The sequence below is a fragment of the Xiphias gladius genome, chromosome 19, assembly GCF_016859285.1.
Source record: "Xiphias gladius isolate SHS-SW01 ecotype Sanya breed wild chromosome 19, ASM1685928v1, whole genome shotgun sequence".
Classification (NCBI taxonomy): domain Eukaryota; kingdom Metazoa; phylum Chordata; class Actinopteri; order Istiophoriformes; family Xiphiidae; genus Xiphias; species Xiphias gladius.
Genome location: NC_053418.1, coordinates 12296166 through 12437578, shown reverse-complemented (window position 1 = coordinate 12437578; position 141413 = coordinate 12296166). Strand labels below are relative to the sequence as shown.

General features: G+C 40.8%; 11 protein-coding genes across 19 annotated transcripts in view; 7 read left to right on the top strand and 4 right to left on the bottom strand.

Annotated features, from left to right (window-relative positions):
• grid2 (glutamate receptor, ionotropic, delta 2) overlaps positions 1 to 1065 on the top strand; it is a 191933-nt gene extending 190868 nt beyond the window's left edge. Inside the window, exon 14 of the mRNA XM_040154379.1 lies at positions 498 to 1065. Coding sequence (XP_040010313.1) covers positions 498 to 956 — 459 coding nt within the window. The 3' untranslated portion in view covers positions 957 to 1065. The remainder of the gene's footprint in view (positions 1 to 497) is intronic.
• Positions 1066 to 7159: 6094 nt separating this feature from the next.
• On the top strand, positions 7160 to 8572 carry atoh1a (atonal bHLH transcription factor 1a). The gene is made up of 2 exons (XM_040156147.1): positions 7160 to 7433; positions 7737 to 8572. The coding sequence occupies exons 1-2, from the start codon at positions 7160 to 7162 to the stop codon at positions 8570 to 8572; spliced, it is 1110 nt and encodes a 369-aa protein (XP_040012081.1).
• Positions 8573 to 37012: 28440 nt separating this feature from the next.
• smarcad1a (SWI/SNF-related, matrix-associated actin-dependent regulator of chromatin, subfamily a, containing DEAD/H box 1 a) lies at positions 37013 to 51883 on the top strand. The gene is made up of 23 exons (XM_040155758.1): positions 37013 to 37493; positions 38372 to 38510; positions 38603 to 38732; positions 39009 to 39078; positions 39487 to 39578; positions 39907 to 40008; positions 40925 to 41003; positions 41134 to 41834; positions 42637 to 42833; positions 43897 to 43987; positions 44491 to 44590; positions 45041 to 45100; positions 45749 to 45824; positions 45989 to 46124; positions 46349 to 46480; positions 46951 to 47046; positions 47500 to 47617; positions 47748 to 47863; positions 48313 to 48501; positions 48611 to 48729; positions 49069 to 49251; positions 49507 to 49616; positions 50599 to 51883. The coding sequence occupies exons 1-23, from the start codon at positions 37379 to 37381 to the stop codon at positions 50658 to 50660; spliced, it is 3213 nt and encodes a 1070-aa protein (XP_040011692.1). The 5' UTR covers positions 37013 to 37378; the 3' UTR covers positions 50661 to 51883.
• A 514-nt stretch (positions 51884 to 52397) lies between these two features.
• Positions 52398 to 55652, bottom strand: prf1.5 (perforin 1.5). The gene is made up of 5 exons (XM_040155560.1): positions 55247 to 55652; positions 54576 to 54851; positions 54129 to 54400; positions 53816 to 53957; positions 52398 to 53600 (listed from the first exon to the last, which is right to left on the bottom strand). Exons 2-5 carry the CDS (start codon positions 54843 to 54845, stop codon positions 52713 to 52715), a joined length of 1572 nt encoding a protein of 523 aa, XP_040011494.1. The 5' UTR covers positions 54846 to 54851; positions 55247 to 55652; the 3' UTR covers positions 52398 to 52712.
• Positions 55653 to 56482: 830 nt separating this feature from the next.
• mpeg1.1 (macrophage expressed 1, tandem duplicate 1) lies at positions 56483 to 59610 on the bottom strand. The gene is made up of 2 exons (XM_040154131.1): positions 59161 to 59610; positions 56483 to 58759 (listed from the first exon to the last, which is right to left on the bottom strand). The coding sequence occupies exons 1-2, from the start codon at positions 59608 to 59610 to the stop codon at positions 57071 to 57073; spliced, it is 2139 nt and encodes a 712-aa protein (XP_040010065.1). The 3' UTR covers positions 56483 to 57070.
• A 2868-nt stretch (positions 59611 to 62478) lies between these two features.
• On the bottom strand, positions 62479 to 63292 carry LOC120805364 (protamine-like protein). Its single transcript, XM_040155552.1, has one exon. It carries the CDS (start codon positions 63237 to 63239, stop codon positions 62673 to 62675), a length of 567 nt encoding a protein of 188 aa, XP_040011486.1. The 5' UTR covers positions 63240 to 63292; the 3' UTR covers positions 62479 to 62672.
• Positions 63293 to 66108: 2816 nt separating this feature from the next.
• On the top strand, positions 66109 to 73931 carry tspan36 (tetraspanin 36). The gene is made up of 7 exons (XM_040154340.1): positions 66109 to 66335; positions 69976 to 70167; positions 70486 to 70560; positions 70760 to 70855; positions 71824 to 71973; positions 72291 to 72374; positions 73055 to 73931. Exons 1-7 carry the CDS (start codon positions 66276 to 66278, stop codon positions 73133 to 73135), a joined length of 738 nt encoding a protein of 245 aa, XP_040010274.1. The 5' UTR covers positions 66109 to 66275; the 3' UTR covers positions 73136 to 73931.
• Positions 73932 to 80587: 6656 nt separating this feature from the next.
• Positions 80588 to 98437, top strand: mapk4 (mitogen-activated protein kinase 4). Of its 3 annotated transcripts, XM_040156268.1 has the most exons (10): positions 80588 to 80697; positions 82263 to 82717; positions 83661 to 83945; positions 84595 to 84770; positions 90175 to 90319; positions 92199 to 92281; positions 92582 to 92660; positions 92952 to 93171; positions 93769 to 93934; positions 94572 to 98437. In XM_040156268.1, the coding sequence occupies exons 3-10, from the start codon at positions 83732 to 83734 to the stop codon at positions 95526 to 95528; spliced, it is 2040 nt and encodes a 679-aa protein (XP_040012202.1). In that variant the 5' UTR covers positions 80588 to 80697; positions 82263 to 82717; positions 83661 to 83731; the 3' UTR covers positions 95529 to 98437. The 3 variants fall into 3 exon arrangements, with proteins under 3 accessions (XP_040012202.1, XP_040012201.1, XP_040012203.1); XM_040156267.1 differs by having other exon boundaries at positions 82263 to 83945; XM_040156269.1 differs by lacking the exons at positions 92199 to 92281; positions 92582 to 92660; positions 92952 to 93171; positions 93769 to 93934; positions 94572 to 98437 and adding an exon at positions 90964 to 91111 and having other exon boundaries at positions 82263 to 83945.
• Positions 98438 to 100227: 1790 nt separating this feature from the next.
• On the top strand, positions 100228 to 118561 carry me2 (malic enzyme 2, NAD(+)-dependent, mitochondrial). Its single transcript, XM_040156066.1, has 15 exons — positions 100228 to 100392; positions 104574 to 104730; positions 109636 to 109769; positions 109925 to 110074; positions 110573 to 110648; positions 111021 to 111182; positions 111302 to 111515; positions 112292 to 112389; positions 112762 to 112875; positions 113019 to 113130; positions 113753 to 113895; positions 114058 to 114160; positions 114333 to 114403; positions 115011 to 115109; positions 115475 to 118561. The coding sequence occupies exons 2-15, from the start codon at positions 104617 to 104619 to the stop codon at positions 115640 to 115642; spliced, it is 1758 nt and encodes a 585-aa protein (XP_040012000.1). The 5' UTR covers positions 100228 to 100392; positions 104574 to 104616; the 3' UTR covers positions 115643 to 118561.
• A 372-nt stretch (positions 118562 to 118933) lies between these two features.
• On the top strand, positions 118934 to 123166 carry elac1 (elaC ribonuclease Z 1). Its single transcript, XM_040156074.1, has 5 exons — positions 118934 to 119190; positions 119716 to 119922; positions 120375 to 120433; positions 121037 to 121247; positions 121753 to 123166. The coding sequence occupies exons 1-5, from the start codon at positions 119034 to 119036 to the stop codon at positions 122229 to 122231; spliced, it is 1113 nt and encodes a 370-aa protein (XP_040012008.1). The 5' UTR covers positions 118934 to 119033; the 3' UTR covers positions 122232 to 123166.
• A 2454-nt stretch (positions 123167 to 125620) lies between these two features.
• On the bottom strand, positions 125621 to 132618 carry mier3b (mesoderm induction early response 1, family member 3 b). 7 transcript variants are annotated; one of them, XM_040156070.1, is made up of 14 exons: positions 132037 to 132282; positions 131648 to 131698; positions 131456 to 131480; positions 131000 to 131145; positions 130293 to 130415; positions 130021 to 130144; positions 129298 to 129371; positions 129078 to 129150; positions 128798 to 128946; positions 128480 to 128561; positions 126914 to 127008; positions 126669 to 126796; positions 126360 to 126514; positions 125621 to 126176 (listed from the first exon to the last, which is right to left on the bottom strand). In XM_040156070.1, the coding sequence occupies exons 4-14, from the start codon at positions 131096 to 131098 to the stop codon at positions 125701 to 125703; spliced, it is 1578 nt and encodes a 525-aa protein (XP_040012004.1). In that variant the 5' UTR covers positions 131099 to 131145; positions 131456 to 131480; positions 131648 to 131698; positions 132037 to 132282; the 3' UTR covers positions 125621 to 125700. The 7 variants fall into 7 exon arrangements, with proteins under 7 accessions (XP_040012004.1, XP_040012005.1, XP_040012003.1 ...); XM_040156071.1 differs by lacking the exon at positions 132037 to 132282 and adding an exon at positions 131893 to 132018; XM_040156069.1 differs by lacking the exons at positions 131648 to 131698; positions 132037 to 132282 and adding an exon at positions 132518 to 132618.
• Between the last annotated feature and the right edge of the window lie 8795 nt (positions 132619 to 141413).

Sequence of the window (141413 nt, the reverse complement as noted above, 5' to 3'; positions counted from 1 at the left end):
TCTCTTGCTTTCACTATTATTCTTACTGGTCGGATGGATGAATACAAATACACCCCATCCCATCCACTTCCTCTTTTTCAAAATATATCCTCTGTGCACATACTCTGCTGTTTCCTTCACTGTTCTCTCGATTTCCTTACTCCTCTATTTGCACTACCTTTGCTCCTTTTCCTTACCTCCTTTCTCTCCTTCCCTTCCTTTATACAACTTTCCTGAATTCATCCCTCTCATCTTCCTTCTCACCATCTCACTCCTCCAACTCTCTCATTCCTCATTCTGTCCTGCTATTCCCTTCCCCATTTCCCTCACCCCCCTCTGCCATCCCTAAACACTCTACCTGGATCTTTCCCCTATCAAACCCCTTCTCATCCTTCCTTGCCACCTCACAATCTTTCCAATTTCCTTCCCTTCTCAATAACCTCTCCTGCTTTCTATCATTTACCATCACTGCTTCCTCTTCTCCTCCCTGCTCCTCGCCTGCCCCTCCCCACCTGCAGGACGATAAGGAGATCGACCTGGAGCACCTACACCGCCGGGTTAACAGCTTGTGCACCGAGGACGAGAGCCCCCACAAGCAGTTCTCCACCTCTTCCGTCGATTTAACACCCCTCGACATGGATGCATTGCCTGCTGCGCGCCAGGCACTCGAGCAGATCAGTGATTTCCGCAACACCCACATCACCACCACCACCTTCATCCCCGAGCAGATCCAGACCCTCAGCCGCAGCCTCTCTGCCAAAGCTGCCGCCGGATTTTCCGCTGGTTTCGGTAGCGGTGGCGGGAGCGGTCTCCAGGACCACCGGACTGGTGGGGTAGGCCCTTTCAGGCAGAGGGCCCCCAACGGTGGCTTCTTCCGCAGCCCCATTAAAACAATGTCCTCCATCCCCTATCAGCCCACAGGTCCAGGACCCAACTTTGGATATGGCAATGATCCAGACAGGGGAACCTCGATATAAGGAGTTGCTGAGGATACGGTTGGTTCAGGAGGAAGAGGAGGAGACGGAGCAGAAGGAGGAGGCGAGCTGGTTAGAGTCAGTCATGTGGTGGTAGAACAAATACATTATGGCTAAGATAAAAAGTCAGAAGATAGAGATCTGTGTACATAGGTATCTCTCTGTTTTATATGTGGAAAAGACGAAGGAGGTGGAGGGGCGTTCCTTATCCTCCTGCAAACCATGCTGGTGAGGTGCATAAAGGGAAGTGGGGGGTGGGGCTTGAATCTTTGCTTTATTGTTGTTGTTCTTGTGATTGTTTTGGGGGATTATTTTGGGGGATATGTGTGAAAGGGGATCTTTTTTATTGTTTCTGTTTTATGACATGAGGACTGCCTCATGTAAAGGAGAATTGCTGAAATGACCTGACTCCTATTACTGTCTGAACCCTACCTCGAAGGGTTTACTTTGTACAACTCCAACCACAGGAAATATTTCTATATTCTTGTGAGCTCCAGGGCTGCCATTGGTGGATGATTGGTGGTGTCTTTAGCCAAGAAACAACAACAACTAATAAGCAATTATGGGACAGTTATTTTACGAAGGTATACATAAACCATAGTTTTGTCTGTAGCCCTGGGATTTCATACAGCAGCCCCTTGTAGTTTTGAAAAGGCCCCATCTCAGTGAATATTGGAAGATTCCACTTCTCCAGGTTTACTCTGCCTTTTCACTATGTGGGAGTCCATACTCAGTTTTCCCTTCTTCTCTGGTGTTGTTTCACCGATACCTGGGGTTCCAAATGTGTAATCATCTCCAAGATGGTGTCCACGCAGTGGCCTGACTACACCTAAGACTTTACAGCTGAACACACGCTGACACCTTGATGGTGCATCGGTCTGAAAAGTATTGAAATGCCATGACAGTGCAACAGTATGACATTGTAGAATCACCAGTTTGGTGCATCGATCTTAAACTATTTCTGCCATTTTGGTGCATCAGCCTGAAACTGTTTTCACCATTTTGATGCACATTAAAGACTCTTTGTCAATCCCACTGCACTGTACCAGTGCTCACAGACCTGTAAGTGATTGTATGTAGACCTGACCTTTTCTTTTCTCACCTGTATTGTGCTATCTGCTTTTCAAGTCAAGGTGAGATCCTCAAATCAGACTCTCAGAGGGATAGTAAAAAGGTATGATTAAAAAAAAACAACTTAAGAAGAAAAAACATAAAAGACAAGCCGAAAGACTTCAAAAAGCTTATGCCTATTATATGTCTTTTATTGAATTTTTTTTTGTTTTTGAAAAAAATAGATTTTAATGCGTGGAATGTGTTTTGGTCAGGAAGTACAAAAAATAACACTGTTCTGAGCTGTCTACTTGTTTTTTTCTTTCCCTCAGCAAACTTTGAAAAACTGCTAAATGAGTGCTGTAGTCTCTGGTTTTGCATCATCATTCAAACTTTTACTTTTGATTTTGTCTTTGTTTCACTTTATTTTATCGCTTCCACGGCCTGGGTGTTTAAAAGATAAAAGTTCATTCTGTAAGGTCATGTCATGTTCGAGTTCATTGATCAGTTCTTATCAGGTTCAAGTGGTGAAAGGGAGGTGATTTTGTGTTGAGGAGAAGTCATTGCAACAGCATCTTAAGTATAGGCCTTATACATCAACTAGCTAAATGTACCCTCCCAAACTTCCAGTCAAACCCAAAATATCACCACGTACTGGAAACATTTAAGAGAAGAAAATCAGTGGTTGTGCTTTAGGGTCATGGATGTGTCACAAAGAGTCAACGGCCATCGGAACCCAGTGGCTGCCTTTAATGAAATGAGTCTGAAATATACTTCTATTTCATATCTGTAACGTTAAGGGTACTGTTTATATAAATTGTTTTTTTTTTAAAGTGCCAATTAATTAAAATGAGACCATTAAGGTGCATTTAGGGGTGGGGATGGGGAATGGTAAATCAATAGCAAGGATATTTTGTGGATTAGGGTGTGGGGTGGTAAAATGGAACCAAACGTTTTTCACTAACACTGTATTAATAATTGATAATGTTAGTTGTTTAGAACAAGTTTTCAGTTTGTTATCTTTAAGAACTAAAACCGCAAAATGTTGTGTGTAGAAAACTCAGTCAAGCCACAGTGTTTTGAAGCAAGCATTCTTAGGTATTCTTTATATTAGGCTACAGTATGGCTATCGAATGACAAATAGGACACAGACATTTAAAAAGTTTTATTTAGTATAAATGAGAGAGACATTATAAAAATGTATATTTTACATGTTGATGCTATTTTTCTTTAACAAACAGAAAAGACTATATCATGACAAGCTTCCGTGTTGAGTTTAGCAGTCACATTACTGCGTTTGGGTTTTCCCTTGTCCTGCCCATGGTCAACATAAAAACAAACTCTTTGCTTTTTTCACGTCATCCTGAGTTCATTTTATTGTTTGCCGGCTAAATAACAAAAAGTGGCAAGTTGATTAAAAAGAAAGCATGAACAAACTTGCTATTGCGCTATCTGTTAACATTTTTAATTTCATACATAGAACTACAGGATTTACTTGATAAATTTTCAAAAATTTATGATGTACAGTATTTAATATAGGCCTATTTTGTTGTATGTGTTGCATATTATTCAAAAACTGAACAAACTGGGGCCTCTGTTACAAGTGGCAAAGCTTTCTGTGTATAATTTGTCTAATAAACAGGTTTTCTACAGTGGGATTGTATTGTTGTCTTTGCTAATCTAGACAACCATGAATGAAAGGTGGTAACTTTCAAAACCATGAAAAATTATTAATCAGCAAATTGTGAATAACTACTGTTAAATATTGTTATTCTTTGTGATTTAGAGGCTCACCTCCGACACGGAAAACACTTGCAAAATCGCAACAATGACACCTCAAGGTGAAGCTCTCCCCCATGTCTCTCCGAACACCTGAAAATTTAAAGAAAAAGGCACCTCACTGATGACCAACAATTCATAGCTATAACATTTCCCACTAAAGAACCTTCTGCATAACAAGTGTCACTGTGTGTTCTTTTTGGAAAATCAACAGAATACTTTACCAGCAGACTTAACGTCTTCCAACCAGATTGCCAAAGTTCCTTCGCTCCACCGTCTTCACTTTCGGGGGATGTGGCTCGTCTTTATTCTTTTCCAGTAGAAGTCAAATTCTGCACAAGCCACATCTTACAGGGAAGTTGATCCGGGCACTGGTAAGTGGTCATGGTTCCTGTAACCACAGGGTTTTTGTTTGTTTGTATTCTCTCCCTCACTCTTTTCTTTTATTATCATTATTTTATCAACATTTATCACTCGACGACAAAGGACAACTGATTTGTGTTGGCAGAAGAATTCCAGCATGGAACAATTCTCCGGAAAAATCCAGTCTGAAGGTTCAAGCCTGTAATAATGACAAACGTAGCATTTGAGGGGGTTTGTAAACCTGCATTGTAATTTTGACCTTTTCAATTTCAAAGACCCAATTTATCCAGAACAAGTCAAATTGATTGATGCAGGCAGGGTGTCCGTTGATTATGGATGAGAAAGGACTTTAGTACTTGTAGCTGTAAATTATTAAACCTCATTGATTTGAGGAGGGTATACTGGGTTAAAGTTAAAGTAAGTTGAATTAAATTGGTTTAAATTGGTTTGGGTAATGTGAGATGATTTTATATTTGGACTAGATTTTAAGTTCAAGCATGAGCTGAGCTTTTGTGTCTTTCACTTCAAATAGGCTATCACTTCAAAGGCCTGTATACTGCTGTTAACAGTTGGACAGACACACCGCTGAGGACGACTGCTGTCAAGTTCAATGGAGCACTACGTTGTAGTGGTAGCATTTTTTTTTTTTTTTTAACCGGAGAGAGGCGCTGTTTAGCTCCCCCAAGTGTCAGAGCTCCCTGTCCCTCTGTCAGAGTTAACTCTGTGTGTACAAGAATGGCAGCCAGACATTGCCAAACGTGTTGAAAAACTTATGGAAAAGAAAAAGAAAAGAAAAAAACATGTATCCGATGTTGATGGTGCTTTGCATTCTGCTGGACACAGGTGAGCGACCACCAACTTGATGGAAAGCTACACATGTTCTTGTGTACAAGTCAGAGGAGAGATCACAGTCAGCACATCAATGTAGTCTTAATCATTCTCATGATTTTCTGTATATTCACCCCCGTGGAGAGTAATTCTGTGCCTGCAGTCGTTCTGCCCGTCTTCTCGTTTGGTGAATGTTCATCTTCATGTGCAACGATTGTGGTGGATTCTGGGGGCAAGCAGGGTTTGGGGCACGCAAATATAGACAAGTTTTTTTAGTAGTGGAAGAAGTGTAGCTTTTACTTAAGCAGAGGTAGCAACAATGTAGAGTTACTCCATTATATATAAAAGTCCTGCATTCAAAATTTTACTTAGGTAGAAGTAAAAAAGTATTTGGAGCTAAATGTACTTAAAGTCTAAAAAATACTTATATTACATGATTGGATTATTGCTGATGCATCAACATGTAAGTAGTACTAATATAGATTTGAATCGATAATACACCATACATATTATATGTAAAATGTTGATCATCAGAGTAACTCGTAGAGACATCATACGCCTACTACTTATTTTGCTAAACCATTTTCCCCTTAAGTACAGTACCTGAGTAAATGTATAGTTACTTCCCACCACTGTCTAAAGTAAATTACACTTTGCCAGGTATTTGTCAAACTGTTAACGTTTGGAGACAGTTAGGTTCCCATGCTAATTTTAGAGCTTCAGAGTACGTTTATATCTTGGGAGTACTGCATCGAAAACAATATCGGATCAGGATTATGTAGCGAATTTAGGAAAGGCAGCACTTAGGCCTGCCTCTTGAAATCCCTGTGCAGCTCCCCTCACTCCAGTCTCGTGCCCGTCGCGCCTCGGTTTCCCGGGAGATGGGAATGAGAAGCGGCAGCACGCAGACTCCTCTCGCGCATTGGAATGGGAGCCCCCCCTCTCTCTCTCTCTCCATCGAGGAGTCCCCCCCCAGGCGTGACCAATGGAACATAGAGTCTCCATTGTGGCCGCGACACTTTAATAATCGCCAGCTACAATATCCAACCTGTCGGTAGCTTCAGGAGCCCGGCCCGGCCCGTTGGATGGGGGGCTTGTAGGTGGGAATGAGGGGCGAACGCTCGGCGCCAGACCTCCAGCCCGCAAGACGTCCCGATGATGAATACATGAATAAAAAATAGAAAAGGGCTCATGTCGGGTTATCTCTCAAACTGTGGGATTTCTTCCCGCAAATTGTGTGTTGCCCACAAGTTCCAGCTCCCTTAGTTTCAGATCATGGACCGCAACAACGTCGGCCATTTGTAACCATTCTTAACATACATCGCATTTCACGGCGAAGTTGTGATGTTTCAGTGACAGGGTCGTAGCCGACGGCCCGTGATGTCGTCTTCGGTCATTTTGCAGACAGGAGGCTGAGACTGCAGGAGAGCACCAGGTAGGCTTGCCTTGCCCTGCCCCGCTCAGTCATTGTGCCCCGCACATTGGGGCCACTGTATTTACCACGTAGCCGAGGCTGTATCCTTCTTATCCCGAATCGACCGTGGCAATTAGGTTAAATAGCCAATTTCCACCCAGCAATTAGCCCATTGTTCATTTGCCAGGTTAGGCCTAAAGTTTGCATCTCAGTGAGCATGGCTGCTTTGATCAGTAGACTGCAGGTGGTTTCCTCAATAGCTATAATTTGTCCAAAGTTTATTTTCCTGTTTATAGCTATACAATCTGTCCTTTCAACTTGTGTTCACGGCTCTTAATTAAAATATCTCATAAATGGATGACATGAAAAGTGGACATTAGATATAAGATCTGTTGCACTGTCACATCTTAAGGACACATCGTGTCCTCTGCGTGTGTGTGTGTGTGCGTGTGTGTGTGTACTTTCCTTACTTTCTCCTCACTGCCTCCAGTTGCAACATACACAGCTCGTGTCAGTACGGAAACAGTGTTGAGCGCGAGACCCCTACTCATGTTTCCGTTCCCTGTGAAGCCCTTTTTACCGACAGGGCGTTCCGAGAGCTGGATCAAAAGGATTTAGACCCGCTACAAAAGAAAAATGGAAACTCGAGATGAACTGAGAATGAATGAATTGACAATGAGCGCGCGAGCCCCAGGAGCCGCAAAGATTTTTTTTTTTTTTTCTAACGTTGCCAGTCGGTTTAAGTTCGCCTACCTGTTGGGTTCGTGGAAACATGGATGTCCTGAGCGTGGACGACTGGAGCAAAGGCGCACTGGAGGCAGCGGCGGCCCTCGGCTCACGGCAGCAGAGCCCCAGAGCCGTGGAGAGGTTAGGGAAGCAGCAGCTCGAGGTGTCCCGCTACGAACCCGGACTGACGCTCGTGGACAGCGGCAGTGACCCACGCGCCTGGCTGGCCTCAGTGCCGCCCTCTGGCACCTGGGAGGCACACGCCACTTCACCCGACTACCTGCGGCACTCGCCCTGCCCGAGCAGCGGCTCCTACCACGGTGAGAAACGCGGCTTGGCGCACTTTGGCCAGCCCTTTTCAAAGCGATGCCACCTGCGGTGAAGCATCCTATGCAGCAGGCAACTGGGACTTGCAGCGGCGGTTATTGTCCTTTTGCATGCGCCGAAGGTCGCAAATAGGCGGAAAGAAGCATCAGTTTTCCATAGTTGACTTTGTACAACTAGAACACCATTATGCTCATGGTGATCAACTAGAACCAGTCACACGAGTAGCCGATATGCATTTATTCCAGGTTTTTGTCCAAACCAGATCAATCCAGTAAATGTTTCTTTTCGTTTTCCAGAGATCGGCTCCCCGGGGTCGTCGGGCCATCCCAGCCCCCCCAGCTACAGAAAATCTGCCAAGAGCCCCTCCTCTTCTTCGCTCAAAGTCAGGGACCTTTGCCGTCTCAAAGGCGCGGTCGCCGGGCCCGACGAGGAGGCACCCGCGAGACAGAGAGCCCCGTCCAGCAAACCGATCAGCGGGATCCAGAGACAGAGGCGCGTGGCCGCCAACGCGCGCGAGAGGAGGCGGATGCACGGGCTTAACCACGCGTTTGACGAGCTGCGCAGCGTCATCCCGGCGCTCGACAACGACAAGAAACTCTCCAAATACGAAACTTTACAGATGGCGCAGATTTACATCAACGCACTGGCCGAGCTGCTCCAAGGCCCGGTGGCTTCCAACAGCAGCGACAGCGACGTCTCCGCCAGTAACAACAACTCGCCAACGTGTGACATCGTGCTCTCCTCCGCCGTGGCTTTTGACGGGGCGGAGGACCGGGCCCCCCGTTCCCCTACGACCTGCAGGACAGCGGCGGCCGTGTCCGTCTCGGGCGGCAGCTTACCCGTCCACGTCGGCGGGACGCCGTTCCGCTCCGCCTTCGACGACGGTTCGTTTTCCGCCATGGTCGAAGAAGCGATGCGCTCGCCCTCCCCTTCGTCCTCCACTCGGCCGGGCAGCTCGCTGGCACCGGTCGGGGGTGGAATGAAGGAGTCCCCCCGGAGCGACGGAGAGTTTTCCCCGCGCTCCCACTTCAGTGACTCCGATGAAATAGCGATGGAGCTGCACTCGAGCGAAGAAGATGACCTGTCAGAACTCAAGCTACCCAGCCACCAGCATCACTCTCTCTCTTTCTAAAAAAATTACTAATGAAAACTACATACACCATAAAAAAAAAAAAGGTTCACTGCAGCCGACAACAGAATCATGTCAATCCGTGTCAATCATACCTGTTTAAAAATGCCTTTTTTTTAAAGAGGATAGAAATTGTAGCTTCTTCAAAAAAGTCATGCTCAATTTTTAACAATAATTCTATTTTATCAACTTGTTGCGTAGTCAAAGGATTATTTTTTATGTGATAAAAGCCCTGATTCGGTTCTGCCAATAGATGTCTAGCCTGTCATTTCTAGTTTCCATGGAGACGTGGCTGGAAGACCCCTCTGCCACGGGCAGCACCGCCATGGGTACTTCCCACGTCACTCCGACCAAAACGCTGTCTTCCACCAAACCATAGTTGTTTCAACTTGATAATGTAAAAAAACAAAACAAAAACAAAAAAAAAAAACTTTTTTTGTAGCTATGACTTTGAGGATTTTGGTTGTGATTCATGTTTTTATTTGGTCATTTGTTTGTATAATGTATTTTGTTTTGCGACTTCAAAAGTTCATGATGTGCACTTTAAAAATATACGAGCCAGAGGCTTGAGAAATGCGATTTTTGTCTTCAAACCATAAACAATATTGTTTTGATTTGTTTGATAGTGTAGTACTGCCAATTCCATACAAAGAGCCTATTTAATGTAGCCATCATTGCTGCCTTTTTTATTTTCTTTTATATCTTCAGATGAACTTGTGTGTCTTTTGCTTTCACTGGATGAGATTAATTGACATGTATTTATTGCTATGTTTCATGTGATTTGCTTTTTATAACTCCACAGTTAAATTTGCTGAAACAAGCTATCATTTTGCCATTTATTGTTACATTAATTTGATTTTGGGAATAAAAAAAGCAAACGAAAATGTAATGTTTCTTTGTCTCTTTGTTGTTTCCCCGCACCCTAATTAGATATCCGCGATGAACTCATCAACTATTGTTTTTAAAAATACATTTTGATTGTACATTTCCTTTTAAATATTTCCCCCATATAATAATAATAATAACGATGATGATGATGATGATGATTGATGGTTATTTGTTATTTAGTGTGAGTGTGAATTTTACGGGTTAGGACTATTAGAGCTTGTTAATAACTGAACATGTTTTTGTTTTGCCATTAAGAATAATAATAATAATAATAATGAGTTTAATAGAAAATATTTTGATAAATATATAAAGAAAAAATAAAGGTAATTAAAAGGTTTTATTACTTAATTTTTGATATAACATTTATTGCATACGACGAAATTTACATGTGCAGTGCTGTAACCTGCATAAATATATATTTTTATAAACGTAGACTAAGTCACAGTAAATGAACAGGGCCTGGGTAAGTAAGGTTTAGGGAATAATAGTTGATGTGGGGAAAAATATCTGTGCTCTAAACCACCTAGCTTCCGTTTATTTAAAGAAAATTTCAACACTTGATCTCCTCTTATGTCACTTATCGAAAACTAACGGCAACGTGAAACGTGTCCAACACGCGCTCGCTCGCCATATGCTGCAGGTGCACGCGCCCGCTGGCCTACAGTCCTGTGATTGAGTGCGCTAGACTGCGACGTTTGCGGCGAAGCGCTGCGTTAAATTATAGCACAGTGTTGTTTCCTTGCAACAAACTTGTGCACACTCGGCGGAAAAAAAAGTTTGTTTTTTTTGTTTGTTTGGTTTTTTTTTTTTTTTTTGGTCCCCCCCCCTGAACTGTTTCCACGTCGTCCATGTGGTGAATACCAGATTTGGTATAAAAGGGAGTGTGCATTAATTTCAGGCCATTGTCAGCGGGCTCGTGGGCCGAGGTGTTGGATGGCCTCAATGAAGCACGCGCTGTCAGCTGGTGAGCGCTCACGGGGTCCCCACCGTGTCCCCGAGGACCTGACTCGAGAGGGAACACATTTTCTCAACCGAAGAAAGGCCTACACACAAGGACGCGCGCACACACGCCGGCACACCTCCTCCTCTCCACTCCTTTCTTTCTCTTTTATATCTCTCTCTCTCCATCGACTCGGGCAGACGCGCGCACGTGGACGCACGCGCACTGGCTCTGGCAACCTGTCCCGCTGCGTGACTCGCTTTCTCTCTCTCTCTCTCTCTCTCTCCAGCCTCCTTGCGACTCATCTACAATGTTTCAAATGCCCGGCGGACAAAGGCACGTGGTACAAACAAACAAAAAAAAAAAGCAAAAGAAAAAAAAACTCAGAAATTATTCATGAAATTACCTGGACTAGCCTACCTGTTTGCTACCTGTCAGTGCTCAGTCCCCCACCCACGGTTTTTCAGCCAATCGCACTCCGTGTCCATTTGCTCGCCCTCTCGAGGGCAGGGAATAAAGGGGGGATATAATGAAGATGCTGTGTTAAATTATTAACCGAATTCATGCAGGTGGAACTGTATCTGAGTATGATCGGACAGCCATCTGCAGTTCGTCCTGCGGTGAAAGGTGATCGGGTTTCCGTGGACATGTTGAAGGGAGGCCGCCGAAATACAACGACATTACAGTTTTCTGTGGGGAAATAAAATGTACGTCATCGCGACTCTCTAGCAGGTTTTACCAAGTGATTCGTTTTTGACGAGGCCACAATCAGCACTGAAATGTGCCTTTCGTCTCTGACCAAGTCCGAACAATCATTGAAACGTCCCTTAATTTCCCTGGATGTTGACAAATGAAACTAGAATAAGATCAAATGAAACTAGATTAGCTGTAATCTGTGATGTATTCCCGTATTCTCCACAGCCACGAGGAAAGCTCTTTCATGGACGCTCTGGATTTCTACAAAAACGTTTGGTTTTTTTTTTAAAGCATTTGTGTGTGCTATGCAAATACGTAAACCACCATAACGAGGAAATCCAAAACCGCATCTGGGCTTTGAGACTAGTTTGCATAATATTTTCTTTTAGATTCATGGTCGACCTCAAGAACCATTAGACACAACTTAATTTTCATATCTACGGCTTAATATCTAGCGCTGTTAATGGTACATGCATCTTCAGATATCTTGAGATAAGATGCATTAAGGTTTTCCTAGTATATTAGGCTGCTTTTATATATGGTCGTGTATATGATGGCGGTATAATAATAGGCTTTATTTCTCTAGCTAGTGATGGTAGCTAGGGTAAGTGGGAGGTAAAAACAGCCGATCTTCAACAGGTGGGATCCTGGGCAGGTTGAGGTTTCACCGTTTCATTAATTATTTAGGCACGGACGTTATGAAAAATAACAGCAGTGGTGGAGTTAGAGAGAACCCGAGAAGCAGTGGCGCGTGTGGATGCTGTTGTGAGTGAAAGAGGAAAAACCAAGAGGACAACCTCTGTCATCAGGTGGAGTTTAACTTGCGCCTGGCTCCAGTCTTTCGCCCGAATTCACTTTTTGAATAATGTCTTCACTCTCAGAGGTGTTTCCCTGCCGTCTTTTGACAGTTTGTTTTCCAACTGAAGCTGTTTAACAACGTTATAAATCGACCTGTAGCTGTCTGTCTCATCCAGCTCTTGCCTTACCTTGCCCTAACACTCTTACGAGCTTTATAGGGACAAATATTCTTGTCCATGACATGCTAAGATACTGACATCTCAGAAGCTCCTAAGTATCAAGAAGGATTTGTCTTTAACTCCTTTTTGTGGCTAGACTTCAGTGCATCAAGCAGAATATAAGATACATACAAATGTGAAACTAAAAACTGCATTGACACTGTGTTCTATGCAAAGTAAATAGTTCAAAACCGGTAGGCAGCGCTAGAAGAACTAAAATCACATTATCATGCATAAACATAGATTTTATCTATAAAAAACCCAGACAGAAAAATCCAGTGAAGTCGGGGGTTGATGTGAAATCTTTAGTCACGAGGTGCGTTCAACATGTTTTAAGCCTCTGCAGTCATGCTCATTTCAATAAATATATTCAGAAAATGTGCATTCCACAGCTTCCTTTTTTTAATGAAAAGAAAGGCGCTTGCATTTTGTATGAGATATGGGGAGCCGAGCTGTGTGCTGTCCAAAAAGCCACAGGTCTCTCTGGGGACCCAGAACAAAAGGCAGAACTGGGCCATAGTCTCCATCTGCTGTCCCAGAGAGAGAGCGAGGGAGAGGGAGCGAGAGACAGGGAGAGCATGGTGAGTGAGGACACCATGGGCCGAGAGAGACAGAATAATAAGTGAGAGGGAGGGAAAAAGAGAGAGTAGAGACAACTGCAACAGGCGACATAATGGGTAGTTACAGGGAGTAGGCAAGAGACAGACATAGACAGATAGACAGATAGATAGATAGATAGATAGATAGATAGATAGATATATAGATAGATAGATTAAGGCATGATCACATGATTATGTTCAGATCAGGGTGGTTTAGTTCAATTCAACCAGTTGGTTTAAGGACTAACAACTGTAACCCCCCCCCCTTTGTTTAATCTCACCCTCAAATTACCCTAAAACCTTCACCTCTCATTAGCCACTAGAGCCCTGTATAACCTTATACTGTAACGTAACACATAGTGATCACACAGACACACACAATGCAGCTGTGACGCAATGAGCACCTGTTGCATTGCATGCTCCAACTCAGCGATGCTATTAATTGTTAATGAGTTTCCTGGGTAGTGCTGTGGCACAAAGTCGCACAAGTTGTAGCACCTATATCTGCAAAGTTATCTTTTGTGTAATGCCGTTGAAATTACTGGGAAGGCAGGAGCTACAGCACATAGATAATAAAAGGAAAATGTACATTGAATTCTGATGAGCACAGGTCTCTATATTACATTATATTATATTATATTAAACCTTTAAACAAACTGACACATTTCAAACTTCTTTTGGCTTGAGGCTGAAATGCGTTGAAGTTTGTTTAAAGGTTTAATATGACAGTTCCATGATAATAAAGGCATTTGAATTGTTTTTAAAAAGAGAGCGTCTTGGAGTTTTCTTGGATTTTCATGTCTACATGTATTTCATCGCAAGAGCGCTCCAAACAAACTCAGTCTGAGTTCAGGACACAATTCTAGCCAAACAGTTTTTAATGTATATATTGTCTATTATTAGAGTTGCTTTGAAACTTTATTAAGTTCTACATTTCTATTGAAGTTCCCAGAATTCAACATTGGTAAAAAAAAATCTTTGCAGTAACAAAGGGACCAACAGTATGGCTGTGTGATCCCTCCCTGATTTTGGACAGAAAATTCTCATTGTTTTTTGCAGCAAGTGAAATACTGTGAGCTAATCTGTTGCTAAAAATATCTAATTGAGCTATGAGTTAGGTTAATGACAGTAAATCTTCTGCAAAATTAGTATATTGAGAAAAGTCTAAAATGTACTGACGTAATTTGAAATATTCGATAGTTATAGAGACAATGTTATTTCAACACAGACATTTAAGTTTATTTTTTCTAATTTTGAAAGTTTCCCAAAAGGAAATAGCCTTACATCTTCCAAAGGGGAGATGTTAAACTATTTTGACAAAATACATCCTGCGGTTTCTATGATGACAAGCAGCCCATCCCATAAAGCCCTTAATGTTCACCTGCACATACACACACTGACCCAGTCAGACACAGTATATACACACTGATACAAGGAAGAAGATCATTTATCTCTGTGGTTCTCTCCATGAAAGATGTCTGTGGGTGAAGCAGGGTCTCCCAGGGCTTTGTTCTGGGCAGGGTTCAGCTCTTTGTGTCCGCCACCTTCAAAGCAAATGTACATGAACACGAACATGAGGCTTCTTGGGTAACCGGCCCATTGAAGAGCAGCACAATGGTGCTACCAATTATCCACAGTACTCAGTGCTCCTGCGGAATCAGTTACATGGCTCTGTGTGTGTGTTTGGCAGATTTGCATGTTTGAGGATGTAAAGGTTTGATCTTTCTGTCCATGTTCTTTAATCTAAATCTGCATGTGCATTTTATTGTCTGTGTGTCATCTGTATAATCTTCTAAATAACTCCCTAAAACTTAACTTCTTATCTATTTGCGATGTTTCAACGTCCATTTTTACTATCATGTTACCCTGTAAACCTTAAAATATCTATATCTTTCCATCTTATGCCCTCTTCTTGTTGTAGCTCTGATTTTGTTTCACTTTGGGTCATTTTTTTAATTTTCTTTTAGATTTTCTTACACACTTAATTTCCCTGTCATAAAAATATAATACAAACATCTCAACGGCAATGTGTCTGTGTGTGTGTGTGTGTGTGTGTGTGTGTGTGTGTGTGTGTGTGTGCTTGTGTGTGTGCACGCGCGGGCAAACCACCACTGTGTGTGTGTAGTGTAGTTATACTTCCCAATAGGAAACACCTCAACTGCAAGGCTATTTACTCCTTTTGACACGATATGACTTCGAGCAGGGTCGGGTTACCGAGAGCATGCGGCCAGCCCTCCTCGGCTGGGGAAGAGACCTTCGCTCTGACTGACTCTGCACACATGAAAAGAAACCTCTGGATGCTTCGGAAGTGATTTGGCTGGAGGTGCTTTTCCATCTTCCTCACACCTTGGAACATGAGAGGTGTGTGAGAGGCTAAGAGCGCGGAGAGGTAGGTCGTTCTAATATGTGTATATGTGCGTGTATGTCCTCAGACACACGCGAGCAGCCATTAGTGTGTGTTCACCACCTACGCACGCAGCCACTCACTTAACACCAGTCATTTCCACCACGCGTAACCTCCGCTGGCAATCTGCCAGATTCACGTGTACTGTACAAACGTGTACATATGAGAACATGCAGCCATACATCACTGACTGTCACTTCGATGAGTGACCAGTGTCAGGTCCATTAGCCTAACCAGGTGATCAAACTCAGTGTTGCAGCATCACCTGCACGAAAAGACTCAATTAACTGATGTTGAAAAATTAAGAGGAGGAAGTATTAAGGTGAATGACAATGTGAAGAATTTGAATAAGTACGTAAGTATGATAGGTTCAAGATTTTCTTGTTTGTCACCAATTTGTATGTGTCTGACCCTCAAGAAGTGGAAGGCACCAACATGGTGGTCTTCGGTGGATTTTTGTTATTACAGCTAAAAAGGTTTGGCATTATTAATCATGTGAACAAAAGGGTTTATATATAGACTTTACCTGATTCCACCCAGGTTTGGTTAATACAAATACTGTTTCCTAGCAGTCTTGGCTTAAACTCCCTGTGCTTGGCTTGGAGGAGAAGAAGAAGAAAAAGAGAACGATAATGAGGATTGATGTTCAACAGCCAAAACAACAGGAACGTATGACTGTCTAGTGCCCGCTGGTAAGTCTTCTGTCTTGATGTGAGTGCAAAGGTCAACGGCAGAACATCTAAATAACTGAAATTTGTAGTAGATAGCAGATGATGGTTCTCTTTCCTCTCCTCTCTTCTCCTCTCTTCTCCTCTCCTCTCCTCTCCTTCCTCGGCCCATTGTACAGTTGCCCCAGCAGGTCAACTTTCAGCTAGCAGCCCCACTCAAGTAAAGGATACAGTATATTGAAGGAGATTTTGCTTGTATTTGATTCCGCTCCTTTTCATAATGGCTGAAAGGCTGGCCTCCGTGCTGCTCCCCCTTTCCCTCCCTGTCCAGTTCCCAGGGGACCCCCACTCTCTCCCGGGCTGGCCTGGGTGGAGCAGCCTCAGAGTGGGGTAAGTAGGGAACAGACAAGGGTATCGCTTACAGCTTTCCTCCCACCTTCACACAGCACACAGAGCACGGACAGCGATAGCACACCCCCTCACCTTACCTGTGACTCTCAGGTGCACAGAGACACACAGTGTTGTCGGTGCATGCTCACAGATACATGCACTCGCACATCTTTTCCTCCATCTTACCAATTAGAGATACATGTCCTATCGTTTTCACCCCTCTCTTTTCAATCTGTCCATTCAGCCACCGATCCGGGAAGGACGCAGACAACAATGGACTTGTGGAAAGCCATTTCTGTGAACTGAAAAGCAAGCAATCCAGATCTAGTGACTAATAGTGACACAAGGATTTACAAGGAGAATGGCACAAGTGCAAAAAACTCTATGCAGTGGTAATCGCACAGGTAGAAACACTCACACACTCATGCACATGCACACAATTACATAGAGAAAAAGCTCCACCTAGTTGTCAACAAGCCATGTACTCACACGCCTTGGGCCTACTGCATAAACCAGCCAAGTAGATCTGATAATGTCCCCGGTCCGTGTTACAGCATTAAACCTTAAGCAAAACCACTGTCGGTGTGTTAAACTGTCTCACTTCAGATCCAGACCCAAATTCAGCTGGTTCACTGGTAGATATTCCACCACACTTAGGACATTCACTTAACTCTGAAGTTAAGGCATGGATTGTACATTACATTCACCAAACAATCAGTATAAAGAGCACCTATTATTAAATGTACTGAATTTCCTAAGGCAACACATATAAAATATATCATATGTCAAATTTTGATTAAACCGCTGCTTAGTCTTACATGTGGGCTCTGTTTAAATTATAGTCATATTAACGAAAGGATTAAATGTGAAGAGAATAGAATCAAATGCTATATAAATGATGATCCAGTTACAGCCCAACCTTACTTAATTTCTCATTTATTTGGTGTTCAGTCCCTCAACAAATCTGTTAAACCTCAATTATTAAGTAATACGGTTTTTTTAGGGTAACTTAAGACATGATGTTTGGTTAAGTGTTGCTTGAGTATCAGTGCTCTTAGACTCAAAGGGGGAGTCCTGAGGAAAAGCCAACCCAACCGCACATCAACCCCTTAAGAGAGGCGCAGTGCTATCGTGTATTTCTCGAGTGGTCTTTGTACGCACAACAATAGCTGCAGGGTATATTCAGTAACAACAAGCCCCCTGCTACATTAAAACAACAGCACACTCCTTCCCACAGTGAAGGAATTGAATTAACATGGATCTTCTCAACTAGACAGGAAATGTAACACAGGGTCTGTGAACCTCAGCCCTCACAGAAATGCCTTAAATACTTCAACTCGAGTTTGCTTGTATCAAGTGTTGCTTTTAATATTTAATTATGACAATTTAAAATCTGATCACAATATATAATTATCACACTACCATTCATTACAGAGCTCTTTTGAAATTGAGATATATATCATAAGAGCATACAGAGGGCTAGATGGTCTTTAGATGGTCTTAACTCCATCCATTTCTAAGTATATTTGTTGTCTGTTGGTTGGTGATGCCTCTGGGCATCTTTAAGAATAAAGAACCCTTACTGAGATACAAGATCCCAGCAGGATAACACAGCTAATATAGGTAGACATTTCCTACTGCTGTAATGGATTAGCAAGCCTCTCTGCAGGGTAACACAAACACATAAACAATGGTAGTTGGACTGACTGTGAGATCAGGCTCATATCCCACCTGTTAAACTCCTTATTTCTTTTAGTGAGACATTCCTTCCTTTTTAATTTTGGAATGAATAATGTTCCCAAGTTGTATAATTACTTGCGTCAGTGTCATTAAAATGCATAAATATTAGGAATTTCTTTAATGTGAAAATGAGTTAGTGGATTTTTTGAAGAAATGCCTTCCCTATAAAATCAATTACCCTCCTGTTAAAGGTACTGGTGAAATGAGAATCCATTTTTATTGCAAACACGAGAACTTTCCGAGTTCATTGACACTGTTTGTTTGTAGCTGATTTGACTGTCCTTATCTTCCTCCTCCTCCCAGATTAGTGCTGCAGTCTGCCTGTTTTCACACCATTAAGGCCAATCCACATCCTCTTCATTGGGGGGGGGCTCCCGTGGAGATCAGTGACGCCTCACTGACCACATCAATCAATCATTCTCCCTCCGACTACCTCTCTCCCGCTCCCTTTTGTCTCTCTCTGTATGTCTCTGTCTCCATATCTCTCTGTCTCGCCTACACAACTTTAATATCTGCCTCATCCCTCTTTCCCACACATGAGATGGGAACCACTTATCATAAAAACACAGCTAAATGTTGTTGTTGGCAAGAGCGATTCATCGACAGGGCCCTGTCTTGGATGGTGCTTTGGCAAGTGAATTACAACCACCAGCAAATGGCTGTTGTAGTTTCAATAGATAATCATTAATTGGTCATTCGTATTTTCTAAGAAAGGGGATGTCATTTCTTTTGTCCCCCACAAAATTCATTGCATTCTTTGCAGACATTACTGTATTCATGTGTCTTTGTTAATCTTAATTTCTGATATTTTAATACGTTTCTCAGGTGAGTCTTTCCCCGCAAAGAAAGTTTCTTTGATGTGCCACATGTCAACGTAAAGTAGCCATATATCCTGCAATCCTCCAGAAACACACAACATAATGGGGTCAACTACGTGAAATCTGTCAGAGAAGTGAGGCGACAATAGAGATCGGTTGAACTTGTACTCCCTGTATAGCAAAGGGTTTTTGTTCCTGCATTGCCCTCATGGGAGGTCATGTACTGTGACACAAAACGCAGGCCACATATATGTTTCCCACGAATTGTGACAATAATATGGGCTTTTTTTCAATGCTCTATGCAATCCTAGACTTGGTTCAGGCAAAAATCACTATGGATGCTCATGCAATGCTAGGATGAGAGTCGTTGCTGATAAGTAACATCCTCATTACATTAATAGAAAACGTAATCCGGTTGCAATTACGTTTCTTACAAAATGTATTTTCTGTTGCAGTTTAGTTGTATAGAAAAGTAATTTCTGGGAGGCAGGGTTGTCTCATTGGATTTTAATAATATCTCCAGCCGCATCCATGAACTTTGTCCGTTCACATAACAGCATGGTCGTTACCTCAGATATGAAATACGGCAACCACAAAAAATGAGACGCATTTCTGGTTTTATATGGCTACCTACCTGTCTTTCTATTTATCCTTAACTGCTTGCTTTTTAATTTATTTTGTGCTTTCTGTTTTTATTCTTTTTTCAATGTTAATGCACTTTGAGCTGCTTTTGTATGAAAGGTGCCATCAAATAAAGTATTATTATTATTATTATTATTATTATTATTATTGTTACTTACAGTATCTGTATTCTTACAAACCTGTCATATTTTCTCTCACCTGTCTGTCTGCATACCAAACTATCTGCTACTCAGTGTCCCTTTTTACCTCTTAGTCTGTATGTCTGCCAGCTAGGAAAGGTCAGTACTAAATCGACCGAGTGTAAACAATGCCCCTTAATACACAGGACAGGAACAGCCAGTGTCCCACAGCCAATGTCCTGCCACCACCACTTATGATGTGGGGCCAGCTCTCCCTATTCATCTTTACGCTTCTCCCTCTTCCTCCTCACTGCACTTGTTGCATCTGTTTCTGTTCTTTCCACCCTTTTCTACTCTTCTCCTCCTTTCTAGTTCTGATTTTGGCCACTTCTCTCCCCCGCCCTCCATCTCAGCGTCCCTGCCTTCCTTTCCTCCCCTTCTCTCCCCATCAGTCCCCATCAGTCCCCATCAGGAGGAACCTAATAGGAAATCAAAGTTTCTGGTGGAAGAATGGAGTGGGTCTTAGCATTACCGTCCCCTGGGTCCTCCCTGCTGAAAGAGGAGCGCAGAAAAGACTCTGTACTGGCACTGTGGAGGGGAAGGTTAATGCAGCAGATAGTCTTTCCCTTGCTCTCTTTCCGTGTCTCTTTATCCACTCTTTTTCTCTCAGACACACACTCTCTATCTCTCTTTCTTCTATCTTTTTAGCTCTTTCCCTTTCTTGCTACATTTCATTCTCACTGCAAAACACCCCCCCAACACACACACACACACACACACACACACACACACACACACACACACACACACACGCACACACACACTCAACGCACATTCACAGAGTGAATAGCATAGCAGGTGAACTCAGCTGCCCCTCGCTGGATGATGTTTGATGAGGTTCGATTTGCAGCCCGCTGCTGCACCATCCGTCCTTTGGGATGTGATGTGTATGGTTTTGCAATGGATTGTGTGTGGGTGTGTGTGTGTGTGTTTGTGTGTAAGAGAGAGCCGCCCCCAGCCCGGCACGGCATGCACCCCTGCCCGTCAAAGCACTGCTTATGTGTAGCAATTGACTCCATGGCCCCTGTGAGCTCAAGTACTGCTGCCTTGTCAAGCATGTCATGAAGCATTTACAAAGGCTTTCCTTGTGTATCACTACTTATAGAATGATGTTTGCCATTTAAATAATAAGCAGATTATTAAATATAATTCATCACTACAAACGCTTGCATCTCAAAAAAAGTAACTTGTTTTTCACAAAACAATGTGACTTTTACATTTTTGATTAACTTTACTGAATGCATTTCATCCTCCCCTTCAGCTTTAAGAATTACATAGTCCTCCTACAGTGGCCTTACCCACAGGGGTTCGCCTCATGGCCTAGAGGTTAAAATGCCACCTAGGGACCACACCATACCCACTTCGAATCTAGATGAGGCAATTTCTTGTATCTCTCTCTCTCTTTTTTCCTGTCATCTCTGTACTGTTACTACCTAATGGCATAAACTGCACTAAAATATGTAAAAAGGAACAATCTCCTCCTTGGAACATATACAGTTTAAAAGAAACTGAATGAAATAATTTAATTGATGAGACCAATGTTTTTCTTGGAAGAGAGGCAGTTTAGAATGTGTTGGCACACAAGTGTGTGTTTCAGTGTGTGCTCTCATGTATTTGTATCATTCATGCGCATGCCTGTGCATGTAGAGCGTCGCACACATCAATAGACCGGCAGAAAGTGCCATGTAAAAAGTGGAGCTAAGCCTAGAATTAGTCCTGTATTAGCTGTCAAGCATCAGCCTACTGTAGTCCGAGCAGTCCAGATCCCGCTGTGTTAAGCTACTTAAACACTCAGAGGTGGAAAAGATTAAACAGTGTGAATGCCTCGGGGCACAAGGGAGTGCAGGGAGCGCTGGAGGAGAGGGCAGGGGTTGAGAGCAGTATGGAACAGGGTGGGGCACAGGAGCCAGAGCAGGAGGGGGTGGCAAAAGATGAAACACTCATCATTTTGTAAGGACTCTGGGCAGACGGCCATTAAGAGAGAGGAAGAGTGAGGGGCCACATGCAGGGGAAGCGAGAGATGATGCTATAGCTGAATCCAGATTTCCATAAAACAAATTCCAACCCCCCAAATTTCCTCCTCTCTGGTCCCTTCATACGTCCCCTCCACTACCTTTGCACTCCTCCTCTCCCCTCATGCCTGCACACCACCCACCTGCCCTCTGTACTCCCCCACACAAGAGTTAGGATTCTTGGAAGGTGTTGGGTGTCTAAAGTGTCACAACTAAACAAAACCATTTGAAAACAAAGTGGGCCAGTGAATGTGCCAGCGCAATCCGACCCCTCTCCCTTTGTGGTCGTAGAGAAAAAAGGCCCTCAGAATCAAGGGGATGGAGGGCAGCACACCATTTCAATCCATAGGTTACCCCCCCACAATCCACCCACCCAGACCCGCTTTTACCGCTTCCTCTCCGCCCCACATACACCCACACTTTTAAGTGCACCCTTCTAAAGTGAAATGCTATCTAAAACAGAGCTGTCTGTGTTACAGTACCTCCAAGAACAAGATACTCATTCTCTCTTCCTCTCTGTTATTTCTTTCTTCTTTTAAGCTACTCTCAATTGCTCTTTTCCATCTTCAGACTTTGGATGATACAATTTTCTTGTAATAATTGGAATAAATTTTGACTCATGTTACTTCAGAACTGTTAAACAGAACTTACCAGGATTATCAGATATCGAATGTGACAGTTTGACCAGAAAATATCACAATAATAAGTAGGATAAAAAGCCTTACAGAAAAGTTATGAGTACGTGATCACATGTGACATTCGTATAACAGGGTGATGATGAGGTTGTGAGTCATTCCATGGCTTTCTATGTACTATGAGAATTTGGGGGTTTAACACTGAAAGGCCAAAAATAATAAGTGATAACTCACTGTCATATGCCAAAACAATACATGTATTGTTTAATTACATAAATCTAAGTTGTTCTATTATGTTAGGAAAGCAGAAAAAGAAAAAAAGCTTTGGAAATCAAGCTGACCATGTAGTCAGAAAAAATAAACCACAACTGTTCTTGGTTGTGACCACACACTCAGCCCATATGGACTGAAAATCCTTTAGGTATCTTATTTGTACATCATTTATTTTACTATCTTTGAGATGCTTAGTCATTTTATTTATTTTAAACTATGAGAAACACAAAGAAGTACAGAAATCATCTGTGTTTTCTACGCTGCTGATTATGGGAAAGTAATGCCCCCTGTGTGTGTGTGTGTGTGTGTGTGTGTGTGTGTGTGTGTGTGTGTGTGTGTGTGTGTGTGTGTGTGTGTGTGTGTGTGTGTGTGTGTGTGTGTGTGTGCGCACGCACACGAGTCAGTGTGATGAACTGTCTGTCAATCATAGTCAGAGTTAATTATTTTGTCGCCCCGCTGGGTGTGAGTGTGTGTCAGGAACTCTGACCTGGAGACCTGGGGTTGGGTCACAAACACACACACACACACACACACACACACACACACACACACACACACACACACACACACACACACACACACACACACATTCTTCCCCCGAGAGTGGAGAGGTCTACCCATGTCCTTCCTATGATGGTCCATTGGCCACCTGACTAACCACTTTGCTGACCATGATGCAGTAGGTGTATGTGTGTACACACACTCAGGACTCACAGGAATTTCAAGTGTTACTTTACTATGATAAAATGGAGAATATTTGATTTTTTTCTTTCTGTTTTGTCAACAGATGTTTGTTATTTCTATTCCTACGCTGTATGTGGAGATATTTTGCACTGATTACAAGGGCAATAATTTTTAACAGCTCATAAGGATATACATTTATTCATTCATTCATTTTTGTTACTTTGCATCCATACAATTAAATCCAGTCTAACCATACTAGAGCTATGTCTGATAAATATTACTAGAGAGAAAATATGCATTTAAATGTATCTTGAAATATAATGAGCATAAAATGTGCTTAATTGACCCCCCCCCCTCTCTCTGTGTGTGTGTGTGTGTGTGTGTGTGTGTGTGTGTGTGTGTGTGTGTGTGTGTGTGTGCGTGTATGTGTGTGTGCTGGACGGTGAGGGGCAGGACCCATGGGAGATCAAGTAATCCTGCAGGCAGCAAAATGGACACCCCTCAATAGGTTCCTTTCTGTCAGACCATTGGAGGCAGGGGGCAGAAAATAACACAGTGTAACACACTGCCATGTTTCAGTGGCTGGTTAAGTCAGCTTGTGTGTTTGTCTCTTGTCAGTCTATGTGTCTTACTGACTTACAGGATTGATTGCCATACAATTTACCAAATGGGACTGAGGGCGCTGATGAGAGATAAGACATTTCCGAATATCAGTGAATATCAAATTCAAGAATGTTTTTTCTGGACAACAGGCTTCTCAACTTTATAAAACACATGTACAGAGATGCAAATTTACAGTACATCAGAGAAATGTTTGCAGTAGAATAAAATTTGTACTAGATAAATTATTCGTGTGACCATTATAAGTTATATATTATTATATTATGTTTATATTTAGGTTTAAAGAAGCAGATCTTCTAACAGTCTACATTTTACTACATTACATAACAATACAGTAGATGTGCTTAACTCGATGCCCTGCTTGGTTGGCAGGTAAAACATATGTGTTCTCTTTTTTGTCCTCAACTGGTCCTGACTGTTCTTTTGTCCTTAAGTGTGCAGTTCTTCAGCTTTTATGTGTAAAAACGCATCACGCCAACAACAAATAGAGAAGATCACGTTAAAAAGACCTTTCACCTACGGTGACCAGATGTTCGCACTGTCCAGGTGGCATCACTGTATGTGCCTGATTAGCACTGTCTACAGAGATTTTCTTATTTTAAATGGAAATGATCTGTTCCATACTTTGATTTTCTATAGCATCCTTCAAAATGGTTTAAGTATCCCCACTGTGTCTATCGCCCTCTTTCCTTCCCCCGAGTACAAAGGCCAGTTATCTTTTCCACCACAACAGAGTCGTAGGGTCTTTGCCTTCTGAAAAACATTTATTGTACACTGACCCCACTGACCGACATCGGTTACCAAAGCCAAATAATCAGCACCAAACCGCTAGGCTTGAACAAATCTTACCAGTATGATCCAATAGAGTCTGCCTCTGTGAATAAACAGTCACAGAAAGCTCCCATTTTAATCACATCTAAACCAAAAACCCTGCTCTTCATTTTCCCACTGGAGAGAAATAAAAGCTTGTACAATAACCAGCACCTACACGTGTCTCACACCATAAACTCCACCACACATTGTGAGCTAAATTGATGGAGAGTAACCCAAGAATGAAAATTAAAACACTGTCACCTTGTTTTTGTAGATGAAAGACGCGGAGTAAAAGAAAAGTGAGCGAGGACTTATTGGATTAACAGCCGACACAATCGCATCTGTGCAGATTTGCCTCTGTGCTGTAAATGTGATTGTGGGCAATAACATGTCGATTAAGGGGCCGTGACTGGACTGTTGGAGGCTTTGTGTGAGGCTGCAGGGGAGGTTATTAGATTAGTGAGGGCCGGAGTGGGAAGCCTGAGGGAGATGGAGTGAATACTGATGAGAAGGTCAAGAAGTAACCACTTGAAAAGTAACACTTTTTGCTACATTCAATATTTGCTTTTTTTTTCATTTCAGAAACATCAGAAGGCACAGGGAACAATGTGGCGATTTGTAAGATACAGTTTTTGTTGTAAAGTATGCCTGTTTACCTTGATGTTCAAACCGAGGTAAAATTTGATAAGCGCACTGAGAAAAATCATTGCTTACTTTAGGAATATTTTTGAAAATATATTACATTGATATTCTGATATAATATTATATCAAGGATGAAAATAAGTATAGAATGATGAGAATGACAGACATTACATTTTCTCATTATTTTACACTTTATTTTCCATCTAGCAACATGCAACACACTCGAGAATAGTGGCACAGGATCCTGATCAGACGGAAATATTCGGTCTGTCCTTCAGACAGTTCACATCTTCCACTCTTTAGCAAGTAATACCACTTCCACACATAAACATTGTGTTTTACCTGGTGTAATAAACGCACGTCTAAACTGAGTATAATCTACCAGACTACTGTCACAGGTTAATTGGTAGACCCAGGTCTGCAATGTAGTTTCATACTCATACTGCTAACAAACAGCATTATACTAGAAGAAGGGTAAAAACAGTCACTGCAATGTGTACAGTAGACACTGAATATGGCAGACAGTGAAGCTGAACTGAATTTACAGCTGTAGTAAGTGCTGTAGTGAACTAGTTAGCCAGGCATGCTAACGTTAGACACCAGTGTTAGAGCAGATACACACTCTTACATCCATTCCTTACACTTTTGTCATGTCTTTGGTTTGAAAAGATGAAAAAAGACACAACCCTCCAAACTCTGTCATGCCTAATACATGTTGCTAAGATAAGATTCGACAGTTGCTGTTTGAGGGAGGCGTTAAGCAAACAATCCACTGGACACCTAAAGTGACACAACCAGTATCGCCACTTAGAAAAAGATCCCCACACCACAATGCAAAACTCTTACCTTCAGAAGCAGTAATCTGTTTTTAAAAAAAGGCCTTAGCTGTAGAGATCAATATTTCCTCTTGGCAACTGAGTGCTGCAGGGATGACATGTTTTTGTATGCCGACCCGGAAGTTAGCATCACCATGGTTCCCTCGACAAAAAGTCAATGGGATTATTCCATTGGCGTTTGGATTATTGCAGAAAATAAACTCTGTGGAAAAAAAAAGTTTATGAACCTACACGTTTTGCTCAGCAAGATAATCCTCACAAATGAACACCACTTTTAGGATTTTTGAAGCCTGAACACAATCGGCAAAAGTAAAAAGCTAATGTTAGGCTACAAACGAAGTACACCACGATCGCATTACTTTAACGTCACCACCGCTAAATTTCCAACTTTTAATTTGATTTAGGACAATTACCTCCTCTACAAAAGCCTTTCCTGTTAGACAGTTAGAAATTTTTGCAAGATGGTGAGTATAAACACAACAATGCTGGAAAGGCGGACTGGTGGGTAGATCAGGTTTAATGTTTGGCATGGTGACGTTTATTGTCCTCAACAACCTCTGTAGTCTCATTTATCCACTTGTTAGAAACCGCCTTTTTTAAGACACGTAAAACCTTAAAAATCCAAAGTGAAAATATCTCATTACACCCTATGTCTAATTTCAGGCATCTAACCAAAAACTCGTTCAAAAAACCCATCGATTTAAGGGCAAGGGCAGCGGAAGTGCAAAAATGCTAAATTATTTCCGGGTTTTAGGAGTCCTTCCTGCACCACCTACCTACCTTTCACCTTACAACATGCTATACTTCTTTTCACCTCATGTTACTAATTCTTCCATCTGTCTCCCCTAGACGAGCAAAAAAAAAGGCCTCTCTGATTTCCACCTGGAAAACTGTCTTATCGGTCGGTGAGCCGATTTGGGCAAATGAAAACATGACCTTCTCAGGCAGGGTCTCTAACAGAGAACTCCGGGTACACTGATGAGGACTGATAAATGCTCAAGGAAGAGGATACTGCACACTCACACCGAGACTTATCTCCAGGTATACACTGATCAGCAATGAGGATAAGGGAGAGCAGTGGAGTGGCAAACAAGCACCATTAGGGTTATTCTATTCATACTTAGAGAGAGAGAGAGAGAGAGTAAGCAGGGAAGGCAGTTAAGTGGCTAACAAGACCCATTAGTAGTACTCAGACTTTCAAAGTGAGGGTTGGTAGACAGACTGACTGACTGACTAGCTTGCTGATTGACAGGAGTGGGCAGGGGCTGAAAGGGAGAGGGAGGAAAAAAAGGACAGGCTTGTATATGGAGTGAGAGAGAGAATAATTTTACATGTAGAAAAATAACTCGATTAAAGTGAACACTTGCTTTAATATGATTAAGATGTTAATGTGACTGAAAGAGAAAGTAAAGCTTTTATTTTAAAAAAAATCACAGGGAGGAGTAGGCTGCGACAGAAGTGAGGAAAGGAGCAGTTTTCAGTGGAGTAAACTATGGAAGTCGACTTGGATTTGAACTTTAAAATATACCCCATCTTAATAAGTCAAGTAAGTGACTTTTTTATAAAATGTTGATTGTTCATTGTTGCCTATATTGAAAATAAAAATATACAGGTGAAAAAATGAGACAAGCTCCGGTAAGTGGTTTGAGTAATATGTCCATGAGTTTGAACGCTTGTCACACGCCAAAGCACTGCACGGGTATGAAGGTGAAATTTACAACTCTACTAAAATATCAGAGTAACTATCATTTCATCTAGCAACCGTGAACAGTTCATCTTTGCTGTTATCATATTTACATGCTCATATCAAGTAATATACCATGAAAGTGCCCTTGCTTGCACGTATCATATACTATATGATGTGCCCATGTGATGCACGGCCAGGTGTAGTTACATTGCGATGTGACAGAAGATGAGCCTTTTGCTAGAGCACTCTGTGCACTCATGAAGAATGGGGCCACATTTTGAGAGGCAATGCTTGTGTTGGTGTTTGTGCAGCCTAAGTCTTGGTATGTTTCATCTTGTTAAGAGTTGTCTGTTCTGAGCAAAATGTACCATGACTTGAGTCTTTCTTGGAAGCTCATGCTGGCTGCATCCCTCTTGCACGTGATCCTGACACAAGATCAAATCTGTCTGAAATGCACAATAATGAGAAATACCAAAAATAATGAAATTACAAGAATTAAAGTGTCAAGGAGTTTTGTAGAGAAGAAAGGCAGGTGTAGGTGGCAGTGGGAAGAAAGAGAAGGATCAGTGGAGGGTGGAGAGCGCACGGGGATACAGTGCAAAGGGCTGGCTAACCTTTCAGATCTGCCCCATTGTCCCACTTTAAAAGCATCAGCGTCCATTGTGAGCGCAGAGGCGCAACGTTTCCATGCAAGTCGAGGTAAGTTAGACAAGGAAGAGAGAAGAACAAGGTGGAGAATGACAGAAAGTAAAAAAAGAAGCTAGAGGATGTGACCGGAACATAAAGTGGTTAGAAACAAAAAGTATGATGGAGAGAAAGAATGGAAAGAAGAAGGGGTGAAGGTAAAACAAGTTGGGGTGTGTGCAAAAGATAAACGCCCCCCCCTCCCTCTTTACCGCTTGGTTGCTCCAGGACGGAGAGAGAAGGGGAAAGAGAGAGAGGGGATGGGAGAAGAATAGAGGGTCTCACTAGACAGTGGGGGCTTTGTGGGCACTTATCAGAGACTGATGGCAAAGCACTGGGCCCAGAGAGGACAGACAGTGAATAGAAAAGGAATGGAGGTGTGTGTGTGTGTGTGTGTGTGTGTGTGTGTGTGTGTGTGTGTGTGTGTGTGTGTGTGTGTGTGTGTGTGTGTGTGTGTGTGTGTGTGTGTGTGTGTGTGTGTGTGTGTGTCTGTGTGTTGAACTGGGGATGTGGAAGAGAATTGGGAATTAAAGAGTAGAGCAATGATAAAAATACAGATGAGGCAAGAAAGTGTGAAGAGCAGAAAAGGGTAAAAGAGAATGGAGATGGATGCAACAAGCAGCAGCATAGCACCCTGTAGATCACTTTACCAACCTGAATGCACCCTCAGGTGAGACCGAGCGAGGGAGAAAGAGAGGGAAGGAGGGAGCACAAGGACACCGACAAAAAGCGAGAAGGTTAAGGAGAGGTATATGATATGGAGGGAGAGAAAATGGGAGGCGGAGGAAGGAAAGGACTGGAGAAGATTGGGTTACACAGCAGGAGAAGTCCAGTGTCACGTCCATCAAGATGGTGTTTCACAGATTTGTGGTGAAAATGTACCAAGACTTGTTGTTGTTGTTGTTGTTTCTCACTTTCTAACTCCATCTCTCTCCTTCACTTTTCCAATTTACACATACACACACACACACACACACACACACAGACACACAAACACACTCAGTCAGCAGCAGCTCCCAACTCCCTGCGGTGGTCCTGCTGAGAGGGGTCATGTCAGACATCAGCTCCCGTCGCGTCAGCTCTTTTTCTCCCACAATTCAACACAGCTGAGCCTGTCACCCCCCTAACCTCCCTTCCCCCCATAAAGGCCCAGACACTGGCCCCTAACATTCACATAGACGCACACATTTTTATGATGTAAACACACAAGTCAAAATGCACGCACACACACACACACACACACACACACACACGGACACTCTCGTTCACATGTCTTATCACACACACATTTACATGCAGGGGCGTCCCAAAGGAGACAGACCCCCAACTGGTGTCCACCAGCAGGGGTGCTGATCCTGTGCTGACATTCCCATCTCAGTCGTCTCAACTTCCCTGCCAGTTTACAGAATAGAGAGGCCAGGACACACACACAGAAACACACACACAGTCACAGCTTTCTCAGCTAGGCTGCCAGCAAAAAGGACAGCTTAAAGAGTTTTTCAGTCTCTTCCTGTCTAGGCTTTCCTCTCTTCAGATGACTTTATAAATGAGTTTAAAAGTTTTGCTACACCTTGTACATGCACGTTTTCGCACATTAACATAATGCAGTTTTGTGGAAACAGTTTGCATCTTCATGTGTACTCGGCTATCTCCAAATGCTGTGAAATATGATACTGCAAGGAAATGTCATCATTCTCACTGTGATTCCAGCTAAAAACACTTGCGCTAATACGTAAGCGCTAAATGTATGACCATAATAAATAGCAATAATTTGTCATAGGTGAACAACTGCAAATAATGGTGTATTAAGGGGGCCATAAATAAAGCAGTAAATATGTTAAAAAAAAAAAAAAAAGGGTCTGGCGGGTCAGTTTGTTGGCACTACAGTTATCAAAGCCAAAAGGATTTGCTATTTGTTATTTTGCCTGTGCTTCAAAATTGATTTCAAAACACTCCAATTACATTTTGTCAGTCCCCTGGTAAAATTTCAAGTAGCCAGTGTCTTCATGTTTGCCAGAGAAGGCATGTGTCTACATCTGGAGGCCAATCTAAACTGGAAAGAAAGAGAGAAATGCTAAAGCAACTAAAGGGAAAATGGGTTTCATTTTGTAGGAGTAGATATTGATTCTCCATATTTTGAGCATAATTAAACCGAGCCATCAGATAGGACACCCACTGCTTGGAACTGTTAACTATATTTTTTTTCAAACTACTCAAATCCCTGACAAAGACAAATAATTAATCATATAGCTCACAATATTACATGTCTAAATGACAGAGATATAATTGGCATCATTTGATCAAACAGTTGTAGACAGGAGGACAATTCAAAGGCATGCAGCGCCAACAAAACTCTGTCTGAACAACGTTCTGTAAGGCAGCCTGGGGATCAGTCATTGTCCCCCTGTCTTTCTGCACGCCTCCTTCTGTTTAATTAAAACGCTGTGTTAACGTGACAGACCCTTACAAAGCTGACTGCAGCCATTGAGTTCTGCTGTCACACAAAAGAATGAAAAATAAAGGGCAAGCTTTTAGTTGAACTACACCTGAGACGAACGCAAACTTTTTTCTTTTCAGCCATGATTATGATTACCAATAATAATCCACAATCGTAGTTAAGGATGCTAACATAATAAATCCAATGAGCAGTTTACAACATCAAAAATAAAATAAAATAAAATAAATAAAATCCCTGACAGAAATGAAATGAACATTGTTTGATTAAGTAGTGCAAACAGGAGGACAATACAGAGGAATGCAGCAGTAACAAAGCTCAGTTTGACTGATGTTCTGTAAGGCAGCCAGGAAGATCAGTCATTGTCTCTCTGGGATTGGTGGGTTGTCTCGGCTGCTCCGCAGCATCACCTCCAGCAACATGGGAATTCTCCCCTGCTGCTGTTTCTCTTTGCCTGCAGAGAGAGAGAGTGGTTGTATGAGTGATGACTAAACAAAAGCGGTACAAAAGATGTCAAATGAGTGTGTGATAGGTTGTCTGACGGCAGATATCGAAGAGGATTCGAGTGTTTTAATGATATCAAATGAAGATGTGCAAAGTATGGAGCAATCCAAATGAACTTTTGCTGCTTCGATCAGCTATATGTATGGTGTATTGCTACATTCCCCAAACTCTTCTAGTCTTTGTTCACACATTTATATACACTGTAAAGTATATGAACAGACCAGAGCCCCTTTGGCCAGCTATGTGCAGCAAAAGTATAATCATGTATATTGTTTGATCATGCACTAGTCCAGGAAGTTTTGTCCCAATAAACATAAACTGATGATCTATTAGGCATTTTGTTAATTAATTAATGATCATCATTTTAATACATCAATTTATGCAATAAATCATCATGAGTCATGGATTAGCTTTTCATAAACTAAGCTTGAGTTATGTTCCACAAGTATGATATTTTTTTTGCCAAAAATGGAATTGGTGAGATAAAACAGGTGGTTAAACAACAATTTCTAATATATCTATTATTGTCGGTCACTCACCCATGTATGATAGTGGTTTCCCTCTGCAGAGAGGTCAAGGATTGCAATGGTGACAGGTTTTCACAGCAGAACAAAGACACATCACATCTACAAAAGCCTCTTAGACCCTTGTCAGCAGTTCGTTTGCTCAGTATGTTACAAACGCTTACATTTATATTTATATGTACCGTGTTTCTCTTTTTAGCAGCTTTGTATGAAGAAATGAGGTTGCGAGCAACAAACGTGAATGGCTGAACAAACAGTACAAGCAGCAATTATAGGACTGTTTACATCTTTCTACTGGATTAAAACATACACAAAGTCTACAGTGGGGCACCATTGGTTGGATTACTGCACTCCTATGGATCAACCGGCTCTCGCATGAAAATAATAATGATGGTTCTTTATTTATCTAAGGCAAATTCTTTTTGTTCTCCGTGCAGGTCCAGAGCCAGACCGGCACTGCTGGAGCTGTCTTATCTCAGGGACTCTTCAACAGGCCAGATGATCTCCAGCAGCCTAGCACTGTGACAACATGGGTACGCTGGCTTTTTAAGTTGGTATTCCCCTGTTGTCGGCAATGCACGCTGGTATGTATTTGGAACTTCCAATATTCAATCTTGGCCAGTTAAACATGTTTCACGTTATCTCTATGATATCTTGTCTGTGTTATCCCTCCATGGTGTAATATTGAATTAAAATCAAAAAAAGAAGGCCCATAGAGAAGGATTTTAGATAAGATTGCTATTCTATTTCATATTCTGTTAATTGTTGTCATAATACAAGTGCTCAACAGTATTGGTAGCACTGGCATCAGTGCAAACTGATAAATGCTAATGCACAATCCTTTATAAATTAATCTGAAGAAATGGTACTGTGTAAATAACACTTACATGCCCCGGAGCTCGTGGTGTGCAATAGGCTACACTTGGCATAAATGAACGTTATTGTTGCTACAAAACTGGTTTGAAATGAGTCATAAACTGGTTAAAGCCAATAGCAATAGAACAAAAAAAGGAGCTATCATCATGTTCTGTCTACCTATCTGTCTGTTTAATCTCACAGTGAATTTCTTTGTATGTCTCATCTCAAAGCCATATCAGTCAGTCGACGGCTACAATTATTTTCAACATGAAATGTGTTCTACCCTTAGAAAGAGCTCTCATATGGGGTGGTGTGTGCATGTGTCTCTGTGTATTTCTTGGGGGGGGGGGGGGGTTTACATCCCAGACGTGTTACCACGGTGACAAGGTGCTCCCTGCCGCCGTCGGGTCTCGGCCAAGTTGGGCGCCATGGTGACTGGGTGGTGACAGACTTTGTGACGAGTCCACTGAGACACCATGGTTGGGTCAACCTTAAAAACACACGCATACACAGACATTCATGCAATGCACACACTTACACATGCACTTGACACAGACACTACATATGCAAAACTTAAGCACACATAATTAACAACTAATGCAGACACAAACTTTGTTACTACTGTACAACATGTACTTTTAGAGTATGAGAAGTACACACACCTACAGTATGCACGCTCAACTCCAACCCACTGGACCTGTGTGTGTATATATGCATACTGATGTGTACGTGCATTTCTTGTGACTATTGATATCAAATTGAAAACTGATATCACCTACTTCCCTTTAGCATTGGTAATGATTCCCGGCTTTTATTTCAGTTATAAGCTCCAGGCAAAACATCCATTAAAACATCACCAGTACTCATCTATTTTTGTTGATGCTATCACTGTCTGTATGTGTGTGTGTGTGTGTGTGTGTGTGTGTGTGTGTGTGTGTGTGTGTGTGTGTGTGTGTGTGTGTGTATGTATGTTAATGACTTGCCTCAGCATTAGGATGGCCCGATGATTTATATATCAGTGTTGTTGGATATCCGCCTGCCTCTCTGTGTGTGTGGGTGTGTGCATTTCAATACACACATAGACGGAGACATACACAAAAATCCAGACAAAACAGAACAAACAATGGAAAAAAAAAACAAATGTCCATCCTAATGCAGATATAAGACACCCACGTACACACACACAAACACACATACATACACACACACACACACACACACACACACACACACACACACACACACACACACACACACACACACACATTTATACACACAAAAACCTTGACCAGGAGGACAGGAGAAGGCAAGGAGCCACAGTTTGAGCCTCCTGCTGTGAAGGGTCACGACCCCTATCAGACTCTGTGTCAGTCTGCCTATTGTGCCATGGGTAGAGCACAAACACACACACACACACACACACACATATACACACGCAATGCTATAACTTAGATGGTCTCCATGACGATGGCGGGGGCGACAGTAAGGCGGCAGGATGGCGCTGTATTGACTGCTGGAGTGTTCTGATGAGAGGACCCAACCTAATCATCATAATCCACTCACTGTATCTGAGCAAGATCTGCAGGTGTAGGCACATTATATGGTTAAGTGTACACATATCTGTGAAAAGTGGACTGCGGCAATATTAGGGGCTCATGCAATGAATGTGCTATATGCAATACGTTTAATTTGTGTTTTGTGTGTTAGAGCACTGTGTAAATTAATGTGATCTGACTTTTATTCGTTGGAGGAATGGATATTAAAAATTAAACGTTTTTGTATTTATGCTTGTTATTTTATATCTAACATTCACAGTTAAGGGGAAGTCTAAATAAAATTCAGTTCTAGACAAAATCCTGATCAGACAAACAAACAAGAATGTTAAGAAAATAATCAGCTTCCAAAACACAAAAGATAAATTAGGTTTAATTTAATATTTTTTGACCTCTAGTTGAGTGTTCAAGGCAGTCAAACTGTGTGTGTGTGTGTGTGTGTGTGTGTGTGTGTGTGTGTGTGTGTGTGTGTGTGTGTGTGTGTGTGTGTGTGTGTGTGTGTGTGTGTGTGTGAGTGTGTGCGCGCACAAAGTTTGGAGGGGATGTTGGTGGGGGTATCTGGCATTGACTTTGACCATCAAGAACAAATGAAGACAAGCACTACAATGGCCACAGTGGTTACTAAGGGAAGTAACAAGATTGTAACCCTCTTACAATTAATAATTAAGATTGTACTGTAATTCTGGTTCAACCCTAACTAACAGATTGCCATTCAATTCAACATTTTATATTGTTACTCCATATCTGCCTGTGAATATGCACAGCACTTTCCTCAAGCCAGAAAAACCTGGAGTGTTGATGTGTGAAGTTCCTCTTTTTTTTAATGAAACTCGTGTCATGTTCTACAAAAGAAAACAAATATAAACAAACTCCTCTTCATGGAACAAATTGGGCCCAATTTCTGTCAAGAATTTTGCTGCTACTGTTCCAGTAAACTCTGAAATAGCCGTTGAACAGCTTTCATTGGATCTCTTCTAAATTAAGAAGGACTGGTTTCCGTTTCATATCAGATTCTGCATAGTTCTTGTCCAAATCCTAATCAGTGTCACTGATGCTCCACCAAATCAGACAAAATGTAAAATTAAAGCAGTTCAAAAGCGGTGTTTAAAGAAGTTGTTCAAAAACAGTGTTGTCTCCACAAAACTGTGTGCAGTAAGAGGACATAAAACACACTTACACAGAGATGAAGAAGTTACAAAGAGGTAGTATTATTCAACACTTGCAGGTAAACCTCATCACATACCCTTATCCCATCTCAGAGAAGGTGTATCTGCTGCCCCCTTTTGATCAGAAAATGTACGACAGTCTTTGACTTATCAGAATGTGAGGGTGTTTCAGAGTGTGGCATCTAGTGGACAGCATACGGAGACAATTCAATTTGACTGATTGAAATTGAAATTTGAATAAAAAAAATATTATATTATAATATTTTATTTCCCATTAAACATTCTCATGGCGGATATTCTGACTTGTCAAACACATATATGAATATAATAACACTGATAAAGGCTGCATTCCACTCAGGTGTGCTATTGCTCTCTTGGTTTTCCTGGCACACCAAAACTGAATGGAGCCATTGCAAATGTAAGTTGCACCTTGTTTTCTCCAGGTTGTCAAAAAATGCATTGCAAGACAGGTCCATTGAAAGAGATTACTGAGAGTGGAGACTGATTTAAATTTAAATACTTTTGAATTCTGAAAATGTACCAAATTGGATTACAAAAAGTGAAACGAGACCAGTCACTCCCTCTGACGACAACAACTACATTCATAAAAAAATCTCATTTAGATGACTACTGCAAATTACAACCAGTTCACCCAACAGGCATCCCCTCACTGGGTGAACGCCCCCTTTATTGAATTTTCAAGATTTCTAGATGCCTGTGCAGCACAGACACTGGTGTAATCATGGAACCGAGGGATGATGCCTGCGTAGTTGAAGAAAGTGTCAGATGCCAAACAAACAATCTCATCCAAGTTTAATGACAAGCTTGGTTCATTCATGCTAAAGACAGAATCAGTAGCAGAGGTTGACGATTTGCCTTCGGATGGAGCTGCCTTTTACACAGCAAGAGAGAATCAGTTGTTTCTTCATTTGTCTTCTTTGGGTCATCAAATATGGATACTGCAAACTATTCTAAACTTAAAATAGTTTGGTCCATAAAAGTTTCCTAGAATCTCTGTTGTCTACACATACTATCTTTACAGTCTGTCACCAGCGCTGAGGGAAGAATGTTCAAAAATGAGAGCCTGTTGACCTTATGAACTATTGTCCCTTATACTCGACGTTATTTTCAGGCATACACTGAATGAGCCAAACAAAGAGATAATTTCTCAGGGATTACTATGCTACTAAGCTATGTTTGGCTAAGATATTTCCTTACATCATCACATCACAGGTTTCATAAGCGATGTTGTACGGACTGTCAAGATAGTTCACCTAAATTTCTTATTAAAACTACTGGAATACACCGTTTACCACCCTGTAACACCGTAAGATAATAACACATTATAAATTAGGCTTCTCTTAGAAATTTAAGAGGGTCCTGAGGGACTATACACGCAAGGAGTGTGATCCATGATAACGATTCAACCTGTAAAACAGAATTTGAGCAGAACCGGAAGTACGCTGCAGTATACTATCTTGACTCGCCAGTGACCTCCCGCCCACCTCTTCCTCTGACCAATGAGCGGAGTCGGCACAGCACCCTCCAGGGCCGCTGGAGTTCGCGGGAAACCGGCCGTAATCGGGATAAAACAAACATAATTGGACAGGGGATTAAACAGCTTTCTTTGATACGACATCAATGTGTCATCAATCGATGCGTTTTAAAGTATTACGGCTTCAAACAGCGCAGTGACAAAGTTTAAAATAGTCCTTTTTGCAGGACCGCTGCCCTGGCTGCTATGCTAACATCCGACGCTCATTAGCTAGGCTGTCACATTGGCTAACAGGAGCACTGCTTCATGCGACTGGACAGAGAAAAATACTGCTGACTAGAGAGAGACAAAGGGCTGCCTTTCTCAGGCACGACATAGACTGTTAAAATGAGTCTGTTCAATTTAGACCGTTTTCGTTTTGATAAGAAGGCAGCGACGGCAGCGAACAAAGACCAGGATAGCGGCTCCAAAAGTCCAGAATCTGAGAAAGAGAACAAGCCAGGTAACTAGCAGATGTTAAAGCTAGCTTACATTGCTGGTAGCCAGATGTCAGGCATGCTACCGTTAGCAGTAGTTAAGAAATGCGATTATTATTAACATGCTGTCCCTAAAACTGTCATTATTATTATTATTATTTTACTATGAATATTATTGAGTGAGGTTATGTGCGTGTGTTGTAGCTGGACAATTCATTTAAATGTCACTGCCTTAAAGGCAGCAAGTCAGTACCGATAATGGCAAAGTATTTTAGAAATGGCTATTATATTCTTCATGCTTTAAGACCAGAGTAAGATAAAACTCAGTTTATATAACAATGCCACGATGAGATCGCACGTGTCAGTGTATCACCCATCCTTAGTCCAAGTAGGTATGTGTGGCCAAATACATGATCTCTAAGCCAATCATAGTTTCATATATATCCACCATCTTTAATTTCTGCCTTCCTGGGGTCTTAGAAGGAGGTTAGATGGATTCGAAATAAAATGATTTAGTAGTTTAATTACACTGTTATTATTGTGTCATTATTTTGGAGTTTTATGGCATCTTATGAAAACGCGATCATTGTTGTCAGGTGTCACTTTACTTGTTATCACCCCAACTGTAGTATGAACATTTGCATTAGAATAGAAGGGCCGCCCCCCTATAAAGGCTACGATTTTAGAATATCTTCATGAAGACATACAGTACTTTTGCATTAGAGGCAAGTAGCAGAACATTGACATGGGCCATGAAATGAAAACAGCTGCAAACCTAGCAAATGAACTAGACAACACACCTTTAGAAATAATGTTTGAAGTGCATCCCTTTTATCTTGTCTCATGTTATCTATTATTGCTGGGAGTGCATCTACTAACTTGATTTTGCCATTATGTTTTCCAGCCCAGATGAAACCTGTCAAAGCCCCACCGAAGTCCCATGCCCGAGGAGTGGTTTTTGAGGAAGTCCTTTCTATTGACTTAGAGGAGGATGAGGTCCTCTCTGAACCAAAGACCAAAATACCATCAACTAGGAAATCCAAGTAAGTGTCACCTAAAATGATAACATTTTTACTTTTGTCACATTCACGCTGATTCACACGGTTATAGAGTCTTGTTGTCTTTCCTTCTTCAGGAATCCCATTGGAAAACCATCCAAAAATGTTGCTTCGGATTATACGGATGATGAGGACAACGAATTGGAGGATAAAATGAACAGACTCCTGGAGATGTTTCCTCAGATGACGAGGAAGGAGCTTTTAGAGGTGAGATGAGATAAAACAGAGGCTTTGCAATTTTTCGGTACACATTAGTTTAACTCCATGGAAGCGGCGTGCCAATTTGCAGGATTTGTACTCCCTTGTTACTTGCTGTCAAATCAATCTGGATAGATTTTTACTTACTTTACTGTAGACCAACTTTAGGATAAATGTCTATCATGATGAAATACTTAATTTATATATCAACCAGCTATAATTTGGACACCGTTCAACCTCTTGATTTTGCCCTGTTCAAAGCACCTTGTTCTGTTCTGTTCTCAGGTCATTGGGAGCACTAGCACATTGGATGGAGCTGTAGCTGCTTGCCTTTTAAAGTTTGATGATAAAGCAGGTAAAATAATCACATAATGACAGCCCATCCCCATTTCTACATTAACAAGAGTTAAGCACTTTCCCGCAATGCATTCTAGCATGAAGAAGGCTTAGTTAATAGTTCAAGAAAAATTATCACTTTCCCCTGAAACACAATAAAGATACATTCTAATGAGGAAGAGTTTTTGATTTGTATTCAGTAATGCTATGCTCATTCTCAGGGCCATAGAGCAAATTCAAAACTCGATGCCAGACGATACATAAGAACCTGGTGTATATTTGGAGTAAGGCAAGAAATATTTCAAAATGTGGGGAAAATTTCATAGTAAAAGTACAATGCTGTGCATAATAAACTATACTTTCCTAGCTGGCTACTATTGTCAATAAGTTGGCACTTTTAAGAACATTGGCTAGTTTGTCTTCTCAGCCCCAGATCAAGGCAGGAAGAGAAAGCTGGATGGGTCCAGCAGTTCTCAAGACAGTAGTGAGATTCAACCCAGAAAGAAGAGACCATCAGCGGTAAGATTACTAATTGTACAATGGTTTAATGGTTTAAAATGATAATGGCATAACATCTTCACATTTTCAAAGTTGTAATTTTAATTTTCAGACACAAATAAAGCCATTTTAAGTATTTGTACTGCTTCCGAACATTATAACATAGATTTTACAATCAGACTGCTTTAATGCATGATGGACATACACAGCTGCAAGCACTGCATAAGGACGATCAGATTGATCTTGTGTTGAGGGTGATGATGTAAACAATCAGTACGATTATGTCAATGCAAGTTGCACATCTCGGTAACTTATTAAAGACTTTCATCTCCTACATGTGAACCAAAAGGTCTCTGATGAGGAAGATAATGACGATAAAGAGCCAAGCTGGGAGAAGCAGGAGGCCATGGTGAGAAGACTGCAGAAAAAGTTTCCTGACCAGGACAAGGAGGTGAAGACACGCAGACAGCTTATACCTCTCTGTAACACTCCGAGCCATTTTGTTTTGAGAAGATTTTAGTCCAATCAGATTTAACCCCCCCAAAACTGCATATAATCAACATAACATGACAACTGTACTCTCTGTGCGACAGAACCTATGAGTTTGTGATGTCACATGTAGAATGTGATGTTATACAAATACAGAGGAAAGAAAAGGTATTGCTCTCCTCTCAGTTTTACCTTGCACAGTAGCATTTGCCTTGCATCTTAAAAAAACTCTGAAGCACATTCAGCGTTCATTACAACTCACACTACGTAAGCCGTCTTTTCAGTTAATACCGAAAGCAAATTGTATACGGATTCTAGAAAATGTCCCAACAATAGTCTTTAATGTACTACAAAACCAGTTACCTAAATTCAACAGAGTGAAAAAAGTGAAAAGTGTTTTCAGTGTGTCATCTGTAAACTCTGCCGTCGATGCCTTAACTGTGAGTGACTAAATTATACACTGAATGAATGAATATATAGGCAGTGTTCAGATGGTGTGATTTGCTGTATCCCAAAACATTCAAATTTCATTATCAACCATTAAACCTAGGCACTGAGGATAAAACAATGCACAATGAACCAAGAATCATTCAGAAACAGAGTATTCACAAAATATCTGCTTTATCTTTTCAATTGTAAAATTTGAAGCAAAAACCAATGGTGGTCCGTTTTGTGTGTTTGTCCAGTGATACCTAAGCAAAGCAGAGCATTTGTCTGTCATCTGTTTTACAGCTGCTTGTAATAATGACTTACCCTAGGACCACCATACCAGACCTCAATGAGAAAAGAAGAAATTAGAGGCTGATTTTGCGAGGCTTCTTCTGGAAACAGTCAATTTTGTGTTTCAGTTCTGACCCTTGCTGATGTCTGTCTTGTAGGAGCTGCGGATGGTGCTGCAGGAACACGACTGGAATGTTGAGGACGCTCTGCAGGTTCTGCAGATGTTCTCAGACCCAGGTGCAAACACAACAGCTGTCATCTGAATCTAACCATCTCTTCACCAACTTCATGTGTATGTGTACTTTTAACTTTCGTGTTGTCAACTGATTCTGGTACTGATTCCGGCTGTTTTTCTTTCTGTTGTCAGATAATACCAGCTTCAGCTCACCTGAGTCAGAAGAAATGAAATCCAGAAAATCAAAGGGAAAAGACAAGTTAGGCAGGGACCACAGAGAGATGAAGCGCCACAAAGATCACGGAGAGAGTAAAAATAGGAATGATCGTAAGGACTCGAAAGACCACAGAAATATCAGTGAAACAGAGGGGGACAGTACAGATGATACAGAAGTTACAAAGGACAGTGAAGACGATTCAGACTCAGAAGACGGAGAAGGTTCCAAACACAGAAGTAGCACTTCCACTCTTTCTACATGGCTTAAAAAAAGTTCGGACACAGTGTCTTTGTCCTCCTCTGTCAAGAAAACGACTACCTCATCCTCCCTGAAGCCATCTTCCTCTTCATCTGCTGCCCAAATGCTGTCCAGATTTGCCAGTGGTACCAGTATAGCTAAGAAGCAGGCAGCAGAGAGAAAGAGAAAGGCACGCGCCTCAGATGAACACGTGAGTTCGGAGGGGGAGAATGACGATGAGGAGGACACAGTTAGCAGCGAGTTTGAGGACTCAGACGATGAGCTGGACTCTAAAGGTGGCATGACAGAAATGAAGAAGGAGATACTCACCTTCTTCCAGGAAGCATCGATAGATGAGCTGTCGCTGATCGCTGGCTGTTCTGTTAAAAAGGCCCAGAAAATTGTGGAACTGAGACCCTTTCAGAGCTGGCAAAGCCTGGTGAGAGAACGTGTGTGTTCCTAAACAAATACATCAAATAGGCATAAGAACATCAAATAGACACCATGCAGGTGATTCCTTTATGTAATCTAAAACAATTTGCTCAAGGTAGTGATGGGAAAAGGTGGAAAACAAAGAGTCACAGCCAGTCATAGTCTGAAGTCATCCGCACAAAAACACCTGGAAAATGACTTTGTGAACTGTTAAGTTTCATTCACGCCATATTTACTTTTTGAGCGGTTGCACCAAGGACTTCTGTGCAGAGACAAGACATTCCTTTAAATCTGTTTAATAGCAGAACTCTTCACCTCCTGTCAATATCTCATCTCATTCTCTTTTATCAGCTTTTCAACTGTTTTTTCCTTATTTTCCATACATCTTATCTGTCAGCGTACAGTAAATATTAAAGATAGTAGTGCATAATAATTATCACAGGGCAGTGAAATATTTAATTTCTCTATATAAACCAAACACAATGATATAGTACCATTGTTAACACCTTATTTATGTGTATTTGGTTTTATAAGGTGTTTAAAAAACCATTTAGAGTCACACTTCAGATGTGTTTGTCCTGATCATAGATATATGAAACCTGGCAAGGCAGGAGAGTCTGTTTCTCAGTTCTATGGCAACAGTGACGCAGTTTAGTTATTCTCAGTCATTTAGTTCCTATCCACTGCTGGGTCATGTAATGTAATGTAATTTGCCAGAGTACATACTAATAGACAGTAGTGATCAGTGGGTATTGTGTAAATACTTAAAATACTGTGTGAATTGTAACAGTATGTTCTCTCCTCTTCAGGTTGAAGTCTTTCATAAGGACAATGGACTCTCAGAGAACTTACTGCTGGGCTGCAGACTTGTCCTCAAAGAGCGAAAGGTTGTCTTGGGCCTCATGTCCAAATGTGAGACCATTTCCTCAAAAATGGTCAAACAGGTCACTGAAGTGATGGAGAAGGGCACAGGGGCCATGAAACAGCCCAGCGTACTCAACAGCCAGTGAGTAAAATGCACATTATTTAATTTAAATTTAATTTATTAATGAACAGTCCATAAAATGGTTAAACTAATAAATTATATTTAATATCATATTATAATGAGGTGCAATCATATTCTCAGCAAATTCTCTTTTAAATATCCATATAAGTGTCTGCAGATTTTGTGGGCGTTTTTGTTTTCACATAATGCCCATTTAAAAGGCACAACTTACTCAAAGGCCTTTCTGGGTTAAGTAATGGTTCACCAGTGCTGGTGTTGCTGGTGTCAGCTTGCTACGATACTCAAATGTAGCAGAAGCAATGATATAAGTATGAAACGGGAGAGTCTACCTTTCCATGAAATGTTTTTAAAAGTCTCAAGTTTTGCTTGGAGACTGAATTATAATCATCAAGTAAGTGTATCAAGTGATCGAAGGGATTTTAAAGAGGTGTGCTCACAGTTGGAGGATACATTGTTTTTGCCAGTTTGCTTAGTTTCAGAAACTGATCGCATGTTGTTGGAGGAGGCAGCAATGTGAGGAAAAAATGGTGAAATATGATATTAATAAACTTTTTTTAGTACTTTGTAAGGTACCTCGATCAAGGAACCTTTTCTGACGCATTTACAATGCACAAAACAAACGTGAGCATTGTAACTGAGCCTAGAGCAGAGAGATCAAGCTTGACAGAAGATGTCAGTCCAGATGTTATCCCCTCAGGGTACAGTTTGATGAGTTATTTTTTTTAAGAAAGCCTGCAAAACGCTTGCAGGAAGAGCTGTATTTTTCTTCTTCTTGCAAACACTGGGTTTCTTTTAACCAATTCTGTTACTCTGTGTTGCATGGGATAAACTGTTCTTTCAAAGTGCTAATTTTTCGAAAACATACTAAAACATAATGGGAGTTTCTAGGTGATTTGTGCTCATACAAAGAACTCGCTGCTTTCACTAATGTTAAAGGGTAACAGTTGTGGATATTTGTTTCCATAAATGATGCAGTAGGATTTATCGGAGACTTGCAGTTTGTGCTTTTAAAAAAATGAAAGATCCAATTATTGTTTTCAGCCTGTTATTGGTTGTCTTTCAGGTTCCAGCTGAAACCCTATCAGCTGATTGGTCTAAAGTGGCTGCTGCTGCTGCATGAGCACAAGCTGAGTGGTATCCTCGCTGATGAAATGGTAAGGTAACCAGCCTAGCGCCAGTGGGAAGAGGCAAGGCGTACTGCCAACATTTGTGAGGCGCTGATCACAAACCCCAAGTCAAAAATAAATGAAAGGCCCTAAATGTAAACATGAGTGTTACTGTGTCAGCATCAAAAATAGCTTTGTGTGGATATGCTGCCATCCTGCAGGTGAATAAACAAAGTCCAGGAAAAGAAAGAAACAGAATAATAGCACCAGTGAGTTACATTTGTTGTTTTAGCCCCAAGACAGTGAGAGAAGTGAAAACTTTTGATTTGTATAGTTTAGTTAAGCTGTTGAAGTCTGTCAGGATTTTTGCTGTTTTGCTGTTTGTGCACTGGTAGTATGTGATCAAAAACACAGATGTTCAAACATCTCTTTTTTTTGTCTGTCCACCTGGCTCTTTCTTTATTTCTTTATCTTCGTGTTTCATATCTGACTGTCTCTGTATCTCTCCGTCTCCCTTCCTCTTTCACTCTGTCCTTCACTCCTTCTCTCAGGGTTTGGGGAAAACTATCCAGGCTATAGCGTTTCTGGCCCAGCTATACCAGAATGGAATAGACGGTCCTCATCTCATCACCGTGCCGTCCTCTACACTGGGTAATGGTCTCCAAAAATCACACACTCCTTGCTACTTTGCTTCCTATTATGTTATATAGCCTAACAACATACAATTCGATAATAATGTTTAGCATAATGGCAGATAACAAACACTGCATGTGTCTGTTATAGAAGGCTACGATTACATGTAACATTTTTGTTTGGAAAAAGCATTTTGTGAGGAGGCATAAGGAAATAAATGGTTGTAGTTTCCGTGTACAGGAAAAGAGCAGTGCACTTTTCACCTCACCTGTTGCTCTGGTGTATTTAAAGTAATTGGTATAATTTGCCATAGATACTAACGTATGTGACGGTTAAGACTGCAGTCTTTAAGTCTGTGTTTCTTAAACTTCTTTGAGCTTATTTTTTTCTCTTTGAAATTTCCACATTGAAAAAAAAACCAGTTGTTCATTTGTTATTTATGCCGATTTCATTCCGTCTGTCTTGTAGATAACTGGGTCAGAGAGCTTAAACTGTGGTGTCCAAGCCTCAAAGTTCTAGTCTATTATGGTAAGACTCTTCATTCATCTTTTCACATTGAAATCTCTCGTGTTGCGATCCTTATGAGAACCATGCATTTGGCCTGAGAACCTCAAGTGTTCACCGTGATCAAGCGTGCACAGAGATAGCTGAAGAGGAATCGATGTAATGCTTAGCCCACGTTCAGACCAACAGTAGCAGAGCGGCAAAAACCCAGCAAGAGGCCGCGACGGTGAGGAACGTTGCTATAGGGTATAGGCAGAAGATGAAGCATAGACCAGAAAGTCCAGTTCGGGAAGGCTTATAAAACCCAGAGCCACCACACTGGGATTTGCGTTGCCTTGGAGGCAGGGTGTTCAGCTCTGGAGATGTATAATTGGGTCCACTGCATTGATTTTTTTTCAAGGTAAACAGTAAATGATCACAATGCTACATTAATGCACATGCCTGGTATGCTGCCTGCTTTGTGCTTAGTTTATTGTCCATTTCCTCAAACGCTTGAGCCCTCTGTGATATTGCGATCTCTTTCAAATGAAGGAGGAAGTAGTATTTTTGGATACAGTTCTGGTGTCTGTACAGCCCTAATCAGGGTCCTATTTTGATCAGTAAATTTGTAGGACAAGAAAAGGACAAAGGACAGAGTGTGAGTGTGAGTGTGTGCTTTTATGTTTTATACAGGATCTATGGAGGACCGCCGCTACCTCAGACACGACATCCTCAATGATGATGTTGAGTTCAACGTTATAGTGACCACGTGAGCAAACACACAGACACCCTGCATCATATTTTCCAGCTCATTAGTGTTGTCTATAAGTGCCATGAAGAGTAAGAAGGCCACTTTTCACGCACAACTAATCACAACGCGAATTAGTTTCTTTTGTTTTATTTTGCTTGGCTTGTGTTTGCTTTGTTTTACAGATACAATTTGGCCATAGGAAACGATAATGATCGCAGTCTTTTCCGCAAGCTGCGTCTGAAGTATGCTGTGTTTGATGAAGGTCACATGCTGAAGAACATGAACACCCTGCGCTACCGCCACCTTATGGCTATTAATGTTAGTTCCCTGTCATTTTTTAACATATTTTCTACCCCCCACCCCCCAAAATTTCTGAGCTATCTTCATATCTGTCATAGAGTTCTTTGCCTTTCTGTCCTTTACATCCAGAGGTATTGCACATAACAGTTTTGGATGTCTCTCTCTCTCTCTCTCTCTCTCTCTTTCTTTCTCTCTCCCTGTCTCTCCCTGTCTCTCTCCTCTCACTTTCCCTTTCCCTGTAGGCAGAGCATCGCTTGCTGCTGACTGGAACTCCTTTACAGAACAACCTCTTAGAGCTGATGTCTCTCCTGAACTTCATCATGCCTTCTATGTTCTCCAGCTCCACTACACAGCTCTCCAAAATGTTTTCTATGGTAAGTGTGAGAGTGTATATGACAGAGTAAGCTAAGTTTGTTTGGACAAATAGTAGCTTTGCCATTTGAACCTGGACGACATCAAATAACTGCATACACACCACCTTGAAATACAAGCTTGCACTTACATGTTTGAAACCGATTTAGTGTTGATATATAGTCAGTCAGACATTTTGGTATAAAAGTTTGAATTTGAAATGCTGAAATACAGCTCTGATTATAGCAACAATCCTGGTACTTCATAAAATAGCAGGCTGTGAGAACACACCTTCACTTTGATGTCTTACCTTGAAATAATTAATGAATATCCTGTTGAAATTATTTGTTTCACAAGTGTAAAACAACAACAAAAATATTTTGTCTTGCAAGCTACATGACCAAACCAGTAAAAATGTAACCCTTTATTTATTTATTTATTTATTTTTTGGCCAATCTGACAAAACTCTTTAACATTGTATGTTATGTGTCAGCAATCCCATGAGGAGCAGAGCCGTTTTGAGAGGGATCGCATTTCTCAGGCCAAACTCATCATGAAACCATTTATCCTCCGAAGAATCAAGAGCGAGGTGAGTTGATCTGGCAAAGTGGCAGATTTCTACCGTGTAAATATTATGTGTGTTTCTAGTGTGTTCTAAATGAAAAGCTGACATTAAAATCTCCCAGTGTGGTGAAATGTTTGACATTTTTAGTTTTTGCGGCCTGCAGTAAAAGTTTTCATTTTGAGGTTATTTATTTGGTTCCTTTGCATCAAACTGTATTAACACCTAAATGGTAATTGAATCCAATGATTTGGTTATAATTACAAGTTATAATTCAGCCAAGAATCAGAGCCTCCATGAAAACAGGACAAATGTGATTTCTTAAGCATTTGTTACTTATTTCACTAAGTATTTCATTACTTATTTTCTCAGGCAGTACTATTTACATCTTAATAGCGATCTTAACAGCGATTATAACAAAAAAATTAAAAAAAACCTTTGTAAGTATTTTGAATAATTAATGGTCTTTCCCTTTTCCAGGTCCTCAAGCAGCTGCCAGCAAAGGAGGAGAAGGTAGAGTTCTGCTCAATGAGTGAGAAACAGCAGGTTCTCTACCAGACCCTCTTTAAAAAACTCAAGGCTTCCACCAATGGCGAAAGTAAGCCTCATTTAAATGGCTGCATAAACTGCTCCGTATTGTACATCACAGCATCATTTTTTTTTTTTTTTTTTACAAATAACAGAAATTAATGTGTGGTAAATAATTTCTCCCTGCCTTTTCTCCGCAGAGCGTGAGTTGTGTAATGTAATGATGCAGTTGAGGAAGATGGCAAACCATCCACTGCTTCATAGACAGTACTACACCACAGAAAAGCTCAGAGCCATGAGCAAACTCATGCTCAAGGTCAGCCAAAATTCCTCACTATCCCTTGTTTGTGTTATATGCCGTGGGTTTTTTGTTTTGTTTTGGGTTTTTTTTGCGCATCTAAAATCTTTTGCTAAGAAACTTCTCCCAGTTGTGCTGTGAGGCTTAGCTGGCTGACAACACCGAGCACTCAGATGACTTTGCCATGGCAAAGCTTTTGGATTGCAGTGAACTGTATTATGCAAACAAGTTAAATAATAGAAATAAACATGGAGCATATTCACCCTAACAGCATTAGTGCCATCTTTATTCTAACACAACAAGATTGAGATAGTAGGCATTTTTTTGTTAACACTACACTGTGTTTTCAGTGTGTATATTCCATTTATTTATTCTTCAACACAAATTTCCCCCCTATTACTCTTCCCTCTGTAGCATTTTTGGGGTGTTTCTCTTCTACTCCCTCACGTTAAATGTTTCCTCCTCAGGAGCCAACTCACTTTGATGCAGATGCTGCTCTGATCCAGGAGGACATGGAGGTGATGTCAGACTTTGAGCTGCATCGCCTGTGCCAGCAGTACTCCTCCATCAGCTCCTACCAGCTTGAAAACAATCTCCTGCTTGACTCTGGGAAATTCCACCACCTCACAGAACTGCTGGCCTCTCTCAAAAACAAGGTATTTAAAAATGTGCATAGTCCTGTCTGTGGTTCATGCAGGAGAAGTGCTGACTGCATGTACTGAGTGGTAAAAGATCAAGTAGCATAACTTTGCTTTAATCCTACAGGGAGACAGAGTGGTATTATTCAGTCAGTTCACCATGATGCTGGACATTGTGGAAGTGCTGCTGAAACATCTCAAGCATCGTTATGTGAGACTGGATGGATCCACACCCATAGCTGACAGGTCAGAGTTGTGTCAATTTCAGTACATTGAAGTCAGATCCACTGTATACTAATTCGAATTTATTAATACAAAATGGAGTAAAAACAGCATAATTTTTCTTACTGCAGGACATCCTTTACAGTGGGACAATTTAATAGACAGACATTTTGATTTTGATGCTAAAACTATGTATTAGTTAACCCTCAATCAGTGTAGCGCATCTGTTCTTCTAGCTGTTACTTTTGGGTGAAAATTTTTCCATGTCAGATTGAGGGAAAAAAATGTTTGGTGTTCAACTTTGTCAGCACACCATAAATTTTGTCACACGTAATGGCTAAAAATGATTTCTTTGTCCTGCAGGATTGTGTTGATCGATGACTTCAACACGGACCCGGACATATTTGTGTTCCTGTTGTCAACACGTGCTGGTGGCCTGGGCATCAACCTCACCTCAGCTAATGTTGTCATTCTACATGACATCGACTGTAATCCCTACAATGACAAACAGGCAGAAGACAGGTGTCACCGTGTCGGCCAGACCAGGTAAGATGGACTGTTATTGATACTCTTGAGTTTTACCCAATAAGGTCTTGTAATTGGAATTCCTTCTTATTTATCAGAAATTGGACAGAAAACATTTCTTCTATATGCATGCATATTTTGATCGAAATTTCAGAAAAATACAGTAGGTATTAATCGCAATTACGAGACCTCCTAAGGTAAAAATGTTCCCCTTCAGAACAATGTTTAATGTTTAATGATTTACTGTAGTGACTAATGTATCTTGCTGTGTGTCAGGACTGTACAGGTCATAAAGCTGATCAGTAAGGACAGCATTGAAGACTGCATACTGCAAGTGGGCCAGAAGAAACTAAAGCTGGAGCAGGACATGACTGCTGCTGAACAGGGTGAGGAGATGTATATACACAAACACACACACACACACACACACACCAGACTCATACATTTTCTCAAATGCATGAACACCTTGGATTTTTACATTGATGTAACAGAAAATGTTGAATACTCTGTGCAAACTAAAAACTCAGAACAACACAAAACAAAAAGGGATTTTAGTGATACATTTTTGCGTCAATCTGGATGTTCTTTGATGGAGCACAGTGAACATTCACATCTTTAAAACCGACAGGGAGTAGTTACTTCTCCAATAACACTCTTGTGCACGTGATTAACACATGGATGATAGATATGTGTTAAGTGCGGAAATGGGATAAACTTGAAGGCCCCCCACCTCTCCAAGCCAACTGTAAGGATTTCCTACTTTTTAAACCCTGCAGAGACAGCCACAATGAAACCTTTCCCCAACCACAAACAAAATATTTGTTGGTGAAAGCCTCATAAATCATCATTCTAAGATTGAAAATGTGTAAAAAATAATAAATAGTTAAATAGAAAAATGACAGTAATAATAGCCCCACATTCGTAATTTCTCATAATAATTGATTCAGTAAATACACCTTTAATATGTGATGAAATTTCTTTCTAACACCAGTGTGAACAAAGCTATAAAATTTTGGGGTTAACTACACAAAGCTTTTGATACTGAAACATGTAGAGAGTGCAAACCAATAATGAGACAAATAGTGTATTTCATTCTGAGCTTTGCATGATGAACCACCATTTGTCCGAAAGGGCAGCAAGTAGTATTTTCTGATGCCTACCTTAAGCACAACACCTGGATCCACCTCACTATCGTGTTTCTTTCCAGGGCCACGTGCAGGCAGTAAGTCCGAAGCTTCAGGCATTGTCGTAGCATGTATTTTAGCCATATTTTGTGGCATGCAGTGCTTAAACTAGTTGACCCGCGTTTACCTTAACCTTCTGAATTATTTACGAATGGAAAAAAATAAAGCATTGTTTGTTCTTTAGGTGGTGAGGGAACCATACCTGAAGATATGGCATCTTTGCTCAAAGCTTCACTGGGACTGTGATAAGCAAATACGTGAAACTTGAGACTGTACAAACACATTTTTAATGGCGTTCCTGTGATCCTGGGCAGACTTCAGTGTTATGACTAAACACACCACCTTAGCGTCTATACTGGAAAACTACTGAGAACCGTATGCTGCCGTGGAAAAAAGTTCTGATATTGAGATCTGATTGACTGTGTAGCATGCTAGCTGTGCCTAAAACACTATTTTTACATGCACACAGTTTTTGCTATTAGTTTGTCTAGAAGACCAGGATATGAAGGCTAAACAAAAAATTTTGCCTTTTAAATATTATGCACTCCACATGTTACGCAAGAGGTTCCCAGATGTTGAAACTTCAAAGAGCATGGTGTTAAGAAGTTCCTGACCAAACTGTTATCAATGCAGCATGTGTTGGAGTACACCGTAGAACTTGAGATACTCTGAATATTATAACTGAAACTAAGTATCAGAGTTAAAGTTCACATAACCTATGTGATGTGAACTTAGCCTTGTATAATTCACGTTTAGATAACTGTGCTGTATGTTGGTAAGGACAATGAGAAATGCTGATAAAATTCAAAATTGTTGTCTGGAAAATGTTTTACCTACTGACATAGGTGGTGCACGGAGAATAGTAGATTTTTTTTTTTACCATCCTTCATACCAGACAGTATCACATCTTGCTTGTCATACTTGCTAGTTCTTATAAAAAAAAAAATGTTTACATCCAGACGTTTTTGCTGCTGTGATCCACAATAACATTTGAACAGCAGCAGGCAGAGTAACTATACTGATAATGTTGGTATTCACATTCATTTCCTCTGCTGCCGTTTCTGTTGTTCAGTTGTGATTGCATCTAAAAGTCAGCCAAGTATCTGGAAAAATTATATTATCCGTCATTATAAGTGTAATGTGCTGAGTTTCTTCCTGAAGTCATACTTTAAGTCTAACCTCTGTTACGATCAGTGACATTTTTCAGCAAAGATGCATTTATAATATAACATAGAATGTCTTACATAAATATGGTGCTTGAATTGGTCTCCCTTGCTGTTTTACTCCATGAAATAGCTTAAGCCAAGCGACACAGAAGATGATTTGAGGAAGCAGCTGCTGCATTCATGTACTGTATAAGTGGCTAATGTGTTGTAAGTGTACAAGTTATAATGTAAAAGCTTTTACTAAGTCATTTGTATGTTTTTTAGGTTCTTGTTTGAACTGAGTAATAAATATTGGAATAAATATTTGCGTGGTCATACCTACAGGGATTCAGCTGGAGGAGCCACCGATAAGCAACGCCAGGTTAGGCGGCAAGGTCTGCGTTATACATTTCAAATGGGTTATGACTGAAATGGGATGAAATTTATAAAAATGTTTTTTTTACCATGTAAGAAATAGTGGAAAATTCCACCATTTTGAGATTTGTTTTTAAACAGCACTTTACAAAGATCATAATTAAAACTGATTCAGACATCACCAACCATGCTTACAAAAATAACTCTACATAATGTCCAAAGTAAAATGTAAGTAATTGTGAATAAATAAAAATGCAAATCTGGCAATCTTGAATAGCTTGATTGCTTTTGTTACTGTATGTGGCATACATCTGCCACTTCAAAGAAATTAGTTTCTATCAAGAGTGTGTTTGGCCTTGAGGTTATTAATGCATGGTCAATATATGTCATTGCATCAGGGCTATGACAACTCAAGGTTACTTAAAAAGGTAACTGACAGTGTCCTAAATCAAAATTGCTTTATTTTGGTATTTACAGGGGATGCACAAGAACATTGGGTTTGGTTATTTAATACTGAGACATTACAAGACATTAACATAAAAGACAACTGAGAACTACTATTATTTTTCCTCTTAAAAGGTTGGAATCCTATGATTTTAAAAAGTTGAAGTTATGAAATGATATGTGACAAAAGAGGGAACATTTTTTTTGGCATTCAAACATTTCCAGTTAAAATGCAATTGAAATGACAGTTGACTAGTTCTTGCTAGAAATTGTGACACTTAAAAGTTTAATATTATTTATCAAGAAAATACCCAGATATATATTAAAACCTACTCTACTCAGCATTGGGTGAGTACCGTCCACACCTGAAGCCTGTCAAGTGAGCATCACATTTTATGGTGTATGTGAAGTAGAGAACTCCTTTGCTGAGCTGACAGCTCAGAGAGTGAATTCCTCGTTCAGGGAAGACAACACATATCCCGGCTCTGTCATTATAGAACACATCCCTGTCCCAGACTTCAAACCTCAACTCCTGACCCAGTTCAACCGAACCAAAGTCGTAAGTGGCATTCCACACCGGGTCATTGTTGTCCATTACTGTCTCAGTCTCCTCGTACATACCGTTGTAGAAGATCTTCACGTAGGCATCTGTTTTTGTGAAGGTGTCTGCCCTCAGCCCTGCGGCTCGGTGGATCTCCAGTCTGAGAGTTCCTCTGCCAGCCCTTAAAGGACAGCAGTTATGGTCCAGGTTCGGAGTCGGGGAGCAGTTCTTGAAAGCAGACTGCTCGTTCTGCAGCTGGTTCTCTTTAATGTACTCAGTGACAGTGCTTCTCAGATTAGCACTGATCTGTGAGTCCTCCACCAAATGATGCAGAGGGAAGATGGCGTAAGAAACCACATCCGGGTTGTCATGGAGGCTGTTCATCCAGCTGTGGTACGCTTCAGACGGGTCCTGCTGGTAGAGGATGTCGGGGAAGTACCTCTCTCCTCCGATAACCTCGATCTTATGGGTCATGAAGCCTTGGTAGAAGCCCATGCTCATATTGCCCTTCAGGATGTTGTCACACTTGTTGGAGAATGAGGCATTAACAGGGAGGAAACCTAGAGCCATTCGGAGCTCAGTGTTCAAGCAGTTTTTGATCTCGGACTCAGAGTAACCCTTTAGTGTGGCCAGGCAGGTCCTGAAGGCAGTGATTCGCCTCACCTTACCACCAAGCTGGACCTAAGAAAACACAAACAAATAATTAAATAAAGGCGGAAAACTCCCTTTTGGCTTTTCAGTAACATGACTCATCTTCTACCCCTCTGTCATTACCTTCAGCATTATTTTTGCACTTTTCAAAACACTTCTATTTGAAAAAGACATTCTGCAACATAAGTACTATCATATAAAAGGCACAGAAAGAAGACGCCAAGTATCGAACCCGTTTCTCTGACCTGGTGTATGTAGTGTGTTCCATAGGTGTCTATCAGCCGTCTGTACAGGGCTCTGCTCTGGCTTGTGTTTAAACTCTGCGGGAGTCTCTTCAGATGCTTTGTGAACTCTGCACTCAGCTGGGGATGATCAGCCAGCCTGTAGCTGAAAAAACAAGAGGCACGTAGAGTTCAACCGTGATACATCGAGAATATAATCTTAATTTTTCTGTAACAAAAACAATAAACAGCCGAGTTCACTGCGAGGTCTCACCTTAAGCAACTGTAACTATGCCAAAAATGTGCCTATTTTGTGTACCATTAGTTGCCCCTTTACCTGTAGTAGGTGCAACTGATTTCATGGATGGCAAAAGTGGCTTTGTCCACACTGTGCTGCGAACGCGCAAACTTTGCCAAGTCTGAGCGGCTTCCTCCCAGCACTGCCTTGCCAATATTATCGAGGCTCAAACCCAGACCCCAGTTGTTGTTTACCAGGGAGTTGGAGCTGCGCAGCAGGGAGTCCACAGAGTGATGGAGGGCACTAGAAAGCTGCTTACTGCAGCGGCTGAAGGGACGCCAGTCAAGAACTGCTGTTGGGAGCCTTTGAATCTGAGGAGGATAAAAGTGACAGGATGCAGATGGGGATGCAGGTGGAGGAAGAAAACAGCTAAAGGAAGTGGGGGGAAAACAGAGCAGGTGGTGTTCTACTTTGTCTGGAAATAAGGGAGTTTAGACTGAGTGAAGTGAGAAGAGAAGGCCGAGGAGCGAGTTTTTCAGTTTTCACCTGTCCTTCTTGGAAGCGGTTTGGACACAGTGTGCAGGTGTGGTTGTCAGCCAGATGAGCTTTGACATTGATGACATATGCCCCTGTTCGACGCATCCGCACCACATCAAAACCCTCTCCTGCCAGGTTGTGGCCCGGGACAAAAGGAGCTTTTTCACACTCGGATCCAGAGCCAGTCTGACAGCCCTGGACCCTGCAGACCTCCAACATTACTGGCAAAGCCAATATAAACAGAATGACGTTGCTCCGTTGATATCCTCCTGCTTGCATTGTTACCTAAATGTAACACAGCACAATGAGGTTGAGAAAGTAGTCAGCTGAGTCTGGATTTTAATGATTCCTATTGTATAAGGACATTTTGCTATTAAAAACTCACTATAACATGTAAGGATTGTTACATATGAATCCCACTGCAAGTAGCAAGTATTTTTCAAAGTTGTTTTCTTTGCCATTAAATTCAAACACATTTCCACAGGTTTACTAGTGAGCAGACTTATAATAGGGGATGAAATACATGTATGTCTATTACACAGTAAAGACAGATGAGCTTCTAATCCTCTCTGCTTTTTAAACTGGAGTAATCCTGTCACAGATGTTGTGTCAACATAAAAAACGTGCACAACAGACATCCACTAAAAGCAGCACATTATCAGAAGACATGGCACTCTTACCTTGGACTGCGTTTGTTTTATTGTCCTTCAGTTTGTGTCTTTGTAAGGCTGAAGCTTTCTTCCCCTGCTAAAATGCCTCTCTTGATTTTAATGCCTTTTCTTCACTAAGCCCATCGATGGCACGTTGCACTGTAAACGATGGACTGCGAAACTGACTAAAGTCTTGATCCTGCTGGAACTGAAATCACGGCCGAGAGAGCTTTGGCTTCACTGGCCGGCTGTGCTGAAAGCCTACCGGGTGCACTCTTTTGTCTGTCCTCCGCCGCATGAAAAAGACCAAGGAGGGAGTTCCCCTGCTTCAGGCCTATATATCTGTCTTTCTATCCCTCTTCCTCTCTCTCTTCCTCTCTCCCCCAAGGCTTTACCAATTTCCTCAGCATGAGTGGGTTTGTTTTCATGTGCAAGACCCAGATCTATGAATCCCTCACAGCTGTGTGTGTGTGTGTGTGTGTGTCTGTGTGAGCACGTGCACATGTGGGGGAGGGAGATTTTTTTTTATAGTCACGAGAGCGAAGATGCACATTGGTCTGAGCATTTGTTACGGGAAATGGATGCGTGTATGTGTATGTACGTGCATGTGGGTGTATAGTACATGTGTATGTCTGTTGGAACGACTGTGTGTTTTTGTCTGTATAATATCTGAGCAAACCAGCCTGTCTGCGTTCAGATAACCTTACCAAAACCATTAGGTCAGCTATGCCATTGTCTATTTATGGATGTGGGTGGAACGTTGGTGGTTTTTTTCTGTAAGGTCAGGGAGGATAAAAGTGTCTGTGCAAGAGGTTTCATTCACCATCAGACGGAGAAAAGATTTGTTTTTCAACCCGGATTTGCTGTTATATTTAGAGAACCAATATGTGCTTTGCTTGCCACATTTACAGACTTATGCACACTTAGTGTGAGTTCACTTCAGCTGGCACTTCTGCATTTTGTACTCATTTAGAAGACGTATACACATCCTGCAGACTTGTTACAAGGCTAATTACTTTGAGTCAGTGACCACTTACCAACTTGTTTTTAGAGGAATTAAGGACGTTTCTGAAGTTTTACATGACCAGAGACATACCGGGCATAAATACGATATGAACATGAAGACATAGATCCATGAAATTGTTTTAAAATACTTTATTTAATAGTTGAGCGTACTGTCAAAGAGTTTCGTGGACAGGATTTATACATTTATAAAGCCTGTCGATTTTTGTAGCATGATAGAAAAGGACAGTGCAAAAATGAATGCTTAATCTAATGCTCCTTTTATTCATACAAAAATTACAAAGTTTTCATCAATCATCTGTAAAAATATTTGTAAACAACATGTTATATGAATTGTGCCTTCAGACAAAGCCAAACAACGCGTTCAAGTTCTTAAACAGGGGATAGAAATGTTTCCAACTAAATGGCTTTGTGCATCTGGGCCTCATGGGGGCAGTATTGGTTCACCATGGCCTTTTGAGATCACTTCAGCATTCTGCTTTCAGTGCACCCTTTTGTGATTTCAAAGGCAGATTGCCCTGGAGTGCATGTGTGATTTTGATCTAATTTAATGCAGTATGATATTGTCTAAAGTTAGTAGGTGCAAAATGCAAAGTTTACAGACACTAACAGCTTAAAGTACACATCATCCTATCACGCAAAAATGTGTACCAATAAATGAGTTGTTAAAACGATTACTTTTACTAGCTTGTACTTGAACATGAAAACTTTCCACTCCTGTAAGACACGGGAACGTGATTCCTGAGGAGACAATGAAGTGACAAACAAAACAAAATCTGCCAAACTAGATTAACCCGTCTCTGGGTGCCAAGCCTCTAAGCTATGTTTTTCTCAAGCCTCATCTTGCTGTGTCTCACTCTCTCCTTTATCACCCTCATCCTCTCCATGTAGTTTCTCATAGCCCACAGCCGTCCTAAACCCGGACAGCCTTCCCCCCCTCCTCCTCTTCTCCAGGAGCACTGCCCCTATGATCACCAGCATCATTATACCTATCACCCCAAAGGCTATCCCGGCCTTTTCTCCACCAGACATCTGACTCAATTCTGGGTCAAGCTTACGCAAAATTTCTTCAATTTCCTCTGGCTTGGCCAGTTTCCACATCTTGGTCTGCCCCACTCTGACCCAGCTCTTTTCTCCTTCAGTCATCACCATTACCGTGTTGGTGGCTTGCATGCTGACAAGTGGAGCTTTGGTGAAAGGAGGCAGACGAACTGGCAGCAGCTGCCCACCTGTGAACAGTCCTGACTGGACACAGAAAAGAATTTCACAGCCGTCACTCACTGCGGCAAGGTGCTGACTAAACATGGGAGGGCAGCGATGTTGGTCTCCTGCCAGGGGGTTGTTTGACTGACAGCTGAAGAGGCCTCCGAACGATACTGCGTATCTGGTGCCGGCTTCATAGTCGTTACTCACACACATCACTTGGCCATCCGAGAGAAACTTTAGTGGAATGAACTTTGGTGGGCAGCTTTTAGCTTTGGTGAGGGTGTTCAGGAGAGAGGGGCTGTATATTCCTCCAAAAAGATACCCTGATTCGTCGGGGGCTTTTCCTTTTACAGAGCACCAGTAGGTGTTGATGCGAGCAGAGCGAACATAGTAGTTGTCATGACACTCTGATTTATAGCAAGTCTTCAACCACAAAAATCCACAGGGATGCCCTCTCTCATAACAGTGGCGCACATTGTAACCCTGCTGTCTTACTTCTGATCTCAGTAAAGTTTGGGAGTAAGGCGAACGACAGGAGAAGTCACCCGTTGCAGGGTTTTTCTGGGCCAGGGCATCGCAAAGTGGACCCGCATCTGGGCTGAGCTGAATACACTCTTGGTAGACGCCGCCAAAACTGAGGTTTGTGGCAGGGCCCTCACAGGAATTATCATCAATGTTGGCCTGGAAGTTAAAGTTCTTGGAGTTGATGTCGACACAGCCAGGGCGGGTGTTGACCTTGTAGTATCGCTCTATGGCCTGACTCACTCTCAGAGCCACTTTTCCAACGGTTGGCTGCGGCAGATCAGGAATGGTGTTGATGTTTATAAAGTAGTGTAAGGGAAATCCTGAGCGATCGATAGCAACCAGGTTGTTTCTGGTACTTTCCTGCCACTTCTGCAGAGTGATGCCAGGATAGAAAGGTGTGCCGCCTCCGTGGCTCTGAACGAGAGAGTACTGAATGTTGGACTGATAGGTTTGAAGTGATGAGCTTTGTTGGGTATTCTGACTGCTTATTTCAAACTTGAGTTTGTCAAAAAAGTTGAAGCCAGCCAGAGCTTTGACAGAGGACGTTTGTGACACGCTGTCCGACACATATGTAGAACGGAGGTAGTCTTCCTGCACCAACGTAGCCCCAGCATCGACGCTTGTGATTACATGAGTTCCATAGTCCAGTACCATCTTCTCTGAGAGATAATCTGCATTCCTCGTCTGGTTGTTTTCAATTGCATCACCTATCTCCTTGGCTTGTTGAGCAAAGCGTGTGTCCAAAGTGAAGTCTGGATAAGCTTTAACTGTGTAGATGAAGTTACGAACCTTTTAAAGAAAGGAGAATGACATCATTAAATGTTATTTTTTTGACATCTGACACACTTAATTTTATCCTATTTCTCTTTTCTATCTTTATTTGCTTTTAAAGTGTCTGTCACATCTATCCAGGGACTACAGATGAAAAATACCTTTCTGGCTAACACGGGCACATTTACTGCAATGTTTTTTAATTCACATTGCCTCTGTTAAATAGACCAATAAATCAATTAAATATTTAACGCTGTCAACATTTTTATCAACCAAATTTATAGGCAATCCAAGGTAGAGTAGGCATAAACAAAAAAAAAAAGTGAGATTATTTTAACTCTTGATCAACAAACTGCTTTTTAAAATTTGTATTACTTTTTATTTTATACATCTAAACCATAGCAAAATTAAAAACTTACCTGCACCCTGGCTGTAGTTGAAGAGTCCTTGACCTGATGGGTCTTCATCCTCTGGTTCTCAGTTGAAAATTTACCATTCATCACAGAGAGGAAGGATATGTCTGCATTTATGGAGTAAGAGGTAGAGCTTTTCTGTTCCAGCCAGGAGTTGATTATCTCTGAGTTGGTCTCCACACCCGTCTCTTTGTGGGGGATGACATACACCTCGTCTGGGATGAGGTAGACCCCGTCCTCAGTGGTCTGGCACTGGAGGTAGCTGATGTTCATGACTCGACCCATATCCATGTTCCGGAGGTTGTCCCAGCCTCCACCTGGCAGCACCTCCAGGGCTGTGATCGAGAGGTTGGTGGAGGCACGACATTGTCTGAGCCAGTTGGTCGGGCGGCTGACTGGGACAGGACAGCAGACATGAAGGAGAGAGAGAGCCAGGAGGGTCACTGCTGTCCTCATGATTACTGTGTCAGAAATAAGGGCTAAGAGGGTAGAATATATCATCTACGCCAAGTTCCTCCTTCTCTTATGCAGTTTATCATATGACAAACAGGAAGATCTTTCTAATAACCGCTGGGGGGAGGACAGGCTTTTGCTTTCATAAGCAAGTCTCAACTTGTTGAAAAAAACAAACTCTTGACAGAACTTACCAAAAACAACGCTAAGAACTAAAGGTTTAACCTGATTACGCTTCCTAAGTTAGGACTGAGCTTATTTCTATCTCAGATAAATAATTTAACAGTATCATATAATCATATTTAAAGGCAGCATCATAAAACCTACTGCAGGAGAGGTTTCGTTAGGCCATATACTGTGTTTCATATTCTGCTATTACAGTGATTTATGCTAACTCATCATTCAAATGATTCAAAGATGTGATTTCTCAGGCAGTGCATGTTTGGGTTATGAGAGCACATTGTTCTGAATTAGAATAAAGAGTAGTGTCCACAAAAGAGAGGGGAAGAAGAAGAAAAAAAAAGGAAGCTAGAACTTAGGTTGAATCTTAACCCAGTAACCCAGAGCTTGAAGGAACCAGGTACACTGTGTAGGGTGACATAGGCTTTGTTTCACTGTTTGTTTGTTTTTTAAGGTGACAGTAAAATTGTTAGACTTCCTCCTATCAAAGTGAACAAAAGCAGAAATGAAAGCGAGATATATTAAAAGGAAGTTGCAAGTGTCACATGTGTGCGCATCACTGGGAAGGTCCTGAGTCTGAGTCACCACTCAGCCATCAAGCCTAAGCTTGAATGTTTGGCGAACTACCAACGTTTTTTTTCTTGTTTATTTTGGGTTAATATGTATCATTACATTAATCATGACATTACAAATTAACTCATAAAAAGTAATGTTCACGTTTATCTCCGACTATCTGCTTCCCATCACCACACGTCTGAAAAACAGGAACCACTTACAGGATCACAACAGGTGATAGGACTCAGAAACACACAGTGTAACCTCCACACTCTGATCTACAAGCTATTGTTCAAGATTTTCCTTCACAGTATCATCAAGGAGAATATATGGGTGGAAGAAAAAGGATTCTTGGCTGTTTGTCGTCTTTCAAGTGACTGCATTTCCAGTGTAAAGCTACTTTATTATCAATAAAAAATACCTGAACAAAAATAAATAAAATGTAAGATATTATATTTTGATACAGCGAAATACATTTAACTGCACTATATATTTTTTCTATCTGTTAGTAATACTAATTACCTTTGTTTTATAAAACAGTACTTTATTATTGTTACTACTTTATTATTAACTTTTTTAGTGCTAACTTTTTTCTTTTAAGTGTAATGAATAGACAAACTAAGTGTTAGCTAGTTTTTACTATCTTCAAAACCAAATTTCTTTTTTTTTTATATATATACTCCGTATATAAAATATCTAATTACAAATCAGAGGGTCTGTGTATTACAGTTTTTATGGGAAACCGCAAGCTGAATTTGAGCTGCACACGAGGAGGACACCGTTTTAAGAAAACCTCCCCGGCCGACCAGTCCTTCACTCCTGCGGCTGCACCGCCAGCGAGTCAACCCTTTTCCGAATCCGGCCAGCAGGTGGCAGCACGACACCACGCAGCGCATGAACTCTCCAGCTCTGTGCGCGGCTCCACGTTACGGGTTCAAGGCCCCGCTGCTTCAGCGTACAGACACAAAAGGCCCAAAGTTGCGTACGAATTCGGATCATAGTTTTTTCTTTTTTTTTTTTTTTTACATTGACTTGACTCAGTTGAAATCCCAAACGCTGTTCGCCGCGTTCCTTCTCTTATGCCCAAACTACTCACTCAAAGTAGAGATTACTTCATCTGTTCACTAAATCCCATCCTGATCCTGGATGACGATGATACGCCTGTATTCGCCAGCCTGACCTCAGTTGTACTTCAGCCGCACTGAAGCCCCCTCTTTTTTTTTCTTTTTTTTTCTCTCCTGCTGGAGATAAGAGGAACCTCAACGAACACGGCTCGTCACGCCCGTTAAGACTCGGGGACGATTAGCCGCGTTTGGCGAGCAGCCGCCGAGTGTCACCAGCCGCTGTACCTGCCAGGCCCCGCGCGAAACGGGCGCAAGGAAAAACAAATAAACCAACCAAAGACGTTACAAAGTAACGGTATACGGTTTAGAAGCCGAGTTACTTTTCAACAAGTTCTTATTGATAGCCGCCTGTTTGTGTCCAAAGTTGTGGGCTACTGAATGACAGAGATGCTGGACCGTTTTCAAGGACGTGGCTTCTTTTCCAGTCTAATATGTGACTACAGTGGCTGCTTGTGCCGTCCGCCGGTTCACGACAAAACACGTTTTTTGCAAGTGGTGATTTGTCAGTTGTGTGGAAAAACGCGCGGCTGGACGCCCCGCTCCCCGTGCGTAACGGTGCGTAAAAGGCCCCTCTCCGAAACATGCTACGCGCTCTCGCGCGTTCACTTGTCACTGTGAGTCAAGCAAATCAAGTTTTAAGCGAGCGCGCGCCAACACAGCGCGTGCTGCCGTTCAGCTCGTTGCCTGGGTGAAGACCACAGAAAACTAGCCTTTCTGAGATGGTGAACTCAACGGCGCTGAATGACGAGGCTGCACCTAGTCATGCATGTAAACACCGACTGAAACACGAGGTATACCTGTCAACAGTAAAGGCTGGTCAGGTTTTATTTTTTTTTCAGTTTGATATTGTCTACATTAGACTATACTTACCCAGAGAGTTATCGCACAGACAGTCAAAGAACATTTGATCTGCTGTATATCCTTTTTTTTTTTTTTTTTTTCCAAAACTGAGATAAAGTCACAAGACATGCTCTGTAAATTAAAATAGTTTTATTATTTCCAACAATTGCGATTCAATTCATTACAGACCATGGCAGATAGCGGCAAGAAAAGGGTGTGTAAAAACAGCAGGTTCAGTATTTTCTACTAGAGAAAAGCTGTAAAATGGCTCAAGCAAACTCAAGTTCTTGGAACGAATGCAGAAGTATAGTCCAGACACAGTTAAATGCAGCACTGGGTGGCATTTAGTGTTCAGTGGGAGAGGGCTCACTTCTTGGCAGCAGCCCTGGTCCTGGTGGACTTGGCGACCCTGCGCTTGGGCTTCTTGGGACTCTTTGGCTTCTTGGGCTTCTTGGCTGCAGTGGGCCTCTTGGCTTTCTTAGGACTCTTTGCCTTCCTCTTTTTCTTAGGTGACTTCTTGGCTGCTGGAGTGTCACCTCCGGCTGCTTTCTTGGCACTGGCCTTCTTGAACCTTTTAGCCTTTGGCTTCCTCTTTTTCACCACCTTCTTCTTTCGAGGTGTGGGGGACTTCTTGTTCAGCTTGAAGGAGCCCGAGGCCCCGGTGCCCTTGGTCTGGATCAGGGACTTGTTGGCCACCAAGCGTTTGACGGCGATGAGGATTCTGGCTTTGTTCTTTACCACGTCGTACCCTTTGGCCTTCAGGGCCTTCTTCAGGGCCGCCAGGGACATGCCACCGCGCTCAGTGGACGCGGACATGATCTTCAGTATCAGGTCTGACACTGTGGGTCCCGTCCTCTTCCTCTGAGACTTGGCTCTCTTCTTTGGAGATTTGGCCGGAGCCGCCGAGGGCAAGGCAATCACAGCAGAAGACATTGTAATAGCACTACTGGCAGGAGCGGATGAGTGCGGTTCACCGAGAGACAAGGACAGAGTGATATCTCTACTTGCCCTCTTAACAGGCTCAGGGTTTTTAAAGCCCTAATGAGAGCCGTGTAGACTGAGCCGCACCCACACAGCGCGCCTTACTCTCCCTCTCAAGCTTGATAAAGTTTGTGTTTTCTCCAGCTGGGTTATTCTGTAAAAATCCCACGTAAAAGGTTGGATATCCATATAAAAAGCACACCGTGAGAATCAGCGTAATCTCAACTGTCCACATCTGTATTTTTTATTTAGAGATTTGATCAAATGGGTTTCAGTTTGTTGAGCAATTACAAGCTGGCAGCTGTAAAGTGTAATCTGAGGCATGTATTTTGACTATTTTAACAAAGTTACGCCCTCCAAACAATCAAGTACAGACTTTTAGAATTAAATAAGGTTAAACAGTAATGTGTGTGATATACTGGCCCCCAAACTTAGTTTTATTTCATCTGTTTTTGCCTGTTAAATCAATTCAAATATGACCAAAGAAACACAGTTGCCTCGCAGACCCACCATATAGCGACCTCAACATAGACATAATTCCCTATAATGCAGAAGCAAGGACAGTTTTAATGAAAGCATGAAGTGAAAAAGGTTAAAAAAAACAGAAAATTGAATTTCATATTGTCATATTTACAGTATATACTGAAAACATTAATGTAGGCTGCTGTATGTCTCCTCTGTGTGGAGGAAGGTGGACCTCAGCCAGGATAATAGTTATCAGCCTGTGAGGAGGGGCAGCCAGAGAAACGAATTCAAGATTAATTTCCCGGGTCTTTTTGAATTTAAGACTCTTTATGAAATGACCAGTGAGGGATGCATTCACATGAGTATGCATGTGTGTATATTTAAAACCGGATTCTTTCTCACTGTAGCGCCAGTCCATGGTTTGACAACCAGTGCAATAATTTCATCTAGGACATGAAAGAGAAACGTAATAATTCCAGCACAAACATGCTCTGATGCACAGAATAGCAGGTTAGTAGATGAAGATTTCAAACATAAAATACTACTAACATAAAATTGCAGGTATATATGATATGATTGATTGATGAAAAATACTTTGTGGTTTTGTTTTGTGATTCTCACGTTTATATCATGATAAATTCAGGCCACTTTTCGATGTGTTTACATATATTGATGTGAACAAGCCTTTAACAATATTAGAAAACATTAGTGATTTAAATTCACTTGTTGTGTTAATCCTTAAAGTTCACCTTGAACTGATTTTGCCTGACATTGAACTGGAAAATGAATCCAAAATGTGGTCCAACATCCTGGTTACTCCTTGATGTTATTTGCTTTAACCTGGAGATGATTAGAAGACACATGGACTGGTATATCAGTTTATCTTAACTGTATCAAAAATACTTGAGTAAATTGTTGGAACCATGGAGAATTTATCTACTGTCTTTATTTTTTTCTCTATTAATACGAGATAAAGTGTTGTGCTTCTCTTTGTGTGTGTGTGTGTGTGTGTGTGTGTGTGTGTGTGTGTGTGTGTGTGTGTGTGTGTGTCTGTCTGTCTGTCTGAGGGAGAAGATTGGCGAAATGTAGTTTTGCCTTCTGTAGTGCCCTGATAGCGCCTCCTCCTGTCACGCACACACACACACTGAGAGAGACAGAGTATGTATTACAACAAGGGGAGTAAAATTAGTTTCAATGAGAGTACAGCTCTGTTTTTGACGGCCTGACAAGTCGGTGTAAGTAGTGTTATTTTAAATACAGTATCTGTTGATGATGAGCGTAGAGACCTTTAAATCCAGTGAAGAGGATCAGATGAAGTTGCACCAGCGGCACAGTGGGACAAAACAGGCCTTTTTATTTTCTTTAACACTGTTTATACCGTAAACAGCTTGGATTTTTTTTTCTATGTAATGTTATCGGCATGTTGTCACCATAATTAAACCAAAACATTTACTTCCTCGAGCAATGGTTTACTGTAACTGTTTTAGGCTTCTTGTGGTTTTTCGTGTTTACCTTGTCTACATCAGCAGTGTAGGGACTTTTAATTAAACAGTAAGGAATTTAGTACTTATAAGTGACTCTCCCTTTAGATGATGTGCTGCTGTGGTTTCAAAAGTATAAGGAGTCGTTCATCTCTGTCCCGGTCAAAAGGGCAGAAGTTACCGTATGCTTCGCTCCCTCCAACCTCCATAGTAAGTAACTGGAGTTAAATGTGTCAGTGGATGGAATCACCCAAATTCATTGTGTCTAACAGGGCCACTGCAGATTAAAAGGCCTCCAACCCCTCGATTGAAGTAGTGTCAACAAACCACTGTTTTGTAGCAATGAAAGCACACTGTCATCTATTCCCCCAGGCCTCTCTTTTTACATCAGATTAATTTACGGCATTGCTATAAACTGCTGAGGAGCAGACGAGGGGACCATCATCGTCATCCAGGGAGGGGGTTTTTTACCTCTTTGAATGACTCAATCATATGGAGAAGTGTTCAGATACAGAAGTTTTGTTGTAAGCTACAATTGTTGTGTAACAAATAACTTGAAATAAATTTTATTTTTAAAAACTGACAAAAAAAAAAAAAAAGTGCAGTTTTTAAATCAAAAGATCCCAAAGCAAATGGAATCTAGATTAAAGTTTGTTCCTTTGTTGTGTATTAAAAATAATTACACATTAGCCTCAGTTTATTGTCATTAGAGTCTTTTGCGTGCTTTTCTATGACTCTGTGGGATTCCCCCCCTCTTCTCTGTGTGTGTGTGTGTGTGTGTGTGTGTGTGTGTGTGTGTGGTGTTTGATGTAGCGATTTACCGGAGGGAGGGGGGGGTGGCTGCTGTAGGACCTGTTGTGTTACATCGCTCACCTCCCCAAAGCATGTGACCGTGTGATCTCAGTCACTGCACTCAGACAAAGTGAGAAATCTTGTGACCAGAGCTTCGGCGGCAGGAGCAGCCCCGGCGCTGAGCGAGATAAAAAGTGGACCGCAGCGGCTCCGAAGTCCCCCTTCACTCGCCCGACCTCCGCCGCACACCATGGACTGCGGGATTTTCACGTCTAAAACCGTCCTCCTCTTCCTCAGCTTGATATTCTGGGTAAGTCGGGGTGTTCATTTTCTCCACCCGCGAAGATTTTAATTTGCCCTGACGGCTGGAGAGAGGAGAGCAGAAGCGTGTTTGGTGGCTTTGCAGCGTTGCCTCCCCCCCCCCCTGTTCATCGTCGTTATTGGTTACTATTCAGTCATCTGTGAGCCCCCGTGTTCTTTCAGGTTGGCATTACACAGATCAGAGTTAAGACTTGATAACATCGTGGTAACCTGCCACCTTTTTTTCCTGGCCGGCGCACTCTTACCACTTCACTGTACTTCCTCCTTTTAACTGTGCCTTTATAAAGTCCACATCTGCGCACTGCAATTACTAGAGGGGGCCCAGTGATTCTGGAAGGGCTCTGATTTACGTTTCTCAATGATGTGAACCTCAGTCTAACTGCGTTCAGGGGAAAAGTTGACTCACTCAGCCAACTTGAATTCTGACTGACTCAGAATCTGACCAGAACTCACGTCTGGCTTTGCGTCAAAGTAAATTTTGCATTTGTATATTGTTGGCTTATAGTGGCTAATTCCCAAACGTCTCTTCCCATTCGGCCTCTGGCCCCTGGCAAACAGTTGTTAGTGCTCCTCTCTCCCCTTCAGACGAAATGGGTTTTGAAGGGACCACCAAACCTCTCCACCTGTCTGTGGCTGATGTCTGTGTAATTAGATCACTGTGACTGACCTGTGTGCGTATTTGCAAGGGAAACCACAGCCGCGCTTTATCTTTTTAATACGAAAAACCACATCCACTTTTGCCTTCCGTATTCTTTATCTGCTATCTTCTACTTTGCGTTTCACACTTGCCATTTTCCCATTTCTAACGGGCATATTAATGTGTTCAATGAGTCTGTGCTGAATGGTTGTCAATTTTTAGGGTTTATTAAGTTCCTCTGTCCTTCACCATATTCCAAAGTCGGTCTTTCCTTTATTTCTCGCCCGCAAGGCAACACACGCAAGATATCCCTGCCATAGGGCAAAGATCTGGCACATACCTTGCGAGCGTCCATGAGTGAAACAGCAAAAACTCAATACGATCTTCTCTCATTTATAAACCACATAACTCAAAAGATCACCCCACGCTGGGGTTTATCCCGTTCTTTCCATCAGCTGCAGCTCAGTTGTGTAGTCTTTAACACCTCGTGACTGTTATGAAGAATGTGGGGCAAACTTACGCTGGCCAACAGTCTGGTACTAAACAAACCGGTTCCATGTATTAGAGTAAAACAGTGAGCATCTGTCTGAAACAGCTGTTAGAGTGAGATTATGAGAAACTGCTTGTTTTGAACAAGAGTAACTGAAACTTGGACACAGGAGAGACATTGAGAAAATGTTTTGGGGTTTTTTTGTTTTTAAAAAAAAAAAATCAAAATTCAACGAGAATATCAACTTATCCTTTTAAACTCTGCCAGACTCACTGCCTGGTCTCTCTCTACAAAAACATATTATGCAGCTAAACATCATGCAAACCCACAAAAGTTCGTCTAAAGTCTTTTGACGATCCCAAAGTTTCAAAGGACCGCAGGTATTTTGTACTGAATTTAGTGAAAATGATCCACTTCACAACTGATGTAATGCTTCTGTGATAAAGCATGGTTTCTTTGTATTATAAAATTGAATCAGTCATTGTACCTAATTGTGTAATAAAAAGTTTGTTCTCTAAACAAATTGGGTGATTTGAAGGGTTTGGCCCCAGAGGTTTCTCACATTCCAGAGAGGTGGCACTGTGCATGGGTGCTATACGTCGGGTAAGCCTTTTTGTGCTGCTTCTAGGCACAAGATCAGAGTTTCTGGAAAGATTAGGGGGGGGGGGGGGGATCCCGTGACTATGGAGTGATTAAGAAAAGTGAGTCATGGGGTTGAACTGAGGGATGAATAAATGTTTGGCCACACAAAACACACACTCTCACATACGAAAAACCCAAGCACACAATGTATAACCCATGTCATTAGGAGGGCAAGAAATACTGAAAATGACGAAATCCGCAGACGAAGGGGGATTTCTGTTTTGGTTTTTTTTTTTTTTTTTTGGTTTTTTTAGTAATAACAGGTCGTCTTTGTTGCCACAAAGTTTCCATCTTTGATGCAAAGGGGAATTGAGCTGATCACATATTCTCTTGTTCTCATATTCCCGCTGTGCTGCCAGAATGTAAAAAAACAGGATTTGCACAAACAGCCATATTTGAGTGTAATCTCGTTTGCAGTTTAGATTCTGAAGCGTTAGGCATGTAGCTTTCATCACTCGGCAGTTGTTTTCACTTTGCTCTCTTTTTCTCCCACACTAGTGGGCTTCTTTTACCACTGACTGGAGCTTTAATCAAGCCTGATACAGTGCGTTTCAAAGGGCAAAAGGAAGTCAGGGGGGCTGATGATGAGATAAATATAAAACAGCCATTGTTTTCTTAAGAGTTGTCTCTGCTTAACCAGATAGTTAAACACACACAGAAATACAGAACAAAGGTGTCATTTTACACACACAAAAAAAATCATTTGAACGTCACTGTAATTTCAGTCTGCAAACTCTGCCCGTATGCAAGCAGTCTCATGACCGGGGAGCTCACTACTGGAGCATGACTTGTAGAAAAGGTCATGATGATGGTGTGACTCAGTGCCTCATCCGCATTTGACTCCACAGGAGCAGACCATCAGTGATCTTACAGCCTGGGTTTATCAGGGAGCATATTGAATGATTCATTCAGAACAAATACCCTCGTGCTCTATCTAAAAGTGTTTTAACAGGCAGCTTTATTCTCACTTTGATGCTATTTGTGATTATAGATTATAGGTTATTATCAAGCAGGCTACTGTATGTTACTATCTCTCCTATCTTTTTGACCTCAGAGTTTAAGATGGAATGACATAGTTCAGTACAGTCCAAGTTATTCACTTTGCTGTGTTTTAACTACATCATGTTTACATTCAAAACACCAAATGGCTGACTCATTTCATATATCAGTGTTGATGAGTGGAAGGTTAAAAAACTGCTCTTTCCTCTCAGCTTTTTGACTATTTAATGTACAGAATATGAACATGACGCTATCAACCACAGCAGAGGGAGAAAAACACAGATCATGTGACGAATCCCTTTCGATTGTATAAGTGTGTGTTTTATTTCTCCAGTACGTTGCTTTGTTAAATGCAAAGTCTTAACTATTCTGAGGTTTTCTGGAAAAGCTGAAGGGCCATTACTTTATGATTGTTGACTCTTTTTAGAACAGACCTAAGTAACTAGAGTAGGAAAAATTGTCAAAAATGGGACAGTTTAACATAATTTAGCTCTCGGCTCTGTACCTGGTGCTTAGTGTAGAGGGTTGTGTAATTAAACAGTGTCAGCACGTAAAAATGAACACAGTTCAATAGTGTTAATTTCAGTGGATACCCATTTTTGTGTTTATTCCCAGAACAACAACTAAGACAAGCATACAGAGAAATGAGAAAACTAGTGTCTTCTAATGATAATTAAAAAAAAAATTTTCTTTACCTTTACTCTGTATAATATACTCATATAATTCTTTAACGATTATCTATGCAACAATAAAAGCATTCTGATCTGCATGCACACATGGTAACCATATTGCTAACTTGTCAATTGTGAATCAACAGTAGCATGTGTAACATATGATGATGATGTTCCCTCCTCCCGGCAGGCTGCAGGAGCGGCGTTGGCCTACGTTGGCGCCTATGTGATCAAGAGCTATGACAACTTTGAAGGTTTCATTCAGGACAAGTACGCCCTGGTCCCAGCAGCTATCATCATTGGCATCAGCGTGGTGATGTTCCTTTTTGGTCTGTTGGGATGCTGCTCCACAATCCGGGAGTCCAAATTCGGCCTCAGCTTTGTAAGTGTGTGTGTGTGTGTGTGTGTGTGTGTGTGTTTGAGAGAGAGTGAGAGAGAGGAAGTGGCAGGAGAGCTTAGCTGTGGGCTATAATTCGTGCTTCAATCATCCTCTCATTTCCCTCAAATTTGTTTGTTTGTCAGACTCTACAGCTGCATCCTCAGCTGTAGACTCGAAAAGTGCAAGTGCAAACGTACCAACGTACCAAGTACCAATTTTTAGTTGGCATCTTTGATGATTCATTTATGTTTTCACTCGGTTGTACTTCTATTTTACTCACCCATTTTCTTTACAACTTCTCTCATTTTCTTCCCTCCCCAGTTCTTTCTGGTCATCATGTTGATCTTTGCAGCTGAAATAGCTGCTCTGGTATTTAGCTTCATCTACCAAGGCAAGGTGAGCCACAGATATTGTACATAGTCTCTGTCACACAATGTTTGCTGCTGACCATAATCTATATTAGGATTTCTTTCATCCCCATCATTTCAAATCTGCTCTGCCACACTCGTATACTCTGTCTGCCCATAAGTAAAGTCCCTGAAGACATACATTGTGTTTTGTTTTTTTTTGTTTTTTTCTTCTTGTATCTGTCCAGATAAACGGGGACCTGGAGCACTCAATGAATGATGCCTTAGCAAAGTATGATGGAGAGGGCACTGAGACCAAAGGTGTGGACTATCTGCAGACTCAGGTTGGTGTTATGTTCGGCTGTATATAAATAGTTTATTTAGCTCTGTTCTCTGTTTTTCCTCTTCAACCTCTTCTGCTTTACTTGCTTTCATTTCCTTCTCTTGTTCTTTCATTTTACCCCTCAGTCTGTCTTTCTCTCTGTTCCCTTATTAGAAAAATCCACCTTTAAACAGCAACAGCTAAATAGAGTATACTGTATATTTTGTATTTTTTTTTTTTTACTATTCCTTAGGATAACTGGCGATATGTAGACAATATATATTATTGAGTAGAGCTGTTTTTATATAAATTTGTGTTCTCTTTGCCTTAAAGGCAAGATCATAATTAAATGAAACTAATTTCCAAGTCTATAAATTGACAATGACCCTCATCCATATAACAAATTATTTTCTTTTTCAAAAATTTTCTTGTGTGTTACTGCAAGAACAAAAGTATGTGAATACATTTAACGTGAATAGTCTTTCTTTAAATAGTTTAGCAGTTTGTTGATATACTGTATATCAGTGTCAGCGTGTATGCTCAAAAATATTGTGGTATACTGGTCGTGCCAGCCTGCCCTAATTTTGAAGTATTTGTACCACAGCTAAAATTAACTGTGAAAGAAAAAGGCTTCAACAGACAAATAAATAAAATGTCCATAAACAACTCATGAGTGCTCCACCGACATGCTTTGATGCTCCAAATATACATCTCTGCGTCTGTCAGTTGTCATTGTGGTAAGTGCAGGAAGTTGCGGGCTGAAGTAGGACATAAAGCAGGTAGATTGAGAGTGTGCAGGTCAAAAAATAAACAACACTACACGCACCCCTAAATAACTTCTGTACCATTACTCACTCATACATAGGTGTAGATTGACGGTAGTGTAAGAAGGTGGATGTTTCCAGTGGCTATTTCTCATAAAGCATCTACCTTTCCCCCTACCTTTCTCTCCTCTCTTATCGCCTGTCCATGCTCTCTTTGACTCTGCAGTTGCAGTGCTGTGGCGTGATAAATTACACCAGCTGGTCCAACACGCCCTGGTCTGTCAGCCACAACGGCACGGTGCCTCTGTCCTGCTGTAAAAACGGCACCATACAGTGCACCGGCAGACTGGATCAACCAGACCTGCTTAATGTAGAGGTAAATCATGCAGAGTCACACTTTGCCCCTTTTGACAGAAATACTGGGTCGGTGTACATGTGGTCACACGTGCTTATGTCATTGTTGTAAGTGGGATTGTAAGCTGTTTATTTGGTATTGCTTTATAAATGCTTTTATCTGCTTCTCCCCTGCGACTTGAAGACAGGAACTAGCTTACACTGAATGACTTTTAACGCTTAATGTCTCCAAAAATAAAGTCTCCAAAACCGAACTGTCTTCCAGGTATTTTCAGGCAGACATTTCCCATGTAGGATGAGCATGTATGTACACTCACTGCACTCGTGCATGTATTTTAGGGTTGTGAGGTCAAGCTTACCAGCCTCCTGCAGGATGTGTGGGGATACGCCATGCTGGTCATTCTGGGCTTCGCCATCATCAAGGTAAAGACGGGTGCAGTCAGCGTGACACCAACACGCACTTCCGCAGTTGTGAAAGAGCGTTGCTGTGCATACCCCACGGCAAAATATGTGCCGGCAAGCGGATGAATCAGCTGATATTGGAGATATTCATCAGTCAGTGCAACAGATGGCGTATCTTTTTGGAGAAATAGTAGGCTCCACATTATATATGCTCAATATGCTTTGTTGTACCTTCCAAGCGCATGGATTTTGTAACCTAGCCCTAGTTGTGTGGTATGTTAGAGCTTGTCCCCTCACGCAAAAGTACAATGATCGCTCTGTGGAAGGCTACCCTTTGAAACAGAAAAGGGACAGTGTGACATCCTGTCAGCCATTCCAGCATTTATGGGCTTTATTGATTCAGTTAGGTTTTTCAAAGTGATCTTTCTAAGAAAGCCAAACTCAGACATGGCCATACAAGGGAAAGATATCTGAGTGGGATGTCCTCCCTATTGTGCTGTAGACTACTTCGTAATTCTTGCTCTTTCACAGAGATTGAATGCGGTCCTTGATCCTAACCTGACCTTCTCAAATACAGCAGTTAAAGTACTTGTAACTCCTTACATAGCACCCCAGAGCTAATCTGTTCACATAACCTACACTGCTTCAGAAAGTACATTTTAAGAGCTTGAGTCTGATTACCTTTATTTTTCCTGTTGCAGTTCTTTGGGATGCTGAGCGTATGTGTGATCACCTGTAGAGCTGGCAGCCGGAGGATTGGCTACCAGCCTCTCTATGCCTGAAACACTTCACTGAAACCACCTGCCACCTCCTCATTTTGACCTACTGGGTTTGCTCACCACGTGATAACGGCAAGCACCCTTGTCTGCATTGTACAGAAGCATCCAGGTCAAACATGTACAAATCTGAGATTTATTTTCAATAACGGGATATAAAACACACACAAGTGGCAAGCTCATCTTGCCATAACATTGCTCCTCAGACGAGATCAACACGAATGTGGCGTGGCTTTGAAAGTTGAGTTACTGTCTGAATTTCCCTCTGGAGATTTTAATGAGTTCCTGAAGTTTCCATTTTGGTTGAACTGCCAAAGGTTTCTGTACTGCCACAACCCAACGATGGCCCTCTTTGACATAACACAGATGACGATGATATAATAAACCTTTTTTTGTTTTAGTAATTAAATTATAGAAAAATGCTGATCCCTGTTGGATTTTGTGTGACTTACTCTTCTGCAGCAGCTTCTTGTTTCTAACGCTGCCTGTAAACCTAGTGCGGCTGCCATGACATCACATGAGAGAAAAGGTGACAGAAAAGAAAAGTATTTCTGGACAAAACTTCTACTTGTAAATCTTGTTGAGCCTTTTCACTCTGCTGTATCATGTAGATATTCTCTTAAAGAAAACTATTCTTTGGAATGTACTATAGTGATGGACTACAAACAATATTAAAAAGCAATTATAGGCAAACCAATTATATACATATATGTGATGTTATGGTCAGTTAAATGTATCTAGTTAAGTTCCAGTTCTGCACAGTTTGACTTTGGTTGTGTTTATTATGTTTCCAAATTAAAAAAGGTGAATATTTCACAATAATTTGGAGTTTGGTGCTGTTATATCACATCTTGTTATTACCTTGTCTTCTGTGTTTTTTGTGTTTTTAACCTTTTTTAGAATATTAACCTAATTTAGAATATTAAATCCGTCTTTATAGATAGGACATAACTGATAGTTGGACACACATTTTATTATGTGTTGTTATCGAAAAACACTGTTATGTCTAATCCTGTGCCAAAATACCTTTTTTACATCTTCTTTTCAAACAGCATGGTTGTTTTACGGCAGGCCACTGTTACAGAGTGCACTTTCAGAACATCACAGTAAACGTGACCCTCATTGGTTATCTCTCTCACCTCCTGACTCTGCTGATAAAGAGGCCCTTAGTTTGGCACACACAGAAGATAGGAGTGTTCTTCTTACATAAGCCTCAAAGAGATAAATGAAATTATAAACCCATGTCCAGGGGCATTATAGTCAGTAATCATCACACAGCACGGATTAAAGGATATACGTCACCTACTGACGAGGCTGTGGATACAACTGATTCCTGCCGTACGTTTAATTCAGACTTAAATGATCCCTTTACCTTTTTCATAAGGGATTCGAACCAGCTATGCCTTAACGTCATTTCCCTCCCCTATTAATCCTGTAATAATCAAATCCAAAACTCCATTAGCATTAGAACCCTTTTTTGCTGTTGTATGTTTAGTTGCAGTAATGTGGAAGATCCTGTAGGTGGTGTTCGTGAACCTACGCTGAGTTTGAGGTCTAAGCCAGCAGCTGTGGCGGTGAAGGGGCCCAAGAAACACTTAACTTGTACTCTCTGCAGAGGTAGCAGAAGATGTTAGTCCATATTTTGTCATTCAGTTATTGTATCTATATATTAATGGACAAAAAATGCATGAATGCAGTAAGTCTGCTTTCAGACAATGATACAAATAGGATTTTTACTTGTTTTAGAGCTTGAAGAATCACAGATGATTCTTTTATCAACAATTATTTAGGTACTTCATATCAACAAAACTTTCATGCTGTTAGTTGTGGTGGAGCCTCAATGAACTGCTCTATGTGTGATCAATATTAATGATGTGCGCTTATGGAAGTGACCCTGCTGACCTGTCTCAGTCTGTGTCTGTCTCATATCTCTTGACTGCATATCTTATTCAGTGCATATCCCCGCTGCTCCAGGCGGTGTTGGCATTTAGACAGGCCGGTCCTTTTCAGAGCACACTGTTCTCACACACATGGCAAGATAACCTTGTCAGCTTTGCGGCCCGTTTTCCTCCCCCCTTCCTGTCTATCCTGTCTGATTCTCCTGTCCCCCTCATGTCTGTTTATCTTTGCGTGCTGGTGTCAGTTTCTCAGCCTACCTTTTCTCTCCTCATACATCTTTCTCTGCCTGTTTCTGTTTTACATTTGAGGTGTATTTGCATCTCTATTTCCTACATGGTCCACCCATCTGTTTTCTGTTCTCTGCTCTTGTTTTTCTCAACTTCCCTCACTCTGTAGTGTCTCATGTGTTAACCCTTGGTATCAGGTGGTGCAGCAAGGAAGATAGTGCTCTTTCTCAGAAATGCTTCAGTCTGTGAATAACACAAATCAGTCTGAACAGATGTATATTGAAGTAAATTGCCTGGAAATTATACAAGCGCAGAAACCACAAAGATTTTCAATCATTAGTTTTAGCTTTCAAACATTGGCAGGTTACATTACGCAGCCAGGCCAGTGAAGTGAAGGCTTATGAGTTCTGATACGAACTTAGCATCTAAGACTGCTGCACAAACATGTTTTGAACCCTTTTTTAATTTTCTTAAATGCTTTTTTTTCTTTGCGTATTGTATATTTGTTTAGTTTATAGTTTCTTTGTTGTTGTTGTTTTTAGGTGTACTGTAGATATGGGTGAATATGGATATGGATGTTAGTATGTAGAGTTATGTTATATTTTGATGTTTTTCTTGGTTTTATGATATGACTGAAAACGCTATTAGTACATTTTTTTTCAAAAAAAAAAAAGATACAGGCAAGTAAATCAAGCCTGTCAGAGAAAGTTGGTCCACCTTGTTGAATCCAGCAATTTAGAAGTGAATTTATATAAAGTTAAGGGATTCACAAGGGACAGATTAAGAAAAATATTGGTCAAAAATGAAGCATCAGAGGTCAAGAGGTCCTGACTTTTAGTCTCTTTTATGGTTTCAGCTCCAAAAACACTGGGTCATACATTTCCCATAATGCAGCTGGATAGAGTCTTTCATTTCATTAGTCCTCCAAGCCTCCTAAATGCCAACTTATTTCAGACCTCACACCTCAAACCACTTAGGTGTCAAGTCCAATCCAAGATAACCCTGGTGACTTCATTAGGTTGAACGCTGTAAAAACCGTGCCATGCACGATTTAAATATCATATATAGGAAAACAATAAACATGGATAGCATGAGGTTTGAATCAGCCTTATTTCCTTCCTGTTTTATAGCAGCCCGTTCAGCCTGCACTTTCTCTCACCTGAAAGGTAAAAATGAGAAGTGAACTGAGAAGTGTCGAATTCACTCGGGTAGGAGTTGTTTTTTCACATAGCATTTGCCATTGTAGCGTTTTCTATTCCCTTATGAGTTGCTTTGCACACCTCCAGATGTGACCCCTCATTCTTTGTCTCTCCTGTTTGGGCCATCCAGTCTCTGGAAAAAAACATTCAGCGCAAGTGCACACCGAGCAAGACGACTAAGCCAGATGTCGTCACAGGGAAATTTCAGCCTGACCTCTAATTTATTTATTTCCTGTGCTGCTCAGACAGGGATCTGTTGGAGGGCGGTAATCTGAGGAGGACACACACAATGCTGCTGGCCACTCTGTGCTGAAGGTGGGCAGGCAGTTTCTGTGTGTCTCTGTAGAGATCCAAGGACTCTTGTCCAGAGAATTCCTTCATGACTCATGCAACATTTCTACTACTAAATATCTCCTCTGGATTTGTGTTCTTTTGTTACATATCTGCTCGCTTTAACATCAAACAAGTCCCAAAGACCCCTGCTTACCGGTTTGCTTTTGAACTGTATGACATGGTAGATGATGGCGAATGTTTGCTTTCTAGTAGTTGCTTTCATAAGAAAAAAGAGGGACTTCTTCTCCTTTTTATTAAAAAATATTACAAACAAATCAGGAAGCAGAAAAGTGTCCCCGTTTTATTTGTCTTTCTGCCCTTCAAATTTCTTCTCAGGGCAGGCCCATAAATATTGACCACACGTTGTCAAGACCAGGAGCAGGTGCTGCTGACAACATACCTGCCTCTGTGTGTGTGTGTGTGTGTGTATGTGTGTGTGTTTCTGTAAATAGCCACCCACCACCAACACTGTGATGTCTCAATTTGTCAGATGCTATCAGTATTAATTAGAGAGGTCTGCCAGAAAAGAGGAACGGAAATACAGCACAGAGACAGAGAACAAAGACTCGAATGGAACAAATAAGCAGCAGCTGTATCATAGAATTATCCATATTATATATAATATTGTAAACTTAATCTTTGCAGCATAAATTGTTACAAGAAATATTCATGTTGTCTAGCCCCCCCCCCTCCCTTTATTTCTGCAGTTTCTTTGACTGTTCTTTTCCTATTCTTGTGTCATTATAGTCACACAATCTCCCAAAAGACTCATGAATTACTAACAAGAGGTTATTTTTGTGAATTTCATCAAGCCGGCATATCAGAGCACAGTTTTAATTGCTGCCATCTCATCTTTCTGTTGTAAATAACAGTAGGTTGTGATGTTGCAGTGTTTCAGAAGCTGTGCCAGTGCAGTAAAATAAAAACACACACAGGAGACACCAGAAAGTGATGTTTCATGCCTTAGTTATTGTAGATACACTTTTGAACTGCATCACTGTTAGTGCCAGTCATGAGGGAGGCATATCACAACAACATTAAACAAGCTATTAAAGTCATGTTTTGTGTGTGTGTGTGTGTGTTAAATTCATTTAATCACGTCATCGGTGATTATTTGAAATATGTACAGCTTTGCATGGATTTGCAGAGAATGGTTTTTGTGAAGTATGAAACCAATAGAAAATACACCTCTAAATAATATTGAAAGAAAAAAAGAGATTTCACCTTTCGTCATAACCTGACTGCTTCCCTGCCACTGAATAAAAACATCTGGGAAAAAGACTTTTCTCTGATGCAGCTACAACAAAGGTAATTTAACAATTTCCTTTTCACTACATTCCATTTGTATACTTGTCTTATCTTGCCAACGCACAGGGAAGGGAGCAGATATGCAGCTGGAAGATGTAAAGCTGAAAGTGAATCCAAGTTGAATCCAAGTTGAATCGAGGCGGTTTCGCTTTAGCTACATCATACAGGAGGTACGGGACTTGCACAGTTGTTGTTGTGGAGGGGGCCGAACGTCTCTTTGTCACACTGAATTTTCCATCAGCACCAGCCCTCTGATTACAACCACCCTTCGGTAATCAGAAAGGAACCACTGACCAATCATCTGCTTTAGCAAATGGATCATCAGATTGTTGATTCACACATTTAATTTAGTTTAAAAAAAAACGGTCTCATAAAATAGTAAAGTAAAAAGAGGTGTAAAATGAGCAACAAATAGGAAGCAAAGCAAAAGAGTCGAATTTTCATCTGTTAACATGACTTTCAATATATAATTTAAACAATTAAAGATCTCCTGCGCCTTGTACAGCTGCTCTGTGGTCTTAAAGTTTGGAAAGTGAAGGTCTGATGATCTTTAATTTCCACAGCATCCTGCGTCAGACTCACAGGGAGTTGTGGCTCACCATTACCTCAGATATCTCACACACTGTATTTATGTTCACTTGTACTTGTACCGTATGGCATCTAAGCCGGCAGAAATGGCGTACAAAATACACAACTATCCCCGCAACTCCCCTCCACTCTTCCCTCTGATGGAGCCATGACATCGGTGTGTCACTTTACACAGGGCTCGTTACATGAGGTTACTCCTGGGTCTGTGTTCTACGGCCTCTCTCCTCTTTGTTAATCCCTGCAGCTGTAGCACGTCTGCATGATCATTATCACATTCACCATGACCTGCCCTCTCTTTGCTTGTCTTTCTCTCACTGCACTGACTCTCATAACCACCCTCCACCATAACACACTGGAAACGTTGGAGAAAACTCCTTTTTTTGTCAGGCTCTCTCCAGCTTCGAGGAGGCCTACAACCTACACAGTGCATCAAGTTCAAACTGAGTTTTCTGAGATCATCAGCAGTGGTTTTTGGGAAAAGTCAGAAATCGAAAACTGAACCGAAACACGACGAAAATAATAACAGACCTATGGAATGCGGAAAAAAAAACAATGATATATCAAATAGTAAGAGTAGATTTTTCCTTTAATATCACATTTTTCACTGTTGTCTTTAGTTCTGCATTTATTTGTAATGACCATTGACCTGACAAAGTTAATTTTACTAACGGAGTTTTAAGGAACAACCAATCGGCAAGTGATAGAGCTGGTAAAACTTTCAAACTTGGGTTGGGGCCAGTAAATTGTAAAAATGTTTCATTTTACCATGGACTAATAGACTAGAAATCATCTCAGAAAGCACATAAAATAGCCTTTTTTGTTTTCCCTTGTCTTTTTTCATGGGAATGAAAAGTGACATGTTTGACCACATAAACGGTCATTTCCAGTTTTCCTGTTTTCTAGGAGCCTATAAGCATGTCATCTCCACCTTCGCAGAAGTGACATGCTTATACCAGCTCTTACATTTCATTTTCAGCCCGTCTATGACTGCGTCTGCCCACAGTGTAGACCTGCTCCACATCTCTTCTCCTCCAACAAACTGTCATTTCTTTTGGAGGTCCTCGACGCGGCGGCATCCTCGCCGTAAATATTCATTCACTACCAACAAAGCCTGCTCGGGAATCTCAAACCCGCAAATTCGGCGCCTGCCAGGGTGATGGATGGCCACGGTAATGACCGACCTATGACCGTCAGGCACCAATAGGGCGGATCTATCTCGAGTATTTCATCTGTAGGGTCGGGGATCAAAAACCGGCCCGGGTTTAACCGAGGTCAGGGTGCTGCTGGGAGTCCTCGGGAAAGAGAGGGAGAGAGAGAGAGAGAGAGAGAGGGAGGGAGAGAGAGAGAGAGAGAGAGGGAGAGGGGAGAGAGAGAGAGAGAGGGAGAGGGGAGAGAGAGGGAGAGAGAGAGAGAGAGAGAGAGAGGAGGGAGAGAGAGAGAGAGAGGGAGAGGGGAGAGAGAGAGAGAGAGAGGAGGGAGAGAGAGAGAGAGAGAGAGGGAGAGAGAGAGAGAGAGAGAGGGAGAGAGAGGGAGTGAGAGAGAGAGAGAGAGAGAGGGAGAGGGGAGAGAGAGGGAGAGAGAGAGAGAGGGGGGGGGGGGTAGATGGGTACTTCATCCTCCGTGGTGCAGTGTACGTGAGAGTGTGTGAAGCCACTCGGGTCTAGATGCAGCTACTGTATCTGAATCGGGGGTGATCCCTCCTCTCCTGCCTCCCTCAGATCACTCCTCTGAAGCGGCGACAGAGAGCGGACAGTCGCCCGCAATAACCGGCTCTGTAGCTGCCTCTGGCTTATCTCATCTCGGCGGACAACCCCCCCTCCCTCCCCTTCCCAAATCCACCCACCCCCCTCCCGGGTGCCGACCCGCGCCTGCTGTTACCCCCCGTATCGTCTGAATGACAGGGAGAAAGATGCGGTCGTGCTTCACTTCACACTCGTCCGAGGACCCGTATCTCTCTCATCTTTCCCTCGGATCTTTGTTTCTGGACGGCAGGCTGCGGCTGCGTAGTACTCCGGTGAGTACCGACGGTTGCTGATGTTGTCTTGGCGTGTATCTCTCTCGTCTTGCTCTTGTTATTGCACAGCGAACGGGCTCTGAGATAAGATAAGATGAAGTGAAGCCAGTTTGAGTTCAGATTAAAAAAAAAGAGGCACAGGCCCGTTTGTCCTTGGGATACTTTTTCTTTTTGGAAACGGGGCTTCATGCTTTATTAGATGCACTTCAGTCCCACTGTTTTTGTTCCGTCAGAGGGGCGTTACTGGAGTGTATGGAGACACACAAAGGCAGCTGCACGAAGCCAGAGTGCAGAGAGGATGCAGCGTTTCCCAGCTAAAGTAACGCTGCCTAAATGCCTGTTGGGAAGTACATTGTGTTAAATAAAATAAAAAAGAAATAAATAAATAAAAAAAAGAGAAAGGAAAGAGACAAAAAGAAAGAAAGAAAACACAGTCGGGGACACAGGGGCAGCTGCACAAAGCCCGAGTACAACCGTGTGTACCCTTGTTTGAGCCCATCTGCTATCACCTACAAATTTGTTAAGATCATATTGGCTCAGACCAAGTGTTGAGTTCAGTTTCATTTTTTTCCTCCAGGACCGAAATTAAAGGTCATTTAAAGCCAGTGTGATACGTCTAAGCCTGCTGACATTGGGCTTCGGTACAAGAAATTAAGATATTTCATTGGACTGGATCAAGAAACTGTAAATGATTCTTATTTATAATATATGTTCTTGTTGCGTAGCCTGAAGAAATGTGGAGAATAATTGGTCAGAGGGAACACCAAGTGCCATCTCCAATGGTTATGCATTATTTATAAAGTTAGCCCAGTGCTGCACCTCCCACCCAGCACCACTGTCAATGCTCCCTCTCCCTCTCGGTGTCTCTGTTCTCACCTTACACTCCCAAAGCCTCTGACAGTCAGCCTGACTGAGGCCAACATGAGTATGTTCAGAAGTACTTTGAAGGCTGTTAAAGAGCAGTTGAAGTGGAGATACTGAGTGCCCCCCCCCACACACACACACACACACGCTTTCTGAAAGCAAGACTAAGAAAGAGAGCAAATACTCAACCCTGCCCTCAGGCCTTTGACAGCAAAGAGATTTGTTTTATGGACTGATGGATTGTTAAGAGTTCTTACAGCCCAGGGATCTAGGGGTGCGGGAAAGTCAAGGCCTTTGTTTCACGCCACTATATGACCTTCACAGGGGCGGAAATAAGAGCTAAAATGTTGGAAATTGCAACAAGAAACAAATTAAAACACACTAAGCGGACTTTCCATTGAAATAAATACCACCATGTTAATCCGTTCCATTCCGTCTAATTGTCCCTCTGCTCTGAAATGTCAGCAGCTTCATATAGCAGATATTAAAGCATCATTGAATTGATGTGATTATCCTCTCTAAGCACATTAAGTTGCTGGTGTAGATTAGGTTACACTGCCTTTCGGTGTTATGTAATGGTAACTCTCCTGTGACACAGACCCTATTGACACACAGCTGCTGTTGCTGTGTAACTTTCATCTTTATCTTCCCTGTCTGTCTTTCGTCCGTTCACCCTGTTTTCTAACCCCCCCCCCACCCAGGAGCCGCAGCAGCAACAGCAGCAGCAACAGATGTGTTGAGCGACGCAGCTAAAAGCAATATATTTCCACAATGACCACAGCCGGATGCTAAAATCCCCACATTCATGAGAAGGCAACAGGAAGCAGATTATTGGGGGATTAAACGCATGCACACAAAGAAGATACCACAGTTCCAGGATTTGACCGCTGTCCAACTGCGGATCTCACTCTGAATGAACTTATGTGAATGGCTGACTGACTTAGACAATCTGGTATCATGGAAGAAGAGGAGGAGCCAACAGAGTCTCATTGAATATAAAGCCCATGACCCCGCCTCCCTCCACCTGCCTCAGCATCGAAGGCTTTGACTGGCCGATGAGGATTACGGACTTGTAACAAACCGCAGAGTGTGCAGACGGAGAGAGGAGGCAGAGCCGACCGTCCGCCTGTTACTGTCCCATGATGCATCCGCACATGTAAGAGCAGGATCAGCCGCGCAGAGGGCTGTTTCTATGGATACCCCTGCCCTGGGTAGTATTAATAAGACTCACTGATATTCTGACTATCTGTGCATGAAGAAGATACAGTGAGAGATTACAAGTGCATCCCTGCAGCATCAGATAGCATCTGTGGAGCAGTATCAGACGATCATAAAGTGTTGGGATGGAAATGTTGATGGAATTTTTTTTTTTTTTTATATATATTTGAACATGAACTGTAGTTGCTTTGCCAACACACGTTTAAACCTGTAGCCGCACAATCACTGACTAAAACAAATGTTAGATCTCTTTCCACTTTGTTTCATATATTTTGATCCCTTCTGAGGTTCAATTTTTTTGCTCCACTCCTTGTGGACTCCTTTGTCCTAAGCTGCTCAAAGATCAGTTAAAATGTGAACATTAACAACAGATGGTTTGGTAAAAGGGTGATTGAATAAGAATCTGCCCACACAGGATTAGAAGAGGAGGTGGAATGATGCACAAAAAAACTTCTTCTGTGGCCTGAAGAAAATTATTCCTTTTCTAACCTGCTTGCAATTCTGCCAAATTCGGCAGGGTTGTAAGATCATCCTACTGGAACTTCTCTGGGCCCCTAAATCCTCTTCCACCAGGCTAGTTTTGGCATTGAACTTGGGCCTTTTCTACTTGAAAACGGACATCTACGTGCACCCGCTACCCAAAGAAAAGTGTCTAGTTAAGGTTCTGGACTCACCAGCAAGATGTGGCATTATGTGCATCAGATGATATCAAAGCAGTTTTAATTTAGAAAATTGTCGTACAACGAACTACCTGAAATCTATCTATCATCTGTCTCTAATACCTCTAAGCTGAGCTATCATGGCCAGGCAGGACACTCCCCTCTTCCTCCACGGCTTTGACCTCAGTGGCCACTTCATTGACCTTCAACCTCTTGGCACAGGTGTCACCGGCCTGGTACTCTCAGCTGTGGACCAGCGCAATGGACAGCGCGTGGCAATCAAAAAGCTGGTGATGCGTGACGCTGTGACGGTGAAACACGCCCTGCGGGAGGTCAAAATCACCCACCGGCTGCACCATGAAAATGTGGTCCAGGTTCATGAGGTTTTGGCACCATATGGACGGCCACTGCCCCGTGACCCGACCCAGCTCAGTGCCCTGTACATTGTCCAGGAGTGCATGGAGACAGATCTGGCCCGGCTCCTGGAACAAGGACCACTACCCACAGGTTTCGGGGGGGAAAGGGAAACGGAAAATTTTACCTATAAACAAACAAAATAATAAAAAACTGGAAACTTAGAATTTTGACTACTTAAAATGTAGTTTTACAAAACAATCTCACCTCAAAGTTCACTTAGTAGTTTTTCTGGGGATACGACTACAAATGACAATGTGATATGATCAAAAGCTCCAAAAATAGCTACTAAATGGACCTTGAGATGAGATTGTTTTGTTAACTGCTCTTTCAAAAAGTCAAGAATGAACTTCGAACCTAAAAATCAGTTCAAATCCAAATTTATCATCACAGTACTGGTATTTTGCTTCCCATTGAAACACTACTGGTCTGTCTTGTTACTCACCGTGCGTTAGAAAGCATTGGAGTGATGCAGACCTTAGATTATTGCCCATATCCACAAGCCACGCATTTGAAGATTACTTTACCTTAAAAATGTGTTTGTTCATTAATGCACAACAGTGTTAATTAAGGAAATAGTAACAAAATATACTACCCAATGAAGTTTACTGTAAATTGTCGGAGTGAAACGTATAAAAAGATGTAGCTCATTTAAAATGTATTCACATGAATACATGTTGTAACTGTAATTGCAAGGGGACATTTCGGCGTGTCCTGATATCTACTTTTCGCCCTGGGGCAGGTCACGCTACTCTGCTGTTCTACCAGCTGCTGAGGGGGCTGAAGTTCATCCACTCGGCTAACGTCCTGCACAGAGACCTGAAGCCTTCCAACATTTTCATCAACTCGGACCAGCTGCTGCTCAAGATCGGAGACTTTGGGTTGGCCAGGATAGTCGACCCTCACTATTCGCATAAGGTAACAGTGAGGAGCACGAGGAAACCCCCCACGCAGACGCACAAACACATATACTGTAAGGACACTCATATATACTGAGTGTTAACTCTCACCATGGAAATCTGTCTCAGAGAGGTTTCCATTGGGCTTACAGTGTGTTTACATACTATATACTAGTAGTTCGACGTCTTATTTTTTAAAGTGCTCATCTGCAAGAAAAATACTTTGACTGGTGACCAAACATGACATTTAAGCTGGATATTTAGAGCAATCAACAACACATGTATTGACATTTACAGCCGTAACCTAATTACTCTTACTCATCTTTTTTGGGGCATGCAAATGTGGCCAATGGTCCACGTTTAATTTTGTCGAGAGGTCAATAATTGTCTCTGATTTTTATTCTCTTGTTTCATGCTCTCTTAACAAGTTTTATCTTAATTTCATAAATCCATTATCTTCTGAAGACAAGCCAGCATAAAGGTTTAGATGTCTGTCCACATAGTATTGACTGTTCTGGTTTTGTCATGTTTAAAAATGGTACTTTCTGATAATCATGAAGAATAATCATGCTATAAATATGCAAGTCGGCGAAGTTGAGGATTTTTTACTCTCCTCGTTGCTCTGACAAAGAGGGGGTTGTTCTGCGGCGGATAGATGAATCTAGGCAGAGTACTGTTATATTAAACATTATCTCTGGGAAGAGATAACATCTCCGAAGCCCTGGCCCTGTGTGGTTATCAGACAGCAGTAGCAATAGATACATTATAGGACGTGATACTGTTTCAAAAGAATCCTCCTATAGAACATCAGTAGGTTTGCACACATGTTTTGTCCACCTTACAAATGGAACGCAGAATACTTTATCTGTCTGTCTGGTGTCCCTCAGTGTGGTATCTCGGGTGACATCTTTGACATCACTGACAAAGAAAGCATACTTTTAAAAAGTATAGTGGCTATCCAAATACAGCCAGAATTTCAAAATCTCAAACTTTGAAAAGTGTGTAGCTGCTAAACCTCTTAGAAGGATCCTATGTGTTGTGAATGCAGTGCAGCCAAGCCGTCTTCCTTTAATGATTGGTTTCTCCCATTACACATCCCCATGTCTGATGTTGCCGACCTGTGTCTTTCACAATAGGCCTCCTCTCCAGCCCAAACCCTGCTATTAACGACTAACGTATCATGTTGTGTGCTTATCAAACCCTGTGATTAGTCTGTCCATTGTAGGTGAAGGTTTCTGAGAGATTGATGTGATAATTTACTGCTCCATTATGCTACTTTATTATGCATGAAGATCCCACAGCAATACTGCTACACTAGCAGGGCAGGATGTGTGTGCGTTTGTATGTCTGTGTGTTTTTTGGGTCTGCGCCTGTGGAGAGGGGCGCCTGTGAACGGCAATCCTTGTCAGCTCAGAACAAGGGACTGGGGACAAATTGGGTACAGACACGGGGGGTGCATTTGGAGAGGAGGAGAAGGGTGGAGGGGATGAAGAGTGGGAGGGCAAAAAACAGATGGGGAGCAAGAGTGTGAAATACTGAGTCACAGAGGGCGGAGAGAAAGAGAGGTGAAAATTACAAAGGGAAGAAAAAGAAGGAGAGTGAGCAAAAGTGCAAAGAGGAAAAACAAGGAAAGGGGGGGACAAAAAAGAGAAAAAAGTGAGAGAAATTAAGGTGTTTGGGTTGTGCAAGACGGCAGAAACAAGCTTTACACACTCTCTGTCTATTTGGGTGCATTTCTACACTCTTACACTATGTTCCTACAGAAACTGGCCAGTCTGTCAGAAAACACAATTTTCAGAGTTGAAGTGCACAGGTAGGTAGGTAGGATGGTAGGTAGGTAGGATGGTAGGTAGGTAGGTAGGTAGGTAGGTAGGTAAGTAGGATGATAGATAGGTAGGTAGGTAGATGATAGATAGATAGCACTGCTGGCATGGTTTGAATTATTCTGAGTATTGGGATTTAGTTGGGGTCTGTCCCATCTGATGTGTTATTCAGCAGAACATCAGTTCGTCATTGCTCATTACCATAAAATTGCATTACCAGATTTTTGTGTGTGTGCTATTGTGTATGAGGATGTGTGTGTACGATGATGCTGGGCCATTTGTGATGCAGTGTTGACACCAAAGCAGATGCCTGCAGTGAATATGAGAGCATCCTCTCTTTTATTTAATAATGCAGAGCCAACATGCTGCTTTTTCAAACATTTTGTGCTAATGGGCCTAGGCAATCCTTACTTCAGCTGTGATGGAAACTCACAAATAGTATTAATTTTCTTATTAGGCTGTAAAACAAGACTAGTGGCTCTGATTTTATGTCTCATTTATATTGCACTCAAATAGGGTTCTTGCATCACCACCGACCATAATCAGGTATTTTATTGATTCATGTTTGACAGTAATAGTGGCTTGTTCAGATTTCTAGTTTTCTAGTTCTCACCACTGAACAATCTGTCCTCATTTCAATTAACTATAATTGCTCCAAAAAAAAATCATTTTCTGACTTTCTACCATTTTATAGCTTTTCCTGGTGCTTCTGCAGTATCTTACATGGTCAGTGTGTTATCACAGCAGTTTTATCAGTACAGTGTGACTCAGCGCAGTGAACTGAAATGAGGCTGTTTGATGACCTGTCTAGAAGTTCACCTCTGACTACACAGACCAGCATTTACTCAGGTGAAGGGAGGTGACACAGGTTGAGAGGAGTGCGGAGGAAAACAGGGGCAGAGAAAACATTATTTGTGATGTTGTTGACAGTCTCCACCAGTAGGAACTTGGTGTCTCTGTGAGTATGTATGTGTGAATGTCACCTGCTGAGGAAGTGCTGGATCTGCCCAGAAATTGTTCTTGACCTGGATGAATGACAGAGAGAAAGAAAGGAGTAAAGGTGAATACTGAAAAAGTAAGCAAAAGGAACGGATGGGAGAAAATGAAGTGAGACGGCCAAACAGAAAGATACAGAAAGGATAGACCGGAAATAATAGGCAGAATGGAACGATAGCTGGCAAGAAAAGGAGGAATGAAAAGGTGAGAATGGATGTGATGCAAGCAGAGTGAGGAAAAGGGAGAGGTGGGGTGAATCGCGAAGAAAAGAGGAAGGTTAGCAGAAAGAGAAACACTGAGGTGAGGGGGAGTTTAGATTAAAGGAAACAGAGAGGAAAGTGGGAGGTGATGATGGGGCAGAAGGTCGAATGGAAGGAAGAGACAGAAAGATATTGGTGAACAGCTGTGACACGAAAGCCTGCACAGTGTTTAAAAAAGTGTAAATATAGCTACAAAAATAAAACCTGAGACCACATTGGTGCAACGTTTTGGGAAACTGAGACCTAAATATGTTTCTTTTTCTGTTCAAAAAAGTTTCCAAAGCTGTTTTACGATTGACTTTTATCATCAAATAATATTCCAGCCTGAAAATTTTGTACTTTTAACATGAAACATGGCCACTCCTTGAAAGTCACTGTCTATCATAGGCTTGCCAGGAAGCAGAAAGGAGAGCTCAGATGTAGAGAATGATCAGGAAAGAGGGGAGAGACAGAAAGACAGACAGAAGACAAGGTGAGTGCATGTTTGTCAGACCATCATTTAGCACTCAACATCAGCTTCTGCTCTGTCATCTACAGGCAGAGATACGGAGGAGAATAGACAGTGATGAGGGAGGGCATGGAAGGGAAGGTGCATTGAGGGCAGAGTGGGCCTGGAGAGAGAGGGAGTAGAGTGCATAAAAGAAGTAGATAAGGGACACATGATGCAGGAATAAGGAGGAGAGGAATGAGACGAAAGAAGAGGCAGCACAAGAGGAGCATAGGCGCAAAAATGGTAGAAAGTAGAGAAACACCAAGGCTGAGGTGAGCGGTCAAAGTTTTCTCAATTCGTAGCTTTTTATTCACAGCTACTTAATAGTGCTGTGGAACTGGGCAAGTCATTCAACACATTGTATTCTAGGAGTAATGTAACTCCTAAGAAAGCTGTCCCGAAAAAACTGATAGAGCCATCTTGACATTTAAAAACCATCTCAGCCCTGCTGAATGTTATGTAGGGACACATTTCTGGAAGTGATGTACACGTGGGAACATTGGCGTTGGTGGTCCACATTGGATAAAGCCTCTGAGTCATGCTTTAGACCTGCTGATGGGCCACAATTTACTACTTTTTTTTTTTTACCATCTTTAAAGATGAAGAGAGAACTCTCTTTTCAGCTGTCACGTAAAGTATGAAACCATTTTAGGTTGGACCTAAATCATAATTATCGGAGGGACTATGTCCTGCCTAGTGTAATGTTATGTTGGCGTCACAGGTGGCCCAAGATAATTTAAATAGTATGAAAAAGCTTACAGAGTAATTTCTGACATCCATCTTGAGTATGAAAACTCATCTGGGCCAGGCTAAATCCAGTGCTCTTTATATGGCATATGGCCAAAAAGAGCAGCTCTGCAAGAAGTACCAGATAAGGCAATAGACAGGTGAATGGTGAGGTGGGAAATGGCAACAGTTGACTTGAGAAGAGGGGTGATGGGAGAACAGAGGGGGAGAAGAGCCGCGAGGACAGAGAAGGGAGGGGTAGAGAGATGAAGGAAACGATAGGGAAAGGTGCTTAGAGGCAGATCAGACACTCTCTCACACTCCCCTGCCTCATTTTGGGGCCCCTTTTCCAACCAAAAAAAAAAGTAAACAAAAATAGTATGCCAGTAAGAAAAGGGTAAACTTTACCTGGAGTGATTACACAGAATGAGAGTTGAAGTGATTCTGTATGGAAGAGACGACGAAGAGATGGAAGAGCGTTTAATGAAAACATCTCCTTATAATTAAATCTGGTTTGTGTGTGGATATGCTTGCCTCTGGTTAATCTCCATTCATGGCATCATCAGTGTTGGTCACGAGGTGAACTTTCACAGAACTAAAAGGCAGGAAGGAGTCTTGTCGGAGCACCCCTTATATGAGGGGATGTGTGTTGTTGTACAGCAGAGCATCAAAGGCTCAGTGAAGCTCAGTAACCACAGGTAAAGATTCAGGGGAATATTTTCTTGCTGGAGGGTGTATCAAGCAGGAATTTTCCATCATGTAGCTGACATAACAAGGTGAAGTCTTTTAGGGTGTAAATCAAAATATCTCATTCGAGCTCAAGTTTCCCTTTTTTTCGAATCGAATTCACGATGCTTCCACTCCAACAAAAAGGACTGCTAGCATGCTGCCTGCTGGATTGGGATGATGAATGAGCAGTTTGAACACCTTATACACATGCAAGTGCATGCAGATTTACAAGTACACTACTAAATGGTGACAGCTAGTAACAAGTCAGTCTGTTGCATGCTCATCACTAACATAACCACAATCGATCATTCTATTGCTCTGTCATTTAACTTACCTTTTTTTTTTCTCTCTCTCTCTCTCCTATTGTCCTCTCACTCACTACTTCACCCCCTCCTCCAGGGCTATCTTTCCGAGGGTCTGGTAACTAAGTGGTATTGTTCCCCCCGTCTGCTCCTGTCCCCCAACAACTATACTAAGGCCATAGACATGTGGGCCGCAGGCTGTATACTGGCTGAGATGCTCACTGGACGCATGCTGTTTGCAGGTACCTCTACTGTTTGTCCACCGAAACACTTTCATCGTGACCATTCTGTCCTAGAGACATTATGATACTGCTTATCATTAATTTGATGACATAATGAAATATGATTATATCATTAGTATTCAGCAGAAAGGTTTTAATACTAAAAGTTCTGCAAGATCTTTGTGGGAAATGTGTTTCTAGGAACTGGCACGTTCCCCAATTAATTTTCTAGTAATTCTATGTCTATGTTGTCTGACTGTGTTTTGACTCCCACCAAGGACAGTGCATGTTAAAATAATTTTACTTTTATGGCCTAGGTTGTTCTGTGAAAATAAAGATAGACATGCAGAGTTTGTGAACGTGAACTTAGTACTTTAGCATGTACATCTTAGCAACAATAAACACAGGCCTAAACAAGATAGAACATTGAAATCAGCCTTTTTGAGTAGCTACGAGAATATAATAGTATATAATCAGGTAAATAAGTTGTATTCAAACACATCTTTTGTGTTTTATATTAACTTAAGTAAAGTTCTTACTAGCAGAGATGCAAAAAAGGTGCTTAAAGACTGCATCACAGTAGAAATGGTGGCATCAAGTGAGAGCTAAGTAGATATTTTCTTTCCAGTGTCCTCCACCAAAGACACTTTATTCTTTTTATGCAGGCTACTTCTTTGCCTGACCAGAATAACAATGATGTCAGAGAAAGCTCACTGTCTGAGGCAGATGTAGTTCCACATGACAGGCTGATTTGACCTCCACCAGCCCTCCACACCACAGGAGAGACGGTGCCACAAACTCAACAGCATCATTTGCTCCCTGGCGTTCCTCTCTGCTAGAATTCACAAATCAGGTGTTAGAGATGTTTGCCTTTCTTTTCACGTAGCCGCCACACTTTACATGGCGCAATATATTTGTGTTTACCAGAGGGGAAGCAATGCACTCTCATACACATAAACTACAACTGCTTGCTTTTTTCTTAGAGTGGTCGGTGTGCCGATATAGCACCACCTGCTGGTGCACATTTGCTGGATGGAGACACTTAAAGAGCAACTCCGCGTCGTATGACATGGGTGGAAAAATACTGCTGCACTGCTCTCTGTGAGCTGAAAACTTCAAGCACGTCGCGTTTCTGGTTACACCACAGTCAGTGACTTAACATTAGTTGTTCTCCGTCATTTGTCAAAGGTAGAATGCAACCGTGGGACTTGAGCGTTGAGCGTAACCACATCTGATTCCTCCCAGGTCGTGTCCAACCCCCAACAAACTCAGGTCGACGTCAAAGCTCATCGAGGTTTAAGATTAGGACTGTGCCATGGTTGGGGTAAATGTCTACCAATACTGTAAGGATGTGGGATTTTTACACAACCTCCACAGAGGTGCTGTCCAACAGGTTGTACCATGGACACAAAATTCCCTGGTGCACAAAATACTGTTACCTGCCGGGGAATCACAGTTTGGGTGTGACCACAAAAACAACATGTCTGAAATTTCACCCTTTCTTCACTTACCAGTATTTGATTCAGGGTGGATTTATTCTTGAATAGGTCAATAATCAGAAGGAGAAGAAAAAATTAGGGTTCAAGAAGTGACATCTTATATGATTTTAAGCAATGGAAGTAAAATTGAGGTGACAGCTATTATATTTGGGTCTTAGAGTGGTCATTTCTAGACATGGATTTTAATTGAAAACTATTTTAATGTTTGACTGCAGAGCATTCCATCCTATCTGCAAATTTTCATTGAAGCTTTTTACCTTTTCTTTACCATTTCTTTTTCTTTACAGTTCACACCTCCTAGTTAATCCTTTTTGGCTCTAATTGGTCACCTTTTTTCTGCTTATGTAACCGATCCGCTGGCTCCTCTCGTCTTGTCTCTGATTGGCCGGTTCCCTCTGCAGGAGCTCATGAGCTGGAGCAGATGCAGCTGATTCTCGACACAGTGCCAGTGCTGAGAGAGGAGGACAGGCAGGACCTGCTACAGGTGATGCCTCAGTGGCTGCTGCAAGTCATATGACTGCAAGCTGATTAAATATAGGACAGGGTGTCATTGTCACATTCTGTTTGCACCTTTAGACTAAAACTTTTAGTCTACAGACAAAGTTAAAGGTGTAAACAACTCTGTCTAACAAAGGCCTGGTCTGTGTGTTACTTTCAATTAAAAACTGCTTTATAGTAGGAAGTTATTTAGAGGGGTGCATTGAATACTCTAAAGAAATGTACAAAAAGAAATAACCACAATAGAATAATGCACATATTTAACCCCACTGTCGTTCTTTCCAAGGTGATGCCTTCATATGTGAGTCGTGGATGGAGAGTCAAGAAACCCTTTTCTGAATTGCTGCCCGAAGTGGATGCTCAGGGTGAGCAGAGGGAACTGAGTAATGGGAAGAAGAGGAAGGTCAAGCAGAATGAACTAGAATGGGGGAACAATAAGAGTAATGGAAGATGTGAGGAGGAAAAAAGAAACAGAAAATAGCAGCTTCTCTGAGCTGTGAAGGATGGAGAAATGATACAGTAGGGTGTAGAGGTTTGGAAGTCTAACTCCTATAATTTAGCCCTGAAAGAGAATATTGTTTAAGAAGAACACACATCATGGTCACTACATTTTATCTTTCCTCCTGTTTCTCCCTTACTCAACCCCCCCCTCTCAGCTGTGGACTTCCTTGAGCGCATCTTGACCTTTAACCCCATGGATCGGCTGACAGCTGAAGCAGCGCTGTGCCATCCCTTCCTCCAGCAGTACTCCTGTCCAGAGGACGAGCCCACCTCAACACATCCCTTCCACATCGAGGACGAACTGGAGGACAGCCTCATCACCGAGCAGAGCCTCAGCAACAGCAACAGTCAGGCCTCCAGCATCCACTGGGACAGGTGTGTAGACTCACGTTTTTATACGCTGGTGGGGAATTTTTCCATGAATTTTTTTTCAGCATGTTTTAATCTGAATTTTATAATGTGTCAATTAGCCATTGTTACTGTAGTTTGTCTGATGGAAAAGACCTCTGTTTCACAATGACAAAGTCTGTTCTATTTTGAAGATTTCTCATTAGATCAACCACAAAAATATCACACAAAATTAATTTAATCGGTTTAACATTGAAATATGACTGCTCATGAGTTTTGCATGGAATCACAATGAGCTTACAAAATATTTTGACTGCATCACTGCGGTACCATCATGTAATTTAAGTCTGACTTGGATTTTAATTACTACAGAATCCTAGTTTTGTGCATAATTCACTACTCTATGTCATGGTAAGACAGTATTTCCCAGTTTTTTATACAGGAAACACTAAAAAATTGATAAGTCAAAGTGTAAATATATGTTGGAACAGAAAAGTCTGGCAGAGCATAATGAGAATCTACCCATTTGCCTACTGTAAATAAGCATATTAGACTCAATGTACTGCACAGTGATTATAAAGTTATTATAAGACTAATAAATACTTCATTTCTGCCTTCCTGCAGGTATGAGAACAGTTTATCAACAGATGTGTGCTGGCAGCAGTCAAGCGGGAGGTGCCGCTGCATGCCCCCTGACCATATTACCTCTGACCTGGGAGACACAACAGAGGATGAGGAGGTGCAGAGGGACCCCCGGGCCAGTTCCACTTCACTATTAGAGGAGGCTCAGGTTTTTCATCTTTTTTTTCTTTTGCTGTCATTTACCCCCTTATGGACTGATTTGTACTTGACTGTAACTATTATCTTATTTTAATGAAATGCACAGAGAGTTGAGACGAAGTTGATAAAAGTTGATTAGGTTAAACATGCTATGTCAACAAATTAGCTCATGGCTGAGATATATTGTGTAGCCTCAATTTCACGGCAGTAGTACTGTAAGTGGAGGCGTTTTTGAACGACACCGCTGTAATCACATTTTGTAATCACATTTTCTCATAAACCCTGTCCACACAATACTATTTTACCCCTGTTGCCCTTGTTAGGATCTTTGCACGCACATTTGTTTCCTCTTACTCTTGTTTAGAGAAAAATCATGTTACAAATTATTTCACATAAGGTTTTGCACTGTCTATGCACTGCGTCTGTTAAAGGTTGCAATCACTGTCTTATTTGTAGTGTCTTGAACTTTATGTGGTCAAATTTTATTGCTGTTACAATTAATCACATATAGGATATTTAGTAACAAATTAGAATGAGTCAAAGCATTTCAACACATAATACAACTAGAATTAATTCCTCACTTTACTATCTTCCACATTTATCACCATCTCCCTCCCCAACTGCTACCCCCCATCTATCTTATATAGGTCGACCCACGCAAATATTCCCACAGTAGCTCAGCTGAACGCTTCCTGGAAAACTCTCCTTCCTCTCTGGAACGGGTCTGTGGTTTGGGGTATGGGGAACTGGACTGTGGCCGCTCCTGTGATTACAAAGTGGGCTCACCCTCATATCTGGATAGAATTGCCTGGAGGGAGGGCAAGCCTCAACACTACTCAGAGCCAAAGCTGATACTGGATCTGTCTCACTGGAAGCGCAACACCAACGTCCTCCCTGTACCTGCTGAGCCTATTGGTGGCAGTGTGGAGGACCTGGGACAGATGAAGAAGGAGGAAGCAGAAGAGCAGGAAGAGGAGGAGACGGGGGATTTATTCCAGGAGATCTCTCGCTGGGTGCAGAGCACCCAGTCTCGTCTGCACTCGCCCAGTCCCTGTCCGTCTTTGGAGCCGCGTTCACCCTCCTTTTACACCTCCTCTCCCCCTCTCCCTCTCTCCCCAACTGACCTCCCAACTCCCGTCTTCCACTACACAGAAGTTGTGCGGCAACCATCAGCTGAATATGATGAACACAGGATAAGCCACCTTCCGCCTGTTACATCTTCCTATAATTCCCTTCCCTCACTTCTCCCCTCATCTCCCACCTCTCCACTTCCTCCTCAGTCTCCTCGAACAGTTTCTCCCCCCACCTTGCCACTTTTTCTTCCCCCAGAATCTCCGCCCCTTTCTTCTACCTCCTCCATTTCTAAGCCAGTAAATGAAGAATCCTTGGAGTCCCTTCCTGTCAAGCAGAAAGAGCGGCTCTTCGACCTGGATGTGTTCATATCCCGAGCTCTGAAACTGTGCAGGCAGAATAAGGAGAAAGCAGACGGGAAGAAAGGAAAAGAGGGAGGGTGGAGGGAAGAAAGCAAAGAGCCGAACATTAACCAAAAGATGCCCAGGCTTCCAGAGCACAGGACTCCACCGCCACAGACCCCTAACTCTTGATGTTGAATTTCAGCTTCAGGCCCACCACAGTATAGCATCATAATGGGTAGCCCTTCCAAATGCTCATAGTAGTTTGCATAGTGAGGGGTGCCCATGGTTGAATATGCTGCTTAAACATTAGACCTTAGTGTTAGCAGCTGTTGTCTTTTTGGTACTACTGCAATGATATGCCACAAACGGTGAATAAAAGCCCTCCCTTAAGCAATCCTGCAACTTTGTCAAGAGGTCCTCTCAGGTAAGAAGAGGTCAGAAAGCATTTGGGTTCAATGAAAATAGCCATGCTTAGCATTGCAAATATCAAGCAGTTGTTTTACATGAGAATATTTAGAAATAATCAGCTAATCAATGACCATCGTATTTTTGGTTTGCTCTCATTTGTCAGGTTAAATTTGGGTCAAAATTTGACTTGATAGCAACTTATTCTGTAACATCTGCAACTGACCAAGAGGGAACAGTCAGTTTGTTAACAAGAGTTATCCAGGCTATTGATAAAAGCAACCTACCGGAGAGGAATCACTTGGTATGTTTTAATTTGGCTGTAGTTTTTTTGTATGTTTTTTTTTTTTCTGTACAAGATCTCTTGCTGCGTGTCTGTCATGCAATTTCTTGAAATGTCAGACTGTCTTCCAAAGGTGATGCTCAACAAAAAAGGGATGGTGACATGGGAAATGCTTCTCCCACATTTCTCTGAATGTATCTGAATGTCAATCAGTCAAGTTATGCTACATGGTAAACCATAAGGATTTTATTTGTTGCTGTTTTAACACACAGTGACTTAATGAGCTCTGTCACTGATACATTCCTTGTAAACTTGTATAAAACTGCGTCATATTTAATTCTAAAGTATATTTCTCAAGACTGTTGTCTTGATATTCTTGTGTCTAAAATATTCTTGTTTTCTTCGCTGAATGCTAGAGCATTATTTATGCTAACTTGGAGTGAGTTGTATTTTGTTTAAATGTGGAATGCTCTATGGTAATAATTTGTGATTATTCAGCAAACTACGCTCTAGTTCGAACGTAAATAGTTTCATATCCTGTCTCCCTGATGCCCCAAACATGGGCCATCATCTGCTGTACACTTATTGAAAAGATACTATCCTCTCTGTACTAGACAGCCAGATATCTGGCACCATTTTTGTCACTTAACTGTTAGCCACAGAGAGCTCTGATGCAAAAAACGGTAGCCTATATTTTGGAGAACGTACGTAGATCCCTTACAACCTTTGTAGGGCATGATTTGTACTCAAAACTTCTCAATGCTGCCCAGTAACCATATTGATATATGGAAGAGAAAATTATTAAAGCATATATTTTGAAATACTTTTCTTTTGTGTGCAGCATGTTAAGACAGTAGACCCTCAGAATGTTATTTTTCCTGGCATCTGATGACCCCCGCCGCCCCCAAACAAGTCAAAGTCAGGTAAAAAATACAGTCAGAAGTTACTAACAGATGAAGGCTGTTGGCTTGTGTCTCATACTTTCTCAGTCAAGTACAACTGACATTCATTTCACTTGTCAAAGCTCTTAGTGAGTATATAGAAATGGTAATAAAGTTATTCTGCTGAGCTAGTGCCATAAAGAAATACAGTTAATTCCATGTGCCCCTTATTTTGTAGCCAGAGGGAATAGGTTTTCGCCATCCCCGGTTTCACTGAAATGTATTGCTCTGCCGTGGCTGTACCATTTGTGTACATACAGCCCATAGATTACAGTCTGTGGGCTGTGCATACACAAGGGTAGAGCTATTGGGAAATGTCAGAGGCACAATGCTGAGATGTAAAAAACACTGCCAGGACAGTTTTGATGCCCTGAAATAGGACATACTTTATCCATTTAGTGATATTTCAGTTCAGCATCTGATACCTATTCCGACTAGACCAACTTCCAGTTAGTTACAAACAAGTCTTTCATGCCCTATTAAATATTAATTTGAGTCCATAGCATCCACGCAAGCTGCATAAGGATAAAGGTAAAAAATGTAATGTTATATGTTCTCTTTCCAAATGGTTTTGCAGCTGTTAACAGTTACTGCACATATAACATGGCTCTAAAAAGGCTGACTTTCATAATATCTACACATTTTATACACACTGTAGCGGACATTTACAGGTTGTGAGCAAATCATCACTTGCACAACATAGTATGATTTCCTAAGGATCGAGCCATATGTGAGAATTGCTAACAGTAAAACCTATGATACAGCAAAGCCAGGTATATTCTTTTATATTCACAGTAGACATGAAGCACATTTAGAGTCACTAGCACATTCAGACATACAGGTTTTTTCTCAGTGACTACTGAAACTCCACCGCTGTCAATGTTCATTTTAAGGTATTAACCATACCTGGGCTGGATTTCTGGGCAAACTGACAGAAGTGTACAAGTCAAGAAAAAAGTGAAAATTGTCCATTTTCTGGTCCAGAGCCATTTATCTATTTATAGAAATAGATAAAGGTAGTTAAACTAATTAAAGGGATTCTAGTTTTTAACCTATACAGGTCTAATGATCACATTTTGCATTATACTGTTTTCTCTGCAGGTAACCTAAGCCAGCAATAATGCATAACACAAACATGCTGTAACACATGTGGTTACTGAAACTAAGTTCATTCTTTAAAGTGGGTGCAGCAATGTAGAAAATGTGCCTCTGTACACCTCAATGCTTCCAGCTTGATGAATGTAACATATCCTCTCCCCTCTGCATGGCTTTCACAACTATTCAAATAGCTTAAAATATGTTGTTTTTATTATGTGTCACTTTGTGAAACAGTCATATTTCTGTGGGCTCTTATTTCTATTGTACTCACACTTTACAGCGGCATCAGCTTCTCATTAGAAAAAGCTGCGACGTTTTTAAATGCTCAGTATTGATTGATAGTATCTCTTTTTGCAGTTTCTGTTTTTGCTGGACGATTAATAAAACAATACTTCAGCTATTATTTGACCTCATGTTTTCTATGGTCCCAGTCTTTAATACCAAATTAAAGATGAAAAATATCGCTACAAGTAATCATTTAAGGGTATCTTATATTTGATTAATGTTTATTTTTGTAGGGACGACTACATTTCACAGACCAGTACACCAAATCATTTATAGCCATGGTTAGTTTGCAAACCCCTTTCCCTAGATGGGCGTTTATACAAATACACACAATTCAGCAGGAAGACATATAGACATACGAAACAGATCAGGACACAAACAGCAAAATAATAAAAATACAATAAAAACTAATTAAGCTTGAGTTTAAAATGATCCTATTGATCCCTTTGTCATCTAACTCTAATTGCTATCTTGAGAGAGAGGTTGATTTCTTAAATGTAATTTGTAAATGCATTGATGGATAGACCCATTAGCTGCGAGCCCCTATGTCGTTGTGGTAGTTTGCTTCAAACACAAATTTATTTAGGAATATGCACTATGTAAATTTGGATACAGGGACCCTCTAATATAATAATTCTGAATGCACCTTAAGGCCCTTATCATATGTGGTATTGTATTTTAGTGGTGCATATTCCCAAATAAACAGCAGTTAATCAAATGACCACAAAACCCAGTTGAGACAAAGAGAATATGGGGCCTTTGTGGACCCTCAAGGTCTGAAAGCCTTCTGCAGTGCTAATCCAGCAATGTGTACATATAATTTAGCAAACTAAATCCTAAATGTAATGTATTGGGCACGGTTGACCCAATACACTGTTAAATCTGAGGTTAGGTGACCAATTCAAACCACACCTCTAATGCCCTCTACTGTTTAGCTAGTTATGTATAATCTTGCAGAGCTCTTTTGTGGTGCACTATCTGTTTTTCTTTTGCTTATTTTGAACAAACAAAACAGTAAACAGGCACAGCATCTAAATAAACTGTGCTGTGCAAAAGTTTTTGGCACTTTAGATGTTTAGATTCTTATCCATCACATAATACCATCAGGTACCAAATTCATTCTGCAGCATCAAAACGACCAGGAACATACAACCAGAGTAATAAAGAACTACCCTCAGAGATAAGAAGAACAAGGGGTCCTGCCACAGATGGAAGGGGCCTCACAGAGCCCTGATCTCAACATAATCGAGTCATTCAGGGATTACAAGAAGAGACGGAAGACACTAAGACAGCCTAAATCCACCAAAGGACTGTGAGTTCTCCAAGATGCTTGGGACAACCTACCTGCCGTGTACCTTGAAAAACTGTGTACAAGTGTAACCGGAACAGTTGCTGTTTTAAAGGCAAAGGGTGTTCACACCATAATTTATTTGGTTTGGGTTTTTATTTTTATTTTTACTGCATACAGAGTGTTAACTGCACTTTGTATGAAGTTCACAGATAAATAAAAACAATTTGTAATATTATTTTTATAGAATCCTCAGCTTTCTAAACTAACTAAACGTCAGACAAAAGAGTCAATAGAATAAGGTGTAGAGAAACAAAACATAAAAACAATTCTAATTTTATATATACACACACACACACACACACACACACACACACACACACACACACACACACACACACACACACACACACACACACACACACACACACACACACTCAAATTGAGTTACCCTTCTTTTACAGTAATCACGATGTATTGGATTCTCTCCGAAAAAATTCTTGCGCATGTCGCAATCTTTACGGTAACCTCGAAGGAAATCCCAACATGTGATTGGATGAACGGTCAAGTCCTTCTGCACTGCGTGGAGTCTCTTCTCACCACCAACGTTCTGCCGCATCTGTGGCTGCTGTCAAGGGACAAACCAATCGGTCAGCCCACTGCACTTATACAGCGAACTCCAGGAGAAATATGCTCAATATACAGTAACCTTTCCAACGGAAGGAACCGGGATATTATCATATTCAAGAGCAGGTAAGCCGAGCTGTTATTCTCTAAAAGAATGTGAAGTCTGGCATCTAAGAAGTTTCCGTTTATCAGCGAGCGTGGTGGGGGGGGTTCAATGAATGACAGCATGTAAGTCATCAGACCAAAAAGTGTTTCTTTGTGGAGTAATGTGTCAATTTAACAAGCCGTTACAAACGTTGGGTCAGTGGGCTTTTCTGTCGTTCACAAATTCGCCGAGACGGGTGCTCGAATTACGACACAGCTTGGTCTGTTGTAACGTTAGTTCTGAGCTAACCAAATGTTAGCTTGTGGCAGTTGATAGCTGCTTTTTTTGTGGCTGTGTGAGACTGCTAGGCTAACTCATTAGCTCGCCACTGTAGGAAGTTGCAGTTACACTTTTTTTTTCTGTGCACGATCTCTCTTCCACATAGTTAGTCGAGCGCAATGAAAATATAAAGCCGTAAGTGATGAAAGCGTTAATCAAGAATGAATCAAACTGGAACGGCCCGTCATTCCAGCCAGCTGATTAAAACGATTTGCTGTATCTAGAGATGGGCTTTAACAGTGTCAGTGGCCAGACACTGTTATCGATGAGGCAACAAGACGGACAACTCATCGTGCCTCAGGGGGAAGGAGAATAATAACACCTGTCAGCAAAGCCACACCTACCCGCGTAATAACTGTGATTAGTGATTGTTTATCCATTTGAGGTAACTTATTTACACTTGTACTCTGTAAAATTACCTTTTCCGTATACCAACGCAATCTGATCCCAATAAAAATTCACCTCTAACACCGTAAATTGTTTACACGTGAAAGTATATTTTTGGGTGTGATTGAATGCTAGTTAGGTTAAGAGAGGATGCACAAGAGAGCACTGGCTTTCTTGTTGGTAAGTCATTTCCTGAGTGAAACCTTTTGTTATTACATCATGCCTACTTCAGTCAGTACAGTCATTATTTGCACACAGTGTTCACATGTTAAGAGTACTTCCAGACCCAGTAATGCAAGACTTAATAGTCTGACTAGATTGTACTGGTCGTGTGTCCTGTTTGCCTCTTCTGCTAAAAATTAATCTTGCTGGTAACCCAATGAGATATGTGAAGTAAAATGTCCAATTTTACCTGGCGCATTTTTAAGCTGTGGCCAATAAACCTAAAGTTTATCCATCGGGGGCGGTATTTGTGAGTACTTAGATTGGTTGAGCTTCAGCCTTGGCATGACATTCTATTTACATTGAGATTACAGCACAATCTTAGAATAACCAGCTCACCATAATGTTGATTAATATTGAAGAAATCCAAATGCACAATACTAGGTGTGTTGGTTGCCTGCTTTTATGAGCTATTTGCATAGAGTACAAAGGTCCAGACTAGCTTCTGGCTGTGGAAAGTGTTCAGGTAGTACATTCATGCTATTTTCTCCAGCACTGATACAAAGCTGGCTCATTACTGTTTCTGTGCCAGAATCACCTTGCTACTTGGCAGACACAAAAAGTACAAAACAGATAGTCGCAGACAATCTTAGCCGCCCGATTCCTTAGAGTTGACATGCTGATAAAGTGTTGGCTGAAATAAAATGAAAATGAATTAATTGAATGATTTCCATTATATCAAAGACAGAACTCATCTTAACTGCTGAGACTTCATATGTTGTAGAAATGAGTAGGAACCAAAGGTTAGATTTGAATAACCAGAAGATATTCATGTACACTGTAAAACACAAAGACTGGAATTCACAGAGTCTGCATCAAGGCTGTTTCCCCTCTGAATATCCAATCAACAGAGCATTAAAATTTCTGTTTATTGCTGGTGCTGCTTATACAGTGTGCTGCTTTGGCCCAGGCTTTATTGCTGCTTTCTCTGCAGTGTTTCCTGGATATGTGGTTATTTGGTTATAAGCCAAGATTCAGCCAGTTGGCTATGCTTGTAATTTATTTCGTCTGATATTTTGGTCAAAGAGAGGGGCGCATGATCAGACCCTAGAGCTTTCTCAGAATCTGTTCTTAAACAACAAGAACAGGCTCATGGAAAATTACACCCATTGTTTAGTAAGAAGTTTTTAAGGTTGCTGGTACTTTATTAACTGCCTCAATTGCTCATCAAAAGTAAACCAGCATGGTGTGATTAACCACAGTGGGTGGCATAAACATTAACTGTTGTAAACATTGTTGGAAGTATCATGTCAGTTCCATCTTGTTTGAATGATTGTTTATATATTTATTTATCCTATCTCCATTCATATTTTATTGTACTTTTGTGTGGGTGGTTAAGGCTATGATAACATGGGTGGATAAACAAGAATGGTGTAGTGAGGAATGGAGAAGAGGAATGTGACAATGTCACATGTTGACAACACAGATGAGGGCTATTTGTCACATTAACTGGCCCTAGGGTTATTCTTTTGTCACCTGAGCTCAGCAGCATGGTGTTCCAGGCCATGAAATAATTCAGAGGAGTTAAATCTCAAGCTTTTTTTCCTGTTTAATATTTTAGTAACAGCTGAACGCAGTTGACTGTTGTTTCCACATGTAGCTTGTATTTCAAAAGCAATACTTCTTCTAGAGATCTGCTAGTCTCAGTTACTAAAAGCCCAAACTTAGAAACTGCATGCAATAATGCTCATGTTGCTGTTCCCCACATAACTTGCTGACCAGTCCAGTTGCATTACCTCTGGTTTGGGTCATGACATTAAGCGAGGGGAAAAAGGAGTTTGGGCAGGATAATAAAAAGAATTTTAAAAAAGAGAAAACAGTTTAAATCAAGCAAAGTTTAGCATGTACAACTGTTTGTTTGAGACATTATTTTGGCTACATCTCCTCTGTGGTCTGCTTTCCCCTTTTTGTAACATGACATTAACATTCAAATTAAAAGATAGCATGATATTTATATTATCTATCTATAAGTGGAAATTTAAAGTTGTTCTCTCAATCCATTGGTTCTGCAAGTTCGGTGGGAAGGCAGCACTTTCTGATTTCGTAGTCCAGGGATGACCTTTTACTACAAAACTATCACCAGGGATAACAAAGCTGCTCTTAATTGTCCATAACTTACAAATGTGTATTAGAGGAGCTGTAAGTGGCCTCTCTCTGCTCCCACCACAACACGGCACAACACAATATAGCAGGGAATCACAGGTCACATGCATGACATAGCTCTTACAATGACGATACTATTTCAGGCCACAATCAGCAGCTGAAAGTGGGATAGGGCCCCTTGTGTAAAGTGAGTATGGAGATATGTTTGCTTGTTTATGTCGCATCATTGTAGGAAAATTTTGCCATCAGATACCATCTTGTGTATTTGTATATGAGCTTGTTTTATATCTTTTACAACCAAAATAGTAGAAATTATTTTTTCCTTCAGGTTTGTTCTGTAGAACCAGACACTGAAGTGATGTGCCACATATGATTTCTGTAATTGTTAATTGGAGTCTTTCTTCCAGCCTGTGATACATATTATCCGCCTGTCTTCCCCGTCTTTCCTATCAGTCGGCTGATGTCTCCATGATTCTGCTTGTTCTCTTTCTTCATGTGGAGCTCTTTGCGAAAAGGATTATGACAATCTTTCAAAGCTTTGTTTCTCAGATCAAGCACTAAATCACTTCTGTCCGCATCCAGATTAATGACAAGCCACTGCTGTCAGCATTCGTAATCCTTGACTGTGGGGCTGTCCATGCACACCAAGTGCATTTCAAGGCTTCTGTTAATGAATGTTTGTCAGGAGACCGACGGTCTTCATTGCTGATAGCATAATATTGTAACAAGGTATGAAAACGGTGTGATGATGTCATGCGTAGAGGTCATGGTAGTAGTGCAGTTAAGGTCTTCATTGTCAGAAGCAATAACTCTAATAACCCGTTGACATCAGGGAGTAGTTTCACATGCATTTGCACCATAAACATTCAAATTGTTTGAATCTCATGGCAAGCCAACTTTAAGAGATGGTAATAAAATATTAGTGTTACAGTTAAGACCCCTGCAAATACAATCAAAGTTGTCCTCGCACATAATGTACAACCACTCAAACATAAAAACTGTCAAAAGCCTGGTAATCTTCAGAAACCCTGTCTGGTATCCCATAACAGCTACTCGCTGCAGCTGCCTTTTCCACTTTCCATAATAATCCTACCAGATGGGAAGATGAAACTGGAAATAGACAACTACATGCAATCAAGTTTTTAACTCGGTTTTCTCTTTCTGTTCTCAGCTGCTTTCTACCAGTGCACCTCCCAGACCAGTGACTGTCCACCATGTTGTCCAGGTTGAGGACAACCTGGTCCCTGAGGCCCTGTGTCTCTGCTTGCAGATGGGCACACACCAAAGAGAAGGGCAAGCCGCTCATGCTCAACCCTCGTACCAACAAAGTGAGTTGATTGCTGAAAATGTGTGCATGTGTCAGCATGTAAACAGACACGGTCGTTAAACAGATGGCAGCTTTATTAACATGTTGTGCAGTGTGTCAGCCAATTATGTCATGTTACGATGTAGGCTAATTGGCGTAAGTTTTTTTGTGTACCTGGGTGGATAATAATTGTAATGTATGTCAAAACTGTATGATATTCTTTCGTAACTGTGTAGAGAAGAGTACACAAATTGACTGAAAGTCACAGCTGGAGCATATATAATGTAAAATATCTATTTGTAAACTGTCTCCTCTCTGTTTTTTTGGCTGTTAGTAATGGTTAGTTTTCCTCATATCCTTTCCCTAAATTTTTAGGCTGCATATACAAGTCCTTTTCCATTGTTTTAATCCCTTGACACTCCATTATCTCATAAGAGGTGTCAATATCTCTGTATATACCCCAGGATATTAATGGCAGAGAGCTCTTTTGTAGTGAGAAGGATAGGAATTGACCGATATGTTTGCAGACTGTCTTTTTATTAGACTACTTTTTCCTATATCTTAATGAACACAAATATATGCAAATTTCTGCAGGCTGGTAGAAATTTTAATTGATCCCCAAAGTATAATAGTTTAACAAGAAGTAGGATATGTCAGCATTCACATGTAATGATGACCAAATATACAGTAACTTAAAACATTTAAGCCCATCATGCAAGTACCCACAGTCACACAGAGCAATGTGAACTGTTACAGTACAAACAACATAGCATTATAAAGTACAGTTAAAGGTGCAAGTTAATCTTATTCCTAGGCCAGTGAATGGTACTACTGAAAGACTAAAAGACAAAACTTGCTGTCAGAGGGAAAGGTTTCCTAATAGCTGGCTGCGGCAGCTGCATATTTTCCTCCACTGTCTGACTTGGCCTTGCCTCTAATGCTTGGTCTAAATTGAGACCTTAGGGGAATGATTTTCAAGCATTAAGGAAGGTTCACAAATTCATTATGTCATTTTAATCTATCCAAAGCAGCTGTACTTGTGTTGTAATTTTTAAGTACTAGTAGCAGGATTGAAACTAAAAACTTACTTTCTTATTTCTAAATAGTGTCTTGACTAATGCCATATTTACTGACAAGAACCTAACATGATTTTTATGCCTCCGTGCCGGCAACAGTTGTGGCAAGAGAGGTTTTCGGGTTGTCCATCCATCCATCCGTCCCATTCTTGCAAACATGATATCTCGGGAATGCCTTGAGGGAATTTTTTCAAATTTGGCACAAACATTCCCTTGGACTAAAGGAGGTCAAGGTCACTGCGACCTCACAAAACACGTTTTTGACCATAAATAAAGTATTCATAAGCCAATTATGTCAAAATACACTTAATACCTTTTATTAAATTCCGTGAAAGTCTCCATGTTTTACAATCAGCAAGCACTTTGCGACAGTGGCAAGGAAAAACTCCCTTTTAACAGGCAGAAGTCTTGAGCAGACCCGGGCTCTGGGTGGGTGGGCGTCTACCTTGGCTGGTTGGGTTGAGAGAAAAAGAGAGGGCAAGAGAGATGATGAGGGGGGAGATTAAGGATAAAGAAAGAGCAGGAGGAAAGAGAACATAACACAGAGTGGGCGTTGAAAGGAAAGGTGCAGAGATGTTGATGATTAGGGACACTGGGGGTTGGGGGGAAGTCGAGGTTGGAGGAATGGCAGAGGTGGGGGATGGATTGGTGTCGGACATCAGACAGCGATTGTGTGCCAGCAGCGCACTAACCTGTTCAAAAAGCACAAGAGTCCTGATTTTTCCAAAGAGCTCAGCCATGGAGATCCTTTATGCAGCATGGGGCCGTTAAAATCAGGGAGGCAGAGCCGGATGTGAGGCACATCTGCAGCAATGTAATCTACAGTTTCAAAGATCTCTTGCTTACCTTTAAAGATCTGCTCTACTGACAGGACACCCGACTTGTGCATTTCAAGCAGCAACAGGCCCATCTTCTTCCAAGTGCTGCTGCTGCACTCGAACGTCAAGTCCACAGCAGACCTAACATACATATGGAGGACTTTGTTTCAAGTCGTTTCTGTTGAGATATTTATCAATTTTGGCCTCAGAGAAGGTCCCCATGTCCTCCTATGTGAGTGAGGGTTTAATAAGAGGAGAGCAAGTGGAACAGCAGCCTCACTCTGTTTGAGGTCTGTCTTCCTCCTCTGGTTGGATGAAAATCCGAAAGCAGCGTTAACTTCTAGTTGCTCTTTGGAGGAGTCAGAATTCACAAAAAGGAGAGGCTCAGTTAGAGTGAGTCTCCTCTTTTTGCTCAAGTTAGATCAACTTTCGTCTCTTTTCTTCCTTGAGAAGGCTGAAGGCTCCACAAAAACAACCAGCTCCATTTCACTGAGCCTCCTGTAGATCCTTCTCTTCTCTCCTGATGTCTGAGGAACTGTCATTGAAGGTTAACTTCATCCTTTTCTCCATTTCTCCTGTCATGTTCTTTTGTGTTTGTTCTGTGATCGACTAAAAAATGGAAGTTGTGTCCACGTCGGCGTTTGGTAACCAAGTGAAGACTGCACTAGACAAACTTTGTAAACCCAAGCGATGTCACAGTGCATGAAGAAAATTTTTATGTCACTGACCTGGTTCAGGAAGGAAGTGTTTGCCATTGATCTTATCAGTTAATAAATATGTCAACATATTGACGATCCAACCATTTCTGACGATCCAACGTTTTTCATAAAACAATTGAATTTTGTGAACTTGACAGAAAGCTGAAAAGCATTGGTTGAATTGATGAAATGTGTTGTGTTTCTGACCACACCTAGCTTCTCTGTTGGGTGTGGTCAGAAATGTCTGTCAAATCCATGCCAAAAAATGTTTCTATTTGCAACTGCTTCTTATTAAATTTGGGGCTTCTGCTATGCAAAGGCCTCAAAAATGAGCCTTTGCATTTAATTCTTTCTTTTATTATTTTATATTTCCTTCTGCTCTTTATGTTTCTTCTCACTGCTTTTTCATGCTTCATGTAAAATACTTTGGATTGCCTTTTGTTGTTTTTCTTGTCAGCTTCTTCAAACTACTGAAAGTAATAAATGACATTTGCAATACGAGCCTGTGGCCACTTGAAGTGACGTGATCGCACTTTGTACACGTAATGCTAAACTTGGACGAGACTAGACATGTTGTGCTAAATATATACATGCCATTCTGCATGTAAACTGGTCACCAGCTAGTTGGCTAACAGTAAATGGACTGCACTTATATAGCGCTTTTCTAGTCTTATCGACCACACAAAGCGCTTTACACTACTGCCACATTCACCCATTCGCACACACATTAATACAGCGCTCTTTTCTATACATACTGCACTTTATACACACACACACACACACACCAATGATACAGGGGGGGCAATTTGGGATTCAGTATCTTCGACATGCAGACTGGAGGAGCCAGGGATCTAACCACCGACCTTCTGGTTAGGGGACGACCTGCTCTACCTCCTGAGCCACAGCCGCCCTAATGGTTCTAGAAATACTGTGCATCAGCAGACTGCATCATCATGACTCTCGTACATTGTCACTCACTTATCACCATAGCTCAACGGTAAAGGTCATAGTGTTGCAGAAATGCATTGTTTATTACATTACACTGTCAGCAAGATGAAATCAAAGAATTAAAATATATTTTGTAAGATGATGCAGCAATCTGAACAAACCAAGAGGCATTTCAACTTTCAATTCAAGCTAAAAAAAGGAACAACAAAAACTAGATATCAGAGGTTTGCAGCGTGTTGCATGATGTTGAAAGGACCTTAGTACTAGAGCTGAGTGAAATGAAATGCTCCATCAGCATGACTCAGCATTTTGCCAGGGGAGCCCCCAGCTTTCATCGCTTTCACAAAATAATCAGCCCCTTCCCCAGCCCCAGACATGATGGCTTCCATGTGTTACGCCCATGTTTCATTCAGGGCTGGACTTGTAAACCCACATACGCATACATGCTCTCATACACTGCAGGAACATGAAAACACACTCTCAACTTCCCCATCAGGGTCAGGGTGTTCTTCATTGGTTTCTTTGAGACAACTCCCCTCTCTTACCTCCTTTTTTCTCCTTTCCTCTGGGGAATATTTTTTTTCATCTGGTGTACCTCCTTTCACTCAGCTGTCTTTTTCTCCTGTTAAGAGTCAGTAGGTCCTCTCCGTCTAAGACCTAATAGGTAATGTAATGCACCCTCTGGTGACGAAACTACATCACAGTATGTGAAAATTTTCTGCAGCAGGGGTACTGAAACTTGATTTAGTGATTAAACTTTTATTTTGAAGATAGATCTTTTAAGCATGAAACTAATAAGCAGCACATATTGGCTGCAAAAGTCCATGCCGCAGAGAGAGGTGATATTTAAACCTCAAACCCAGAAACATTTGAAGTGATGTCCATAAACTGCACACATTAGCATACTCATTTTTTCCCATCAGTCTGTAAGTATATCATACTAAAAGAAATGTCAGGGGTGAAATATTTAACATTTGTAAAACCAACTTTCAGTGGAGAGACCACTCTTTTGCCTATGTCTAACAAGGTTTGTGTTTCACTCATAAGTTTTGATTAGTCATTTCCCGTAGGCAGTGATGTCTACATATCCAACAACTTAATTTAATATGGGCAAATATGTGGGATGAAAAGGAGTCTTAATTAGAAATAATAGGATAGCATACTTGTATCTTTACATAAAGAGTTCAGACATTCAGAGTTGAAGCCTTTGGCTTGAAAACATAACAGCCCCTCTGTACATACTGTATTTGCATAACCCTCAGGTCACTTAAATTAGCTTGACAAATTAACAAATTATTCTGTGACAATGAGTAGTAGATGCCTGCATTCTCTTTGTCTCACCACTCACGCCTCTCTTTGTTTTGTCTGTCTGTCTGTTTCTCCTCAGGGCATGGCCTTCTCTCTACAGGAGCGACAGATTTTGGGGATACATGGTCTGTTGCCTCCCAAAGTGGAGACTCAGGACATTCAGGCCATGCGCTTTCAGAAAAATCTCAAGAAAATGACTGATCCCTTAGAGAAGTAAGGGCATATTTTGCTTGAGAGCTAGAAAGTATAGCCACAAAATGCTCTCCCTTTTATTGCTTTCAACCATTTTTTATTAATAATATATTAATCTAAAAAATCTCCCTGTATACGGCTGAACTTTTCCTAATTTTTCATCATTTTCCATACAGGTACATCTACTTGATGGGCATCCAGGAAAGGAATGAGAGGCTTTTCTATCGGGTCTTGATGGAGGACATAGAGGAATTGATGCCAATAGTCTACACTCCCACTGTAGGCCTGGCCTGCACACAATATGGACACATCTTTAGAAGACCCAAGTAAGCACGCAGTAAAGGTATCAAGAATCAACACCAGGGAAAGTAAAATTCAGTTATAAGAATTACTAAAAGAACTTTTTAGCTAATAGTTTGAGCCTTTAATGTATGTTTTACTTTGGTGACAGACATACTGTACCTGTAGCACTCCCACGAATTACTATTTAAGACAAAGCAAAAAGAATTTATTTATTGCCCATAGACTGCATTGCCATCTTCTTGGTGTGAGGTGTGAAACATTTTGCCTCCTGTTCAAGAGTACCATAAAAGTGAACCCTGAAAATATTTTAAAGGATTCTTCTGGATAAAATGAAGGCTTTGACTGGAGCTGTTGAAATTTTCTTGGTGAATGGTTGTTAAAGTTGTGTCATCAACCTTGCCTAAAATAATGTTAAAGTTGTTCTTGTAGTGGAAAAATACAGTTCTTTTCTTATTTTATTGTAGATACATTCTCAATGTGCTCGTTAAAGTTTTCAGCTACCATCTTGTTTCCCTCACCAGAGGCTTGTTCATCTCCATCCTGGACAGAGGACACATCCGCTCCATCCTGGACAACTGGCCCGAGACTAATGTTGCAGTCAGTACCTGAAAACCTCACCACAGTAACACCTTTTCAGTCAATGTCTATATAATAGTGTAAAGGAGACTCCTAGAGCAATTCATCCCACTTAAACCTACAAACTGAGGATTTTATAGATTAATTGTTAATGTTGAGATAGTCACTTATAGCCATTATGGCGATACAACTATGTATATATGATATGAATAATAATAAATATCACAGTAAGTCTTGGGAAGTCTTGTTAATTGACCCATTACAGTCCAAGTTTTGTACATTTGCCTGGCTAAGGTCCAGTTTAGTATTTCTCACAGTTGTGTGCTTGTAAAATGTTGATTTGTAATTTTGCTGACTGATGCACTCCTCTTCCACCTCTCTCTCTTTCTGCAGGCAGTAGTAGTAACTGATGGAGAGCGCATTTTAGGATTAGGGGACCTGGGTGTTTATGGAATGGGCATCCCTGTCGGAAAACTTTGCCTGTACACTGCCTGTGCCGGAATTAGACCTGAGAAATGTCTGCCTGTGGTGATAGATGTTGGCACAGACAATGAGGTAGGGAGGCTCCTTGTATGTTTTGTGTAAACGATGGGTTTGTAGGTGCTTTAGTGAGAGAAAGAAAAATGGGAGATATAGGTTTATCCTGCTCATCTTTGTCCTTGTCCTCCCTTCAGACTCTCCTTAAGGATCCACTGTACATGGGCCTGTACCAGAAACGAGACCGCTCTCAGGCCTATGATGATCTGATTGATGAGTTCATGGAAGCTGTGGTGGAGAAATATGGACAGGACACACTGATCCAATTTGAGGACTTTGGGAACCACAATGCCTTCCGCTTCCTCAGGAAGTACAGGGAGAAATACTGCACCTTCAATGACGATATCCAAGGTTCACATATAACCCCTCACACAGAGGTTGTACTTAGTAATATTATGCATCTGTTGGACAGATAATTTCTCTTTGTTAAATGATTCTGTCTCAGGGATTACCTACCTCTTTATGAGCACATATTTGAGGACACCAAATTAAAGATTCAATTTCCTTTTTTTTTTTTTTTTTCCTAACATTTATCTCTGGAAACCTGCTTTGTGAAGCCCAGGTTACCTATTCAGTGAAAATCAGCACTACAATTACATTTAGTACAGTTCTGGTGGTGTTGCTTAAAGGATAATACTGGAGGTTTTGCATGTGTCAGCCAATCCCTACAATTTGCCAATCCTTTTAATTGTTTAATTGTTGGGGGAACTTTTTAAAAGCTTGTTTTTAGATACCTTCCAGGCAGCTGTAGGTTTCTTTTCTTTTCACCATGAAAATAAAATTGAAGAAACTTGAAACTTGCTTGAATTAAATAATCAATTCCAGTGAACATAGTATTGTGAACTTTAAGACACAGTACTGCTGCTAGATAGTGCAGTTGCAAGCGGGAACCATTTCAATCAGCTGTGTTTGAGAAGTCGGTGCTGAAACAAAATGCTCTAATGACTTATGTTATCTGTGAACTATACCAAGGAGACAGAACAAGCATAATTAACTTTAAAAAAAAAAAAAACATTAAGTGAATGGACCCAACCTACCTTCCTTCCTTAAAATAAAGAGTGACAAATCTGTCCTCTACAAGGCAGAGACTTTGTTGTTTACTGGTTTGTTCGTCTTCACATTTCCAGGCACTGCATCCGTAGCCCTTGCTGGTCTGTTAGCAGCTCAGAGAGCTGTTGGCAAACCCATCACTGAACACCGGGTGCTTTTCCTGGGAGCCGGAGAGGTAAGCTGACATTTATCCATGAATCAGTCAATCCGAGTTCTCTTGGTTTGTTTTGTGTCTTACCATTTGTCCCCTTTCTCTCCAGTTAGGAATGTGAAAGTCCCATTTATCAAAATAAGAAAATAGGCCCATTTGTAAGAGCGGTGCTGCCCCCTATTGACCACAGCTGGTCATAAAAATAAAAAATGATAGTCCAACATTAAGAATTTAAAAGAATCAAAACTGTGCTCAGTATTCATCAGAACATTTCTTGGAAAAAAGGAGGATTTGTTAAGTCATTCTCTAATTTAAAAATAAGGGTTTATGTTTTACTGTGGATTCACTGTCTAAACACTTAGAATGTTTAACCAAATAAGGTTATTTTCTCCAAAGGCTGCCCTTGGTATAGCCAATCTGATTGTCATGGCCATGATGGAGACGGGGATGACCCAAGCTGAGGCCAGAAAAAGGATCTGGATGTATGATAAACATGGGTTACTAGTAAAGGTTAGTGTTTGTAACGCACATGACACATTAATGACCAGAAAGCACATTAGACGTCTGTGTGACTTCCTGTCTGGCTCACAGAGCAGTGGTCTTACGATATCATTGACTTATTGTTGCCACCAATGTACTTTATGTGACTCTAGGGCAGACCACAGGAAACAGACACTAATCAGGAGGCATTTGTCCATGACAATCCAGGGAATTTACAGAGCTTCCTAGACGCTGTAAACACCATTAAACCCACAGCTATCATTGGTAAGGAACTTCTTATTTTGTGCATTCATGTAACTTTAAAGCAGCTGAGAACAGTACAGCATTTTTAAGTTTGAGCAATTAATCAAGAACCAGAAAAGGAATGTTTTCACTGCTTACATTTGTGTTTCTGTAATGTGTTTTTGTTTTTTCCATGTGGAAAATCTGACCAGGTTAACTGACTAAGTATTATTATTATTATTATTATTATTAGTAGTAGTATTAATATCATTGAATCTTAAATGAAACTGTTAAGGCTTTGTTGTTGTAATTTTGTGCTCGTTATTCCTTGTCATAGCATGCAAGTATACAGTGTACAAGTGCTGCTTTGCTGGGCAGTGGGGGTGATTTTTTTTTATCAAACCAAGTTATTGGACATTTTCATTTTTTATTCATTTTTCAGAATTGTTTTTTCTTTCACTTGGATGTTTTAAGTTGCATTGATTAAATACAGCAGGAAAAATTCTGTTTTTGTCTTTTCATTTCAGGCTTTGAAGCGACAAAATGTGATTCTTTTCTCTACGCACTATATATATTTTCGTGCTCTCACACAGTTGCTTTGCCAGAGCTTTAAATAGTAGATTACAAGTCCACGGCAACTATTGTTCTTCTCACCCACTTGCAGGTGTGTCAGGAGCTGGCCGTCTGTTCACCCACGATGTGATCAAGGCCATGGGAACCCTGAACGAACGACCAATCATCTTTGCCCTAAGTAACCCAACCAATAAAGCAGAGTGCACAGCAGAGGATGCCTACACACTCACTGATGTACATAGTTCTTTCTGTTTGCCCTTTCTTTCCGTCTTTCTCTTTGTCTAACTCACAAATAAAGCATTAAGATTTCCTGTGCTGTCAAATCACTATTGCTCTTTTCATTCTTTTCTTTGTGTCCTGTCATCACTCTTCCCCTTTGTTTTCTGTGTCCCACAGGGTAGATGTCTTTTTGCCAGTGGCAGTCCATTTGGTCCAGTGACTTTGAGTAATGGCCGTGTCTTCACTCCTGGACAAGGGAACAATGCTTACATCTTCCCAGGTGAAGGGAAAAGAGAAGTGAAGCGATACGATGACTTTCAATAGTCTATAGTGTTAAAAATAAACAAAGCCAGGTTTCTAAGCTTTCACAGTGATGACACTGTGGGAAAATAACACTGGATGATAAACTACATGAAGTCTGTTGTAAAACCTGGGCCGTATTTACATTGCAGGTGTGGCCCTGGCTGTGATCTTGAGTGGAGTGAGACACATCAGTGACACAGTGTTCTTAGAGGCTGCGAAGGTCTGAAGTAGCACTAAGTATTTCTCCATCTCATCTTTAAACTTGCCCTCACCCCATTCTGCAGTTTTTCATTGACTCTGTCTTGTATGCATATACTCTGTATGCTCATCTAAACACTCTTTAACCCTTTGATGTTTCCTGTTTCCTCTCTTTCTAGACTCTGGCATAACAGCTAACCTAGGAGAAGCTTTTAAAAGGCTTATCCTGCTTTGCCTTTTTTCCATCTGTGTCCTTCCCTATTTTGTTGGACTGCATTGACTTCATAACACAAGTCAATGCAATCAGTGATGAAGATCACAGGATGCTTTCCTGCCAGTACTCTGTTTGATATTGAGGACACTGTCATTTACATACTGTTATGATTAGTAGTGGTGATTTGGTCGTTTCTATCACTTGACCTCACAATTTTTATTTTTCTCATATCTTATCATCCTTATTTTGTCTCATGTTACTCAATCAAAAGGTCTTAATACATTTACGACAGCACACGCATGTGGATTTGAAACAACAGAGAAATATGCTGTAAATCAGTAATAGCAGTAGTTGTCATGTGTGCGTTGTTTGGAAATTGTTCTTCAGCCTAAAAGTATTTTAATACTCCTTCCAGACCCTTGCAGAGCAGCTGACAGATAAAGAGCTGGAAGAAGGAAGATTGTATCCACCTCTTTCCAACATCAGAGAGGTCTCTGTCCAGATGGCTGTCAAGGTAAGTCTTTTGAAAATGATCATTTCTCCTGCTGACAAAACTAAATGCTGCAACTTTGGCTATTGATAAACCTGTTAATGTTAATCCAAACCTTAACTGCCTACCCTGCCTAAATTTCACCTCTTCTGTCATCATCTGATTTTCCAAATCCATGACCCTGTTCCACCACAGCCTGACCAACTTAGTAAGGCATAACATTGATTTGGTTAACTTTTAACAACTTCTCAAGAGGAACATTTCGATGACACAAAACTGCTGCCCAGTCTGATTTGGTTGTAGTTCTGACTACTACTTTCGTCTGTCCTTTCTACTATTATCTGCCTCTCAGTATTAGTCAGTGTTAAACTTTCTCTTTTTTACTACAGGTGATGGAGTATGTCTATGCTAAAGGCATGGCGTTCCGTTACCCTGAGCCTCTGGACAAGAATGGCTTCATACGTGCAACTGTGTGGAACACCAACTACGACTCCTTCCTGCCAGACACCTATGAATGGCCAGGTGTCAGCTTCAGCCCCAAAACTAACAAGAAATAGAACAAAACCTCACTGTTCCCCATGTCATAATGTCACTGTCCTCCCTTGTTTTCCATTTTACTCTTCACACAGATGTTTTGAGATGATCAGTTATTTTAGTGCAAACGTGTGCTTATGAAAAAAAAGGCAGTAGTAGCCCATTACTGCATCCATGTCACTGCATTTGCACTAACCCAAGTCTTAAGAGATCTGTGAAAAGGTAGAGTGGAAGGTGGCACTTGGAAAGATAAGGACATTTGAATGGGAGTAGCCATTCTCTCTTTACATTACAGTTTTTTTTTTTAATCTTCTCTGCATCCCATGTAAATCTGCACAAAACTGGAGGGCCACCTGTTGGTGATGAAAGGCAGTGTGGAAATCTGGTTTCCTTGTTGAAACCTTGAGATACATTTTAATTATCTATACTTTGCTTTGAAAAGAAAATTACAAAAATAATATCAGAATGTGGGGAATTACGGTTAATTACCATTAGAAGTTCTTTGTGATTGTCATATACTCTAACAAGCAGAAACCCAAACACCGAAACACAATTATTAGGTAAATTAGATTATACTGCATGGTAATCCAAACACTGTAGGGACAATTGTGCCATTACTGAAGGTTAGAATGGATTTTTAGAGGATAGTGGAGATGACTATCATGAATTTGTGTTGTGTCAGCATCCATTATCTTTTTAGTCATAAATTACCTAAGAATAACTTTCCCTTTTGTCAAGAAAAGCCCTGTACAATACCTTTATCTTTTTTTAACTACTTTAAGAGGTAGTTTTTCACTCCATAGTTAATGTAATGAAGGCTCGAATTTTATTATTTATTTTTGTTGCGTACACTCCTGATGCAGAACTGTTAGTCTTTGGTTAACACTGACAAACTCCATTCTTTATTTTTAGTCCAATTAATACTATTCTGACTATATGTGGCTATCTAGAGATTGCCAAACTTTATGCAAAGGTTTTAACATGGAGAATGGGTTTCTACAATGCCTTTTGTCACATCAAGGGGGCCTCTGGCGTCTTCACAGAAAAACGAATGCTCAGTGTAAGATGATTTGCTAAAGACTTCTTTTGATCCCATGTTATTATCGGGCGACACTGGTAATCAGCGAGAGTCCAGTGCAGCAGAGGGCTAAAGAGCTTGGCCTTTATGTGCAAATGGGGCAAAAAAGAGAGAAAACAGTGTAACTCAGGGGAGAAATAAAGTGAATATTTAAAGAAAGACCCCTTAATAGAAAATGATGAGATTTTATGAAGGGAAATAAAATGAAATTTATATCTAAAAACATAAAAGGAATCCTGCAGCTTGACAATACATCCAACGTCCACACCAGCATATTATTTGTTTCAATGTTCTTGTCACATTGTATTTATTTCCCAAAATTAATTTTGTTCGGGGGGGGGGCTTTTTAGATGCTTTACAAAGTCATCAACACTCCTTTAATGAGTTTTGGTATGGAGAATCTATCCTTAATCCTTTTTCAAAAGCGTGACATACAAATGAATACAATCTGTACCCTAAATATTTAAGGAAACCGTATGCAGTATCAAATAATTGGATAAACATTATTTCTCCTTTAATCATATTTAATTTACTGTACATGCACTTTTGTGGAAACTGAAAATGTCAAGAGTATTTATAAAGTTGTGTTAAATACGTCCGTGTGTGATGCCAGGTTGGTGTGTGGGTTTCGCTCCATGGAACATATTTAACAAGACAGCACACTTACAGGCTAGGCTTCTGTTCACCGTTTTGATCCACCATGATCTAGGAGAAGCTGTAGCACACTCAGATTATCTTTTTTAACTCAAGAAGGAGGTGAAACTTGGCTCATGTAATAGATCTGCTTTGCCTAAATTTAGAGATGGAAATTCTAGCTTGCTAGCCAATTGACTCATGATTTCCACTGTGACTTACTCAAAAATCATATTATTGGCATTAAAAGATAGTGACCAAACAGCCATGCTGACATCTTGACATTTTGACCTTTGAATAAGGTTTTTACTCTCACTACCTTCTGAAAAAAAAAAACAGATTCTGCTCATGTCCTTGTCCAGTTTTTGCTGCTAAAGGGTAATGGTGCTTAAAAGATAGATTGTTACTGGCAATATATATTTGTGATGAAGCAACTGAGTAATGCTAATAAGTCGGCTTTAACTATCTGTGTCAATAGAGAAGCATTTTTCTATTAAAGCAACAGCAACAGAATAAAATTAAAACTACTTATTAGTCTATTTCATTTGTAAACTGTTGTCAAGGGCATTGGTAGTATCTTCAGTATGTTACATATATATACTAGGCCATTGTGTAAATTCTAACCTCAGGATATTACATTAGGACCTTTCTGACAACCTGCATGGAAGTGCCTGCAAAGTGTTCAGTGTTAGATGTCACTTCATGTTCCACAATGTAGACCTCACAACATGCTGCAGGCGGAGCCGCGAAACAACCCAATATAAAAACTGCTGTTTGTTTTGTATAAAATGAAGTAATTGTGTCTTGTTCAATGTGCAGCTTCTTCTCAGACTGTGCAGCCTCTGGTCGTCAACACTTAATTTATTGTTAAAGTTTTTATACTCCTACTGATAAATTTTGAAATAGTTTTATTTAAAAGAAACAGTTAAACCCCATCAAGTGTTGGCTCATGTGTCTATCCAGTTGTTTCTGACTGTAATCATCCAGTATGAGTTTTTACTGTGTTGTGTCCAGTGATTAGTTTGCTCATTTGATTCTTGTATTCCTACCCATGAGTAAAACTTCCTCCGTATTTCTCTAAAGTATGCATTCATGTAGTGCAACGTCCTTTGTGTTTCTGAAGGCTATTTTTGTAACACAGTTATATTGCCTTAGCGTTTGTACTCAGAGAGCAGCATTTGTGTGCTGCTTCAGTGATGTTAAAGTGCAGAATAAAACCTAATTTACACTGGCTCTCTTGTCTGCTGGTTTTAATATTTTTTAATGTGTCTTTTGGGACCGATTCATCCACATTTTGGTTTGGTATAAACTGGTGTTAAAAAAACTGAGGCACTGTTATTTGTTCTTATCCAATTCTAGTCTTTAAATGGTATTTTCTAGTCATAAATGTAATTGAACCTATGATAAATGTGGCACATTGTCTGTCAGATTTAGAGATTTCTCCTTGTTTCTGGAGGATTTTAAAATCTTTTATGCAACTCAGATGTGTGTAAATCATTCAAGCCTATTAAAAGAAATTCTCAATAAACAAGTATTTTAATTTAGAAAAATTTACGAGAAATCAGACCTAACGTGAACGCCTCACCGTCGCTCGTCCTACGTCATTACTGTGGGACTGTGTTTACAGGAAGCATGGCGTGCTGCTTCAGCGTGACGGCCAGTTGCAGACATTTTCCACTAGTCCCCCTGTAGCTTCGGGGAGGATGACCATGGATATGACTTTCCTCGGGACCGGCTCGGCCTACCCGTCTCCCCACCGCGGGGCCTCGGCTCTGGTGCTGCGGACGGAGGGGGAATGCTGGCTCTTTGACTGCGGCGAGGGAACCCAGACCCAGCTGATGAGGAGTCAGCTCAGAGCTGGTGAGTGACCGGGGCGCCCCGTGCAGCCTGCCTCGCATTCCAACATTTCTAAAGTCCACCTGAAAAGTACGTGAAAACCAACTTTGGATAAACGTGGATGAATTCTTGAGGCTTCTCTGCTCCTGCCTCTCAAAAGCGTAGAGTACAATATGCATGTCATTCAAAAGTCCACTTAATTTTAGGATCATTTTACGGTGTGTTTTATATGTTCAGACACATGAAGAAGGTGAAACACTGAGAATTTGTAGGTTGACAGCTCACCCTGGCCTTTCTTTGATTTCATGTGAACGATTAACATAATATCTCATTATCAGTCTGTCACAGTCAAACAATAAACGCCTGATGTGATAGCTAGAGGGCATTTTTGCCTTCTTTTTTATGGCTGTATTTGACCCCAGTATCACTACTTCCACTCCCATTTACTTTATTCAGCCATAATCAGTTTAGACGAACCCTCCCCTGCCCTCTCAACATTCCCGTGATAACACCTGAAGCGTGTAACAATGTGTGATGTTTTCCACCCAGGTCGAATCACCAAGGTTTTCATCTCCCACTTGCATGGAGATCACCTGTTTGGTCTCCCTGGTCTCCTTTGCACCGTGAGTCTCAACACCAACCCCGACCCTCAGCAGGACCTGAACTGTGTGGACATCTACGGGCCCCGGGGCCTACGGCACTTTCTCAGGGTGACACTCGGCCTCACGGGGTCACAGCTGCTCTTCCCTTACGCAGGCAGGTCCAGAACATGCCGACCGAGCTCTAATATCCACGCTGTACGGCACAGCGCCAGCTTGAGAACACGAGGGGTCTAGGAGCTGTGGGACAACCGGTCACTGCAGACTGTGCTGCACATTCAGACAAATCAGATATATTTGACAGACTTCTCAAGGAAACGCAAGTTATAAATCTTCGATTCACAGAGGAGCACGTACATATATACATATACACAATGTTTTTTTTTTAAACATGACAATAGAAAATCCTAGCTGTCAGCCCTGCAGTGTCTGGTGTCTCCATTTTTTTTTTAGTTATAAGACACATACAAGACAGTTTAGCTTTCTTTATTTGCCATATTGTATCCCAGTATTACCACCTACCAAATTTATTCATCACAATTGTTTTTATTGCACTTTACTCTATCCTACTCTGCTCCGATCTCACCTATACTATGTATGTTGCTGTAGTACATGAGCTGGAGCCCACACCTGAGCAGAGTCCAGAAGACGGACAGATCGGTCTGGAGGTATGTGACTAGTTGCAGTGTTTTTCCTGGGTGGTGAAAATCACGCCGCCTCTGTCTACGCACAGCAAGTAACTGGACCATCGTATTGTTTTGCGATATATGAGACTGATAGTAGCCCCCCTTTTTTTTTTTTTTTGAATAAACTCTACATTCGGATTTTTGTCATTGATTGTTATTTCTTAATAATTTCGTTTCTATAGAACTCTGATTTTTTGCCCCCTATGACTATGCTTTTGTGCAAGCTCAAAACATCGCACCCAACACAGCTCAGACAAGCCTCAGTCTGAATGACCACAGCACGATATCACCACTGAAGATGTTCACACTTACAACATTTAGCAAAATCCATGCGTCCCATCTCACCAGTGACATACTTTATCTGCAACTATTTTGCTATGTTAACGTCCAAAATACGAGCTTCTCAGGAACTAAGCAAATCTGCATTACTTTTAGCTTGACTTCCACAATTTTTTTTTTTTTTTCATTTTGTGTGATTGGATTTGAAAGATTTATGTTATCCCAAAGGAGGTTTTCTTAAACCCCACAGGATCCTGTTACTATTTCGTGTTGTTTTTACTGATGGCTTTTTTTTTTTCTCTCCAGATGACAGCAGAGTGCGGTCCTCTGCACCCACAGGAGCGACCAGGCAGGACAATCTCCCTGGATGTCTCCGGTGACTGTTACCTCCTCTTTGAATGCAAGAAGTTCGTGGTCAAAGCCTTCAGGCTGTTCCACCGCATCCCCTCCTTTGGTTTTTGCATTCAGGAGCACGATCGCCCTGGTAGACTGAAAACTGAACTACTGAAGGAACTGGGTAAAAATCACTTTGTGGCCTTTCTATATTTCTTTATTTTTATTTGGACTATTTGTGAACAAAGACAAAAAAAAAAGAGAAAGATATTGTAGGTGGTTAGTGGAGGTGGTTTAAGATGGATTTAAGAGACCCTAGACCCTAGAATTTTACAGTATATGAGGGCTACATCAAAAATGGTTAAAAAATTATTGATGACATTATATCCATAGTTGGAATTTTGACCATTAAAAATCATCTAAATACACACAGCAGGTAAAGGGGGAGACAAGATTTTAACATACAAATGAAAAACATATAAAATGTGTACACATTTGGTATTTATTGCATAGTAGTGAACTGCACAGATTTATTTCATTAAATGAATTCTAGTTCTGTTGGGAAATATTTTGAAGGTCTTGTTATCTGGAGTCTAAATTGCACAGTGGTCAGCCAAACATAAGAAAAAAAGTGACCTCCAAATGGTGCGTGGGGATAACTGTGACTGGTTTCATTGTGCGTCCCTCAGGGCTGAAGCCAGGGCCCCTCTACGGGCGTCTGAAAGCTGGAGAGACGGTAACTTTGGAAGGCGGGCGTGTGGTGCTGCCTAGTGATGTGCTGGAGGAAACCATTCCAGGGAGGAAAGTCTGCATTTTAGGGGACTGCAGCTCAATTCTTGGGCAGGGACCACTGAGTTTGTGCAATGGAGCGGACATTCTGGTTCATGAGGCGACTCTGGGGAATGAGCACCGAGAGAAAGCCGTGGACCACGGACACAGTACACCTGAGATGGCGGCGGCGGTGGCGCTGGCTTGCTGCGCGCGGAGGTTGGTGCTGTACCACTTCAGTCAGAGGTACAAACCCAGCTCCCTGCAGAAGGGAGGAGACGAGGACGACGTTTCAGAGCTCAAGAGACAGGCTGAAGAAGCTCTACAGGACAGTGGTATAGAGGTGACTCTGGCTGAGGACTTTCTGACTCTGCCCATTCCTCTCAGAAGACCAAGGTAATGAACAGCCAGTTCTTAGCCCTTACAATCAGACATATTTTTTGTCATCCTTTGATTTGGAAATCAAACATACAGTTGATATTAGGATTTTTTTTTCTCCGCATTTCCTCTGAGTTTTGTTTTGCTGTTTACACAGCTTTTTAAGTCTAACGTCTATTATCAACAAACCCTAAATTAGTCAAACATCAAAGTGAACTGAATAAAAATCTCGGCTTAAGGTCCACTTATTTGCTAATTCTGGAGCTTTCAACCATATCACGCAGTCTTCATCAACAGTTGAAGTTTGCTTGTTTGTCCTGGAAATGGAAATGTTTGCGCTTTCCATTATTGTCAATGTTGGATCTTGGTTCATTTGTTTTGATGGGAAACTTTAAACATCTACCTAAGACTCCATGACAGCTGAGCAAACTCCTGCTGCTGAAGAAGACTGTGTAATAACTGTCGAAAACTCCAGAATATGGTAGTGAACTGCAAGCGGACCTTGAGCTTACTGCATTTTTTTCAACTGTTTCCACAGTTAAAAATGAACTGTCAAGCTAAATGAAAGTTTAATGATAGTTTAATCATTATACCACAATGTGTTAATTAGTAATTATCCAAAAAAAATTTCAATTTAATCGAAATACGAGAAATTATCTCAATGAAACTGTGTGAGTAATTACATCATAGTTTTCAGTCTTACAGTTCATTTCTTTCACTTTGTGGTTTTAGTGTTGAGTTACAATCTTTCCTTATGAGTCAGCTAAAATTTCAACTTCTGTGTGATGATAAATAAAGAACATGTGATCATCTCTGAACCTTTTCCAGAGCTTTATTTCTGGATCTGTACACAAGGTATTAAAGTACAACAGAAAATACAAAATAATGTTTAACAAAAGAAAAAAGAAAACAACTCAATGTTTATGTACAATTCTTATAAACAATAAAGATAGCTTCTTGAACATTTCTCATAGTGAAGTTTTTGATTGTCTATATTTCTGGATATACATTTTTAAGTTTTGTAGGTTTTTATTCACAAAGGTGTTTTTGTTTTCATCAAAGGACTCGAGAGTTTTCTTTTTCAAAACAACTGCTATAATTTTTTTCTTTTTAAACTTCAAAACACAATACAAAATATAAAATAAATTTGTTTAGTGCTTGCTTGCACACACAAGTCTCATACCAGAGATATCGATAAAATATCACATTTTCGAGAGTTCACAGGGTGGTGAAAAACCTACTTCTACTACTTAATGGCCTTTACATTCTGACAGTTTTTCTGAGTCTTTGTACAAACCACAGGTGAAATAAATATCACTGCACTGCTAAAGCTAGAAGAGCTTGGAGGACCTACTGCATTATGCACATTGCATTAAAAGAGAAACCACTCTCCACATACTTAGAGCAGCAGCCGTCCCTTTACCATCAAGACAAATAGACAACAACATGTAAAAAGATTTTTTTTTGAGGAAAGAAAGATGAGCGTCTTTTACACATGGCTGCAAGTTTCGAATACAAAATTGCAACACTGAGTTATATCAATACGTCTTCAGGTAAAGCCGTTTTCAGTGGTACACTTGAAACAGCCACAGCTGGCATGCGTGGTTTCAGCTGTGTCGGTATCATGACTTTCCAAAGAACGAAAAAAAAATTCAAACACCAAGTCAACCGGTAAAATGCAAAACTCAAAATATCTGTACATATCTACAAATTATTGCCTTATTGACAAGGAAACAAATTAAACCTTTGTATCAACACAGATTCACAAGTGTAAGAGGTCAGTTAATAGACTTTTTAAAGGCTATTTGCTAATTATTTACATGAAACGCAGAAGTGAATATCTTCTCTGATGCTGGGCTTGGAAACTGAATAACTTGATCGAACTTGATGATTTAGAGGCATGAATCCTGTCTGTACACACATAATGGTGAAATACTAGATCTATGGACATGACAAACATGATGAACCCCTGAAACAAAGTAATTATTCATAGCACAATGCATAGATAAATTAAGTTAATACTACTACTGCATCCAATCAACTGACGATGACCCGCTAAACATTTCATAGTTCACAATTATGGACTCAAGTCAAGATAACAAGGCTCCATTTCTGCTACTAGACTCCAAAAAATTGTCAACCAGATTATATGAGGCATTCTCTACTCAGTACAGGTTAGGCAGAGTTTGAATACAAAATCAGAGTGGCTTTAAATAAAGAGATAATACTGCTAGCTGGCCTACCTAAGCTTACTAAGTGGTCTGAAAATGAAATGGCATTACTGGATTTCGTAACATATACAGCTAAACTTGCCTAAGAGTAGCATGAGTGAAAGCATGAGCTGAAAGGACTAAACAAAATCTCATAGTTAAAAGCATGCGCAATAAATAGATACTTTACTGTGCCTGCTGATGTCTGTTTGAATGGCTATTAAACTAACCATTATCTCTGCATTGCAGAGTTTGCTTGTCTGACTGATAGCCTCCTAGAAAGAAGTAGGATTTAAAAACAAAAAACAAAACTTGATATCCGACAGTAAAACAAGGTGACTCCCATCATGTTATTCTGCACAGGTATCCTTCAACCGTTCACCTGTTTAAAAATGTAATAGAAAAAATATGAATCAGGGACTATAATTTGGGTATGACTACATGGGATATAAATGAACTGTAGCAAACATTTCAATTTTCCAGTTTGGCCACTTTGAACAGTAAAAAAAAAAGTAAACAAGCAGACAAACTACAGACAAGCTTCCACAGGAGAAAATAAAAAGAAAACCAAACTGGAAGGCCTTTGCAGCTAAAGCCAGCACTTCCTGGTCTTCAAGCTATTCTCCATGCTAGTGTTGCTCTTCATACAATATCTAGCCAGGTTTATTTGGAGACAAATAAAACCATTTGCACTAGTCTGGTTACTGAAAAGTACCTGTAAACCAAACACTAATAAAAAGTACCACTTCAAACAACAAAGACGGGCAACTAAATACTAAGACTACAGGCAGAAAACTAAGCCAGTTTTGGCAGCTGAAAAGAATGGCAGGATAACATACTGTAGCTCTGAAGATGTTGTGTGTAGATGTAAGGGAGGAAGATACACAACTCTCCTACTGCAGCCTCTGGGCCCCACTGTACATGGACGTTACACATCTCAAGACCGCAAAAAATAAAATAAAATAAATGGCTATATAAACTCTTGAGAGAAATCAAGATTTTAGTTCTATATGATAGACATCACTGATGTCATATTACACAAAAAATGAAAACAAAAAAAGTATATTCATATACATATAGATATCTATATCTATATATAGATATATAGATATAGATATCTATATATATCTATATCTATATATAGATATAGATATATATAGATATCTATATCTATATATAATAGAAATTTAAACAAATTGGATTCTCCAGTGAGGTCAGTCTTATGTACAAGCGGGATAAGAGGTTTCAAAAGGGAAGAACAAGGGAAGAAGACGAGGAAGATCACTCTGACTGAAGTGCTGCAGTGTGCTGTGTGTGGTGCCGTGCATGTGCTCCCAGAAACCCGTTGGGCTCGCCGCTGCCAGCTAAGCTCCCAAAGTCTGTGACAGACACTGCCATTTTGGCACCGGTGATTCGGTGGTGGTGTGTCGTTGTCCGTCGCGCTTCGAAGTCCACTCCAAGGTTACCCACAGACACATCATTGATAAAGGAGTCAGGCAGCGCCATCTTGAGTCTCTTAGAAGGCCGCTCGCAGTCCTTGCTGACACACACTCCTCCTAGCTGGCCCAGGTCAGAGTGGTAGAAGCCAGCGTCGAGTATGTTGAGGCAGTCGGGGTCTGCACCGTTGGAAGGGAACCCAAGGGATTCGTCGTGGTTCAGGGACGCACGATGGAGACTTTCCAACGGAGGAAAGCTGTAGGAGTCCAGGCAACTAACCTCTGCAGGGCTGCACACTGTGGCTACACTGTTACTCAAAGCTGCAAGAAGACAAGGCACACAATTAACACTTACTGACTGAAAGCAATGAGAGACTTGATTAAGGGGAGAAAAACAATATGACAAATGATGAAAATGAATAGTTGTCTATGATGTTATCAAGTATTTCTATCTTTTCAAGTTTTTCCAGAGCTGCAAAACTAAGTCCTATTACTTGTCATTACCTGTGAGGTCGCTGGCAGTGATGGAGTTGAGCAGGCTGAGTTGTTGGTCTGTGGTAGTCTCCAGCCTTCCTCCTCCACCTGCTCCTGAACACACAGAGGAGGAACTGTCCACTGCCAGTCCCTCAGCTTCATCCACCAGCCTGTCCATCAGGTCACTGACCACAAAGAAACATATTTAATTGTAAGTGGGGTTGTTTCGTCCAAATTGTGTGCACTTTTTTCATTTTTTTCAAAGCTCATCGTAGTAAACATAAGCAAAAACACAAAAGGAATGCGAACACATATAGTGAATCTTCCCCTGCCACTTACGTTACACCAGGATAGCTGCTGTATTTTTTCTTCCCAAACCGATTCTGCTGCACAAAGAGGTCAAAGCGCTCTGACTTTTTCCACATGTAATAAAACGCCACACATTCTGGTACTGTTCGTGTTGTGACCTAAGGGGGAAAAAAAAAGTCAAAAGGAATGAGAATCTTTCACAGCTTTATATGAATATATTTATATCTATATGTATCTTTTCATGTCTGTTTAAGAAAGCATGTAATAAGACTCACTTTGTGTTTCTGTATGAGGTGAAAATTTTTGTCATACATCTGTAGTGCGTGTTCAAAGTTCTTGCATTCCTCTTCTGACCATGGAGGTGATTTTTCTGTAATGAAACCAGAAAAACATTTTTGTATTGGTGATGCAAAATCAAGTGATCCATGTGTAGACAAAAGGTTAAGCCCACCAAGAAATTTTGGTTGAGTTCATTCGAATCTTTTTAACCCCCAAATTGACTGTGAGGTCTTTTAATACAAAGAATAACTAAAGACAACAACTAACTTATCAAATATCAAAATCTTTCTCATCATGTTTGGGGATCCGTCGTAAAATGACAAGCATTGGACTGTTTGATTGGAGTGAGTATAAAACATTAGAAACAACATTCAATTTGGATTGGGAAATATCCAGTATAAACTGCATAACAGGTACAGATATAAACCTCGTTATGGGAAATTCTATACTGTTTGTTACTGTACAGCATGGATTTTAATCATCACCTCATGTCATATAAAATTCACGAGCATCAGTGTGACTCACTGCATGCTAATGAGAGTGCAAACAAACTGTGGAAAGGGCCGCAGGTGCATTCAAATAATGAAAATGTTAGAAGAGAAAAAAAAGTCGAGTCAACAATAGCGCGGCAGGGAAAAAAAAAGAAAATCAAACACTGAGCAGAATACAGACGTCATCAGCGGCAAGACAGAGGACCCTCTTATCAGAGCAAAATCAAACATGTCAAAAAATGAGTAATGTTAGAAAATGTACTCAGACTCTAACAAGTTACTGTGGGATTGTTATGAGGGATTATGTGATCTTCCAGTGTGATTGGACATTCATGTCGATATAAAAACTCCTAGGATTCTGATTTTACAGTTTACACTGCAGTCGCATTGCCATGGATCTATTCTGTATCAGATTCAGGGATGCCTATTAATGTGATCCAACTAAGAATAGAAATAATATAAAATTAGAAATTAAATATTAGACTCCATGTTACACTGCAGTACTACATGGGATTGGTGATCCTATTTAACTTCCTTTATTACTTTAAATAATCTTTTATAAATGTATTTTACTTGCATTTAATTATTTTATCCTTTCTCCTTAAGGTGTGTTTTAATAAGACGATTCTTGATAAAGAATGCATGATAAAAATCCTTTGCACTTTAAATGAAAATCCAGACTTCCTCCATCTGGCTGCTCATGTGCAACTGAGAAATCCTGAAAACTAATAGCTGGATGGGCATGACACTTGCTGTGGACATTATGATCCGTCAGAATGATGACTACCGATTTTGGAAAAAAAACCCATAAACTTTGCCCAGCGGCTACTGTAATGTACTTGTATTGTCACTTACCCAGTACAATGTTGACTGTCAAGTAATGCAGATTATTAGGCCCAGTTAGAAGCCTATATTCTGTTGAGTATTTTATTACGTGTCTGTAAGATCTTTGTAGACAACCTTTCAGCCTGTGCATATATAGTTGCTAAACACTAGAAATGCCATAAGACCATTGAATTTAGAAATGACAGTTTCGTACAGTATGTGTGTAGAACCTGTTTCATTGTTTACCTTTTGAGGACTTTACATGGCTGCAGTATCTCTCTAGTGCTTCACGGGTGTTGTAGTTGCACTTGACAAGCTCATGCAAAGCCTATGTGGAAGGAGTGAAATGGTCAAGACTGGATTATTGTCAAAAGTTAATAAAATGTACCAATAAACAGAGGAACTCAGAAATAATGTGAAGAATTCAGCGCCAAATTGATATAGAATTTGGTAAAATAAGTTAATGAAAATGATGATGACTACATAAGCTTTCATACATTGTTAATACTATGCTCATCATTTTGTTACAACATGAAAGGTTTAATAAATAAAGACATGACTGACCTGCTCATTGTCTCGAACATACATCCCTGGTTTGTCACATCCTGTCTTTTCATCTGTTGTCCGTGACAACAATTCAGACAGAAAACTCCTAACCTTGTTTTCAGGAAATGTACCTGGACTCCATAATAACTCATCTTCATCTTCATATACTGCATAAAAAAGTACATTAAAGTGAGATTAGTCACCTTGTGTCTTTATTGTATGGACAGAAACATAGTAAGCAATCACATTAAAGAATATATTAGGCACACACGTTGAAAACAGAAAAAGAGGCAGTCACCTTTCTCCCCATCTTTGTAGTGACATAGGCAAGAAGGAACTTCTGCTTGGTACTGTGTTCCCACCATTATTTCCTTTAATAAAAAAAATATATCAAACAAAAAGACAATACCTATCATGTTTATACAAAAGAGCAAACTTGCACAGATTCAGCTTAAAACATTAAGTAAACTTTCTTTATCCCTGTCTTAATGTGTTCCACAATGAAATGTGTCCTTTACCTTTCTGGAGTCCTCTGGGCTTGGGCCATCTTCATCACACTCCGATTCTTTATCACCATCAGAGATGGCATTGGCTGCCAAAATAATAAAGAACAACAGATAAATAACTTTACACATAAAGTCCATGGGCACACCTCAGGCTGGGTGCCAAGGCCTGACGCTTTAACTGTCAAATTTGGTACTGTAATAGGTGATCTTGCCATTACCTCTCCTGGAATAAAGATACCTGAGACGTAACTAATCTTAAATCTCTATTTCCTAAATCAGATATACACTAGTACAAAACAGATTCAAGATTTGGCCATACTGTACAGTGTCATAAGATTTTTGACAAAAAAAATTTGTCTGCACATAATGTAGCACTTAGTGCATGACTGTACTTTAGTGAGTGCAGGGTAAATTAACCAACACATTTCTTTAATCGTGTTAAACTGCATTTTTTGTAAATATAATACATTTTTGTGAATGTTTAACATAGTTTAACATACTGAAATAGTTGCTGAAATCGTTCTAAATGCAAAGCGTTTTTTAAAAATGTCTGCATCTCACATATTTTCAAATAATAAAAGTCTATACATTTTAGTTATTACATGATTCTAATATTTGTATTAATGTCTTGAATCTGGTCATTTTACTTATTTTTTAATAAGGTACTGCATAACAATTATCCTGCCCAGCTACAGACAAGAAGTACTTTTTTAGAATTTGTAACCTATCACTTACATCGAAGTGTTCTTGGGAAGAAATCAGTGGCCTCATGGGAGGTGACTGAAGGGGTAAGATCGTCAGCTGAGGACTGGGTCTCCTCCTCATAGTCTCCAGACAGCAGGTCTTTAGCTATTTCCTCCTAGGGAAAAGGAATAATATCAATTGTATACTGAGACAGATCAAGGGGGATCAACAGGATATCTGAATTACATATTGAAGATAAATGCATTTACACCTCATAATGTTTCCCAAATCTACTAGCTGACTATATAACATCACATATTTACCTTGTCCAAAGTCATGTCAGGCAGCTCATCGGTAAGGTCTCCAGAGGAGCTGTCTATACTGGAGCCTGCTGAAGCCCCGTAGCGATAGATGGCCAATAGGTCTTCCAAAGGCATGTTCCCCTCCTGGTGGGGGGAGGGGCAAATTTAGTACTTCATAAATTAAGTAAACGTAATTTGTATTTCCCCTTTACTATCTAAACTACAATACACCATTCAGATTGAAAAATCTTATACATCTCACTTAATTCTAGCTCTACAGGTATAGTACTGCTCAAACTTTTTCGCGCAAAACAGCAAATTATTTTTTTCAAAATGTAAGCTTGGTTATGACACAGTGATTCAGTGTCACCATAAAACAACTTCTGCGTTCCACTAACGTGATGTATGTGTACTTAAACTTAGCTGGCCTTTATTAATTTTATCATCTGGAATTATGAATCAGGCGGCTTCCCCTTGTACTCATAAAGGTAACACCAGCAACTGTCACGCTCTTACAATATCAAGTTTTTTTTTTCTCCAGTGAAAACACAGCTTCGACATTTACAGCCCTACTGCACTAAGGAGACATGCACTCTAGTTACCACATCAATGATACATCCACAACTTTTATATCCACAAATGCAGATTTGACTAGTTTCAATCATCGCTTCCATTACATTTGCACAGGTAAATCCAGTTTTCAGCATTTTGTACATTTAGTTGTTCACCTTTTCCAGATCTGCAATCTCAGAGCTGAAATTCCTCCCTCCATCCAGAGACTCTTCTTCCTCCAGAGTCCTCTCATCATCATACTCATGAACTAACATTTCTGCTGTTGGGTCAAAGTCATGGTCCTCTGATGATAAAGAGCCAACTGAGCGAGAGAAAGAGAAGGCGAGAAAAAGGAATCATGAATTTCTGTCTTATCACACAAATTAGCTTTTTTAGTCTGGAAATTAAAAGTTTCCCTCTTAAAAAGATAAATTCTTTTAGTTATTATGTTGCGATTACATTAATTTCAAAGCAATTTTCTGTGACAAAATTATTCACTGGACTATGCGCAAAGAATATACTTTCATCTTGATATTGCTGCTATGCAACATTACTTAATTAAAATACAAGTCAATTAAGTACGTTATAAAGTGTAGATACTATTACTCAGTTTATGGCGGAGGTTTTCTTACCTGGACTTGAACTCCCTAGGGAAGCCTGCAAAAAAATAAAACCACAGCATAAATGAATGCAATAGTTGAAACATGAGTTCAACTATTAGGCGCGTTAACACGAGATAACAAAATCAGGCGAAGTTAGAAAAATGTCTTTTATGACCACCGAAAATAGTTGGGCAAGAAGGCTGTATTTACCGCTAACGTTACCTGAAATAGGTCGCCAGTACGTTAGTCGTGAACGCTACACACCGAGTACAACTGTGAACAAAATGTATTTTTAAAACCTGGAATTAAAAGGATTCCTATCGTGGGACACCACCAGAGTCAAAATAGAGGAATGCAGAGAGACATTACGATTTATGCAGTGTCGGTTTCTGTAATAGTTAGCTAGCCAGCAAGCTAACCCCAAAGCCCACTGTTAACGTTATCCATCGAAAAATGTAAACACTAACTTCGTTTGGGCGGCAATGTAATCGCTAGAGTTGAATTATCTTTACGATATAGGTGTCGTCAATTAAGCCTAAATATAAAAAAATAAAATTCCATTCATCACAAACACGGTATAATCTGATATTTCCTTTAACCAGCGAGCTAACCTTAAATTTACGTATCAATTTACACAGCCGCTACACCAAAGCAGCTGAGAGAGCGAAGGCGCAGCGGCCTTGTAGTGAAGGATCAGTCCAGACATTCAAGCATATTTTAGAGGAATAAAAATTACATTTATGACATGAAACACGCTATACAGAAGGAAAAAAGCATTGTTTCTTCAATCGATAACATAAAAATGAAAAATACAACACACAACATTTAAAAATATCGATTTTAGATCGATTGCTTCTCCCCTGTTTTCCCTCTTACCTCCGCCATATTGGTACCTTTAGCTAATGGGCTCGTTCTAGCGCAGTACCCGGATCAGCGCTCTGAACCAATCAGCGGTCCAGGTGACCGCTCTAGTCGTGACGCCGTTCAAACCAACCACTGATCAGACTAACGGTAATCATTTATAAACGTTAAATCTACGGTGTGAGAATAAAATGAAAACACAAGGACAGAAATCACATCACCCGTACGTACCCATCATGTATCAATAACACGGCGTTGAGTCTGTTAATATCTCACACAATGACATTTTGCTAGAACATTCCCAGGAACATCCCAGCTGATTCCCTGTTCCCAATACTGTTTATCGCAGCTGTCGTAGCTGTAGCATTTTTAAAGCTCCGTGTTAACCGGTTACGATTTTTTGTCACTATATGTTCCTGTTAGAGCCTGTGGTCGTGGTCACAGTGACTTCAAATGGAAGTAGTGAGGTTTTTAGTTGTATAATTCCAATAGGATTGCAATTTGTTGCCTCATTTTGTTCGGGTGGTGTAGCTGTCATTTTTCACATAATATTAATAGTGATACTAAACACTGAGGTGTCTTTTAAGAAAAGTAATGGAAGTGACAAATCGTCAATGCTGCGGGGTAAAAATATAACCAAGAGCTATATTTCTTTTTTTCATAGTTTTTTCATTGATTTTTCACTGATCAGAGTATTTTTTCTTATCACATGATAATCTGACACAAGTTTAAAAAAAATTAGATCTCTGATAAATGCGCCATTGAAACTTTGTCTTATCACTCTTGTTTGAACAACATGGCCTAAGGTTTTCGCAAACTGTTGTGGCAGCAGTTTTTCTGTTTTGTTCAAATTAAATCTGTACTGGTCTAAAGACCAAAAACAGTACAAACTATTCAACTATGTAATGAACTAAATAGTTGGAAATATATTGCATTCAGTTGTAGGCGATTAAAACCGTTTTATTTTTAATTTTTTTTTTTTTTTTTTTTTTGGCTGAGGTTTCTTTGTTGCCGTTCATTTCTGCCTGAAACGCTGTTGGTTTGCTGCATCTCCCCATCTGTGGCCAAAACTAATTTTCATCCTTTAATATCACTAGTGACTTACTCATACAATAACACTTCACTTCAAAAAGTCCGAACTAGCCCTTTAAGGCGAGGGTTGAACTTCCTCAACAATTTGGACTGGATAATAAAACAATCATGTCCCTTAATCCTTGTCAGAAATAAATGTGAAAATGAAAAACTGTGGTGGATAATTTGTTCAGTGTACGGGCCACCAGAGGGCAAAAGTAGCCTACACTTCAAAAGTATGGCTACTCACACCACTGACATCCTTACTCTTCCCTCCCTTCCTGTTTTGGATGACTTTGTAACCTCTTGTCATATTTTATCATGTAGCCACATGGGAAAACAGGTTGGCAGCTTGAACAGGTACAAGTTATGGTGGCATTAAGGCCCAGTTTCAGTGAATGTTACTGTGAAGAAAAAAGAAAAAAAAAAACAACCTTAAAGGCTAAACATTTTGTTTGGTTGAATATCAGGCTGTTGAAACAGTCCCCCAGTGTTTAACTGGGAGCAGCAGAGGCTTAAGGTACTTGGAGGGGAGGGGTACGACACATATACATTCACATCCAGAAACAACCATAAAAATGTATACATTAACATACACCTGCAGAAACATTGCAGGCAGCATTGTTGACTCTCTAGGCGCTTCTTGCATTAAACACTTGTTTATCTCGTGATATGGACTAGACAGAACATACAGTATAACTAATAGCCATGCTGACTAATGGGTTGCAAGTGGTGGGTGTCAAACTCTTTAAGTTAAACTATACCAAAGAGTCACAGGTTATTGCTGTTTACATATTAAATTTAATTTGTCATTGGGAGATCTCTTTCTTTTTTTTTAAACCCGCACTGCCAGTAAGCACTGTTTGGAAAACAGAGTCCCCGAAAGGTGTAAGGAGGGAAGCGTGGGCTTCCTTTCGAGAACTCTACAAACAAATGAGTCACTATGTTCAGACAGCTCAGAAGCACATCCCTCTGCAGGCCACATCTGTTAACTTCGTCCCCGAGCTTAGCTGGACCAAAATAAGGACCCTAAACTGGACCGGATAAAGTTAAACAACCTTTTCAATTATATACAGTGTAGACTTTTAATATCTAACTCGAATGGTTACCCCACCAAAAGTATTGGTTCTTCTTCTTCGTCTCCTTCTTCTCCTTCTTAGTCTTATCAGTAGTAGCAGCGGTATCCTTTCACTGTTTTTGTTTCCCTGCACACAGGTGGCCATGTTTGCATGTACAAGTAGTGTAAAATATGAGCAGCAATTATTATCTCTCTGTCTCTCTTCCCTCTTTTCTCTGTGGCTAATTTATGATTACCATAATCATTTGAAAGCCCAACTGATGCCTACTTTTACAGAACAATGAACTCAGGAAGATGTAGGCCCTCACCTAATGAGTGAAATTGTCAGGTCAACAAGTTATCCTCTGACGTAGATTATGGAGAGGCGGGTGACATAGGGTCACAATCCATTGTTACAGTGTAAAACGGATGCTGCTGATTAACACTGGCCCACACCTACACTGGTTTTGCAATTGTCCAGCAACTGCCCACTCAGCTGATGTGGCATTAGAGGGACTCCGGGGTAGAAAAGACATAGTAATACTAATAACGTCCTCATGATTATCACTTATATATCAAGCCAAATGGACAAATCAACTGCATATTTATGGATCATAATTTGTGTGATACGTCACTGGAGGATATACCACGCTGAGTGAACTGCAAGTCTAAAACATCTAGTATTGTTGATATTTTTAGTTGATGGTGTTAGAACTTACAAATAAGGGCTTACCTGCACATATAAGGAGGTGGAAACTGAGTCAAATAGTTGTGAAGACCCTTGTTGGATATCAAGTTCCCTCAAATGAAGCTGAACTTCTGATAATGCCTCAAGCTAGACCTCTAATAAAAAATGAAAACATGCAACAACAATCAAATTCGTGAAGTTTTTTGACTTCAATTGACTAACACGGAATATCCACTGCACACTTGTAAGATAGGTATCTAGTCTAATGAAAATTTAGGGGGAGCCCCACACACTGCCAGCACAAAATTTATTAAGCAACTATGTTTGGTCACACACCTTTATCAGAGAATGGATCTACTGTTAAAATAACTAATTTCTTTAGGAAATAAATGGAACATGGTAAAACACATGCATCGTATCTTAGTGGTTTTATACTCTCCCTTTATAGAGTTAAATTATGAAATCATTCACCATACATACTGTAAATACAAAAACAGGTTGATGTGGTTCCTTTATAAAGTATACAAACCACCAGGTGGCAATGTGTGACAGCTTTGGGTTCTTCATGACTCAGCTTTAGCATATTCAATGTCATCTGTGCTCCAAACACCACCCTCAGTTAGGCTGCAACAATACCAGTGAGAACAACAACTGCCTGTTGTGTTGATATTCTTGGGTGAATCATGTAAAACTCCAACATGTGCACTGACAACAATTTGCGTGTGTTTACAAGTAAAGTATTTATCCCCACACGTGGCTCAGTAAACAGTAAGCAGCTGCAGAGCAAGCCCTACGAAGTCAACAAACCTTTCTGAAGGATCTAGCCATTCTGAAGTTTAGATTACTGATGAGTTATAGAAACACACTGTTGTGCTTTCTGTACAACCACGCAATTTCCACGAAATCCTAGAAAATTGATTGCACATATTTACGCTTATATTACACTATGACCTGTAGTGGCTAGAGATGCAACTAAATAATTGATACCTGTAAAGTAAATTCAGCTTGAGCAACAATCCTTTCCTGTGAGAATAAATCCAGTTTTAGGTTTAAATTGTCTATCAGCAACAAATATAAGCTGCTATGGTGCCATGTTATTTTCAGTAAATACTTAAGAGCTATTGCATCTAAGAAATTTCTATCTTTTATAAGGAAGAATAAATGATAGGGATTTTGCACGACAAGTCTTTGCAACAAAGCATTAAATGACATCATCAAAACATTTGGAGATCTTTGATAATGCAAGTCACAGCACATACATCAGAAAACAGTACATTACAGTAAATAGTCTGTTAGGAATAAAGGTAAGTCATGGCATGTTTAAAGTAACCTCTTTGTAGCACACCCTCTTCACATCCAACTCAGACATCAATGTGTGTACTGTAAGATACCCTGAGAAGTAGATATCACAGAAATCCTATTGTGGTCATTGGGGGAGAGAGGCATGAATTGTAGTGTGTTTCATAACATCCTTGACATACTGTAATCCTTTAGCAAATGTATTGTGTTGCACACATCGATTCATTTTAGCAGTGACATTTAAAGCCATGTTGTTGTGCATTACACATAACATCTTGAAGTGGGTTACAGTCTGAATACAGGAATTGAAGCCCAGAGGCTCAGGCACAAACATCTCTTGCTCCTTTTTTCAAGTGTTTGGTGATTTATTCTTAGGCATAAAACTGAGTCAGTGCTGCTTTAATATAGAAACACACATCAGTCTCTCCAAGAATTGAAGATGTTTATTACAGATTATTGTGCACCAGCCATTGCCCTAGTCACAACTCCTCTGGCCTTTAAAAGTTCAAGCTGCAACTTCAACCATCTTACATATTTAAAAATGTGATGTGCAGCACAAAAATCAGCTCATTAAAATGTGCTGTTTTACTTACGATTGTCCTCCATCTCACATTTGTCTCCAAAATAAACTTAAACGTGTGATGATTTTGTGTAAAAATAGCATGCCAGGTAAAATCCCCAAAAGACTTATTTGTCTAAATTTAAATGCGCCCATTCAGTATCTGAAGAGGTTTTTCATACGGACTGGAGGAGCTGGGTATCAAACCACCAACCCTACAGTTAGTGGACAACCCACTCTACCTCCTGAGTCCTAGGGGACATTACAAGCTTTGTTACTTTTTTGTGTGTTTTCTTTTTTCGATTTTATATGGCCATGGTGTACTCCAAGTTCCCATGGAAAATACTGTCAACAACTTTTATCTGATTTCAATATAAGTGGGCCTATATTACTGTTATCTGAGATGTTATAAAGGGCATTAGTTCTTGGGGCTTATATCTTTTAAAGGGATCCAATGTTGCTCAAATCTTATACATTCAGAACATAGTCGGTCTAGCCGCTGCAGGCCTTGCCCTCCATCATAGAACTGTCACTTCAGGGTTATCAGGGATGGATAGTACAGAACCTGAAAATGCACTGTGAGTCTTGTCTGGACTCACAAAAACAACCTTAAGAGTTCATTAATTACATGATTGTGACTATGGGTACTGCTAATGGCCGCTTGCAACTATATTCCTTTTATTATTATTTACCTTAACTAAATCAACTGTGAAAATTAGAACATTTCATTCATTGTTAAGTACACTAACCGAGACTATAGCATGACTGAGAGGTTATTCATTAAAACAGCCCATACAGCACCCATCACCATTACGTTAATGCAGCCCTTACAAGCTGATGCACGAACTTATTCAGTCTGTTGGGGATCTGTTGTGTCTCCTCAGGGGATGCTGGGGTTGGTGAGTTTGGGGGCATGCAATAACCAAGAGCCTGAGTATTAGCAGCTCTCCTTCTCTCCCCGGCCCCATACTGAGCTCTGAACCACAGCACAGCAGAGTCCACCTTTCACTGTTTGACTTGATGTAACATACAGTGCATTCAGAAAGACCCCTTCGGTTTTTTCACATTTTGTTATGTTGCAGCCTTATGCTAAAATCATTTAAATTCCTTTTTTTTCCTTGTCAATCTACACTCAACACCCAATAATGACAAAGTTAAAACAGAATTTTAGACATCTTTGCATATATATTAAAAAGGAAAAACTGAAATATCACATTGACTTAAGTATTCAGACCCTTTGCTATGACACTTGAAATTTAGCTCAGTGCCTCCCATTTCTCTTGATCATCTTTGAGATGTTTTCACACCTTGACTGGAGACTTCCAATTGATTGGACATGATTTGGAAAGGCCCACACCTGTCTATATAAGGTCTCACAGCTGACAATGCATATCACATCGGAAACGAAGCCATGCAGCCGAAGGAACTGCCTGCCATGCTCAGAGACAGGATTATGTCGAGGCACAGATCTGGGGATGGGTACAAAAAAATTCTGCCACATGAAAGGTTCCCAAGAGATAAGTGGCCTCCATAGTTCTTCAATGGAAGAAGTTAGGAACAACCAGGACTCTACTTAGAGCTGGCCGCCCAGCCAAACTGAGCAATCAGGGGAGAAGGGCCTTGGTAAGAGACGTGATCAAAAACCCAATGGTGACTCTGGCTGAGCTCCAGAGATCCTGTTTGGAGATTAGAAAAACTTCCAGAAGGACAACCATCATTGCAGCACTCCACTGCTCTGTGCTCTATGGCAGAGTGGCCAGACAGAAGCTTCTCATCAGTGAAAGACACATGAAAGCCGCTTCAAGTTTGCAAAAAAGCAGCTGAGGGACTCTCAGACTGTGAGAAACAAGATTCTCTGGTCTGATGAAACCAAGATTGAACCTTTATCCTTAATTCTAAGCGTCATGTCTGGAGGAAACCAGGCAATGCTCATCACCTGCCCAATACCATCTCAAGGGTGAAGCATGTCGGTGGCAGCATCGTGCTCTGAGAGTGTTTTTCAGCGGCAGGGACAGGGAGACTGGTCAGGGTTGAGGGAAAGCTGAAGGGATCAAAATACAGAGATATCCTTAATGAAAACTTGGTCCAGAGTACTCAGGACCTCAGACTGGACTGAAGGTTCACCTTCCAACAGGACAACGAATCTAAGGACACAGCCCAGACGATGTGGGAGAGTCTTAGAGACAACTCTGTGAATGTCCTTGAGTGGCCCAGCCAGAGCCCTGACTTGACCCCTATAGAAAATCGGTGGAGAGACTCGAAAAATGGCTGACCACCGACGGTCCCCATACAACCTGACAGAGCTTGAGAAGATCTGCAGAAAAGAATGGCAGGAAATCCCCAAATTCAGGTGTGCAAAGCTTATCACATCATACCCAAGAAGACTTGAGGCTGTAAGCGCTGCCAAAGGTGCTTAAACTTAGTACTGAGTAAAGGGTCTGAATACTTATGTCAGTGTGATATTTCAGTATTCTTTAAAATAATTTGCAAAAATTCCTAAAATTCTGTTTTCACTTTGTCATTATGGGGTGTTGAGTGTATATTGACAAGGAAAAAAAAGGAATTTAAAAAAAAGCGAAAAAAGCGAAAAAAGTTAAAGGGTCTGAATACCTTCTGAATGCTTGATAGATAGATACATAGATAGCTAGACAGACAGAGAGACAGATAGATAGATGGGTAGATGGATAGATAGACAGATAGATGGATAGCATGTACTGCATTTGTCTAACCTAAATACACTAAATGCTTGATAAATGTGTTTTAATCCATCCTACTACACTGTTCATCAGTGCACAACCAGTGTAAGAGGTTGGAAATGTTGTATAAATTCTGTAGTAAAAACTTGGCAGTTCAGCCTGTGCTCTGTTAGTTTTTTTAAATGCTTGGAACACTGAGTGGTGAGAGCTCACTTCAAGGCGGAGTAACAGTGAGTGGGCACTGCGATTTCCTCTTTTCCTGTAGTCAGACGCAGTATCTACTTGTGTAGGCGTTTGTATATATCCGCAACTTGCGTCATGCTATGCACTCACGTTTTATATGAGATTACGTGGTTGAATGACTTTTTTTCCACAGCAGCTATGGAAATCCTTATTTGTGAATATGACGCAGAGTAAACACTTAAAAGATGTTTTTGAAGAATTTTCAATCCCAAAAAATATGTCTCCCACAAACTAACTTTGTACGGTACAGGTATGGGCTTAAAGACCTATTTAACATCCAAAAAGGTAAAAAAAAAAAAAAAAAAAAAGATCCAAAGTTGTTCCAGTTCCAGTAGCAATAGACCTATGTATCTCTTTTATATTTATCTCACATTTAATGCTCCTTTTGAAAGTATTCTTTCAGATGCCTCTCTCCCAAGCTCAACTACATGGGAGGCTACCAGCAAAAGCCCATTAGCATGTAGATGTAATTGCAATTCTCGGAACAACTTATAATGGCAGCAGTGGGGAGGGTCTTTAGCTTTTTAGGCAGGAGGTTGTGCTCTAAAGCTCCTTTGATTCAGGTGACATGCAAAATGATGAGAAAAGTACCAAATGACAAGGATAGAGGAAACAGCTGTGTTGTCATGGGTGAGAGGCTCCTCATGACGAGCCATGTGGGTGATTCTGTCTCCATGGTAACCTAAGATTCAACCACAAGAAGAGTATGAGAAGAGGACAGAAGATATAGAGGCTGAAAACTTGGGAAATTCTCACTTTTTTGAGTACACATCAATTCAGATGTAAACCATCCCATTCCCATTCTTACAGAGGCCTTCTTATAATTGCCAAATTACAAAGGAGTGCTGGCGGTCTTAGCCACCTATACACACTGGCTACCGAAACGATTAAAGAAAAAGAGACTGTGGTTTTTAATACTGAGCTAACATACAGTTGTTAGGCCATCAATAGTCTTTTGTTCAAGGCCATCGTCACTTTCCTCACTGATGTGACAAGTGGAATGATTTGAAATATTAACTGTCATGGCACTATAGCACATTGGATGAACAAGACTTGTACAGTTTGTCTTTGCTGACCTCTGTAATTTTTACCTTTTGTGATAACCACCTACAAAGCCCATAATGGACTAATTAAAATGTGAAAGCCAACACATTTGCAGACACATTCTGTAGAACAACTCAATAATTGCTGTGTTCACAGTGGCACTCTCCCCAAGAGGCCAAAAAAAACATTCAATGTAGATAATTAAACACTCGATATCTGGTTAAAACAACTAGTTAAAGTGTTTATTTACAGGATAAGACTGGTCTTAGTAAGAAAATTTTCATCATCTGTAGGTTGTTACCTTTAATGGAAGCAGCACATTTATACTTTTTCCTTAACTGAGTCATATCATGCTTATATTCATTATATTCATTTGCAGGATTGCAGGATGCACCTGCAGTGCCTGATGTTTCCTTTCCAAGAAAGAGAAGTTGTGGTTTAAAGAACCACAGTTGAAAGTCTGTACATAG

What these genes read in the sequence shown, in the direction of transcription:
- atoh1a (XM_040156147.1), top strand. Translation starts at nt 7,160, where the DNA reads ATGGATGTCCTGAGCGTGGACGACTGGAGCAAAGGCGCACTGGAGGCA. An exon ending in GAGCAGCGGCTCCTACCACG is followed by an intron (nt 7,434 to 7,736) that starts GTGAGAAACGCG and finishes TTCGTTTTCCAG; the next exon opens with AGATCGGCTCCCCGGGGTCG.
- smarcad1a (XM_040155758.1), top strand. Translation starts at nt 37,379, where the DNA reads ATGAGTCTGTTCAATTTAGACCGTTTTCGTTTTGATAAGAAGGCAGCG. An exon ending in AAAGTTTGATGATAAAGCAG is followed by an intron (nt 39,079 to 39,486) that starts GTAAAATAATCA and finishes TTGTCTTCTCAG; the next exon opens with CCCCAGATCAAGGCAGGAAG. An exon ending in CACCGTGTCGGCCAGACCAG is followed by an intron (nt 49,252 to 49,506) that starts GTAAGATGGACT and finishes GCTGTGTGTCAG; the next exon opens with GACTGTACAGGTCATAAAGC.
- prf1.5 (XM_040155560.1), bottom strand. Translation starts at nt 54,845, where the DNA reads ATGCAAGCAGGAGGATATCAACGGAGCAACGTCATTCTGTTTATATTG. An exon ending in ACCGCTTCCAAGAAGGACAG is followed by an intron (nt 54,401 to 54,575) that starts GTGAAAACTGAA and finishes TATCCTCCTCAG; the next exon opens with ATTCAAAGGCTCCCAACAGC. An exon ending in ATCAGTTGCACCTACTACAG is followed by an intron (nt 53,958 to 54,128) that starts GTAAAGGGGCAA and finishes TTGTTTTTTCAG; the next exon opens with CTACAGGCTGGCTGATCATC.
- mpeg1.1 (XM_040154131.1), bottom strand. Translation starts at nt 59,610, where the DNA reads ATGAGGACAGCAGTGACCCTCCTGGCTCTCTCTCTCCTTCATGTCTGC. An exon ending in CAACTACAGCCAGGGTGCAG is followed by an intron (nt 58,760 to 59,160) that starts GTAAGTTTTTAA and finishes TTTCTTTAAAAG; the next exon opens with GTTCGTAACTTCATCTACAC.
- LOC120805364 (XM_040155552.1), bottom strand. Translation starts at nt 63,239, where the DNA reads ATGTCTTCTGCTGTGATTGCCTTGCCCTCGGCGGCTCCGGCCAAATCT.
- tspan36 (XM_040154340.1), top strand. Translation starts at nt 66,276, where the DNA reads ATGGACTGCGGGATTTTCACGTCTAAAACCGTCCTCCTCTTCCTCAGC. An exon ending in CCAAATTCGGCCTCAGCTTT is followed by an intron (nt 70,168 to 70,485) that starts GTAAGTGTGTGT and finishes TTCCCTCCCCAG; the next exon opens with TTCTTTCTGGTCATCATGTT. An exon ending in TGGGCTTCGCCATCATCAAG is followed by an intron (nt 72,375 to 73,054) that starts GTAAAGACGGGT and finishes TTCCTGTTGCAG; the next exon opens with TTCTTTGGGATGCTGAGCGT.
- mapk4 (XM_040156267.1), top strand. Translation starts at nt 83,579, where the DNA reads ATGGCCAGGCAGGACACTCCCCTCTTCCTCCACGGCTTTGACCTCAGT. An exon ending in ACAGGCAGGACCTGCTACAG is followed by an intron (nt 92,282 to 92,581) that starts GTGATGCCTCAG and finishes GTTCTTTCCAAG; the next exon opens with GTGATGCCTTCATATGTGAG. An exon ending in CACTATTAGAGGAGGCTCAG is followed by an intron (nt 93,935 to 94,571) that starts GTTTTTCATCTT and finishes TATCTTATATAG; the next exon opens with GTCGACCCACGCAAATATTC.
- me2 (XM_040156066.1), top strand. Translation starts at nt 104,617, where the DNA reads ATGTTGTCCAGGTTGAGGACAACCTGGTCCCTGAGGCCCTGTGTCTCT. An exon ending in CACATCTTTAGAAGACCCAA is followed by an intron (nt 110,075 to 110,572) that starts GTAAGCACGCAG and finishes TTCCCTCACCAG; the next exon opens with AGGCTTGTTCATCTCCATCC. An exon ending in TAAACCCACAGCTATCATTG is followed by an intron (nt 113,131 to 113,752) that starts GTAAGGAACTTC and finishes ACCCACTTGCAG; the next exon opens with GTGTGTCAGGAGCTGGCCGT.
- elac1 (XM_040156074.1), top strand. Translation starts at nt 119,034, where the DNA reads ATGACCATGGATATGACTTTCCTCGGGACCGGCTCGGCCTACCCGTCT. An exon ending in GAGGAGTCAGCTCAGAGCTG is followed by an intron (nt 119,191 to 119,715) that starts GTGAGTGACCGG and finishes TTTTCCACCCAG; the next exon opens with GTCGAATCACCAAGGTTTTC. An exon ending in GCTGCTCTTCCCTTACGCAG is followed by an intron (nt 119,923 to 120,374) that starts GCAGGTCCAGAA and finishes ATGTTGCTGTAG; the next exon opens with TACATGAGCTGGAGCCCACA.
- mier3b (XM_040156067.1), bottom strand. An exon ending in CTTCCCAAGAACACTTCGAT is followed by an intron (nt 129,372 to 130,020) that starts GTAAGTGATAGG and finishes TTATTTTGGCAG; the next exon opens with CCAATGCCATCTCTGATGGT. An exon ending in AGCAGCTATCCTGGTGTAAC is followed by an intron (nt 126,515 to 126,668) that starts GTAAGTGGCAGG and finishes CTTTGTGGTCAG; the next exon opens with TGACCTGATGGACAGGCTGG.